Source organism: Meriones unguiculatus, chromosome 10, assembly GCF_030254825.1.
Source record: "Meriones unguiculatus strain TT.TT164.6M chromosome 10, Bangor_MerUng_6.1, whole genome shotgun sequence".
Lineage (NCBI taxonomy): Eukaryota > Metazoa > Chordata > Mammalia > Rodentia > Muridae > Meriones > Meriones unguiculatus.
The window spans coordinates 29,145,622-29,289,800 of NC_083358.1; positions in this window are offsets into that span (position 1 = coordinate 29,145,622).

The following is a 144,179-nucleotide window of genomic DNA, read 5'->3' on the forward strand; positions in this document are numbered from 1 at the left end:
CTCTGCCCCTCAGAGGCAGTCATGAATGTGATCCCGGTCTGCCTCCTGGCTCCTCAGGTCTCCCAGTCACAGAAGGAAAATGCCCATAGGAGCTGCACAGTGAGATGCTGATGAACAATTTGGTTGTTCTGTGGCTTTATTTGTTGGTCAAAGTGTAGAAGATAAATAGAAATATTAAATATTATAAAAAGATAATAGAAAGTTAGACTGTGTAGCTCAGGGTTCTCTGTGCAGAAGTTGACAATGTACTGTGCACCTTGTTAAAATTTACATCTAGTCTATCCCAGCAGACTTAAAGGTGACCAGAGAGTCCCCCAAGAGATGTGCACCATTTATCCTTCTAGGTCATCACTATTCAATACTTACATCTACCTTCTAATGCCAGTTCAGGATAATCTTGCCCAAACACTCAAGAATTTCAGGGAGAATGTTGAAACTTTTTCAAATGTGCATGCTCTTTACTTTTGTCTTTTAGCTTGCATGAGCCATTTGTACCTGGTTATAGAAGACTCTACATGATTGATTAGCAGACACACTTACTCAGAGTACTCATTACAATGCCAGTACTTGAGGCATTATTGTTGCCAACACTGACAATTCTCTCACACATATTAGGGTTGAAGACATCCTTTAGATGTTGGTCCTCTGGAGCTGACAATAGACAAATGAGACATTGTTACAGTTTAATTAAGACACTGAGTTTGAAAATATTGTGCTTTGAAGCTGAATCATTATTATTATGTATATAATGTACTCTGTACATGAGCCTATGTGTGTGTGCGTGTGCATGTGTGTGTGTGTGTGTGTGTGTGTAAACCAGAAGACCACCTCAGGGGTAATTTCTTTCATTCTACAATGGGTTCCAGATATGGCTCTGCTCCTCAGCCATACATGGCAAGCACTTTTACTTAATGAGTCATCTCATTCATCTACAGCATTATAGTTTCACAGCCTAATTATATATTGAAATATGAAAAAGTAAAGAAAAAAACTTTCACCGACTTTTCACAGAGCACCCTAAAGCATGATAACCCAACAACAATGTTCCCTTTTCTTGTCATAAAACAGTGCATTGTATAAAGCCGAAATCACTGGTTTTTGTTTGATTTTGGTTTCCTTGTTTTTCATTTTTGAGCTGTGACTCCTATCCCCAGAAGCAAGTCAATTCTTTGAGCATAAATTAAGATATGTCATATGTTTGTTCAATTAAAAAAATAAATTAAAAAATCTAGATATTGTATAACTTGAACTATAAAAACAGATTTTATCTAAGAAGTCATAAAGTTTAAAAGAAAGAAAGAAACAAGAGATACTCAGAGGATGGAAAGAAGTCAAGCCCCATCGTAGACAGGAGCCAAATTGTTGACAGTTACACAGAATACACAAGTACCAGCCAGAGATCTTAATTCTCACATAACTATAATTTCACAACGGAAACGAAATGCTCAATTCAGTGGTCATCGCATTTTCAAAAAGTAGCATCCCTGAGTGAATGTACTTTGTCCATATTCCATTTTTGCTAACCTATTCTCAACACAGACCAGGCCAGTCAGGGACGCAGGTAGGCTAACTTCAGATCGTCTTCGTTCCCTCTGTTCCTCCAAATTAATTCACCAGTCTCACCCCAACTTTACAGATGTACACCTTTCGCAGTTTCCCTCTCTCACCTATACCCACCTCCAAGTCTGCAAGTCTTGCTCCCCAGCCCGGTCTCCAACACAAATCTGCATGCCACTCCTGCCAGGGAAGCAGCTAAGTCAGCTGATGAGTTTCACCTTTCCTGCCAGTCCTACATGATCAGCTCTGTAGCAGACATTCTGTTGTAGTCCTTCTTACTGTATGCCTCCATTCACAGGGGCCTAATAGGTCCTGGCAGAAGACCTTGATTTTTCACCTCCCATGAAGCATATCCACTACCCCCACACCACTCCTGTTCTTAAGCCTGATGTCCCAATACACAGAAAAACATTTATCTTAGAACCCCCAGTGCCCACACCTATCAAAACCCTCAAAGATTTTCCTACTGGCAATTCCCAGATGCCACACTTTATTTAGAAGCAGAGAGGCAACACAAACCAAGAAACAAAGTACCCTAGCTTATCAGGTCTCATCAGGACTGCTTGCAATGTCCTCCTCTGTGGCCGGGCAAGGCTGTTCTTCTCAGGTTGGGGATGGGGAGATGTCAAAGAACCAGCCACTGAGTTCATGTCAGAAACTGATTGGAGAATCAGTCTCAGAAAAGACCCTTGGCCCCAGCTTTGTTGGTTCTGTTGCTCTTCTTGTGGAGCTCCTGGCCCTCCAGGTTTTTCTATCTCCTTCTTCTTTCATAAAATTCCATGCACTCGGGGGGCGGAGCCAAGATGGCGACTAGCACACACAGTTTCTGAGCAGTGGGATACCTGATCTTCTGAGTTGGAGAATGGAAGGACCCCCAACCCAGGAAAACCACAGCGAGGCTTTCTGAACACCAGAGAACATCGCAGGAGGTGAAAACTTTGGCCTCCGGTCACCCAGAGACTTGCTTGGGGAGGGAGAGAAAAGATCCTTTGTTCTTGCTGCACTCCCTTCCCCCAGACCTCCTTCCTCCTCGGCACAACGGCACAGCGGACTCATCTTTCTCAGCGCAGACCTAACTGCCTGGGATATACAACCGCTGAGACGGAGCCCCAACCACTTTAGCGGCAGACAAAAGCCAGCAGTACGTACCCCGGAGTCCCAGATTCGCGCAGCGGCTGCACCATCCTCCCAGGGCGCCAATCTGCTAGACACCATACTAGCTCCACAGGATCGCCATCACTGACGGTACGACCCGCCCAATCCCACAGTGACAGAGAATACGCTATATACTCACCAAAACCAGGCAGAAACATCATACAACCTGGACACACCAGGCACTGGGCCTCCCAAGCTTGGAGAGCACAACGAAGAGATCCCAGGACTTCCAAGAAAGCATTGGGACTAGCAAGCCAGTCTCCAGTTACAGCAGGACATGGCAGCGGAGCAGTACTGAACTGGCGGGGCACCACAGCCCTCCAGTTTAAGACTAACCAGAGCCAAACCAGAGAACAGAGAGCCTGATTACCCCATCCCTGCTGAAGTGACCACCCTGAAATCTCCAGCTGCAGCAAGACCTCAGAACCTGGCAGTGACAGCAGCACAGAACTGGCGGAACACATCAAAGAAGCAGGGCCAAACCAGAGAGCAGAGAGCCCCGGATACCACGATCTCGGCCAAGAGACCTGCCTGTAAGTGAGTGCACCCTTGAGAATCTGCAGTTCCCCAGATCCTGGGTCCTTCTAAATCAGAAGCCAGGCATCGAACCCCCCTCCCACCCACATACCCACTTTGGGAAACAGAGGGGCACTAGGGACATTGAAGTTCCTGCCCTGAGGGCCTGATTGAGGATCTAAGACAGTTAATACCAGAAATTGCGCTGCGATCATCATTAGCGCCTGCGACATATACAGTACAGAGCCCCTCCCACACACTCAAGGGTTCAACATTAGCCATCACTCTGTCCCTCGAGAAACTCATCCACGCACACTTACACACACAGACACACATGCGCGCGTGCGCACACACACGCTTGCATTTGCCCCGTTTGCACCTGCGTACTTTCCTCCCACAGGTACAGCTAGTCCTCAGCACACGCTGAGAGTGCTCAGCTTCCTGAAGAACTCTCCAGACACCAGAGAGAGACAGCACCAGTCTGATCTGCAGAATCCAAAAACAAACAGGGAAGGTTTCAGATAAGCCAATGGCCAGAGGTAGGCGAAAGAACACTTCCAACATAAATCAGGACATCATGACTTCACCAGCAAACCCCAAAATCGATGGATACACCAATTCAGCAGAAGCACAGGAAAATGATTTTAAAGCCATGCTTGCCCAATTATTTGAGGCTCATAAGGAGGAAATGAACAAGTCTTTCAAAGAGATGGCCAGTCAATTGGAGGCAAAGAAAGAAGAAATAGACAATATCCTTAAAGAAACACAGGCAAACATAGCCAAACAAATAGATACACAAGTAGAGGAAAAATTAGTGGCATATAAGAAGGAAATGAAAAAAGAACTAGAGGCTATCGTAGAGAGACAGGAATCCAAATTCAAACACATGAAAGAAATGGTGCAAGGCATGAAAACAGAATTAGAATCAATAAAGAAAACACAAAATGAGAAAACCCTTGAGCTGGAGAACTTGGAGAAAAGATCAGGAACCACAAAAGTAAGCATCACCAACAGAATACAAGAGATGGAAGAGAGAATCTCTGGAGCTGAAGACACACTTGCAGAAATGGATGTTTCTCTCAAAGAAAAAGTAAAATCAGAAAAATTCCAATCACAAAATATCCAAGAAATCAAGGATGCTATGAAAAGACAAAATCTAAGAATAATAGGAATTCACGAAAAAGAAGACTCCAGACTCCAAGGTCCAGAAAATATTTTCAAGAAAATCATAGAAGAAAATTTTCCCAACTTAAAGAAAGAGATGTCCATAAATATACAAGAGGCCTACAGAACTCCAAATAGACTAGACCAGAAAAGAAACACATCACGTCACATCATAGTCAAAACACTAAATCTACAGAACAAAGAAAAGATATTAAAAGCAGCAAGGGAAAAAGGCCAAGTAACATATGAAGGTAGACCTATCAGAATCACGCCGGACTTCTCATCAGAAACTATGAAAGCCAGAAGGGCCTGGGCAAGTATCATGGAGACTCTAAGAGATCACAAATGTCAACCCAGACTACTATACCCTGCAAAGCTTTCAATCAACATAGATGGAGAAAACAAAATATTCCATGACAAAACTAAATTTATACAATATCTACACAGCAAACCATCCCTACAGAAGATACTAGAAGGAAAACTCCAATCCAATGAAAACAAATTCACCCAAGAAAACAGGGCATACAGATAATGTCCCAACAAAAATGAAAAGAAAACAAGCAATGAATCAGGGTTAGATCATCGACTCCATTACAAAAGGAACTAACATGCATTGGTCACTATTATCTATCAATATCAATGGACTCAACTCACCAATAAAAAGACACAGGCTAACAGAATGGTTAAGGAAACAGGATCCAACATTCTGTTGCATCCAAGAAACACACCTATGCAACAAAGACAAACACTACCTCAGAGTAAATGGCTGGAAAACTGTTTTTCAAGCAAACGGTTCCAGAAAACAAGCTGGAGTAGCCATCCTAATATCTAATAAAATAGACTTTCAACCCAAGTTAATCAAAAAAGATAAGGAGGGCCACTATATTCTCATCAAAGGAAAAATCCACCAAGAGGACATCACAATCTTGAATATCTATGCCCCAAATACAAGAGCACCGACATTCGTAAATGAAACATTATTAAAGCTTAAATCATACATTGATCCTAAGACCTTAATAGTGGGAGACTTCAACACTCCACTCTCACCAAGGGACAGATCAACTAGACAGACACCAAATAGGGAAATAAAAGCACTCACAGAATCCCTAAATCAAATGGACCTAATAGACGTCTACAGATCATTTCACCCAAACTCAAAAGAGTACACCTTCTTTTCAGCACCCCATGGAACCTTTTCCAAAATAGACCATATAGTGGGCCACAAAGCAAGCCTCAACAGATACAAAAGGATTGAAATAATCCCTTGTATACTATCTGACCACCATGGACTAAAGCTCGACCTCCACAACAACAGAAACAACAAAAAGCCGACACGCACATGGAAACTAAACAACTTACTACTCAATGACAGCTGGGTTAAGGAAGAAATAAAGAAAGAAATTAAAGACTTCCTAGAATTCAATGAAAAGGAAGGCACAACATACCCAAATTTATGGGACACACTGAAAGCAGTGCTCAGAGGAAAATTTATAGCACTAAGTGCCTGCAAGAAGAAATTCGTAACATCACATACAAACAACTTAATGGCCCAACTGAAAACCCTAGAACAAAAAGAAGCAGATACACCCAAAAGGAGCAGACGGCTGGAAATAATCAAACTAAGGGCTGAAATCAATCAACTAGAAACAAATAAAACTATCCAAAGAATCAATGAAACAAAAAGCTGGTTCTTTGAGAAAATCAACAAGATAGACAAACCCTTAGCCAAACTAACTAAAAAGCAGAGAGAAACTATCCAGATCAGCAAAATCAGAAATGAAAATGGGGACATAACCACAGACATTGAGGAAATCCAAACAATTATTAGGTCATACTACAAAAGCCTATATGCCACAAAATTTGAGAATCTAAATGAAATGGATAATTTTCTTGAAAGATTCCATCTACCAAAACTAAGTCAAGATCAGGTAGAAAGACTGAATAGCCCTATATCTCCCAAGGAAATCGAAGCAGTCATTAACAGTCTCCCCTCCAAAAAAAGCCCTGGACCAGATGGCTTCAGCGCAGAATTCTACAAGACCTTCAAAGAAGTGCTAACTCCAATTCTCCTCAAGCTATTCCACAAAATAGAAACAGAAGGAACACTACCAAACTCATTCTATGAAGCCACAGTCACCTTAATACCTAAACCACACAAAGACCCAACAAAAAAAGAGAACTTTAGGCCTATCTCTCTTATGAACATTGACGCAAAAATACTCAATAAAATACTTGCAAACCGAATCCAAGAACACATCAAAGATATCATCCACCATGACCAAGTAGGCTTCATCCCAGGCATGCAAGGGTGGTTCAACATACGGAAATCCATCAATGTAATCCACTACATAAACAAACTGAAGGAGAAAAACCACATGATCATCTCCTTAGACGCCGAAAAAGCATTTGACAAAGTCCAACACCCATTCATGTTTAAAGTCTTGGAGAGATCAGGGATACAAGGCACATACCTAAACATAGTAAAGACAATATATAGCAAGCCTATAGCTAACATCAAACTCAATGGAGAGAAACTTAAATCAATCCCACTGAAATCAGGGACAAGACAAGGCTGTCCATTGTCCCCATATCTCTTCAACATAGTACTTGAAGTCCTAGCCAGAGCAATAAGACAACTAAAGGAGATCAAGGGGATACAAATCGGAAAGGAAGAGGTCAAAGTGTCACTATTTGCAGATGATATGATAGTATACATGAGCGACCCCAAAAATTCAACCAGAGAACTCCTTCAGCTGATAAACACCTTCAGCAAAGTGGCCGGATACAAAATCAACTCAAAAAAATCAGAAGCCCTCCTATATACCAAAGACGAAAAGGCTGAGAAAGAAATTAGGGAAACAACACCCTTCACAATAGCCACTAATAACATAAAGTACCTTGGTGTGACCCTAACCAAGCAAGTGAAAGACCTGTTTGAGAAAAACTTCAAGTCTCTGAAGAAAGAAATCGAAGAAGATATCAGAAGATGGAAAGATCTCCCGTGCTCATGGATTGGTAGGATTAACATTGTGAAAATGGCCATACTGCCAAAAGCAATCTACAGATTCAATGCAATTCCCATCAAAATACCAACTCAATTCTTTACAGACCTTGAAAAAAAGATTCTCAGCTTCATATGGAGAAACAAAAAACCCAGAATCTCCAAAACGATCCTGTACAACAACAGATCATCTGGAGGTATCTCCATTCCTGATCTCAAGCTGTACTACAGGGCAACAGTAATAAAATCTGCATGGTACTGGCATAGAAACAGAAAGGAGGATCAATGGAACCGCATAGAAGACCCAGAACTAAATCCACACACCTATGAATACTCGATATTCGACAAAGAAGCCAATTCCATTCAATGGAAAAAAGACAGCATCTTCAACAAATGGTGCTGGACCAACTGGATGTCTACATGCAGAAAAATGAAAATAGATCCATATTTATCACCCTGCACAAAACTAAAGTCAAAGTGGATCAAGGACCTCAACATAAAACCAGATACCCTAAATCAATTGGAAAAAAAAGTGGGGAACAGCCTAGAACTCATTGGCACAGGAGACAACTTCCTGAACAGAACACCAACAGCACAGGCTCTAAGAGCAACAATCAATAAATGGGACCTCATGAAACTGAAAAGTTTCTGTAAAGCAAAGGATACCGTCATCAAAACAAAACGACTGCCTACAGATTGGGAAAGAATCTTCACTAACCCTTTATCTGACAGAGGACTAATATCCAGTATATACAAAGAACTAAAGAAGCTGAAAAGCAGCAATCCAAGTAATCCAATTAAAAAATGGGGAACAGAGCTAAACAGAGAATTCTCGACAGAGAAATATCGAATGGCAGAAAAACACTTAAAGAAATGCTCATCCTCATTAGCCATCAGGGAAATGCAAATCAAAACGACCCTGAGATATCACCTTACACCCATCAGAATGGCCAAGATGAAAAACTCAAGCGATAACACATGCTGGAGAGGTTGTGGAGAAAGGGGAACCCTGCTCCACTGCTGGTGGGAATGTAAACTGGTACAACCACTCTGGAAAGCTATCTGGCGCTTTCTAAGACAAATAGGAATAGTGCTTCCTCCAGACCCAGCTATACCACTGCTAGGTATATACCCAAAGTTTGTTCAAGTACACAAAAAGGACACTTGCTCAACCATGTTTATAGCAGCTCTATTTGTAATAGCCAGAACCTGGAAACAACCCAGATGTCCATCAACGGTGGAATGGGTACAGAAATTGTGGTATTTTTATACAATGGAATACTACTCAGCAATCAAAAAGGAGGAAATCATGAAATTTGCAGGCAAATGGTGGGATCTAGAAAAGATCATTCTGAGTGAAATATCCCAGAAGGAGAAAGACAAACATGGGATATACTCACTTATATAGACCTATAAGATATGATAAACATAATGAAATCTATACACCTAAAAAAGATAATCAATTGAGCGGACATGGGGTAAGATGATCAATCCTCGTTTAGAAAGACAGATGGGATGTGCATTGAACGTATGACAGGAGTCTACTGAGCGCATCTGAAAGACTCTAACTAGCAGTGTTTTCAAAGCAAAGACTCATGACCAAACCTTTGGCAGAGTACAGGGAATCATAAGAAAGAAGGGGAGTTAGTCTGATGGGGAAAGGATAGGAGCTCCACAAGGACCAAATATATCTGGGCACAGGGTCTTTTCTGAGACTGACATTCAACCAAGGACCATGTATGGATATAACCTAGAACCTCCACTCAGATGTAGCCTGTGGTAGCTCAGTAACCAATTGGTTTCCCAAAGAGAGGGGAACAGGGACTATTTCTAACAGGAACTCGATGACTGGCTCTTTGGTCTCCCCACCCCCGAAGGGAGGAGCAGCCCTGTTAGGCCACAGAGGAGGGCTTTGCAGCCAGTCCTGAAGATACCTGATAAAACAGGATCAGATGAATGGGGAGGAGGTCCCCCCCCATCAGTGGACTTGGAAAGGGGCACGGTGGAGATGAGGGAAGGAGGGAGGGAGGGACTGGGAGGGAATGAGGGATCGGGACACGGCTGGGATACAGAGTTAATAAAATGTAACTGATAAAAAAAAATTAAAAAAAATACCTTTAAAAAAAAAACTGAACTTAAAAAAAAAAAAAAAAAATTCCATGCACTCTCCCCAAAGTTTAGCTAAGAGTCTCAGATGTCTGCTTCTATACCTCTATCGGTAGAGTCTTTCAGAGGCTCTCTGTGGTAGGCTCTTGTCCTGTTCCCTGTCTTTTCCTGCTTCTGATGTCTTTGATTAAAGATATTAGTCCCACACGTTGCTATTATACTTATTAGATTTTACGTATACTTTTCAACTTATAAATCCATAGTAGTATTGAAAAATTAAAGGACTATGCTTTGTATATTTATAGATTATTTGAGAGAGACACCACGGATAAAAGGAAATATGAGAAAGAGAGCTGAAAATAACAATATAAATAATAAAGTAAAAGAAGAAAATCATTATCTTGGGTTGGCAAATGTTAATTGATACTATGTTAACATAATATACTATGTATGCTTAGTTGCCTTTTATTTATAACTTTCACCTTACTGTGAGTCACAACATGAGCTATTAAGAAATGACTAAAACATGGCTGGAACAAGATATGATTAAGTCATGCTGCATGAATAAACATACTATAAAATTAATTTATTCTTTTGAGTTTAATGATTATTGGTGTTGAAGAAATGCGGTGGGATGATTTCTGATTTTCCACTGTTGAGATCTTGGAGGAGATTAACATAGTAGGAGCAATTTCTCCACAAAGAACACATGAAGTATCTAATAAGTCACACTTGGCATTCATCCCTTTGCAAATAGGGCTATTGCATAGATATTTTACTTCAAAATATAATTAACTTGTCTGTTGCATTTAAAATATGTTTAAGGTATGGGGGATAAAGCAGTGAATAAAATTGCATATAAAACTGTCACATTCATTAAAGTATTTACATGTTGTGGGAAGATTGGCTTTGTAGGAAGAAAATAAATTCATGTTAATGGAGAATGAAGGCATGTGAGAACCGGTCATGTGATCAGTCTGTGGTTTGCCGTCACCCTGGAGCTTGCTCAGTCAAATTGCAAATTACTTGCTGAAGATGAGCATTGTGTGTATATGGGGGGGGGGGGGTGACATATACACTTGTGATTGCCTTTCATTTTTCTCAGCTTTCTTCTTTGTCTTACTGGCCTGCATGAGAGTTATAACTCTATCCCCAATAATGTCTCTTTCTTGAGGATATGTGTTTCTCCACAGCTCCAGAGCCAGGTCCAAGTTTGTGCAGGAAAAGTTGATAGACTTAAATTGCAGCAGACTCTGAAACTTTTAACACAAAGTGATTTTTTTCCCAGCCAAGGGTGCCTAACCCCTTTAAATGTTCTTCACAGAAGCAATCAGATCCAGAATTCATATCTTTAGAAAAGCAGCCTTTCTCTTTCTTGGAGCAAGCCAGGCGCAAAAGCAGTATTCTTGCGATAGCCAGCCTGCTAAGCCACATAAAACTGGGCCATTATTACTGTGTCCTTGTAGGTATTTTAGCCTTTAAATGGTGATACTATCATTTTAATTAAAGCTGAAGTTTCTTCAGCCTTCAATTCAAAAAGAGACTGCAAGGCCCTATCCTACAATAGAAGCTAAATCCTCAGTTCTTGAGTAAAACAAAGTATATGCATGAATGTAAGAAGGGTGGGAAGTTCTAAAATTTAATGGTAGGAGATCACTTACAGATGGTCAGAGCAAAGAGATACCTCAGAAGTATAAAACTTATACTCATAAAACTCCTTTCACTGTGTATAAAATGGGTTATATGAAAAACTCTATACCGAAGGTTCCGAAAAGTCAGATTGGCCTGTTGAATACTATAAACTCATTTTATTTTTAATATCTGAGTGATACTGATAACTTTATTAAGATGATTATTTTCAAAAAGATGGTGGAAATACTGAGATTCTTAGTCTACAATGCCACACAATAGTGAGAAATGTTATAGTATCAGATACCTTATTTATATATTTAATGTAAATTTTATAGTATTAACTAATAGGAAATGAGCTGTGTAATTATTTGTTGAGGAAGGATGTCTTGGATACCTTAGTATAATCTGCAGTATCCTGTAAGCCATCCTCAGTAGCTTCCTCTGTCAGGTTCCAGCCCAGTGAAATACATCCAGTTATCAGCGTGTTCTTGTGGAGGGGATAATTTCGGCATCTAATTAGGACAATAGTGCTTCAGCTCTGTCTAGTACATGTGTTTTCTGTTACATAGAGTCTTGAACAAAGAGAGAGAAAAGAAGAAGAGAGGAAGAAAGGAAGACAGAACATTTTACCTTTCACCGGCAACATATGTGAAATTTGACATAAAGCTACTGTGTCTAAATTTTCCCCTTCCCTCATTAATTTTAAATACTGTGTGGTCCATCTTCTGTATACATACTCATTTAGATGTCCTAAATTTAGTTACATTCAGGAGGATGCGGAAACAAAAAATAAAAGTGTTTATTTTAGATGACAGCTCTTAGCTAAACCAACAGGTAAAAAGTAAAAGAAAAGGAAAAGCTCTATATCCTGCCCCTATTACTGAAGATTGAAAGTCAAGGTAATATCACATTATACTGCAAAACTATCAAACAAAAGCTCCGCTTCCTACTGACCATCTGCCTATCCTACACTTTTGTCTACTTTACACTGTCTTGCTTTCTTGTCATAAACAACATAGGTCCTTTGTAGGCAAGTTATTTCTTCTTATCCTCCAAGCATCCTTACAAAATACCCTGACACCTGAGAATCAAGGGACATTTTCCAAAGTTGCTATCTGTGCATGTTGCTGGCTTAGGGAAGTTGTGCTAAGATTGGTCCCCACAATTTTGGCTCACACTGGTAAGAACTCAAACTTACCCTTGTGTGTTTATAGCCCTTTGATTTCAGTATCTTGATTTATCAAGTTTATTGCACCTGTAGAGGGAAGCCAACAATGTGTTTTACTCCTCTTCAAAAAACCTTTGCAGGATAAAAATGCATTCATGGCATGTTAGTGCCAACCACTTTTTAGGGACCAGTGCCTTCAAACTTTGGGAATTATACATATTATCTGAATGTTAACTATTAAATTTGAAAAGAATTCGTGTTATTTGTAGGTGGGTTTTAGGGGAAATATAGTATGTTTAGTAAATATCTTGACATGAACGACTTTTTAAAATGATAGTTTATACTACATGCAAATCCGTAAGGTATTTAATGTAACTATTTTCTTTAGAGAATCACTAATTTTTGGAAGTAGAATTGCAATAAAACATGACTTTTATCTATGGGATATTCATTCTTAGTATCTTCCTGCAATATTTAAATATGGTCTGTTGCTTAGGAGCTATTATGGTCAAATCAGAGAAACAACTGATTCGATTAATTAATTGCCTAAGTAACTAAGGAAAAGGAGTGAATAGAATGGCATAGATAAGAACCAGAGTCCACACTGAAGTGAAGGCCAAACACCTATTCCGTGCCAGGGATGTCAATCTCTAAGTACATATCATTTCTACTTGCTCTCACTTCTCTCTATGATTATCTTTGGGACTGTAATGCTTACAGACATTCTCAAGAAGGCCAAGTACCGATCAAATAACATAAGCATATTGACACAACTGTCAATTTGTAACAGCTGATATATAAACACGTGGACCTATGAAGTACAAGGTGTTTCTAATGCCCTTGGATAATATGAGTTTCCCGTTATAAATTATCCACTGTAAAGTGTCTACTTTCTCTAGTTTTCTAAGGAATATAAACACTATCTCCACTGTGGTTGGTGATTAATATTTTCTATTGATTTTTCTCTTATTTAAGCAGTGGTTATGTCTAATCCTGCTGTATACCCAAATCACCACACAGAGAGTAGGATTTATTTAGAGCACAATGCTGGGCAATATTTATTCTATCCTAAACTTTCAAGCCCACATCGTTCCCTACCATTCAGATTTCACCCATTATACTTGCTTTTCATCATATCTTAGGTTCATCCCTCCCTGTGGTTCCAAGACCTCTCCTGTGGATTCTCTGCTACTTGTTTTACTGTTTCCTCTCTCTCCCTCCTGGACCAGGATATACCACCCTATCCTCTCCATTGTTCAGCATTGGGGCTGGTTGTTTAATTGACAATATAGAGAACAAATGGTGGCATGTTTACACAAACTTGAGAGAGGTGATGCTTAGAATAAGCATCACAATGCAATGTCCACGTTGAAAGCAGAGAGTGGAGTAGAGAAATCAGCATTTGAATGAACAAGGGTAAATTGTATACATCCCAAAAGAACATTATACCAACATTTCCTCTTTAAGTCCAATAAAAGGCTCCTTTTTTCAATACAATAATAATTATAAAATTATGTAAACTATTAGGCAAAATGTTCATGTGCAATGTCCAGTCTCTGTGTATTTAGCAACTTAGGAGAAAGTATCTGATTATCTATCCTATCTTGATAAGTTTAGAGTTCTGTACCTAAATTAACTTTTATCCTTACTGGTATTACCTATATAAAAATATTTCCTCAAATTCTAAACAACTTCAGCTCAGTTGTGGAACTGTAACTATTTGGTCTTCAACCCCACCAGAGCAGGTATAAAATTAGTTACTGGAATAAATAGGAAGTACATGTTAGCAGATTCAAAAAAAAAAATCATCCATAACTCTCATCTTCTTCAGCCTCTGGCTCAGAATATTTGACAGACATAAATGTGAAACAGCAACTATTTAGGTCTTGCTTACCCTGTCTTGGCAGAGTTTGACAGTTGACTTGTCCTGCATTTAAAAGCTTGCCCATTTTTGGCAGAATTCTGTCTGTTATGAAGTGAGGGTATTTTCTTTATCTCAGTGGCTCATTTGCCACATTTGAAGCCATCTCCATATGGAGGTTCTTTGATGTTCATCATCTTCTTTGAGGTAGGCAGTGTGATACCAGTAGATGACTTGTCTCATTGTCAAAGAATCTGTAAAATAATAAGACATTTTTTGATGCAATAGTCTTTCTTTTTTTCTTTTTTTAATTTTTTTATTTAACTTTTATTAATTACACTTTATTCCTTTTGTATCCCCCCATAAGCCCCTCCCTCCTCCCCTCCTGATCCCACCCTTCCCCCCTTTCTGCATGCATGCCCCTCCCCAAGTCCACTGATAGGGGAGGTTCTCCTCTCCTTCTTTCTGATCTTAGAAGTCATCAGAAGAAAAAGAAATCAGGAAACAACCTGGGAACACAGAGGGCCTCTGAAAGCCTCTGCCATGCAGACTGTCAAAGCAGATGCTGAGCCTGATAGCCAACTGTTGAGCAGAGTGAATGGAATTTTAGGTAAGAACTGGGAAATAGTAAGAGCTGGAGAGAACAGGAACTCCACAATGAGAGAAACAGAACAAGAAAATTTGAACACAGGGAACTTCCCAGAGACTCATACTCCAACCAAGGACTATTCATGGAGATAACCTAGAACCCTGACAATGCAGCCACTTCTGATGAGAAATAATAGAAATTTTTAAATGCAATATTCTGTAGGTCTCTGAAGTTTTTGAAGACTACCTATCTTTATGTAATTGATTTGTCTACAAAATTATATCTATCTGTTAAACTTAAGATGTACATTCCTGTGATAAATTAAACTAGTGGCTGACATCACTATGAACTGATTAACAACTATTACCTAATACCCTAAAGAGTTTGTAATAGCAGTTTAAAAGTATTAGAAGTAACCTTGATTTTGTATCAATATACTAAAATTTACTAATGTATTAAAAATAGACTCATTTTTGCATCAATACACAAAATCCTATACCAGAGTTAAAATTAACCTTATTTGAGAATAACAAATAAAACCTTAAATTGAATAGATTTGCTAATCTACTTTTTGTCTTATTATTCCTATAAGATATCCCTGTATTCCCTTTTTTTTTTCTTTTCAATCCCTCTTCTCCTTACCTAAGAAAGAAAGATAGAGAAAAGAAAAAGTAAAACAGAGGAATCCCTGAGTCTAATTTTCTTTTCTCTCTGAATAAGACCATTAATAATTTATTACCATCTCCCAATGACAATAAACATTCATAGCCCCAGAAAATAACCAAAAATTTACCCAACAGCCCTTAAAGGAAACTGGACCTTGTTCTCATGATTTTCTTCTAGTTGACATTTGGGACATGCAGGAATCCTGTTAGGGGGCTCAAAGGAAATTGGGAATAATCGTTAATCAGGCAAACATTAACATTTGTGGTCCAGTCTTTGAAAGTTGAGAAGTTTTAGAAGTGCTGTTTGAAACAGTCATTTTAATGCTGGACACAACATTTTAATGCTGGACCAATTTAGATGAGCAGTTTTCTTAAAAGGTCTCTTGGGACCAGGTGTTAAGGAGGAACAACAACTGAAGCAGTTGAGGCAGGAACAAGCTGAATGCTAGAACATGCAGATGCTGGGACAGATGTGTCAGTGTCTCAGCGTGCTGAAAGGAGGATTTCTGTCAGTTTTGATCCAGTGTCTCCAGTGTCCAGTCCTTTTATTCTGCAAAAATATAATTTTTCACAAGTACTATACAGTTTTTAAAATTATAAATGTTTGAGAAGTTCAGGATGAAACTAAACTGCAAACCAGTCTTAACTATGCCAATTAAAAGAATGGCAAAATAAACTTTGAGGTTATTATAGCCAAGGGTTTATTGGCCATGTATTGTTGAAGTTTTTGCTGGACACATATTTTTAGAGTTGTTCCCAAGTAAAAGGATCAGCAATATTATAAGTTACCATTATTATTGAACATATAATCATCATCATGTTGAAATCAAAGCAAGGTTGTATAGATCAAAATATCTTTTTTTGGGCTCTTGGGTGCCTGTGGTATTAGGCTACCTGTCTCCCTAAAGAAGGCCTCCCATTAGTGAGACAAGCTGGTTGCCTTGAACATTGGAAAAGGCTTGTTTTAAGTAAACTTTATATAAACTCCTTTTTTATTTAGAATTTAAGCATACTGTAGATATCTTGAACCTGTTTAGAGGTTTAAGCCTAGGTTGTAGTTATTTTTGTCCTATCCCATTTTTTTTATACAGAATGGGCAGTTATGCCTTTATAGCCAAACTTTTTATAAACTTCCTTTTACCTTTAGCATTTAAGCATAAACTAGGCATTTTGTACCTGGATTTTTACATTGGTTGTTGCTATTTTTTGGCTTGCCCCTTTTTCATATAGAATGGGCAGTTATGCCTTTATAACCAAACTTTATATAAACTCCCTTTTTTTAAAATTTTTCATCAATTACACTTTATTCATTCTGCATCCCCCCATAAGCCCCTCCCTCCTCCCCTCCCAATCCCACCATCCCTCCTCCCTCTGCTTGCATGCCACTCCCCAAGTCCACTGATAGGGGAGGTTCTCCTCTCCTTTCTGATCTTAGTCTATCAGTTCACATCAAAAGTGGCTGCATTGTCCTCTACTATGGCCTGGTAAGGCTGCTACCTACCCAGGGGGAGGTGATGAAAGAGCAGGCCAATCAGATTATGTCAGAGGCAGTCCCTCTTCACATTACTATGAAACCCAATTGGACTCTGAACTGCCCTGGGCTACTTCTGTGCAAGGGTTCTGGGTTATTTCCATGAATAGTCCTTGGTTGGAGTATGAATCTCTGGGAAGTTCCCTGTGTTCAAATTTTCTTGTTCTGTTGCTCTCCTTGTGGAGACCCTGTCCTCTCCAGCTCTTATTATTTCCCAGTTCTTACATAGAATTCCATTCACTCTGCTCAACAGTTGCCCATCAAGCTCAGCATCTGCTTTGATAGTCTGTAGGGCAGAGCCTTTCAGAGGCCCTCTGTGGTAGGTTCCTAGGTTGTTTCCTGTTCAATGGAACCAAATAGAGGACCCAGAAATAAACCTACACACTTATGGACACCTGATCTTTGACAAAGATGCCAAAACAATACAATGGAAAAAAGATAGCATCTTCAACAAATGGTGCTGGTCCAACTGGATGTCTACATGTAGAAAAATGAAAATAGATCCATACTTGTCACCCTGCACAAAACTGAAGTCCAAGTGGATCAAAGACCTCAACATAAAACCAGACACATTAAATCGGCTTGAAAAAAAAGTGGGAAATACCCTAGAACTCATTGGTACAGGAAAAAACTTCCTGAACAGAACACCAACAGCACAGGCTCTAAGAGCAACAATCTATAAACTCCCTTTTACATTTAGAATTTAAGCATACCCTAGGCATCTTGTATCTGGGTTTTTTACATTTGTTTTGGCTATCTTTGCCTTGCCCCCCTTTTGATATGGGATGGACAGTTTCGCCTTTTAAACATATGAATTATAATTTTTGAGTTTTTAGGACTTGGCTGCAGTGTACTTTACCACCTATACACCTCTAGTGTCTTTTTTGCAACAGGCATGACCAACATTTGTCCCCATGAAAATGTGTCACAATCGAAAGGATAAGCCAGAGCAGTGTGACATTTTATTTTAGTCATCATTTAAAAGTTTTTTTGACATGGGAGGCATGCAGTTTGTATGTTGTCTACCAGCCTAATTTTGAGTCCTTACATTGACCACCAGAACATATTTCTTAAGCAAAAATGCCCTTTTATACCAATTCTGTGGAAGTATCAGTTTTTGAGATTGGCTGGCCTTTTTAGAGTAGTGTGACATCAACTGTCCTTACATAAACCTAAAACTGATGTGAATCTAATCATTAGAATAGTAACGACATAACATCTATTATTAAGAAAAAAGAATTTACATGATAACCTTAAGGAAAATTTTGTCATTTTAAATCTTAGACTATTTCTGCAAGTGGTTAAACAGCAGTTGTTACCCTGGCTTCTATTATTGTTAAACCCTGCCTGCTTCTTTTTACTTTGTGTTGGGATTAAAGGCATGTGCCTTCACCAACTTGTTTAAATACTTTTTCTCAAATCAATATTGTTGTAACTCAAAGCCTTTAAATGAAAATCAAGCAAAGAAAAATGAAAATTTTAAGTTTTGGGTCAGTTGTGCCAATTTAGGTTGTAACAAGCAAAGCAGAGTTGGTTATATTTTGGAATTTAGTTGTTACAGGGAATTGGCAGAACCTTACCGGAAAGAGCTGACAAGCATCTTGCAGGCTGAGAGATTTGAATTTTAGCCGTTATTAATCTAATTATTTAGAAGAGTGCCTTTTCTGTTGTCTATAATGATATTCCAACTCTTGGCTTTTCCTCCATTTTCTTCTTGAAATTTCTTGGAGAAGGCATGGAGAAGAGCCATCACCATTAAACATATTGCAACCAGATTCATGACTATGACAACCAAAACAAAGCTAAAAGAGATTATAATAATTTCTGCCATGGCATTTTTTATTTTAGATGCAGTTTTAGGCCAAGCTCTGTCTAGAGATCTGTCTGTCATGGCTGCTGAGCTGAGTCAGCTGAGGCAGCCACAGTGTAAGTGAGCCTTGCTTGTGTAGCCCTTCCTTTAGACTGCAGCTGCAGACAGTTTTGTTATGTGAAGTCTTAGGTAGGCTGTCTTTTGCTCCTGGGTCTGTTTAAGAGTCTCTCTTAAAGAGAGAGTAATTGATCAGGGAGTTTTTAGGTTTTAAGTTTAGGTTGTATTTCTGGGATCTTATTCCCCACACCAAATTATGTTAAAGTATGATTTAAAGGGTGGGGATACTTAGATAAGTTGGGTGTCATTTGTTGTTGGTGATTAATATTTACTATTGAGTCATCTTTTATTTAAGCAGCCATTATTTCTAATCCAGTTGTATACCCAAATCACCACACAGAGAATAGAATTTATTTAATTAACATAAAGCACAATGCTGGGCAATAGTTATTCTGTCCTAAACTTGCAAGCCCGCATAGTTCCCTACCATTCAGATTTCACCCATTATACTTGCTTTTAGTCATATCTTAGGTCCTGTTCATCCCTCCACATGGTTCCAAGACCTCTTATGCGGATTCTCTACTCCTTCTACTGTTTCCTTTCTCTCCCTCCTGGACCAGGATGTCCCTCCCTATATTCTCCATTGCTCAGCATTGGGCCTGGTTGTTTAATTGACAATATAGAGAGCAAATGGTGGCATGTTTTCACAAACTTGAGATAGATGATGATTAGAATAAGCATCACAATGCAATGTCCAGATTGAAACCAGATATTAAGTAGGGTAGAGAAATCAGCATTTGAATGAACAAGGGTAAATTGAATACATCCCAAAAGAACATTATACCATCACTCCACATTTTATTTAGATAATTTTATTTGCAAACACCTGAGTTTACTTTGAGTCTTTAGGTGTGGACTTGCCTTAAAAGTGATTCATTTATGGGAATCTTTATAACTTTTAAATTTTTCTTCAAAAGTTAGGATTTATGAAGCATATTGAAACAAATTTAGATGATCAGGGTTACAATGATGTACATACTATCTTACTAAGAATTAACAAAATTAATTTTTTTTGAGTTTTCAAGCTAATCCCTAACCTTCTTGTATTTTTTTATAGCATCTCATTTTGCCATAGGTTGCCAAAAAGACACTAGACAATCCCGAAGATAGCTTCTTGTAATCAGCTGCTATCTTTGCTAGACACTGTGCCAGATAATTATGGCATTCTTAAATTTCAAATATTTAACTCCTTATTAAACAGCCGTTAATTAGTTTATTCAGCCCACGTAATTTATGTCCATCGGGTGTTTGTTCTGCATATTCTATGAAGTTCACATTCTAGGTTGTTGAAAAGCACAGCCGGGTTTTGATTTCCTATGACTTTAAAAGCTGTACTGTCTCATTACTCAGTATGATCAAAATGCTGTCAATTTGTTTTCAGTATCTTTCCTTTTGAATTTCTGTGGTTTTACATAGTTTTCAATACCCTTAGATGAGGGTAAACACATGAGAAATTAAAAAAAAAACCTGAATGTGGCAAGAAAATAACAAAACATCAATAATAAAATAATAAACAAAAATATCATTCATACATACTTAACAATAATTGTTCACTGTTTGTATCATCAATTGCCTTTTTGTGATGATAAAGCTAAAGTTTTAGAAGAATAACCAACTGGTTAGTTCTAAACATAGAAGCAGAAATCCATCAGTACGTCAGCAATCCCACACTTCTTCCCCAAGTTAGTTTAAGATATTTTAATATGTTTTTCGTATATTACATGTCTAGTATCCACTTATAATTACGTATATACCGTGTGTGTCTTTCTGCTTCTGGGATACCTCACTCAGATGATCTTTTCTAGTTCCCTCCATTTGCCTGCAAATTTCATGATTTCCTTGTTTTTAATTGCTGAGTACAATTCCATTGGGTAAATGGGCCACAATTTCTGTATCCATTCCTCCATTGAGGGGCATCTGCATTATTTCACCATTCTGGCTACAAATAAAGCTGCTACGAACATGGTTGACAAGATGACCTTGTTGTATACTTGATCATATTTTGGATTTATGCCAAGGAGTAGTCTAGCTGGATCTTGAGGAAGCACTATTCCTAATTGTCTGAGAAAGTGCCAGATTGATTTCCAAAATGGTTGTACAAGTTTACATTCCCACCAGCAATGGAGGAGGGTTCCCCTTGATCCACATCCTCTCCAGCATAGATTTTCACTTGAGTTTTTGCTTTTAGCCATTCTGATGGGTATAAGGTGAAATCTCAGGGTTGTTTTGATTTGCATTTCCCTGATGAGTAAGGACTTTGAGCATTTCTTTAAGTGTTTCTCTGCCATTCAATATTCCTGTATTGAGAATTCTTTGTTTAGCTCTGTACTCCATTTTTTAATTGGATTATTTGATTTGTTGCTTTTTAACTTCTTTAGTTCTTTATATATTCTGGATATTAACCCTCTGTCAGATATAGGGTTGGTGAAGATCCTTTCCCGGTCTGTATGTAGGCTGTCATTTTGTTCTGATTACAGTGTCCTTTGTTTTACAGAAGCTTTTCAGTTTCATGAGGTCCCACTTTTTGATTGTTGATCTTAGAGCCTCTTCTGTTGATATTCTGCTCAGGAAATTGTCTCCTGTGTGAATGTGTTCAAGGCTCTTTCCCAAGGCTCTTTTCTGTTTTTTTTCTAACAGATTTTGTGTGTCTGCTTTTATGTTGCCGTCTTTGATGCACTTGGACTTTAGTTTTGTGTCGGGTGATAAATATGGACCTATTTGCATTTTTTATATGTAGACATCCACTTAGACCAGCACTGTTTGTTGAAGATGTATTCTTTTTTCCATTGTATGGTTTTGGCTTCTTTGTAAAATATCAGGTATTTATAAGTATGTGGGTTTATTTCTCGGTCTTCTATTCGATTCCATTTTTTCCCGCTGTTCTGTTTCCATACCAGTACTATGCAGTTTTTGTTACTACTGCTTCCTAGTACTGCTTGAGATCTGGGATGGATGGTCTGTTGTTGTATAGGATTGTTTTGGCAATTCCAGGGTTTTTTTTTTTCCATATGATGTTAAGAATTGTTCTTTCAAGGTCTGTAAAGAATTGTGTTGGTGTTTTGATGGGAATTGCATTGAATCTGTAGAATGCTTTTGGCAGGGCGACCATTTTCACTATGTTAATCCTATCGATCCATGAGTATGGGAGATCTTTCCATCTTCTGATATCTTCAATTTCTTTCTTCAGAGACTTGAAGGTTTTTTTCAAACAGGTCTTTCACTTGCTTGGTTAGAGTCACACCAAGGTAGTTTATGTTATTTGTAGATAAATAAAAAATAAAATAGTAAAATAGTCTTGTTGGGAAAATAAAGGTCAGAAGCCACAGGACCATCTGGCTGTTGTCCTCTAAACACATGAAGTTTATTAAATAATAATTGACTAACAATATATTATTAATCAAAAGCATATACAGTCTCTAAGTCTAATGTTTTCTGTTCACATGAAAAATTAAGGGGTCCAAGTGACCTTAAACAAGTCAAAAATATTATCAAAAATATTAAGATACTCTTATATGAGCAAGACTTTCTTCAGTTGCATTTATAACTCATTTTTTTCAGAACTGTAAGCACATATTAGTTGCAGAGGGTGATGGATTTAGTATGCATCTTCATAAATGTCATACAGTGTATTTTGCTTAGTTTCAACTACCATACATTCTTTTTCCTTCTTCCTTCATATCCTTTTTCTTTCCTTGTGTGATTTTTTTAATGATTCATTTTTACACAAATATATAACATTGTGATTGTATTCATCAACATTACCCTTTCATAGCCCCAAACCACTTCCTCTTAAATTGTTCTTATTTCTGAGTAGAATGATTAGGAGTATTTGCATAGCAAGGGCACAGACAACTTACCCAGAGGCTACATAACTAAAAAATTACCTCTCCCTATTAGGCAACAATTAACAGGGAGGGATGAGGTCTCCTGAACTCCTTTCTTAGCCTTGATTATAGGTTGCACAGGTTCTAATCTTGTGAATATCTTCTGGAAATATTTACAGCTGTTCTGTGTCTTGCAAAATAATACAGTTTTTTTGAAATGTAATTTTCTGTTATGTTTGTAGACCTTTTAGAAATTCGGGACATGAATCAACACATTATTGGGAGATTCTCTACTGACTTGAGAAAATGAATCTGGATTTTCTGAAATGCTATGTGAAAAATTAACAGCAGGGCAAAACTGCGATTGCTTACTGAACAAAAAATTAAAATTAAAAAATAATTAAGACATGATGTAGGTCTGGCTTGCTTGGATTCGGATATTTTTATTATATTTCCACGGTTCTTAATCTTTGTTTTATTGTTGTTGTTTTTGTTGTTACATTCTTTGGTTCAGACTTTATTCCAAAGAATGCATGCACAGTTTGGCAGAGAATAAATAATAGCACATCATTCAAGTGGTCTTAAAATTTCTAAGGACTACTAGATAATCCTCTGTGATGACTCCAGTGGATATTATTGTAGTGATGATTTCAAGCTCAGAGCAATAGCTGTAGACATAGAAGTTTCCTGTTGTCAAGTCTCATCACTCATACCTACAACCAAAAATCCAGGCAACATTTCAGACTCAGAGGAACCTAAAGGATGGGGGAAGAAGTGTTTAATTCAATAAGCATGATTTTAACATCATTTCTCTACAGGTAATTTTATCAATATAATAAAAGTTAATTAACACTGCCATCAAAATAGGATCTATTTTTTATTTATTATTTATTACAAGTTATTCACTTTGTATTCCAGCTGTAGGCAATTTCTTATCCCTTCCCAGTCCCACCCAAATAAAAAAATATAAAAAAATGCATGAGAATGCAATGTTAAATGTTAAAATATATATAAAAAATAAATTCAGGGTGAAGAAACAAAAAGACCCAGGTTGGACTATAAAGTATGTCTTTTCTTAATGGAGTAAATAGTATTTATATTTGTCTCTTGTGGTCCTGATCATCTATGAAGAACTTAGAGCACATGTTTCCTTAAAAATCACTGACACTTCAACTGGCCTGTAGGCATCCAATGGCTAATTTAAAACAATATAAAATCTCAGCATCTCTGCCTGCATTTTTCATATGTGTATTTTGCTTTGAGTCAGTCTTGAAGCACCCTCTGTGTGTTCTAGGAACAGTAAGTATGATAAACAAACATCTTATGACAAAGAGTCAAATCAATCAAAGGTAACAATGATTTTCTGATAGGAAAAACACTCTTATCGAGCAATCCCAAGGTCAGAATATTCAGACTATAGTATGATTAATGCTGAATCCTGCATGAACTTTGACAGCTTCTTCTGCCTCTTTCTAGGGACCACAATGACAAGGCTAAGGACACTGGTTCTCTTTGTTTTTCTGTGTCTCTTTATTGATTAACGCTCCTAATTTGTTTTTCATAATTATTTTTATTAACTTTCTGGATAAGTGATCAGAACATTAGCAATTGTTACACTGATAATATAGAAAATATCTTTTTTTATTATTAGTTACATTTTATTAACTCTGTATCCCAGCTGTATCCTGCTCCCTCATTCCCTCCCAATCCCTCCCTCCTTCCTCATCTCCTCCCTGCCCCTTTCCAAGTTCACTGATTGGGGAGGACCTCCTCCCCTTTCATCTGACCCTGTTTTATCAAGTATCTCTTTAATATGCGTACAACAACAGCTGTAGTTCCATGTCTTTCTTCTACTCTCAAGATGTTCTATTGTAGAGTTTTTTTTCAGTTTTCCATCTATTTATTTATTTATTTATTATTAGTTACAATTTATTAACTCTGTGTTTCAGCTGTATCCTACTCCCTCATTCCCTCCCAATCCCACCCTCCCTCATCTTCTCCCTGCCCCTTTCCAAGTCCACGGATTGGGGAGGACCTCCTCCCCTTTCATCTGACCCTGTTTTATCAGGTATCTTCAGGCCTGGCTGCAAAGTCCTCTTCTGTGGCCTAGCAGGACTGCTCCTCCCTTGGGGGATGGGGAGGTCAAAGAGCCTGCCATTGAGTTCTTGTCAGAAATAGTCCCTGTTCCCCTTACTATGGGAAACCAATTGGTTACTGAGCTACCACGGGCTTCATCTGAGCAGAGAGTTCTAGGTTATATCCATACATGGTCCTTGGTGGAGTTGTAATATTATTATAATGTCCAACTTAAGAAATGGAATTAACACATTTAGGCCAAAATCTATATAAGCTTTTGGGGTTTATGTTTATGTTTTTGTTTTAACTATACTATTTCATAGTCCTTTGGAATGATGGCCAAAAAGGAGATCACGCCTTTATCTTGGAATTCCTAGGACAAAAGGAAAGAATAGTTTAGATTGAACAGTGCTATATTATTTAAGCACTTAGGATGATGAATGACAAAAACCTACAGGAACAAGATCAAACAGCCTGTTTTTCTAAGCTTCTAATTTTGTGTGTATGATCATTTTCCTCCATCTTTTTCCATCTCTGTATCCCTAAGCTTCTACACTGATCCAAACATTTCATAGGCATTCAATAGGAGGTAGCCACTTATCTTAAGAAAGACCATATTGACAACAAAATCAATAGTTATGATACAGAATGTTAAGTGATTTGAAGCAAGAAGGAGAACAGAGAAGGAGAATCTAATAATGTCTCTGAAAGTCTCCTAAAGAATGCTTAGAAGAAGATGCTGAGACTCAGTCCATCAGTACCCTTTTCATGTTCCTACACAACATTCTTAGTGAGTCAGAATTCCATTAGTGGTTTCACTCTAGTAAGTTTAGAAAAGTTTGGTGCAGCTGAATTTTTGAGAATGACAATGTATATGAAAGAAACACATCATAAGATTTGTAAAACGAGTTTTTGTACAGCTAACGTGTTTAAACTTGAACAAAGGAGAAATTCATACCAAGATACACTCAAAAATTTCTATACACACACACACACACACACACACACACTTACTATAAAGAATAAACTCAAACACATATTCAAATAATTGCAGCATTGCATTAGCAATATTTACAATCTCTTTTATGACCTTGCATGAGGAGAAGTTGAAAAGTGTGGAATAGCCTCACATTGGACGGGATGAAACAGGGGTCCCTGCAAACACCATGGTTGGCAGAATAACAGAATAACAGTGTAAGGGAGGAGGAAATCTGATTCAGCACACGTAGTATCTGGTATTGGTTCAGATTTCTAGAATTTGACACAAGTTAGTTAATTTAGGCATATTTAAGTACACAGCAATTTTTGAAAAAGTTTCTGGGTAAAAAGCATCTCAATTTCATGTGTAAAATAAAGTGTAAGGCTTGAGTCCATTGAAACGTTTTTTGCAAAGTACATGTAACCTCTTCCATAAATATTGGTTCTATAGTTTGAGGGCCTGAGGAGAATATGGTATGGTAGGTCATCATACAGGTTACCAAGCAATATAGGATGTGTGATAGCTTCCGTAGGGATGGACTTTGTTGACTGAGAAACAATGCTCAAGATAAAGGTATGAGGGTGGGGGTAGAGTCTGGGATAAAAATGATAGTCTGGGGGATCCAGGTATGGCTTACTCCTACAGATAGCATAGGTCACCAGGGTAAGAGGCAAACGTGTCCTCTATTGAGGAGACAACCTTGCATGTTTAACGTTCCCGGTTTCAATAGTGCTTTTCTGTGAGCACAATAAACTTGCGCCCTCTATATGCAATACTACATACTTACAAAATTAAAGAGTGAAAAGATGAACCAATACATAGAGCTGGATACTGTGACTCATACTTATAAGTCTTGGAAGGCTAGGCAGAAAGACTACCGCATGTTTGAGGCCATCCTGGGCTTCTCAATGTGACCTTGACCTAAAAAACATAAAGGAGACAAAACAAAATATATTTAGTGAACTGTAAATGGCAAAAATAAATTAGTATATAACGATTTTTAAACATAAAATTGCATGAAAAATATAATTAGAAATTTGTATAAAAATAAGTGGTAAAAAACAATTTCATTTCTGTGAAGCATTCAATAAATGAAATATAACTTTTTGTGAGAAATATAACTTTTTATTTATCTCAAAATAATTAGGAAATAAAGAAAAGAAAAAAAAACATAGTTCTGGAAGAATAATATTTTTCTAGTCTATCTTGAGAAATTATACTAAAGTTTTCACAACCATGATTGATAAGTAGGTTCTATAGGAAACCTAAAAGTATAAAAATAAATGTGTCTTGCTTGGTATGATATTTGTTACTCCAATAGCCAGCTTCTAGGTTGCCTAGTAACCTCTGATGTCATCACCTGTAGCTGCCAGGTGAGCACCAGTGTGTGCTGGATAAAAAGCACCCATCCTCCATCCCACTCTCTCTTACTCCTCCTTATCTTACCCTCTCTGTCTGTCCTGTCTTCTTCCTCTCTCTCTTCCCCTGTCTCACAATAAATCACTTTTATACCAGATGTATTGCATGGCGTTTTAATCAATATTATAATAGTGGTGCACAAGCATAACCTTCACACTCAAGAGTCTAAGACTGGAATACCACAAATTCAAGTTCAGCCAGAAAAAATTCAGCAAAATTTTGTCTATTATATAAAAATAAAATTAAATACATTTCAAATAAATAACATTGCTGGAGAAAGACAGATGGAACGGTGTTTGAATATAATATTTGTAGTAAAACAGCCAAATGTTAAACTTAGGTCGCATTTTTGTTGCATTTTAAGTTGCAAATGTGATAATGTTTCTGTATATTCTATAATAAAATTGTAATTATATTATAACTATTTGTTGCCTCCTTTTAATTAGTTACAAGATATAATAATTATATTTGTTTTAGAGTTGGTAATAAACAACTCAGTGGTTGTCACACAGAATTTTGAATATTTAGCATTTCCTTGGTGTGCAAGAAACCTTGTTTCCAGTGTGTTGTTCAACACTCTCCTTGAAGGTTTCTGAGGCTCATAACACAATTGTCTATAAGGAAGCGTGCAAAACACCTGATAGCATCTCAAAATCTCAGAAGGTGGACATTTAAGATCTGTGATGTCCTCTTTAAAAACAATAAAATGAGGAATGTTGTGACCTGCCCATGGTTTCGTTCTAATGCTCAGTAAAGCTGGACTCTTTATTTAGACCTTTTCCTACCAAAAACATTTTAAAAAGATTTCCGTGTGTACATTAAACTCTACCACTGTTTGGGTGTTTGGCTCAGAAACACATGAAACCCTCCTTTCCAACCCCTTAAGCACAATAATTTCAAAGACAGGGTTCTGAACATGTTTCATCTCATATTTATAAACATCTGTGATTAGTTATTTTAACGTTATATGGGATGCCTTCTTATTGTTTTATATCCTTGGGAAACAAAAGTTTCTTAATAATTGTATCAGTGTATGCATGCATGCACTGACATATACATAACACTCAAAACTGTGGAATCGGATGTGCTTATTTTTATATGCTTGCAAGGCATGTTCCATGGATGTAGCTCATGTGTTGCCCCCCAACATGTTCATGTGAGCCTCATTTTCTCAAAGATCCAAAGGTAACATTCAGATGAGGTAACTTAAAGAGAACATAAGAATAAGGATATCATTGTGTGCTCCCATTTACTACTTCCATGAGGACCAAAGTCCTAAGTTCATCTTATCCTTTAGTATTCCATTTCTTTGTGTCTCAGTAATAGTACATCACATGGCTGTGTTTGGACATCCATGCACGCTGCTTTTGCAAGTATAAGAGTTACCAGTCCTGTAATACTCAATATATGTTTGCTTCGTTACTTGCATTACCATGTTTGGCTGGGTTTGTATACCCATGTAGATGAGATTTCACAGATACCCTGTATCCAGATATTCTAGTAAGAACATGAACAAAGTAACATGAGGACATAAGCGTCTGCTCTTCTACTTTTAGTATTTCTGCATGAGCTATTGAGTGGCCTGGTTCACTGTTAAACAGTATTCCATGTACTTTGATTTCTAGTAAATGTATGACCACAGTTGTTCTTGTACATTCCTCTACAATTATCCACACTGTTAGTATTTAGGCAGCCTGCTCCTGTCAGGTGTGGTTATGTTGCTCCTTAAAAGGACCAGCCAGCCACTTTGTTGCTCTCTTTCCCTCTTACTCTCTTGCCCCCTCCCCTTTCTCTGTCAGGGCTCCCCTCCCTTCCCCTTATCATCTCTCTCTCTCTCTCCTCTCTATCTCTTCATATCCATCTAATAAACCTCTTTCATATAAAATCTTCTGTGGGCATCACCATTATATTGGTCCTAACACATACTACTACCTTTGTTTCCATTTGTGCTTTGTATTGCTACATTGCGGCTCATCGTTCTACTCTTGTCACAGTGTTCTAGTTCAAACATGTGCAAAGCTCACAAGCAAATCGTTCTCTTTCGTTTTAAATCCAAATAAGTTTAAGCTTCAGCAATAGTGCGTCATTATTTCCTCAGACGCCCCTGGGTAGTACTTTTTTAACAGAAGAAGATGTGATGCCCTACAAGCACACGTATGTATGGCTGTACTTGTACATCCTTGTCTGATACTTTACAAGGCCATATGTTGGCACAGCCATGGTTAGTGAGAAAACAGCAAAAGCCGTGAAGCCAGCACAGCTATTTGATACAGTGCAGCAAAGCTGAGATGAATGCAGATTTTTTTTCACCATTGTACTGTCTTTCACCTTTGGTTTTTGATCTCCACATGTTGTGCTTGTGGGGGACTATTTGTATTATGACTCATTAATGTTTTTCTTCCCAGAAAATTGTTTCTGCTCTCAAATAAGTTACTTAATCTGGTCCTACTCAGGAGTCTTGTATACAATGGAGATTGTGAAAAACACAAAATAAATAAAGTGAAATGTGGATATAAACATGTTTTTGTTTTGGTCCCAGGTGTGGAATGTGGGACTGATTCAGATGGTCCACAGCAGCAGACTATTTGCCTCATGCAGGCTCTGACAGTAACTCTTTGTCAGCTGCAGAGAGTTTAAATCTGAGGACTCTGGAGAGAGAAAAAATGTCAGACCCCAGAAAGTGTGGACAGCAAAAGAGAAATGCTGCTGCTGCTTCTCCCTTGCTGCTCCTAGTTGCTGTTGTGAAACAAGAAGATGGAGATCTCCTGAAATGAGGATAAGACTGGCTTCAAGGAGCCCTATGACCCTGACCAGCAGGAAGCAGCTAAGAACTGTTCTCCTTTTTCCACTAACCCCTTTTTTCTTTCCTACCTGGTGTTGGGGTGCTGGAAGGGATTGGGGTGGAGCAGGGAGAAAAACATATAAGAAAGTTAAATAACAGAGCTTTTTCTTTTTTAAAAAAAAAAAAGGTATATCATCAAAAAAGTGTTGTTTTTATCATGCAAGGTGCTACATTTTCATGACAAGAAACTGAATGACAAACTCATACTCTAAACAAATGCAAATGTTGCACATTCTTTTTAAGGTTATTGTAATTCAATAGTGATGTAAGCATGAATAAGTCTGTTTGACTTCCTGGTCTCTGCAGCAATTAGCCCAGTGCTAAACAGGCATAATATGCATATTTAAATAAATATTGAATCAATTACTAAAGAACAAATGAATACATACATATATGAACAAATAAATGTATGAATAAATTAGTGAATTAATGAGCTTATCATTTATCCACTCAACTTGTGAATGTAAGGACATTGCTGATTTTCTCATGATTTATGACCTTAACTGCCAATAAAGACACGTAGAATTTAGAAAGCAAGCATAATCAATCATAAAAAGGTTTTATATTTCTCCATCTTAGTGTTTAACCAACAAATTTTTCTTTGAGGTTTTTGAAGTGTTTGCTTTATTGTATTCAAGGACTTTGATTTTATTGAAGAAAAATCTTCAAAGTATCAATTTTAATCAGACATGGTAACACATGCCTGTAATCCCAGCACTCAGGAGGCACAGGCAGGCAGATTTCTGTGGGTTTGAGGCCAGCCTAATCTACAAAGTGAGTCCAGGAGAGCCAAGACTACACAGAAAAACCCTGTCTCAGAAAAACAACAAAAGTATTAATTTTTCACAGGTATCAATTAATATCACTCCAGTATACTTAGATAAGAGTAACCTTTTCTTTTTTCATTAAAAACATTTATTTATTTTAAAATTTATTTATTTTTAATTTTTATTAAATACATTTTATTCATTTTGTATCCCAGCTGTAGCATCCTCCCCCATCCCCTTCCAATCCCAACCTCCCTCCCTGATCTGCCATGCCCCACCTCAAGTCCACTGATAGGGGAGGTCCTCCTCCCCTTCCCTTTGATCCTAGCCTATCAGGTCTCATCTGGACTGGCTGCATTGTCTTTCTCTGTGGCCTGGTAAGGCTGCTCCCCACTCAGGGGGAGATGATCAAAGAGCAGGCCAATGAGTTCATGTCAGAGATAGTCTCTGCTCCCAACATTAGGGAACCCAGTTGGAGACTGAGCTGTCATGGAACTAGAAAAGATCATCCTGAGTGCGCTATCCTAGAAACAGAAAGGCACACATGGTATATATTCACTTGCAACTGGATATTAGACATACAATATAGGATAAACATGCTAAAATCTGTACACCTAAAGAAGCTAAGCAAGAAGGAAGACCCTGGGTAAAATAATAAATTCTCATTCAGAAAAGCAAATGGAATAGCTATCTGAAGAGGGAGAAGAGAGGTAAAGGACAGAAGCGTACCACAGAGGGCCTCAGAAAGACTCTACCCAGTAGGGTATGGGAGCAGATGTTCAGACCCATAGCCAAACTTTTGGCAGAGTGCAGGGAATCTTATGAAAGAATGGAGAGATAGAAAGACCTGGAGGGGACAAGAATTCCACAAGGAGAGTAACAGAACCAAAAAAACTAGGCACAGGGGTCTTTTCTGAGACTGATACTCCAACCAAGGACCATGCGTGGAGATAACCTAGAACCCCTGCACAGATGTAGCCATTGCAACCTTAGTAAATTTCAGTTAATTAAATTTATCAATAATTTGGTTTTTGTAAACTGATTTTTTTTATCTTCTCTGTTAAGAAACTAGTTTCTTAATCTTAAAAAAAAATAAATTAAGCTGAATAGTGCTGGTGTACATCTTTAGACCCAGAACTTCCGAAGCAGAGGAAGGAAGATCTCTAAATTCAAGGTCAGCCTGATCTACAGAGCAAATTCCAGGACAGCTAGTGCTAGGTTTTTCCAGACAGTAAACCCTGTCTGGAAAAACCTAAACCAAACTCAAAACAAAACAAAACAAAACAAACAATAAACAAATACAAGCAACTGAACCCAAAAATCTGTGCACAGGGGTCTTTTCTAAGACTGATACTCCAACCAAGGACCATGCATGGAGATAACCTAGAGTAACATTTTTCTAGATGTTTATATCTCTATCAAGTGAAGTTTGATGTTTATTGGTAGAGGATTTTTAATCATTATTGACATCTTTATTGGTAACATGTACATATTATTCATTATCGGCCTATAGGTCAATTTGAAACATGAAGTTATGCCAGACTATTTCCTTGGGATGAAATTTATGATTGATAGATGATAGATAGATAGATAGATAGATAGTAAATGCTGGCTAGGTAAGAATGAAGAACTCTGATCAGAACTTCAACACATACATAAAAATACAAATACAAAACAGTGTGTGTCTATAATGCTGGTAGATGAGGACACATAGATTTCTAGAACCCACTGACCAGAAAGCACAGGAAAGTTGGTAATCCCCTGTCTCATTGAGAGATCATACCATCAAAATTATGATGGGACACAAATGAGAAAAACATGTGACCTTTTTACCTTCATGTGAAGTCCCATGAACACACATACAACATATACATACTTAAAAAAAAGATAATTTCCTCAAACAATGTATCATTTCATTGGAACAAATAACTACTAATTCTGTGGTTCAGGTGTGGTGACATATGGTCTTCATTCCAACAGATTGGAGACAGATAAAGGATGACCATGAGTTTGAAGTCATCTGGGCTAACTAGTGAAACCCTGTGTGAATGTTAAAAACAAGAGACTCCAAAGGAAAGTACTGTGAAGCTCCAGGTTACAGAAAATAAAGTAAAGGTGACTCTATTCATTATCTCTGAGTGTGGATTTTTTGAAGGTATTATTTTAATGTCTCTGTCCACATTTTTCTTAAATAGAATATGAGGGTAGAGACAGTTGGTTGAAAGTTGCTGCTGTAAAGAGAACGTAAGTTCAAGTGCATAGTTAACAAATTTGGGAACATATCCTTGCTGTAATCATTTACATCATCATCATTACCAGCATTCCTTATTGACTCTTAAATTCAGAAAAGCCAGTTATTAACTGATAAATTCATAAAATCTAGTGGCCTCATAAGACTTACCCCTTTGTGACTTTCTTAATTGTTTTTCCATTTATAATGTTCATAGTAAGATCTGGAGAGGACAGGAGGTCCACAAGCAGAGCAACAAAACCAAAAAATTTGAACACAGGGGTCTTGCCTGAGACCCATACTCCAACCAAGTACCATGCATGGAGATAACCAGGAACCCCTGCACAGATGTAGCCCGTGGCAGTTCAGTGTCCAAGTGGGTACCGTAGTAATGGGAACAGGGACTGTTTCTGACATGAACTGATTGGCCTGCTTATTGATCACCTCCCGCTGAGGGGGGAGCAGCCTTACCAGGCCACAGAGGAAGACAATGCAGCCACCCCTGATGAGACCTAACAGACTAGGATCAGAAGGAAGAAAAACAAACCTTTCCCTACCAGTGGACTTGGGGAAGTGCATGCGTGGAGAAGGAGGAGGAAGGGAAAGATTGGGAAGGGGGGAGGAAGGGAACTAGAGGGGGGATACAAAGTAAATAAAGTGTAATTAAAAAAAAATGTTCATAGTGCCTTTGTTGGTTTACAAGCCATTCCGTGAACTTGGTTCAGGGACACAGCAACTTGCCACAAGGTGTCTGTGGGCCCAGACAAAAGGACAGTCCCTCCACCACAGCTTTCTCAGCTCCTCTCTCTTTCTTGGTGTGTGTGTGTGTGAGTGTGTGTGTGTGGGGGCACATGTGTGTTCTAACTTCCCTCTGTCTCCGTGTTTTCACTCTCTGTCCTTCTCTGCCTCGTGGCTCTGTTTCTATCTTTCTGCTGTCTACATGTCCAATCATCTGCTTCCACCTATCACCCTGGAGGCTCTAACAACGTTCTCTTTCCCCTTCCCACAAATAAACTTCTTTATCCAGGTATGTTGTGTGGTGTAATCATGTATTATAACAACCTTCTTATAAATTCCCAGTACAACGTGTGTGTGTGTGTGTGTGTGTGTGTGTGTCTGTGTGTGTGTGTCTGTGAAAGAAAGCCTATATCTTGCTGCCTGAAACAGGCTTAGTGCAAAGGTCAGGCTTGGCAATGGAAGGGTATATAGCATAATTTTCAATTAATTCACCAAATCTTACTTTAAAATTAATGCTGTCTGTTGCATAATGTTTCCTTTGTGACGTATATTTGAAACATTATAGATATAATTTTTGAATTCAGTGACATTTAATTTTAACCTTTTAATAGTTATGTAACTGAAAAGACAATTTCCCTTTATGTACTCATCCCACTTTGCTGGTTGAGAGCTTCTATTTTATACAACACATGCTAACTATGATTATTTCTGAGGGCAGAATCGACAGAACAAGAATGGTACGCTTAAACACATGCAGTGGTTGTGTTTCTTTATTATATATCTAGTACATGGAAACCGAAAATTACTCTGTAGCATTTAATTTAATGCATATCTTTCTGAGATATAATGCTGTACTGTTTCCTCATCTATGAGCTTTATACTAATGTCATCAATTCTGACAATGTATGTTTGTGTGCTCTGTTTTTATAGACAATGAAATATTTGGTTGGTTTTGTTTTATTTTTTTATTCTATTTTACTTTTTTTGAAATGTGGACTCACTATACAGCCCTGGCTGGAGTGGAATTCTCTTAGTATATCAGAAAATAGCTTCCAATTGTTAAGTTAAAGGTGTATGTCACCATGCACTGACCAAATACTTTCTTAAATTTTTTCCAGTCACAAGCTTTTTACCCCAAAGTGATTTTATATACCCCTAGAATAAAAATATTTAACACCATGTATCCATTGAAAATATAACATAAACACATTCACTTTAAAACAGTTCTTTGCCACACACATAATTTTACCAGTTATTAAAGACAAATGCAAAGTTGCATATCATTGGGATGAGTGTGGTTGTTTATTTTTTAATAATTAAACTGTGGCTCAGTATTTGATACTGCAGGACACTCAGCATAGCCAGCAATTTTCAGAAATATGTTGGTGCTTCAGTGTCTTAGTCATCAAGGTTGAGAATGCTGCTTTAGATACTCATATAGTGTTGCATGGTAGAGAGTTTTTAGGGCCATTTAAACAGCTGCTGGAAATTCTGTCCTCATCACAAGCCAAAATTCACTGAGCAATATTCTATGAAATTCTGGTCAGTAAACTGACAGCAACTTTTAAAATTAAACATTTTAACAAAATACAATCTAAAAAGACACTAGACTGATATTAACATGATGAAATATGATGATTATAAAATATTACATTTTTTGCTCTATATTTAAGCAGTTATACTCTATAAGAGTGGATAGCTTTGTATAGCCAGTAAAGACGTGAAGTTTATAGCACCCAGTATTCTTGAATCGAAGCTGAAACGTTTCAGTGTTCATTGGTGTTGCGTGATGTGCCAGAATGTGCTCAGCAAAGTGTCTGTAAAGTGTGTTCCAAACCAAGGCAGTACTAAAGTCTCCTAATGTGGCCCAGGGCAGTGCTATCAGAAAGACCCCTGATTTATTCTGCATTGATTTAGGATTAATCCAGGCCTCTCAGAAAACATTTACAGTTGCCACTTTCACCTCCTTCTCCATATGCAAGCCCATATAATGTCATGATCCACAACTTAAGAAGTTTTGATATTGTCGACTGCTCTTTAGTGTACTATAATGTTTAAATGGTGAAAATCTCAAAAGTAATGCAGATGTCCATCAGTAGATAGTAATGGGAATGCCACAGAATCTATTCATATACATTAATTGTCAAGAGATGGCAAAAGACATCTGAAGTACAAATTCAAATTTGCCAAGTGGGCAAGAGGAAGACCTTATGATCACAAAGTTTATTGGAAGCCTCCAGCTGACATCTGGTAAGGCTGAAGGGAGACAAAGTAGCAATTGCATTTCCATTCACCTTCTTTGTCACTAATTAGTAACATTTTCACCTATCATTGTAGTTGGTATAATTTTCTTCTATAGAGGTTTTCTCTTTTGAAAATCTCAGCAAACAAAAAGGAGGAAATCATGAAATTTGCAGGCAAATGGTGGGATCTAGAAAAGATCATTCTGAGTGAAATATCCCAGAAGGAGAAAGACAAACATGGGATATACTCACTTATATAGACCTATAAGATATGATAAACATAATGAAATCTATACACCTAAAAAAGATAATCAATAGAGCGGACATGGGGTAAGATGATCAATCCTGGTTTAGAAAGACAGATAGGATGTGCATTGAATGTATGACAGGAGTCTACTGAGCGCATCTGAAAGACTCTAACTAGCAGTGTTTTCAAAGCAAAGACTCATGACCAAACCTTTGGCAGAGTACAGGGAATCATAAGAAAGAAGGGGAGTTAGTCTGATGGGGAAAGGATAGGAGCTCCACAAGGACCAAATATATCTGGGCATAGGGTCTTTTCTGAGACTGACATTCAACCAAGGACCATGTATGGATATAACCTAGAACCTCCGCTCAGATGTAGCCTGTGGTAGCTCAGTAACCAATTGGTTTCCCAAAGTGAGGGGAACAGGGACTATTTCTAACAGGAACTCAATGACTGGCTCTTTGGTCTCCCCACCCCCGAAGGGAGGAGCAGTCCTGTTAGGCCACAGAGGAGGGCTTTGCAGCCAGTCCTGAAGATACCTGATGAAACAGGATCAGATGAATGGGGAGGAGGTCCCCCCTATCAGTGGACTTGGAAAGGGGCACGGTGGAGATGAGGGAGGGAGGGAGGGACTGGGAGGGAATGAGGGATTAGGACACGGCTAGGATACAGAGTTAATAAAATGTAACGGATAAAAAAAATAATAATAAAATAAAAAAAAAAGAAAATCTAATTGCTTTCCTGATTTAAAATGTTTATCAGTGATTAATTCTTCAAAATGGGGAGCGGGGGAAGGATGCCACACAATTTTTTTGATTTGGTTGTCCCCTATCAGCGTTTGAAGTTATTTCTTAGGAAAATTCTGGCATGCTTCCACTAATCTGCTGCCTATTGTCTGCTTCTATTTGTTTTCTTGTTTTTGTTTTTTTTTTTGTTTGTTTGTTTTGTTTTTCCCCTCAAATGATACAGAAAGCAAGAAGATACCACTAAAAGACCTTTTCCAAATAAAATAGGATATAGTAGAACTATATGACGTTTTCTTTTAGACAAATGCAAGCTGTCTGCCCCAAACGCTGCCTTTTCTGTGCACTTACGTCTCAAGCTCTCCCAGAGTGTGAGAGAGGCAGTATACTGTACAAGAGTGGGAAGTGCTGGGTGCTCGCTACATTTACAGTCAGACAGGTAACAAACTAACCAGTTTATCAACAGCTAAGACATAACTGCTCTTGTTATGCATTTCACATACAAGCATAAAAACACACTGCCTGGAGAATGTATTGATACCCAAATCTATCACACAGAGCTCACACCTTTGACTCAGAACTTGATGTTTAGCCTTCGGACACAGAGGAATACTCAAGGCTGCTTCCCAGTTGCAATTTATTGGTAAGGTGTTTCAACTACATTTTTCCATCCGATTACATAACACCCCCTGCTTACTAGAATTGCCTACATATGCTTCCAAAGGTGGGAAATGTATCTAATAACATGGATACTGTTATCTGCTCCAGTTAATGATATTTCTTTCCTAACTTATTTTTAACCACTCAAAAGTTAAAAGAAAATATAGGACTGTGCTGTAGGCTTTGAGGTAGAAAAGTAAACAATCTCTGATTAAGCATAAGGCTAGAAGACATTCATCAAATCAAGTCACAAATAAAATGAAAGACAGAAGCCTGATGTCTATTCCCTGGCTCTGGAGTAGGCAGAGAGAAATCAAAGTTTGATACCTGCTGGGGGCTACAGTTGGTGCAGGAGGCAGATGCTCTTTTATCTCAGACTGTCTTTGACAGATCTTAATATCTCTTTGTCTCTTGCTTCTAAGCATGAGATAGAACAATTTCAAGACCTAAAGTGGGGCAAACAGCCTGGCCAGAGTCAAGGACAAAAGCTAAAATCAAGCCCAGAAGAGATGTCTTCTTTCTCTTACTTTGTGAAACCAAAGCTCTGATGGAACAAATGATCATCAAGCCAGTTTAGAGGAACAGAATCACCTCGCAGATTAATGCTGTGGAGATTCATCAGCCTTACCTACTCAGTCCGTCTTAAAAGTGTTAAGAACAGTCTGGTCTGAGCTACTTGTATAAATAACATTTGGTCATGAGTCTTTAGGTGTATAGATTTCATTATGTTTATCATATCTTATAGGTCTATATAAGTGAGTATATCCCATGTTTGTCTTTCTCCTTCTGGGATATTTCACTCAGAATGATCTTTTCTAGATCCCACCATTTGCCTGCAAATTTCATGATTTCCTCCTTTTTGATTGCTGAGTAGTATTCCATTGTATAAAAATACCACAATTTCTGTACCCATTCCACCGTTGATGGACATCTGGGTTGTTTCCAGGTTCTGGCTATTACAAATAGAGCTGCTATAAACATGGTTGAGCAAGTGTCCTTTTTGTGTACTTGAACAAACTTTGGGTATATACCTAGCAGTGGTATAGCTGGGTCTGGAGGAAGCACTATTCCTATTTGTCTTAGAAAGCGCCAGATAGCTTTCCAGAGTGGTTGTACCAGTTTACATTCCCACCAGCAGTGGAGCAGGGTTCCCCTTTCTCCACAACCTCTCCAGCATGTGTTATCGCTTGAGTTTTTCATCTTGGCCATTCTGATGGGTGTAAGGTGATATCTCAGGGTCGTTTTGATTTGCATTTCCCTGATGGCTAATGAGGATGAGCATTTCTTTAAGTGTTTTTCTGCCATTCGATATTCCTCTGTCGAGAATTCTCTGTTTAGCTCTGTTCCCCATTTTTTAATTGGATTACTTGGTTTGCTGCTTTTCAGCTTCTTTAGTTCTTTGTATATACTGGATATTAGTCCTCTGTCAGATAAAGGGTTAGTGAAGATTCTTTCCCAATCTGTAGGCAGTCATTTTGTTTTGATGACAGTATCCTTTGCTTTACAGAAACTTTTCAGTTTCATGAGGTCCCATTTATTGATTGTTGCTCTTAGAGCCTGTGCTGTTGGTGTTCTGTTCAGGAAGTTGTCTCCTGTGCCAATGAGTTCTAGGCAGTGTTTTCAAAGCAAAGACTCATGACCAAACCTTTGGCAGAGTACAGGGAATCATAAGAAAGAAGGGGAGTTAGTCTGATGGGGAAAGGATAGGAGCTCCACAAGGACCAAATATATCTGGGCACAGGGTCTTTTCTGAGACTGACATTCAACCAAGGACCATGTATGGACATAACCTAGAACCTCCACTCAGATGTAGCCTGTGGTAGCTCAGTAACCAATTGGTTTCCCAAAGTGAGGGGAACAGGGACTATTTCTAACAGGAACTCGATGACTGGCTCTTTGGTCTCCCCACCCCCGAAGGGAGGAGCAGTCCTGTTAGGCCACAGAGGAGGGCTTTGCAGCCAGTCCTGAAGATACCTGATAAAACAGGATCAGATGAATGGGGAGGAGGTCCCCCCCCATCAGTGGACTTGGAAAGGGGCACGGTGGAGATGAGGGAGGGAGGGAGGGAGGGACTGGGAGGGAATGAGGGATCGGGACACGGCTGGGATACAGAGTTAATAAAATGTAACTGATAAAAAAATAAAATAAAAAGAAAAAAAAAATAAAATAAAAAAAAAAAAAGAAAAAAAAAAATAACATTTGCCCTGGTTCTTGCTTCCATTGGCCATTTTATCAGTCTTGTTGCCTACTTTCCTACATGCTTGCCAGAACACCTATAAGGCAAAACCCAGCAGAGTTCAAAGCATAGAACAAAACTATTGATGCAATTTTATGTTTCTAGAGTTGCTATTTGTTTTTACTACCAGGCACTATGCAGAGGGGCTTAAGAATACACAATGTCAAGCCATCGGAAACAATCCTACAATTTATTGCTTATGAATGTCCAATCCAAGCTCAGTTCCATTTTTCGATAAAGTGAACATGATAAGTCTGCCACATGGTTACTTTCTTTTTTCTTTTTTTTTTTCAATGCAGTTTATTCAGGAACCTTGAACAATCATCTGACCCTGGGGAAAGCCAGCCCACAGCTTAAATAGCCTCTGGGTAGCCAACCCAGGCATGCCACGTGGGCAATGCAGATAGGTCCACATACATGGAAGCAAGCCAGATCCTCAGCCTTAGCCAAATGTGGAGTTGTTCGTGACAGAGAGCACTCACCATCGGGAAGGTGGAAGGCGGAAACCAGCTCCATCTTTAAGGCATAGCATTCCGCAGCTCTCTACAGTTCCCCCTTTTTGTTTTAGACGCATCAGGCAAGAGTAGAGGTCTGATTACTTTCTTAATGTGTTTAAAAAATAACTTTATGAAGAGATGAACCTTGTCAAGTTTTTAGTTTTCTAGGCAGTATTAAAACTGGACTGGTTGTTTTAACATTTATTTTAAGAGAAAGGTGTCATTTTTTCCAACATTCACAAATGAACAAATAAAAGCTGAAGGAGTTTCAAGTGACTTAGCCTGAATCACAGAGAAAATAGGTGATTAAAATGCTATGTACCCAAATTAGTTTTTAAATCATGCTCTTGATAGTGGGCTCAATTTTTTTTATTATCTTGATTCACAAGATATTTTCTTGACTCAGTAATCCCTAAATATGTTCATCTATTAGATGAACATATCCATGCTAGGAACTTTGTATTAACACTAGATGGGAAAAAAGGAAAAACTAATAGGCCTATTTTCAAAAATATACTTTTCATTGTTTCTCTTTCTAGAGCTTTCAAATATTGAATAGCCTTCATATTATCACTAATTGTATTACTATATGTGTGGAAACAAAGTATTAATAGATAGGTAGATCAAATGTAATGGCTTCATGTACTATTAATGTACTAATGGATATGCCTAGCTATTATTGTCATTCAAATTGAAAGGATATTTTGTCTTTAATGGCTCTTAGTGTTCATCTCCTTGAGATGTTTTAGAATCCACGCCTTTACTCTAATATATTCCTTTCCCACCGCATTGATATCTCACCATTTAAGCAAACACATCCAGTGAATAATATGTTTGGAGGTGGTGATTGCTATCCTATTGAAGATAATAAGTCACAATTTTGAAGCATCTGTGTTTGCTGACTTTCAGATGTCAAAGTCAATTAGTATTTAACTACAGTGTGTGTCATAATTCAGAAACAATTTAGCTGTGCTGGGGAAGCAGAGAACTGGAATTGCTGAAGGTAATCATACTGTTTTAGGTGAAACAAATGTTGTAGAGATGTTAAAAGGTGAAAAAGTTAAATAGAGGCAGAAAGTGACAGAGACAGGAGTTTCTAATTGGTTCAGTTTATTCTCCTTTCTTAACATAAAGCAAGTGATAATAAAGGTATGACAAGTTTTGAATCAGAAGCCTGAGACAATAGAAGTTTCATAAGACATATTATACATATAAAGGTGATCTAAATGACATCACCAAATAATGGGGGAGACAGAGCTTGAACTGGCTATCTCTTGTATTCAAAAATAGTTTCCTGTACTGGGAATGGGTTACATCTAATTGAGATATTGGTGGACCCATGGGAACTCCTAAAGAACTCAGACTGTTGCCAAGACTGTGTGTTGCTCTCTACAGACAGATAGCAAGGCCCAATTGATGAACAGAACACACACACACAATTAATTAAACATAGAAAAGTCAAGTTGGTGCTTCCATAGAGCCTTCATCACAACACACTATTGTTTTTAGTACAGGAAATATTCTGTGTACTACCAAAGAAGAAATGTGAACACCAACACAACTACAAATGCTTTGATCTACAAAGGTGCTTTGCTACAAGATATGCTATTGCAAAGATATGGCAAAACCTGGGGAAGCAGTCATAAATATCTGGTTGGACTCATAGCGCACTCCACAAAAATGTGGATTTACCTTGCCTACAAAATGTGCAGGAATAAAGATAGAGTAGCAATTGAGGAAATAGCCAACCAATGTCAGGCTCAACCTGAGACCCACATGTGAAAGAGCCAACTCCTGACATTATTAACAACATCTGCTTTCAGATGAGAGTATAGCATAGCTGTCCTCTGAGAGGCTCCACAGGAATGGATTTAAATAGATGTTGAGACTCAGAGCCAAACATTGAATGGAGTGTAGGGAGCCTTGTCGAAGAGTGGGGGGAAAGATAGAAGGACCTGAAGAAGATAGGAACTCCCCAAGAAGACCAACAGAGCCAACTAACTTGGGCCCCTGGGAGCTTGTGAAGACTGAGGCATCAACCAAGAACCATGCATGGACTGGTCCTAGGGCCTCTACATATATGTACCTGATGGGCAACTTTGTCTTCGTGTGGGTTCCCTAGTAATGGGAGCATGGGATGTCTGTAACAAGGACTCTCTTGCTCACTCCACAAGAAGGAACTTGTACCCATTACTACTTGGGTGACCAGGAACCTGGAGATAGCCCTGGTACTTAGGGCAAAACCAAATACTACAGTTCTATTAAAAGAAAGTAGAAATATAATGACTCCTAATGACATTCTGGTGTACTCACAGACCAGTGCTTTGATCAGTCATCGTCAGAAAAGCTTCTTATTTCATCGGATAAGGAAAAATATAGAGAGGCATAGCCAGACATGAAGAGAGTGAGACACCTTCGAACATAAGCCCGAAACAGGATGCCTGCCTCAAATTTCTTCATTTACGTTTCTGAGGACAGTGTGGAAGAGGAGCCAAAAAATAAGATTTAAGATCCAGAGAAGATGGGGGCCACCACGAAACAAGGCCCTCTAAATTAAGGGATTGATGTTCCTATGAACTCATAGGAACTGAGGCAGCATGCACATGCCTTGCTTGGTTTTGCATAAGATGGAGTCCTAGAGTTGAAAGGAAAAGTGAACACATACCTCATCTATAACCCAGAAGCCACCTCCACTATGTATACACTTACAAATGAAAATTTGGTTCTCTCCAACAGAGCTTCACTGAGAAAGCCAAATGCTCTTAACTCTACCCTGCATGCCGAACAGCAGATGGCCAACAGAAAATGAACTCAATGGCATCCATGGAGGCTTTTAATCTCATAATTTTATATCAGGGCTTTCTTCTTTTCTTTTTTTTTTTTATCTCTCTCTGTCTTTCTTATTTCTAAAAAAAATTGTATTTTACTTTACGTGTGACTTATTTGTATATATGGCTTCCAGTTTAGTGTTTTCGCAGGATTCCTAGGTGTGCAACTGAGTGATTCTCTCTCTGAGTCTGGATCTATTTCTTCTTCCAATTCTTGGGCTCTTTTCCTTATGTTTGCTTGTTTTGTCCTATTCTGATGTGTTAGTTTTGTTTTATTTTGTTATAGGTTTATTATTATTCCTTATGAGTTGTTTTCTAAAGAGAAATACAAAAAGTGAGTCAAACACTTTCCTCTGTGATATATTATATAGCCACAGGCCCAAAGCACCATGGTCAAATGACTATGGACTGAAATTACTGAAATGCTAACCCAAATAAATCTATTCAATTTGCAACTATTTGTCTGATTTGGTTGAAGCACTTGCCACAGAAGGCTACTCACCTCAGCTTAACCAGAAAACATCAGAAAGTGTAGGTACATGTAGTCCATTATCTCCTTTAAATTCATACCCAACGATATAACTTACTTCCATTGTTAAAGTTTCTGTTATCTCCCAATAGAACTACAGAATGCCAATCATGTCCTTTATGGCCTATAAAGGACTTTTTAAGTCTTTATCATACAACTTAAAGTCACTAAAATAAATTTTAAAGAATATCTTAGAATACATTCTACAACAAATCAAAAAAGATTTAGTGGCTTAAATAGTGTAAGTTTATTTCCATCAGTTATGGTAACTATATTTGTCAAAATCAAATATCGTCTGTCTTATAATATTCCTCCTGGTTTGGAAATGTCCAAATTGTCATAGTGGCATCACATGGAAGAAAATAAGTTCTACTCTTCTTTATTCTTATAAAGCCATTAGTTCCATGGAGGGAACACTATCATTATGACCTGACCTACTAGAACTGCTTATATCCTAAAAAAATAAATGGGAGTTTTTATTCATGTGACTATGCATCAGAGTGACAGTATATACCTTTAGTGATGGTAAAAGTCTTCATTATATAAGAAGAGTTTGGTATGATTTGTTTTCAATAGATATGATGAATACCACTACAGAAAATAAAGTGTTTTAACATACCAAGGATGTGACATACAGACATTTAATCTGTTCTCCAAACTTTGTCCAAAAGGGTAGATGTCAGGCTTGAGTTGAAGATGTCACTGCCTAGACCCAAAATATAGTCATTTAAAAAGGACTTTTTTGGAGGATTGTTTTTCCCTTTATCTAAAAATTCACATAATGCTAAGTAGAGTTTTGGATCAATGACATTGGCAAAGAAAATTTAAGACAGCCAAATGTTGACTATGTTGTGCAGTTATTAGTACTCACTCTCAGATGTTTAATGAAAAGGAGCAAGTTGTACAAAGAGAAATACAAAATATACAGTGTTAGAAGAATGGAGCACAGGGAAATATAATAAAGCTAAATCCTTCGTTTAAAGATATATGTATGTGTGCATGCATATATATATATGTATATATATATATATGTATATATATATATATATATATATATTTAAAAAAGCCCAAAAAGCCTGATGTTAAATGTAATTAAAGGGCTGAAGGGGCTGGTAACTTCAGGGCAAGACCCCACCCAGCTAAGCTTCCAACTTTCAACTTTCAAAAAGGAATTAAAAGAAAGTTTAAGTAGTGAAGGAAATCATCAGCAACAGAAAGTTGATGCATATACCACTGAAAGGGGAAACCAAGTTCCGTCTCCGTCAAGCAGAAGAAATTGGCAATTTCAGCCTTGTTTGGGCTTTAGAATCAACTATGTCAATACAGCATGTGTCGGGGAAACCCTGCTGCTAAGGTTTAAATTTGACATTATTGGAAAGCCCTGAGCTCATGCAAAATGGTGTACTTCCTTTGTCACTGATGCTTATTCTTCTTTCCCTAGGGAATCCTGAATCCCTACATCCTCTAACTGAGGAAAGTCACATAGGAAAATTACAGATCCAACTCCCTTTCTCCCTATAGAATCTGTTCAGCAACATCTGGGGTTCCTGAAATGCATCCTCATGTGAATAGCAGTATCTTGGCCCTTCATCCAATGACTGAATGTGTTTTTATATTGTGGTATGGCTACAAGCCTCTGGAGGTTAGGGAGTAGAATGTGGTGGTTTGAATGAGAATGACCCACATAGGATCAAAGTATTGATTTTTTAGTCATCAGGGACTGAAACAGGAATTGTTTGAAAAGTATTAGAAATATAAGGAATGGCATTGTTTGGGTAGGTGTGGCCTTGTTCGAGGAATGTGTCAGTGAGCATGGGCTTTAAGGTTTCTGAAACTCATGCCAAGACAAGTCTCTCTGTCTGCCTTTCTCTTTATCTCTCTCTCTTTCTCTTTGTTTCTGTCTGCCTGGGAATCAGGATGTAAAGCTCTCAGATATTGCTTTAGCCCCTGTATGCATGATGCCATGCTCCCTGCCATGCTGATAGTGGACTAAAGCTTTCTTTACTAATAATGTTCTGGTCTCAGTATCACTTTATAGCCAAAGCACAATGACTTAACACACATTGCTAAAAACAAACAAACAAAAACCACACAAACAAAAATCATAATTTGCAAACATTGCAGTCATCAACTGAATGACAAATCAAGAAAACTGTGAAATTTTGTCCCAGACTCTAGAGGAAGAAATTTCTGACTGTGACATCAATTTGCTGAATTAGATCTTGAGATATAAGGCATTTAGGAAGTGACAAGGAATAGGGGCTTAATGGTACAGATTTTCATAAAAATTATATTTCAAATTCTATTATTACAAAAATAACCAAAGAAAAGTTAAATTAATGTGTACAGAAGCCACTATGATTCTTATACTGCAGAGGATACTGAGGGGAAGTAGAGAGTCCAGAGCTGAGTTGCTGACATCACTTAGCTTTCATGGCATAAACTGACTGGAGAGACACCCTAGGAGTTGAAACCAACCCTGAACGCTATGTTCTGAGCAGAGAGGAGACATGAAATATGTGACCTTTCCCTTATTTACAACAGATCAAACTCTTGCTAGTGCTTTCTGCCAGAGAATTCACTGGAAATCAACTTCTAAAACATCAAAGATATTGTAGATCTTATGATACACTAGGGTACTCTAAAACATAAAAAGTGCATCGCTCGTATCAGAAAGTAAATACAATGCTATGACTTAAATAGATCATTGAAGATGCTAAATTCTACAAAAAAAATGTCATCTAATGGCTTTTGATAAAATATAAAATAAATGTAAGTCCCTTTCCTTGGATAAAATTCTCTGTGCATTCCATTGTACATGGTTTTTCTAATAAGCCTTTTAGTACTCTCTCTACACCTACTTGTTTAAAATTTTAACTTCTTGTCATTTTATTTCTGCTTACCAATTCCCAGACTAGAAAAGCTTTTGTAGTTATTTGGATATAAAGTATCTTATTATTTTACTTTCTCAACATTTGTCTTTGGCTCTCTTCCTTTCATTGCTTTTTCTAAGATTTTATGTACATAACAGATCCATGGTTTTTATTTTTTTTAATTAGAGAATATTTTCATGTTAAACTATTATGTTCATTCAACAAACAAAAGCATTTATGACATAATAAAATTTGCTGCTGTGTAGGTGACTTTGGAGTTCAGTGGACTAAGTTTGAATCCCATCCCTTAACCCTCAAAAGATGATAACTTGAAATAAAGTCTATTTATCCTCCAAGCCATTGATTTTTTCCATTAGAAATATTTTTTCTTATTTTCTGATGTATATTTTTTTATTTTTTAATTTATTGCAATTAGGAACAGCATTTCCTCATGATTCAGCTATACCACTCCTAGGCATATATCCAAAAGGTGCTCAAGTACACAACAAGGACATTTGTTTAACCATATTTATAGCAGCTTTATTCATAACAGCCATAATCTGGAAACAACCCAGATGTCCCTCACTTGAGGAATGGATACAGAAATCGTGGTACTTTTACTAAAGGAATACTAGTCAGCAAGGAAATCATGAAATTGCAGGCAAATGGTGGGATCTAGAAAGATCATTCTAAGTGAGGTATCCCAGAAGGAGAAAGACACCCAAGGTATATACTCACTTATAAGTGAGTATAAGATAGGATAAACATACTGAAATCTGTACACCTAAAGATGGTAAATAAGAAAGAGGACCCTGGTTAAGATGATCAACCCTCATTTAGAAAGACAAATGAGATGGACATTGCACGTAGGAGAAAACAAGTAACAGGACAGGAGCCTACTGCAGAGGTCCTCTGAAAGTCTCTACCTAGCAATGTATCAAAGCAGATACTGAGACTGATAACTAAACCTTCAGCAGAGTACAAGGAATCATATGAAAAAAAGGGGGAGGGGAGTTATTATGACCTGGAGAGAACAGGAGCTCCACAAGGACCAAATTAATCTAGGCACAGAGGTCTTTTATGAGTCTGTTTCTCCAACCAAGGACCATACATGGATAGAACCTAAAACCCCTGCTTGGAGATAGCTCAGTATCCAAGTGGGAACTCCAGTAATGGGAACAGGGACTATTTCTGACAGGAACTCAATGGCTGGCTCTTTGACCATCCCCCCCACCCGAGGGTGGACCAGCCCTACTAGGCCACAGAGGAGGACTTTGCAGCCGGGCCTGTAGATACCTGATAAAACAGGATCAGATGAAAGGGGAGAAGGTCCTCCCCTATCAGTGAACTTGGAAAACGGTAGGGAGAAGATGAGGAAGGGTGGGTGGGATTGGGAGGGAATGTAGGAGTGGGATACAGCTGGGGTACAAAGTTAATAAGCTGTACTTATATTTAAAAAATAAAAATTTACTTAAAAAAACAATTTATTCACTTTCTATCCCAGCTATCGCCCCCTCCCTTATCCTCTTTCAATTCCACCCTCCCTCTTCTCCATCTTTACTTACATCTTTGTGGTTATTAAAAGACAAACTGAGAAAAAACTTACAAAATGATTCATACATAAACTGACACAGAAATAATAACCACCATAAAAGAGCAATATAAGAAATATTGTATCTTCCTTTCTCATTGGATTAATAAGTAACTAACATGATATTTGCATCTTATCAATCTTTATAAAATTTGTAACATGCTACTTTTTAGTTATAATCATAAACTTTCACATAATATTCCTAAAGTTTGTTTATCATTCAAAATAGAAATAGTACACAGATTTCACAAAATTCCTGTATTTCCTTTCTGAAAAGCCTGTGGGAATCATTACTATATAGAATTCTTTTTTTATACATACTTTTTTCTTTTTTTATTATTATTAATATTATTAGTTACATTTTATTAATTCTGTATCCCAGCTGTATCCCACTCCCTTATTCCCTCCCAACCCCACCCTCCCTCCCTCATCTCCTTCCTGCCCCTTTCCAACTCCACGGATTGGGGAGGACCTCCTCCCCTTTCATCTGACCCTGTTTTATCAGCTATCTTCAGGACTGGCTCCAAAGTCCTCCTCTGTGGCCTAGCAGGACTGCTCCTCCCTTGAGGGGTGGGGACGTAAAAGAGCCTGCCATTGAGTTCCTGTCAGAAATAGTCCTTGGTCAGAAATAGTCCTTGTTCCCCTTACTATGGAAAACCCATTGGTCACTGAGCTACCACAAGCTTCATCCAAGCAAAGGTTCTAGGTAGAATTCTTTTACAAGTTTGATATTTAATTGACATAGTGAAGATCAAATTACACTTGACTTGTCTCTCTGTGACTGGCTTATTTTTTCATATCATAATGTATCCAAAGTTGCTTTATTATGAGCTATATAGATGAAGACCAGGTGATGTTCCATTAGGTAGATATATAACACTACATTTTCTCGTTCTTTACTTATTCATCTGTAGAAATAAATGGCTATTTATATATAATGGTTTTTATTTTGAATAATTCCAAATTGAAATTAGTGATATAAATATCTTTTGATGAACTTGATATCAATTACTTGAATAAACCTTCAGAAATACAATAAATGTTTTATATTTTATTTTTTAGAATTGATCAAACATTTATTGAATACGATCTTTGAAAATTTCATGCATGTATAAAAATGCATTCCATTTTTGCTGAAATTAATTCATTCGGTGCAACACAGGCTAGATCAGAACTCACTATGTACCCAAGTTGGGACTCGAAATTACATTCCTCTTTCGAAAGTCTCAAGAGGTTAGGGATAATAGATGCATTTCACCACTATTAAATCCATGTTTCATTTCTGAGGAGCCCCCATAGTTGCAGTCATGTGACTATGATACCTCACCTTCGCACCATCTGTATGCAGCACTCTAAATGTTACACATCAGATCTGGTTTGGACACTTGGACATTTTTTTCCATTAATTTTTTCTATGAAAATATATAAAATTGTCATCCTAACTGGCATTAGGTTTAATCTTTTCGGTTTATGAAGTGTGTTTTCTTAAAAATTCATGATGTTAAGACTTTTTTTTCTTGTACTTGGGCATTTTTAAAATATTACTCTTTTGAAATTCTGATGATAACATCCCCCCTTCACTTACTCCCTCCAAACCATCCGCTATGTCCCTAACTGTAGCATATTGTGTATTTGAAAAATAACTAGCAGAGAGAAATTTGAATTATATAAGCACAAAGCAATAGTAAATGTTTGAGATAATGGATATAACTTCTCTGATTTAATTATTATGTGATGTATAAACATGTAAAAGTATAATACTGTAACCCATCAATGAGTACAATTGTTCTGTGTTGAAAGTAAATTAAACAACAACAAAAAAATAGAGCACATGTATTAGTCAGGATTCTCTAGAGTAACAATCTCTCTCTACAGAAAGGAGTTTATTGGAATGATTTACAGGCTGCAATCCAACTAATTAATCCAACGGTGGCTAGCTGTGAAGTATAAGAATCCAATAGTTGCTCTGTCAACATGGCTGGATGTCTCAGCTGGTTTTTCTGTTTACACTGGAATCCTGATGAAGTAGGCTCTAATGCCAGGGATGGAATGGACTTGCTAACAAGGCAAGGGTCAGGAGGCAAAGAAAAAGATTCCTTCTTCTATATCTTTATGTAGGCTTTTAGCAGGGATGGACAGTTTAAATGATTGTCTCTCCACACCAAGATCTGGATCAAAGGCTTGAATTTTCCTTTCTTAAGGTCAGGACTAGAACTCAATTCATCCACTTCAAACCAAGCAAAAATCTCTCGCAGGTGTACCCTCTATTTTTGGATTGTATTTCATTCCTAATTTACTCAAATTGACAATCAAGTGTAGTCATCACACAATAGGGGCTTTTGAGTTCAGTGGAGTTTTTTGTTTGTTTATTTGTTCATTTGATTTTTGTATCTTTCTGTTACCTTTTTTTTATGATATACTAAAATTACATTTCTCCCCTCATTTTACTACCACCAAACCCTCTCCTATGTCCTCTCCAATCTCCTTCAAACTCATGGCCTCCTTTTTAACTCTTGTTATTGCATGTATTATATATATATATATATATATATATACATATATATATATATATATTTAGGAATATATATATATATATATTCCTAAATACAAACTGCTCAGTCCATATAACTTGTATGCTTGTATGTATATTTTCAGGACTGACTATTGGGTACCAGACAACCAATTGGTGTTTCTATTTTCTAAGGAAGGCCACTTTTCCTTCTCCTAGCTTTCCTCAGTTGCTTGTATCTTTGTTTTTAGGGCTTAGGTCTCCTGGGCTTTCCTTTGTCCACTTTGGCATGTCAATTGCCTTCATTCTTATTCATCTTACATTTGGAGAGTAATGTAGATAAAATTTCATGGATGTATCCTCTGACATTTGTAGGAGTCAGAATTTCACAGCAAATTCCACTCCTTTGTTCCTTAGGTTCTTAAACATGGGTTTTTTTCTGTTTGTTTTGTTTTTGTTTTTATCCACATCCTGCAATGTTTTCTGAGCCACAGGTGCAGGAGTGTATTATAAATGTATTTATTAGGATTGAGCCCCACAACTCTTCTTTTAATTGGCTGTAGGTTCTTGGACCTGTGCATAACTCTCCCAAATAAAAGTTTCCTTGATGAGGGGTGAAGATTTCACTTAACGGAAATGGGAAGCAGACTTTTAATTTTTTTATATTCTTATCATTTATTACAATTTATTCAATTTGTATCCTGTCTGTGTCCCCATCTCTTGTCTCCTCCCAATCCCATCCTCCCTCCATCTTCTTCCCCTGTGGCTCTCCCCTAATCCACTGATAGGTGAGGTCTTCCTCTACTTCTATTTGACCCTAGTCTATCAGGTCTCATCAGGACTGGTTACACTGTGGAAGCAGACATTTTAGGGAGCAGAAGGGAGTTAAATACAGAAGGAGGAGGGTTCACTAATTCTAACAATAAATTTAAAGTTCCATCAATTCAGTTCCTTGTTTCCTCTCTTCTCATTTTTACTCTTTTTGTATGGCTGGTAAACTTTAACTGTTAACTTGACATAATCTATAGTCCTTTGATAGCAGAACTTCATTTGAGGAACTACTGAGATCAGATTGTCCTGTGGGCAGTTGATGACTTTTACTTGAAGGGGGAGGAGCCAGTCTTTTGTGGATGTCATGAGTTTTCTAGGCAGGAGATCCTAATTTGTACAAGAGAGCTGTGTGAATATAAGCTAGTTTGTGAGCTGGAAATCAACATCTTCCATGGTTTCTGCTGGACATCGTTGCCATTGGTCAGATCCAATGGATGGAAAAGCAACTTGGCTTGGCTTCAATTTCCTGCCTTGATATTTCTCAACAGTGGACTGTGACTTAGAATTTTAAATTAAACAAACCTTATTATTTTCTAGGTTGCTTTCGGTCAGCATTTTTTTTATCAAAACAACAGAAATGAAACTAGAACACTGTCCAGTTATGTAATTTATTAGTCTCATCAGCTTTTATTGTATTCTTACCATCAAGTTTGAATCTGGCTCAAAATATTTTAAGGCATTCTTTATTATGTATGTATCAGCTCAATTCTACTGTTTTCTTAATTTTCTTAAAACCGTCTGTTAAAAGCTTCTTTTTCATCCAGGCAATTTATAGAACATTCATTTCATGAGATATCAAGAAAATTTCTTAAAACATATGAATATAACAGGAAAATCTCCAGTGATGATCTGTAATGGTTGAAAAATATTCTAAGGCTGTATTATTTTGTAATTCTCATCCCTTCTTCCTTATTACTCTCTCTTTTTTTCTTTGTCTTCTTTATATCTATTCTTTTTGTGCTTAGGTTTAATTTTTTGCAATGTAGTTATCTATCATATTAGCTTATTCACATATAAAAATAATCCCTTAGCAGTTATATCATTAAAACTTTTACTGCCTTTTAAAATACTAACAGAAAAATATTTAACTACATTAATTTAACATATGCATATAATTTAACATTACATTAAAATAATACTTTCTCTGATTTTCTTGAGTTAGATGACTCCCTAGTTTGTTCCAACACTAAAATAATCCCAAAACACTAAAATGATTAATGCAAAAAGTATTTCTCTTTTGTTACTGAACAAAGAAAATGATCAATACCAATCACCAGCATGGTGTTTGCCCAAGTTTTTCAGGGTCAGACTCTCATGCTTCAACATGCCCAGGACCTACTAAACCCTAAAGTCATAAAGAATGAATGAAAAAAAATGAAATATATAGTACTTATAGGTAAATGCTTTTGAATTTCATGAATATTAAATGGACTTACTTTGCCTGCCAGAGAACACATGTTTATTAAAATGTATTCTTCCCCTTGTAAAGGAAAAAATGCTTGAGGCATCTGGTGATGACAGACATCTGACAGAAGATTCATTTCTGATTCACAGATATCAAATCAAATAGATCAAGAATCTTCTTATTGGGTCTCATATTCCAGGACCAACTATTGTATGTCTCTAGTAAGTCATGTTTCTTTGTTCACACAAAGGTTTTTTTCTAGACTATTTTCTCTGCCAAATGTTAAAGTATTATTATTTCTCAGAATATGAATTCCGCATGAAGTCCACCCTTTGGCAAGACCTAAGATTCAGGCAAGAACAACACACAAAGATGTCCTCAGACATGCCTATTCACTAATAGTCATCTGGCCTAGGTATCTTACTGTTCATGTAGAGAATATACCTAATGTGATCAATGCAGCAGAACTAAAATGTCGTTGTGCAGTTTCAATCTGAGTTCATGAGAATTGGCAATTTCTCGTTTTTCCCCCCTTATAACTCAAATGCTATGTCAAGAGACTCAGGCTAGTCTACTAAATGTGATGCTGTCTAGAGAGAAATGCTGTGTATACACAGAGCTAAGGGGCCTCAGCTGGAAGCCAGCACCAAGATCTTAGACATGTGAAGGACTATACTTTAAATGTCACAGCCCCAAACAGACTCACATCTGAATGAAGCCACAAGAGTCATTCCCAGCAAAGTGTGAATCTGTTCAGCTGAATCCACCAAGTCTGTAGAATGGTGAAAAATGTGTTTTGGATCATTAATCACTGCAGATTGTTATACAGTATAACAGCAGTAATAGGGAGTATCGTATATACATCATCAGGAGGCAACTGTGTCAGATATATAGTGGATCTTAGATTGTGATACAAGCTATTCATACATGGAAATAGAGATTTCCTGTTTCTTTAATAGCACTCCTCCTCTTTGGAAGAATAATCTTCAGGCTTTGTATAATATGAGAACATTCACTAAAATTCACTGTGCAGTTCAGTGAATATAATTCACAGTGTCATCTTCTCTTTATTCAAGATACACATCTTATTAAACACGTTTTATTTGACATCTGCATTATGAAAATTAAAGGATAAAATCGAATGACCTTTATTATTGTTCATGGAGCCTCTCTCACCAGCTTATCACAGTTTTGTTAAAGGTCACCACAACCTGTACTGTGGGAGCAGTTAATAATGCAGCAATATTTGCTTTGTAGGACAAGAAATTATCCACAAATCAAAACACATAAACATTATGAGAATAGAGTTTACAATTATTTGAAACAACCTGGGTAGGATGGTAGTACCCTTGCATATCCTGACAGCTTTTCAGTAACCACAGAGAATTGCTGGTGAGATGCAAACGCTACCTCCTTTGATCCACAAACTCTTCCATCGTGTGGTTTGTTATGCTGCAGGTATACAGGGAATAACTAGTCTGAAGCTCAGGCTGCCTGGATTTGAGCGTAACTTCTAACATTGATTGTCAGACTTCAAACACACTCTTGGACCTCTTTCAGATTAAGTTCCTTATCTATAAATGGGAAGAAAGCTCCCTCCCTAAGCCTGGCAATTGTGTTGCTGAGAAAATCAATTTTAATACTGTTCAAAATGTCCATGACCTGCAAAAGCCTTTATTTTACAATGCTCTCAACTTTAATGAATATTCTTTGTTTAACTGAAGTTATTTTGGTATTTCCTATTTTTTAATAAAAACAATGTGAATGAATGTATGCATGCATATATTTGAGGGTTACTCTGTCCATGTATGTGTACATGTTTCTCTGTATATATGTGCATGTATGCAACAGCATCTCATGTGCCTGGTAATAGATCAGAACAGAGTTACAACAGAGTTTGCTGTTACTTAAATATTTGGGGGGTTTATTTAGTTTTTTTTAATGTTAGTATTTTGATTGAATATATGTATGTATGTCTGCTTTGTGCCTGCAGGCATGAGAAGGCTGTGTCAAACCCTCTGGGAGTGGAGTTACAGATGCTGTGAAGTGTGCTTATAGGTTAGCCTGTGTCCTGTGTAAAAGCAGTAAGCGCTCTTCACCTCTGATCAATTTTTCCTGACCCCACTGCAAATTTCTTGCAAGAACTTGGGTTGCCATTTTGTTTCCCTACTTGAGTGAAAATTTCTTAGATTTTAATTCAAACAGATATCATAGGTATAATAAGACTTAACTGTGGTAAGGTATCCTACAGAAGGTTCTCTGTTTATCTGTCCTACACATGATTCTTTCTCTCCCAAGTCTTTCAAAGTTCTATTCTCCATAAGCATGGATAAATTATATCAAAGACAAGGTACAGCTTTGTAGATTCCTGTTGAGTCCTCTAGTGGGAAGAAGTTGCAGAACATGGGTGAGTAATGAAATTCTCCACTGGCAGTGGTTAAATTTGGATCTAAGGTTCTTGAAAGACAACTTTGATTCACTACTTTGCCTCTTACTCATCTTCAGTACCTGCAGTTTGCTCTTCAGTCTTAGGAACACCAAGCCGTTATAAATGATGCAATCAAGATCTTACTATCACTTACTTATTTTTTTTTAAAAAAATAAGCTGTTCATTTATTTTCAGATAAACTTACTTTTTTCTCTCTGGTTTTCTTGATAAAACTTTTAAGATTTTCAACCTTACATAGGTGTCTGGAATACCTTAATCTATAAAACAATCACCATACAATATTATGATAGTTATATTGATTAAAAAAGTTTCTAACCCTGCTATTTTTTTCTTCTGTACATTTAGGATTTATAAGGTAAAAATAAAATAGCTGAAATGATTTTGAAAGGGAAATAATTGTTTATACTTGTAGAACACAACTATGTAAAGAATAAATTAAAGGAGAGCATTAATCTTCAAGAAAAAATGCAAAGATATTAATCTCAAGACATCTCAAATGATTGGTATGATTGGAAAGCAGGTCTGAATGTAATAAAATGCAGGGTTGTAATACTGATGAAAACCCAGATTCTTATTCCAATCACATCAACCAGTGATCTTATCAGAGAAAGGAAGAGTCAAACTATACACATATACATTCATCGTGAAACATTGTGAGAATTAACCACTAATACTACTTCTTGGCTCTGTACTTGTATTAAAATTCTTTACATTTCATTAGATTTCAAAAATCTGTAAATAACATGAATGTTTTATTAAAAATGATGACTGTTTTTATAATGTTCCTAATACACTAAGCATAATAGAGATTTAAGAAATTACAAAATGTAGAATAGGCAAAAACAATAGAACGTAATTTAGTAAGCTGTTCTGTCTTTAGACTAATATATTAATTAATAAATAGATTGGAAGACAGATATTAAGGTTGTAGGTACATCTTCTTTCTAAACACAGTTAAGTTCACTTTAATTCACATGGCTTTTCATTAAAATCCTATTAAGAAATAAAACAAAGACTCCCAATTTTGCTATAAAGTTTTCCAGGGCACTACACTGCTATTGTCATGGGTTATCCAGTCAATGTTTTCCTTAGAAGATGTAATTTTCATTCTCTCCACCCCTACCCTGTAATCGTCTACCAAATGGCCACTGAACAACATCCAAGGCACTTTATTGTGATCCACCTATATCTTGGTTCTTTTCCTTTTGTTTGCATCTGCAATGGAGCAGACATCTTGTTTACCAGAGGCTGTAGGAAAGTGAATTCACTTATTGATTGACATTATCAAGGAGGCAGACAGACACTGTAGCAGGTAAAATTGCTTTTTTTTGTGTTGTTGTCTGCCAAACTTTAACAGAGAAAGTGATGTGCTTTTGCCAGGGAGGGCTACTATACAATCAGGTAATGGGTCTTAAAAACGCTGCAAACATTAATGGTGTTTGATCAATAATATTACTACCACAGGTAAAATGCTACTACATTTATTATTAAGATACTGCTAAAAATGGAGTGACTCAAAGGACTTCGAGAAAGTATGAATAATTGCCATATCATTAACGCAATGAAATGCTAATGGAGGTTTTGTCATATAACATGCTGTGAGTATGTTTTTCTGAAAGATTTTCTAGTTCCTCTGAGCTAATGCCAGACACAGACCCTCAATTATCCCATCACATCCCATCGCCTCTTCCTCCTGTCTATATGAGTAATCCAGGAAGCCAAAGAGGCTATGATATTTTTATTTTTATATTTAAATTTTCCAAACTCTATTTTGAAGTGTAAACCAAGAATCATAAGTCATTTTTTAAAATTCTTTGTTTCCTCGATATTTAATACAGTGATTAAACAACAGTGGTCTGGGTCTTCTCTTTCCCAAGCAGCTAGGATCAAGTGTTACCTCTCAATAACAATGAAGTTTGATGAAATGAAAACTTCTATTCATTAAATGAATTCTAAAAGTGAGCATGTTTTTACATGAGATTAGTAAAATATCAGCTTAATTATTTAATTGTATTAAATGGATGTTCTCTGAATATAACTATTGAAATTAACTCGGTCTTTATAAATATCATTAGGGAATGTGTGTATATTTTTTTTGTCAAAGAAACATTATTTTTTATTTTTTATTAATTACACTTTATTCATTTTGTATCCCCCCATAAACCCCTCCCTCCTCCCCTCCCGATCCCACCCTCCCTCCCCTTTCTGCATGCATGCCCCTCCCCAAGTCCACTGATAGGGGAGGTTCTCCTCTCCTTTCTGATCTTAGTCTATCAGTTCTCATCAGAAGTGGCTGCATTGTCCTCTACTATGGCCTGGTAAGTCTGCTCCCCCCTCAGGGGGAGGTGACTAAAGAGCAGGCCAATCAGATTATGTCAGAGGCAGTCCCTCTTCACATTACTATGTAACCCAATTGGACTCTGAACTGCCCTGGGCTACATCTGTGCAGGGGTTCCAGGTTATCTCCATGAATAGAACGTGTGTATATTAATAGATGAAAAGAACTAGAGGCCCAGGTAGGTATGGGAGAAATGATGATAAATTCAGATTCCGGAGTTCTTTTTACCAACTCTATATGCATTTCCCTAGTTATATGTATTGAATTAAACAGCTTGGTGTATTTTTTAATATTATTTTATTGTATTTTTTACTTATTACAATTTATTCAATTTGTATCCCAGATGTAGTCCCCTTCCCTATCTCCTCCCAGATCCACCCTTTCTCCCTCTTCTCCTGTTATGGTTCTCCTCTAGCCCACTGATATGGGAGGTCCTTCTCCCCTTCTAACTGACCTAGCTTATCAGGTCTCATCAGGGCTGGCAGCTTGTTTAAATGTTATCTATTTTAATCTACCCTGATAAAGAAAAAAGTTAAATAAAAGAACAAAGGAAGGTCAAAAGAAAAGTAAAAAAAAAGGGGGGGGGAAATGAAAGGATGGGAAGATATGGAAATGTGAAGAAACATAAACAGAGATAGGACAAAAGAAAGTCAGGAAGGCAAGAAAGAAAGAAGAAAGTAAAGAAGGAAGAAGAAAGGAAGGGAATAAGGAAGGAAGAAAGGAAATATGCCTGCAAGGAAGAAAGGAAGGAAAGAAGGGGAATTCAAACACACTGATTAAATAAGAGAAAGTCCACTTATCTGTCAGTAGGAAATGAGACAGATATAATAGGTTGTACAGTCTTGTGGGCATCTGGGGAGACTTTTTTCACCCTAAGTTACATTCAGTTCTATTTCTAGCTCAAGCAACTTGAGCACAGTATTCCTGGTATCAATTTTAGCTTGTGCAAAATACAGCTGTCTAATTGCTAACTGAGAGGGGAAAAATATTCTTTTCCTTCAAACTTCTGATCTTCATTGGTTTCTAATCCGGTCACATCTTATTTTAAAAGACCATTCCTTTTGTCTTCCCTAATAATTTGGTGAAATTGTTATCAGAGTAAGTTCTTATTATTTCACTCTTCTAAATTTTTGAGCTTTTAACTCAAAAGACAACATTATAGGTTGATAAAAGTGAAAAACTATTTTTTCAACCTGAAAGAACTTATTTTATTAAATATCTATATTATTTCTCTTGGTGTGTGTGTGTGTGTGTGTGTGTGTGTGTGTGTCTAAGAGAGAGAGTTGGTATGTTCTGAAAGTCAGAGGATGAGAAGATGGATTATTCTTTGGGGGAAGTTTAATACCACCTTTCTTGATCTGGAACATCCTCGATTTGATGTACATAATACACACACTCCTAGTTTGTAGAAATCAAGCCAAAGTTTAATATGGAATGTTTAACCAAACGTAAACACAGGAAAAAAAAAGATCGAGGGCTTGAGAGAGAGGAAGCAAACTCCTACAGTTGATAAACACCTTCAGCAGCAAAGTGGCTGGATACAAAATTAACTCAAAAAAAAATCAGTAGCCCTCCTGTATACAAAAGACAAAAGGGCTGAGAAAGAAATTAGGGAAACAACACCCAGAACAATAGCCACAAATGACATAAAGTACCTTGGTATAACCCTAACCAAGCAAGTCAAAGACTTGCATAAAAAAAAAATTCAATTCTCTGAAGAAAGAATTAGAAGAAGATATCAGAAGATGGAAAGATCTCCCATGCTCATGGCTTGGCAGGATTAACATAGTAAAATTGGCCATCTTACCAAAAGCAATGAACGGATTCAATGCAATTCCCATCAAATTACCAACACAATTCTTTACAGACCTGGAAAGAAAAATTCTCAACTTCACATGGAATAACAAGAAGCCCAGTATTGCTAAAACAATCCTCTACAATAAAAGATCTTCTGGAGGTATCTCCATCTCTGATATTAAGCTGTACTATAGAGCAACAGTAATAAAAACTGCATGGTACTGGCATAGAAACAGAATGGTAGATCAATGGAACCGAACTGAAGAGCCAGAAATAAACTCACACACTTATGGACACCTGATCTTTGACAAAGATGCCAAAACCATACAATGGAAAAAAGATAGCATCTTCACAAATGATGCTGGTTTAACTGGATGTCTACATGTAGAAAAATGAAAATAGATCCATACTTCTCACCCTGCACAAAACTAAAGTCCAAGTGGATCAAAGACCTCCACATAAAACTAGACACATTTAATTGGTTAGAAGAAAAAGTGGGGAATACCCTAGAACTCATTGGTACAGGAGACAACTTCCTGAACAGAACACTAACAGCACAAGGTCTAAGAGCAACAATCAATAAATGGGACCTCATGAAATGGAAAAGCTTCTGTAAAGCAAAAGACAGCATCATCAAAACAAAACAAATGCCTACAGATTGGGAAAGAATCTTCATCAACCCTTTATCTGACAGAGGGCTAATATCCAGAATATATAAAGAGGAAATTTTTTAAAGATTTATTTATTATTTATACAGTCTTCGGACTACATGTGTGCCTACACACCAGAAGAAGGTGCCATATCACATTATAGATGGTTGTGAGCCACCATGTGGTTGCTGGGAATTGAACTCAGGACCTTTGGAAGAACAGCCAGTGTTTTTCATCTCTGAACCATCTCTTCAGCCCCAAGATGTTAAAAAGAAATTAAGTTAAATGCTAGAGTAAATGATGAAATATTGTATAAATTTATATCCTTATCAATTCTTTAAAATTGCTTTCTAGAGTATGGGATCAGTTCAACAGTTCTTTTTATTAATTGCAATTTATTCACTTTGTATCCCAGCTGTAGCCCCCTCCCTTGTTTTCTCAATCCCACCCTGTCTCGGTCTTCTCCTATGTCTCTCTGTCGGTCCACAGGTGGGGATGTCCTCCTCCCCTTCCACCTGACCCTATAGAGAGCTGCGGAATGCTATGCCTTAAAGATGGAGCTGGTTTCCGCCTTCCACCTTCCCGATGATGAGTGCTCTCTGTCACGAACAATTCCACTTTTGGCTAAGGCTGAGGATCTGGCTTGCTTCCATGTATGTGGACCTATCTGCATTGCCCACGAGGCACGCCTGGGTTGGCTACCCAGAGGCTATTTAAGCTGTGGGCTGGCTTTCCCCAGGGTCCGAGGATTGTTCAAGGTTCCTGAATAAACTGCATTGAAAAAAAAAAAAGAAAATTAAAAGTGAATAATATTCAGCAATTGTGAAGGATTAAACTTGTTAATAATTATTAATATCTGTGTTTTGTGGTTACTGTTACATATTAATTCATGTTCTAGTTTTGTACAAGAACTCATTAAATGCCATGTGGTAATAAATTCTTCTTATTGTAAAAAAAAAAAAAAAAGAATACAAACATGTTACCTGTTTTATTTAATTTTAAAAAATCAAGTCTATGCTAAAAGTTTGGATAGACATAAAATTTGTTAAATTCTTGTTCAGTAATTGTCTGATGCATACCAAAGCACAAGTCTTTATGATATTTCTCAAGTTCAGTATAAAACACATCTTTTTATTCACAAAAATAAAGAAGTCTTCAAATTATGATTATTATTCAATCAATTCAGTGTATATATTCCATTTATAATTAATGACCAAGAAATTAACTACATTTAAAAATTAAATTGGCAATTTTACATTGTAAAACAATATATTCATTGATATGATTCAAATATTTTTATGAGTTGATATATATGACAAATTCTGGAGACTAATTCAGGATGCTATCTGGAAAGACTGTTTTCTTATCTCTCTTCCACAAGGGGCCATTTTGGAGCCAATAAGGCATTTAAGTGTTTGCAATCATTAAGTGTGTTCAGGGACTATTGCCATTTCACACAATTGCTCTCCTTACATTGTGTTCTAAATGTTGCTAGTCTCATTGCTTTAACTATTTTTGTAATTGATTTCTAAATTTTACTATTAAGTAATTTAATTAATGATCTCATTGTAACTTTTCATGGTTGGTGAAATATTTTTAAAACCACCTTTCAGTTTTGGTAAAGGAACCCTGAATTTTAAATTTATTAAATTATTATAAAGTTTGTTCCAGGAATGCAAGAATGACCATCTGGGAATTTCCTGCTATTGTAATAGATACCATTGAAAGAATATCTGAGCATTGATCAAGTAGAACAGTTCTCAAGTGATTACAGCATCAGTGAAGATAATTCTAAATTCTTCCTCATAGGGGTAAAAAGGAAATCAAAGATAATTACAGTTAAAGATCCTGAACATTAATTAGTTTCTATTTCGTGGTGGGTGATCTAGCGATTGCTTGTTTTAAAGCAGGAACCTGATCATGTCATTAACTTCCATAAAGTCTTAGAGGGAATTGCCACCCCAACAAAGGTGACCTTGGTAATGTTCAGTTTCGTGGCAAGGTTATGTACTCTAGACCTTGTTTATGCATCTACACTCATGCTTCATCGTTTCATTCTTTCTGAGGACAGATACTATCAGTCTCTACTGTTAACTACATCATAGATATTTGTGTTATAAACATCTCTGCCTAGACTCTCTGTTCTACTATTATAGAGTCAATTCAGTTACTCACTCAAAATAAAATCTATTAATGTTTACATAATATTACAGTATCTTAATTTAAATCAATGTGTTGTGAATCCTTTACTTGCAACAAATACTTTTATAGCTTTGTACTTTTGTGACTAATTGTTCAAGTGTGCATTCCTCAAATCCTGTGAACATAAATGGGAATACTCTCATGTCTATCTATACTCATCAACGTGCTCCAGAGATAAGACAGAACATGTTAAATGATGATTATTAAAAAGAACAGTGTTGTTGAATTAGGGAGTAAATAAATGAATATGTGATCTAGTATAATGAACGTAAGCTAGATGAAAGTGGACATTAATGCAACATTTGTACAACAGAAGAATGCTTAGATACTATCATGCCTTTATAATTTAATTAGTCAGAGGCTTGTAGTGGACATAATTATATTTGAAAATCTTTTAGGATTAGATGAATGAATTTATCATAGTTTTAATTTAAATTAACTAATTTTAGTTAATTACTAAGTTCCATGTTTATATTATTTGTTTGTTTACTCAACAAATAGACTGAGCATATAGTTTATCTCAAGATCTGTGCTGCTGATTTTAAAGCAGATTTTTTCTTTAATTAATTAATTAATTCAATTTAATTTTTATTTATTACAATTTATTCACTTTGTATTCCAGCGGTATCCCCACCCTTGTCTTTTCCTAATCCTACCCTTCCTCCCTCCCTCATCTCCTCCCATGCCACTTCTCCAGCCCACTGACTATCTGACCCTAGCCTATCAGGTCTCATCAGGACTGTCTTTCATAGTCTTACTCTATGACCTGGTTAGGCTGCTCCTTCCCGCCACTGAGTTCATGTCAGAGACATTCCCTACTCCCCTTGTTAGGGAGCCCATTTGGAGACTGAGCGGCATGAGCTACATTTGTGTAGGGGTTCTAGTTTATGTAGGTTATATCCATGCATGATCTTTGGTTAGAATATCAATCTCAGAAAAGACCCATGGGCCCAGATTTTTTGTTTCTCTTGTTCTCCTTGTGGAGCTCCAGACCCTGCCAGGTCTTTCTTTCATAAGATTCCCTGCACTCTGCCCAAAGTTTGGCTATGAGTTTCAGCATCTGTGTTAATACCCTGCTGGGTAGAGTCTTTTAGTGGCCCTTTGATCTTTTTCCTTATTTTCAAGTTCTTCCGATGTCTATCGCATTTGCCTTTCTGAATGAAGATTGAGCATCTTACTGGAGTCCTTCTTCTTGCTTAGCTTCTTTAAGGTGTACAAATTTTAATGTGATTATCCTATATTATATGTCTAATATCCACTTATAATTGAGTATATACCATGTGTGTCTTTCTGTTTCTGGGATCCCTCACTCAGGATCATCTTCTCTAGTTTCCACCATTTACCTGCAAATTTCATGATTTCCTTGTTATTAATTGCTGAGGAGTATTCCATTCAATTTTTATCCATTCCTTAGTTGAGGGACATCTGCATTGTTTCCAGATTCTGGCTATTATGAATAAAGTTGCTATAAACATGATTGAACAAATGTCCTTGTTGTGTACTTGAGCATCTTTTGGATATATGCCTAGGAGAAGTATAGCTGCATCTTGAAGTAGCACTGTTCCTAATTGTCTGAGAAAGTCTGCAAATAGGTCCATACTTATCACTCTGCAGAAAACTAAAGTTCAAGTGGATCAAAGACTTCAACATAAAACCAGACACACTAATTCTGTTAGTAAAAAAAGTGGGGAAAAGCCTTGAAATCATTAGCACAAGAGACCACTTCCTGAGCAGAACACCAACACCACAGGCTCTAAGATCATCAGTCAATAAATGGTACCTCATGAAACTGAAAAGTTTCTGTAAAGTCGTCAGAACAAAACAACATCCTACGGATTGGAAAAGGATCTTCACCAACTCTATGTCTTGACAAAGGGCTAATATCCAGAATGTATAAAGAGCTCAAGAAATTAAACAGCAAATAATAATAATAATAATAATAATAATAATAATAATAATAAAGAAGTAATCCAATTTTAAAATGAGGCACAGAGATAATTCTCAATAGAGGAATATCGAATGTCAGAGAAACACTTAAACAAATGCTCAACCTCATTAACCATTAGGGAAATGCAAATCAAAACGACCCTGAGATTTCAACTTACACCCATCAGAATGGCCAAGATCAAAAACTCAAGTGACAACACATGCTGGAGAGGATGTGGAGAAAGGGGAACCCTCCTCCATTGCTGGTGGGAATGTAAACTTATACAACCACTTTGGAAATTAAGTAATTTATTTTTATTAATTACAGTTTATTCACTTTGTATTTCAGCTATAGCTCCATGCCTCATCCCCTCCCAGTCCTACCCTCCCTCCGTCATTTCCTTCCATGCCTCTCCTCCAGTCCACTGATAGGGGAGGTCCTCCTCCTCTTCTCTCCTCCCCTAGTTTATCAGGTCTCATCAGGACTGGCTGTGTTGTCTTCCTCTGTGGCCTGATAAGGCTGCTCCTCAATCACATGGAGGTGATAAAAGAACCAATCACTGAGTTCTTGTCAGAGACAGTCCCTGTGGGTTCCCTAGCAAAGCCAAATTCTTTATTACAACAGTTTTTTTTTCTTTTTCTTTTGTTTTATTGAAAATTGAAAGCTCTGCTGAGTATAGTAGTCTGGGTTGGCATCTGTGGTCTCCTAGAGACATCTGCATGACATCTGTCCTGGCTCTTCTGGCTTTCCTAGTTTCTGTTGAGAAATATGGTGTTATTCTGATAGGTCTACCTTTATATGTTACTTGGCCTTTTTTTCCTTGCTCAATGGAATTGACTAGAAGACCCAGAAATAATCCCACACACGTACCAATACTTGACTTTTGACAAAGAAGCCAAAACCATACAATGGAAAAAAAGACAGCATCTTCAACAAATGGTGCTGTTCTAACTGGATGTCTACAGAAAAATGCAAGTAGATCCATATTTATCACCCTACACAAAACTAAAGTCCAAGTGGATCAAAGACATCAACATAAATCCTGACACACTAAATCTGTTAGAAAATTGATTCTTCTCTCATACAATACATCCTGAAGACAGATTCCCTTCCACCTTTCCCCCCCCCACTCCACAAAGAAACTAGAAATACCAAAAAGGCACAGGAACTGTCATAAAAGAAGAAAACACAAAATTTGAAGCTAAAAAATAAGGTAAACAAACTAGAAAGACTTGAGGAACATCTATAAGTACATTAGGTCACACAAAATTAGTTAATTTTGAGAACTGCAATTTGAAATGACTAACTAAAAATAAAAAGCATAATGGGACAAAGAACCTTTCAAATGAAATATGGTACAAACTTCCCAAGGATTAAAAAGAAAATGGACAAGAGAGTCATGAGGCTAAACACATCACAATAGGATGGAGCCCAATAAGCCTACAGTGGCAAACACTACAACCAAGCTTTCATATGATGAAGCTTGATAGAAACACTATTACCAAGACGTTAAAGATAAATCAAGAGAAAAGAAACTCAAATTTTGCAATGGCTCTTTCACAAAATGATCAGAAAAAAGGAATCCATTTCAGAAATCTTGCAGGTTAAAACAGGAAAAGTACCAGAGTGAGTATCAAAGGAAAAGAATAACTGTCAAACAAAGATGCATGTGGATAAAACAGCCATTTAAAGATAAAAGAAATAGAGAGGAACATTTTCTGAAACAAATCTTCAGAAGTGTGTCTTTATTACAACGCCTTACCCCAAAGTATGAAAGGAATGGGTTCAAGATGGAATGAGAGGGTACATGATAGCAACATAATAGCATCTCAAGTAAAAGTTGCTGTTAAACATAAATGAATGAACAAACAAAGATGACTACAATATTGTAATGATAGTTAATAAGTCATTTTTCATTGTATTTTAAAAACAAAATACAACTTAAGAATATAAAATAGAATTTAATGAAATATAAAATAACTATAACTAGAAATTTGTGTTAACGGAGCCACAAGGTATGAAGGGAAAATGTAAAAATAAAACCTATAATAGTCACTAAAACATATATGCACTCAGCATCAAGGCATCAAATGTACAAAACAAACATTACCAGAGCAGAAAAATAAGAGACTTTCAAAGCACTCTTAAGTAGCTAAAATAAAATTATATTATAAATTATAACATTCATATTATAAAATAAAAATTATTTTTCCCATCATACATACAAAACATTTAATACCAAGACCTCAAAGTGCTATTGCACATGGTTATTGTCACAGTTTATAAGACCTAAGGAAGCTAAGTAACAAGGAAGGCCCAAAAAAAGGATGTTTGTATCTTACTCAGAAATGGAAATAGAACAGACAGAAAAAGTAGGTAAAGAGATGGAACAATATAGAAGAGGGAGTTCTGAGGAAAATGAGGTGGGGGTCAGATGTGGGGATAGCAGGGATTGGAGGGTAGAGGGCTTGTAGAGAAAACAGAACCCTTGGACGGGGCATCTCTGACACAGGGTGGAGACCTATGACTCTGTAGGCTCCTGGGAGGATATGGGGGTGCTTCTAACTGAAACGTCTAGTAGCAGGAGTCATGGATACTGAAGAGGTTACCTTCTAACCAGACAAGGCTCCTAGTAGAGGGCGGGGAGCACCAAACTATCCACAAAAACACAGAGCCAAAATTTACCTTGCCTACTGGGTAGAAATAAAGATAGAGTAGCAATTGAGGAAATAGCGAACCAATGCCAGGCCCAACCTGAGAACCACATGTGAAATAAACCAACTCCTGACACTACTAACAACACTCTACTATGCTTGCAGATAGGAGCATAGCATAGCTGTCCTCTGAGAGGCTCCACTCAGCAATGGATTTAAATAGATATTGAGACTCAGAGCCAAACATTGAGTGGAGTGTAGGAAGCCTTGTGGAAGAGTGGGGGGAACGATTGAAGGACCTGAAGAAGACAGGAACTCCACAAGAAGACCAACAGAGCCAACTACTTGGGGCCCCTGGCAGCTTGTGAAGACTGAAGCATCAACTGAGAACTATGCATCGACTGGACCTAGGGCTCCTACACATATGTACTTTATGCGCAACTTGTTCTTCATGTGGGTTCCCTAGTAAAGGGAGCATGCGATGTCTGTAACAAGGACTCTGTTGCATGCTTTTCAATCACTTTTCCCTGGTAGGGCTGCCTCCCCAGGCCACCTAGGAAGAGGATATGCTCTGTCCTGATGTGACTTGATGTTCTGGAGTGGGCTAGTGGTGAGGAGCTCCCTTTTTCTGAGGAATACAGGAGGGGAGAAAAGGGAGGGAGGATGACTGGAAGGAGAGGGGAAGGGGTCTACAATTGGGATGTTAAATGAACAAATAAATATATTTTGAAAATGACAGAAGCAATCTCAACTGCCATCAACAGTTCAGTGGTTCTAGAACGTCGGCAAGAAACACAGAAATTATTGTGTGAATTTAAAAGAAAAATGCTTCATTTTCAAAATGTGGATTAATGGGGAGAACATCATAGTAATTAGAACTGGGACCACATAAAAACAGGACTCCACTTATACGATAATTATGAAATAGTAATACTTTCCAAGTCCCTCACCTGCTCTGAAACATTAAACTCTATTTCCAATATTGACATTTTTCTCAGCACTCTGGTAATTCCAAGTTCACACCAGAACAGCTTAATAAGATATCATAATCACTGTTCTATTGCTTAAAAGAGTCACCATGACCAAAGCAACTCTTATAAAAGAAAACATATAATTGTGGTTTTAGCTATGCTTTCAGAGCTTTAGTCCATTTTCTTCATGGCAGAGGGAGCATAGCAGCATTCAGAGAGACATGGCACTGGAGAAGAAGCTATATTCTTATCTGAAGAACGAATGAGAGAATTATAGGCTTGGCATGAGCTATTGAATCCTCAAAGCCCATGGTTAGTGATACAATTCCATCAACAAGGTCACACCTCTCACTCCTAATCCTTTCAAATAATGCAAGTCGCTGGTGACTAAGCATTCAAACATATGAGCCTATGTAAGTCATTCTTATTCCAAACACCAAATAAGATATGCTGACTTCATTCTGCAAGTTTTCTAGCCCAAAGTTGCAAATTTTTCTATTTTCTTTCCACAATTTGTCCCAAGGATCTAGTAGCCACTTTGGCAGTTGATTACAAAAATCACTTCACTTCTTTGTACTTGTTTTATATATCTGTTAGTTTTCTCATTGCTGTGATCAATACCTGATCAAAGAAACATAGTAGATTAAGGGCTTATTATGGCTTACAGATCATGGCAAAGAAGGAGTGGCAGCTGGAGCTTAAGGTGACTCATTGCCTTAAGTCTGAAATCAGGAAGCAGAGAAGGCAGAGAGGAGAAAGGTGGAGTAATGCTGATCCTCTAGTCAGTGTCACATTTCTATTCAAGTAAAATCTCACCCCTGTGGGATGATTATCCATATTTAGATTGGACCATTTACTTCAGTTAACTCTTTCAAGAAAAACTCTCATAGGTACAGGAGTATACTTCCATAGTGATCCATAATCCATTCAGGTTGTCAATGCAAACTAATCATGATGTACAGTAAAGCTACATTTCATGCATATGCTATCCTATGGTTATATATCTTTATACATTTGGTACCTTTTAAATACAGAAATTTTTATTATAGTAGAATGATACAGGTTGGATATTTGGAAATTCAATAATGAAATGCAAAGATTCTGAACTGTTGTGTACCAACATTCTTCCCAATATAACAATTGTCATCAGAAAATGAACTAGGCACAATGACACTGGAATCTTTTCACCAGTCACTGTACGAGTGGGCTAATGAAGAATATTCTTTCTCCAGTGCTATCCCATAACGTAGTGCTTATTAGAAGTACTCTGTGAATGAAGGAATTTATACTCTGGAAGGGAATTTTTGTTCATTCACGAGCATTATAAATATTAAAATTATATTTAAATTCTTTGCCTATGTCTGTAAAACTTATGTTAATAATAACATTTTTACTTGGGACACTTGTATGTCCTCTGAGTCGCGTTATTCTTTATGTCTTTACATTTGCTAGTAGAAATGTACTTAGTATTAGTGTCTGGTCAGACTGCCTAACCTCACTGTGTTACTTTTGCAACCAGCATTTAGATGTCTTATGTAATTCATTGATACTTCAAAATCACCTCTGATGGATAAAAAGAGCCCTGGAGTGCTATTTCTATCACACACTCTCTAATTTTGAAAGAGTTAAATGTCTCTGTCCCCCATGCATCTCCATTTATTTTGTCAAAAATTAAAACATCTACCTTAATAATATCTGGGAGTTTCATGCTTTATACAAAACTGTCACATGATTGTGTTTCATTGTATTATTATACTTATGTTCTTATAAATTTAGACTTCAAAAATTTGGAAAAACTGCCAAATTTTAAAATCACATGAAATTTTATGTCCATCTCTCTCTGATACAGGTTTTAAACAGCAAGTGCTCTGCAAAAGTAAACACTGATTCATTTGGGCTTCAGTCTTTATCATCATGAGAACAGAGATACCTTAATATTCTCACTGTGAACATAACATATATTAAATATTATATATCCTTCACATCCTTAAATCTCAGTCACAAGGGGAAATAAAATAGACAGTAGATAGAGGGAGGGAACTGCTTGGGAGAGGAGGTAGGGAGAGTAAGAAGGGAAATCAAGTGTGGGGAGGACTGAGGGAAAGAGAACTGGGAAAGTGACCTGAAATTGGTGGGGTGGGGCATCTCTGGGATGAGCCAGAAACCTGGGGCAAGGGAGACTCCCAGGAATCTAAGAGGTTGACCATAACTAAGACTCTTAGCAACAGTGGATATGGAACCTGAATGGCCACCTCCTGTAACCCGGCAAGACTTCCATTGGAGGGATAGGGAGAACAACAATCCACAAAACATTTACCCGAAACTTGTCCTGACTATAAGAGACACAGGGATAAAGAAGGAGCAGAGAGTGAGGGAAAGGCCAACCAGTAACTGGCCCAACTTGAGACCCATCTCATGAGAGAGAGCCAGCTCTTGAAAGTGTGAATGATATCTGCTATACTGCATATAGGAGCCTGGAGCCTAGCATAACTGTCCTCTGTGAGGCATCAATCAACAGCTGATGGAAGAACATGCAGAAATGCACAGCAAAACATTATGTGAGACTCAGGGAATCTTGTAAAAGAAGAGGACAAAGGATCAAAGAGGCCAGAGATGTCAAGGACACCACAAGAAAACCTACAGAATCAATGAACCTGGGCCCATAGCTGCTCACAGAACCTAAACCACCAAACAAACAGCATGCATGGGATGGACATAGGCCCCTACACATATGTAACATGTGCAATTTGGTTTCCATGTGGGTCACCTAATAACTGAAAAAGGCGCTATATCTGGCTCTGTTGTCTGCCTTTGGATCCCTTTTCCCTAACTGGACTGTCTTGTCTAGCCTTAATAGAAGAAGATGAATTCGCAGAGGAGGCCAGCTGAAGAAGGAAGACTCCTTAGAAAGTAGGCTGGGGTCTTCAACTGAATAAAGAGGGAAGACAAACAAACCGAAGCAAAGCAAAGCAAAACAACAACAGCAACAGCAACAATACAAACCAATCTCATTCATCTCACTGTTTCCTGAGTGGGCACACAGTGTGATCACACCTCGTGTTTCTGCCACCATGTCTTTCCTGCCTTAAACTGTAAGCCAAAAATAAAACATTCTTCTAGTAAGCTACGCGAGTTAGGTATTGATCACTGCAGCAAAATAATAGCAGGCAGAGTGTGTAGTGCAGCCATACAGTGTAATATGGTCCAGACCTTCTAATAGAACCTTAGATAGGGACACCGTCTAAGTGTCAAGCAAATAGTAAGTCTTGGTTCAGAATCTATGTGGAAAGACACTACACAAAACCATGTAGAATGTTAAAAAAATAAAAATACCGATTTTATACATATGTAGCTACATGAAGAGTAAGTATGGTAATGTATCAAGAAGTGTCAAGGACCAATTAAATTAGAGGCTTATATTTATTTAACTTTTATTACCAGTTAAAATAATGTTAATAATGAGATATTGAAGGCATTAATTAGAAGAGCAGGAAGAATGATTGTCTCTATGTAATTTACATAATCTGTCTTAAATGTTGCAGCTTCCTGATTTTCTAGTTTTGGCATCTGAAATAACACAGAAAATAAGCCATTTTTAAATCGATGTCATGAAATGCAGTTTATGAAGAAAGCAATACAAATAGGTGCTTTAACATAAATAACCACGAAAAAGTTTTCACAAACTTTAAATAAAACTTTAGTGGAAATATGACAAATTAATTTAAAAATAAAAGGCATAATATTCATTCAGGGGGATAAGAAAAAATATTATAAGTTGAGGTCACCTTAGGCTACACAATAATGAGATGATTTTTTAAAAAGAAGACTAGCATGGAATTTAATATAAGTATTATATATTGATATACATGTATACATTTGACATACATTTGCCAAATACATGTAAATATACAAACTCTCTCTTTCTCACACACACAGTTAAAAACCAATGTGTCTTCAAATTTGAAGCACTAAAAATGGACGAGATGAAAGCATTTCTTAGGTGCTAAACTATTCATGAATAAAACCTATAACTTTCAATTTTTCCATCTAAAATCTTGACAGATGTGGTCAAAAGTCAATATGCAGTGCTTTTCTGAACATGAAGCATCAAATTAAACATGAGCCCCCATCTGCAGGGATGGAATATTAACACGTTCCTGAAACCTGCAAACATGACCCATCGCTAGAGCTGATCTTACTGTGTAATGCATAGATTAAGCAGAGTTATCATTTTGAGAATTTTCTGTGATGCATCATCTAGTCTTATTTTTTATTTCTTGTCTACACTCTCAGCTTATGTAATATTTTCTATGGATAAGTTGCAATTCTTATCTTTCTAAAAAGTCAGGTCGGTAACCCTTTTTGATGTTAACTAACTTTTTCAGCTGCAAAATTACTAATTGCATAAAACTTATGTGTAAATGTCTGGAAATGAATAATTCTCATTAGTGCATTGGTTCTCTACAGTACTTTCTTTAAGGACCAAAACAGCCTATGTATTTGGTAATATGAGAACTGGGCTTGGCTGATAGCAAAGCTCTTGGTTATGGTTGAGGACTGAGTTTTGATACCAACTACAGAGCCAAAATTGTAAGTCAGAAATTTTTATTAACCCTCATAGGAGGAATAATATCAGCTATATATATTACTTAAGATTCATAGGCTTTGTTATGCATTATACAATATCTGAAAAACATTTCCCTATGCAAAACTCCATTAAAATTAATGGTGCAAGGAAGCAGACTCATAAAATTATCCACTCCTATTCTCGTAAAGAGCAATGGCAATTGTGATCATGTTTACCAGGCAGCAGAATTCTAGGGTATATCTTAAGATATTGTCCCTGTGGGGAACTGTTCAGAGCAAGTCTTTGTAGCACACTTAATACTGAAATTCTCCTTGTGTATATTGTTTCCTACCCTTGTCAATAAATATCCTCCCTTTGACATGACAACATAGGGTCTCAAAGTAATCTATAAACTAATTAACTAAAATCAAAAGAGTGTTTCAATGTGTTAATGAACACTTGACCCTTACTCAAGAAATTGGCAGAGCTGTAAACCTGAAATGGGTAACAAGAAAAGAGAGACACTTTAGCACAACCCAAGTAGATGTTATTTTAGCTCACCTATGTGTAAGAAAATTTGAATAGGACTGTTTCTATCATTAATGCTAATGTCTGGAGTAGCCAACAGCTAAAAATTGTGGAAAGTGTCCTTGGGGTGTGGTGGAACATGTTTTGGGTTATGTGCCCGGGAGTGATATACCTAGGTTTTTTTTTAATTTTTCCTTTTTAAATATTAGTTTATTAACTTTGTGTCCCAGCTGTAGCCTGCTCCCTCATTCCCTCCCAACCTTACCCTTATTCCCTCATCTCCTCCCTGCTTCTTTCCAAGTCTAATGATAGGGGATTTCCTTCTCCCCTTCCATCTGACCCTAGCTTATCAGGTATCTTCAGGATTTGAGGTAGAATCATTCCAAATTTTCTGGCTATTACAAATAAAGCTGCTACAAACGTGGTTGAGCTAATGTCCTTATTGTGTACTTGAGCCTCTTTTGGGTATATGCCTAGAAGTGGTATAGCTGGATCTTGAGGAAGTGCTATTCCAAGTTGTCTGAGGAAGTGCCAGATTGATTTCTAAGGGTTGTTTTGATTTGCATTTCCCTTATGACTAAGGATGTTGAACATTTCTTTAAGTGTTTCTCTGCCATTCTATATTACTCTATTGAGATTTCTCTGTTTAGCTCTGTTCCCCATTTTTTTTAAATTGGATTACTTGATTTGTTGCTGTTTAACTTCTTGAGTTCTTTATATATACTGGATATTAGTCCTCTGTCTGATATAGGGTTGGTGAAGATCCTTTCCCAATCTGTAGGCAGTCGTTTTGTTCTGACGACAGTGTCCTTTGCTTTACAGAAGCTTTTCAGTTTCATGAGGTCCCATTTCTTGACTGTTGCTCTTAGAGCCTGTGCTGATTGTGTTCTGTTCAGGAAGTTGTCTCCTGTGCCAATGAGTTCAAGGCTCTTCCCCACTTTTTCTTATAAGTGGTTTAGTGTGTCTGGTTTTATGTTGAGGACTTTAATCCACTTGGACTTTAGTTTTGTGCAGGGTGATAAATATGGATCTATTTTCATTTTTCTACATGTAGACATCCAGTTAGACCAGCACCATTTGTTGAAGATGCTGTCTTTTTTCCACTGAACGGTTTTGGCATTTTTGTCAAAAATCAGTTGTCCATAAGTGTGGGGATTTAGTTCAACACTGTTCTTGAAGTCCTTGCTAGAGCACGCTTTCCGTCCTTAATAAAGAAGCTTTCTCCAATTTTAACTGAATGAAAATGAAAGTGGAATAGCTCCAACGGGTTCTTGCTTGGGAAGCACACTACCCTGAAGGGTAGGCTGCCTGCCCAGCAGTGCATAGTCAACAGAAAATGAGCTCAGTGGAGTCATAGGAGGGTCCTCCTCTCATGATGACTATTCAGAGCTTTCTTCTCTTTTTAAAAATATTTCTGTTTATTTTTATTTTATTTACATAATTTTTAAAAAAGTCTTTTTATTTTGTAGGTCCTTCAGTGGCTTGATACTTTGGCTTCCAGGTTATTGTTTACATGAGATTTTTTTGTTTTAGCTTAGCTCATGTTATCTTATATTATTATCTATTAGAAGTCTTTTATTGTTAATTGAAATACGGAAATTGGGTTAATCTGGAACAGAGGAAGTGTGGTGGGAACTGGGGGGGATTAAAAGGAATGGGAATTGTTTATATGTTACTTTCATTAATTTATTTTCATATATAACATCTCAACCACAGCCAGTTTTCCGTCCCCTCTTCCCTTCCCCTTCTCCTACCTCAATCCCATCTACCTTTCCCATTTTCTCCTCCTCTATTTCCCCACAGGCAAGGGCAGGGCTCCCAAGGATATTAGCTAAACATGGCATATCAAGTTGCAACATGACTAGGCACCTCCTGAACACCCAGCAGATCGATGAGAATGGAGAACTTGCAATATGTGGGGGAAAAGTCTATTATGAATAATGGAATTATTTAAAGAAAAGGTTATCTTCTAAAAATTGGCAATGCTGCTTTGGAACTCTATAATTCCATGAACATGTGGACAACACAAACTGGGTTTGATAGGTTATAAAAATGAAAATATAGAGTCTCATGGTTATGACAGTGGGTGTACATCTGGGACCATCAGAGTAGGGGGTGAAAAATGATCAAAATATTTAATGAAGTTCTCAAGGAGCTAATTGAAAAAGAGAAACATCACTGTGGGCCAGCGCAGACGTGCTTGCACACACACACACACACACACACACACACACACACACACCACACACACATACACACACACATGCAAAAGAGAAACAGACCAAAGAAAAGTACATGTAAAGTAGATGAAATAAAATAAAATATAAATTTTGCTAACGTTTGTGGCAGTTTACATATTATATTTTGAAATATGTCTACTTGGGAAAGGATACTGGAGACCATTTTTTTTTTTTTAATTTTTGATTTCTCACCTCTTTCTGTGAATCAGTAATTACTTCAGAGGAAGAAGTCAAAGCATTGTAAGAAAAATGAGGTTTTAAAGGAAAAAATATAAAATAAATGTTCCTGTTGGGAACTTCTATTTAACGTATTTACATGATGATTACAATGTCAAGACTGACCGTAAATTAAGTTACTATATGTCTGTATATGCCGGCTATAATTTTGAAATTCTCCAATGCTGTTGACATCTTGTAATACTCATTTATTCAGGTCACAGTCTGTTAATATCTATTCAGATAACAGTAATGCTACTGAATAAAATTCTATAGATAAAACTGTGCAATTTATAACCCAATCTTCAATGATCCGAATGAGTATTCTCCAAAGATTTAGTTCCATGGCAAGGTCAACTTCTATAGGAAATATATAAGGGTGTTCACACCTAATTCAGCTCCACTATTCGAAAGGAACACAGGAAAACCATCCAATGGAAAATATCCCATACTTGCCCCCATTAAAAATGGATCACTACATTGGAAGATGCGAGTCCCTTCTCAGAAGTCTGAGGATAAAGAGAGCTTAATTAATGGCACAAAAGGTGTGGAAATATTGCTGTGTGATGGGAAACACATGGAGTTTTCAACTGTGCAACTGAAGCTTTGGCAGGGGTTTGCCGTGTGAGCTGCCAGCAATCCCTTCTTCGGTTCCTGCAGATCCTGCCAGCTGGAAAGCACAAGCTGCGCTGTCTTTCCCCCCCAGCAGTGGAAGTGGCTCCTCCGTGAGACACCCATACGAATTCACACGGGTGAACCTTGCTTGCCTTCCAAGAAATCAATAATCCAGTGCACTGAGAGTGCTTAAAAGCAACACGCAGGACAGCAGCAACAGGAATTTGTTATTAATTTGTCTCAGCATCTTTAACTTGTGTTTTGCTCACCAGGAAAACAGTCCTCCTTACCAGCTTTGTGGAAAACTTTGGTCCTCATAAGCGTTTTCTTACTTGATGGCAATTTTTAATCAATAATTTCCCTCAAAGATGTTAATTTTCCTTCAGGTTTTGATTCAGTGTCTTTTTCTTACTGTCTTCTCAGGATGTTTTCTTGACTATACCTGGTACTGCAAAACGTCCTAAGAAGCTTCCAATATGTGAATTCTGTCAACCCCTTGCCTATGTTATTACTTCATAATAATTTAGATTTACAGAAAATAAAACAGAAGAAATTCTAAGGAAAAAAAATTTCCAAAGTCCAGTTCTTCGATGATCAATACCTGATAGTAAAACAATCATTTGTCAAGTTAGTAATTAACACAGATACATTTTTCCTAAATAAAGGTCATCCTTTCTACTTGGACTCTTGATTTTTTCCATATCCTTCTCCTGTGACAAGTCTTATTTAGAATGTTGCAAAAAAATTAAGTGTTTTTTGTTTGTTTGTTTGTTTGTTTTAAGATTTTCCTTGCTTTTGGGGTCATCATCTTTGTTTGGAGGAGATCAGTTAGAAAAACAATCCCTTGACTGGAAAAATATGATGTCTCTCTCACAAGTTGATGTTAGTTAGAAGATTATGGGAACAAAATCCATACTGTAAAGAGCATCCATTGCATGTCATACCCAGAACACACATCATCATATCCAGAACACACATCATCATACCCAGAACACACATCATCATATCCAGAACACACATCATCATATCCAGAACACACATCATCAACAAGAGGACATAATGCTGGCGATAACTTTGTTCAGCTGACTAAGGAAGTATTTATTGGATTCTTCACAAAACATTTACAATTCTTTTCCTTTTTTTATGGTTATGGTATGACTGGGGGTTGGTGAACATGAGTACACCTCAACCAATTCCAGGGAGGGCATGACAACAGCCAAAAGAAACAAACAAACAAACAAACAAACCCCAAACAAACAACAAAAAAGACCCAAAAAGTCAATCCAAGTCTTCCTTGATAAACCAGTAAGTTCCTTACAGTTAATTCTGTTAACCAAAACCTCTCGTACGGCTATGAATGGTATCTCTGTCTCAGAACACACTGTCTAAACAAACAAGCAGTTTAATGCCCACAAAATATCAAAAAGAGACCTTGTGAGGCCTCTGCCTCCCTAAGCTTCCTGAATTTACAACTGCTGTTAGCTTCTTGCATCATATATGCTCCCCCTCTGTCCAGGAAGAAGAATTGCATTGAGAAGAATATCTTTATTAAACAGTATGTAGCTATCTGGGAGCAATTCACCCTGTATAATCCATATGCAAAAAAAAAAAAAAAAAAGAATGCTCATGTTGTTTCTCTTTAATGGTGTACTATATATATTAGTTAAAATTATTTTTCTTGGATTAATCTGTGTATGTTCATTTATTTCATCTCTTACTTTATTTGGGTATATTTATTCTATACATGGATTTTTTATATTTTTTCATATTTAATCATATATATTTGATGCTGTCTTTGATTGGGTTGATCAATACATGATTGGCTTCTAATCCAATATAAGTCAATTTGTAAACTGTATCACCTCAGGCTATGGGAAGGTCTTTTAATGATTTTTATATTATCTTTAAGACAATGACAACATATCTGGTGTTTTTAAGTAGTTTTTTCTTCCTGCCATTAAAAGATGCTCTAAGTACTCTTGTAAATCCCCTGTTCATTATCTGGGTTCTGTATTTTAAGAAAAGTTTTTTTTTTTTTTATGCAAAAAGCAATAGTAGCAAACAACACTCTGGAACTAAGTGGACTTGTCCATGCATAATACACATGAATACACATAATACTCATGATGAAAACTGATACGTTTATGTACACATATATACAAACATGCCTTAATTTAATTCTGTGAATCTGTATTACTTAAAATGGAGATCATTGTGATATATCCAACTGTAATTCATTGCAGGGATAAGCTCCACAGTTGCTGTATTTTCCACCTCGCACTCAACAGTGAGAAATCTGGAACCAATAATTTCATGCCCATTTACCTACTGTTCAATTTTTTTTCTTTTTTTAAATTCTTTATTAATTACACTTTATTCACTTTGTATCGCCCCTGTGGTTCCCTCTCTCCTCATGTCCCAATCCCTCCCTTCCTCTCCCCTCTGCATGCATGCCCCTCCCCAAGTCCACTGATAGGGGAGGTATTCTTTTCCTTCCTTCTGATCCTAGTCAATTCGGTTTCATCAGGAGTGGCTGTGTTGTGTTCTTCTGTGGCCTGGTAATGCTGCTTCTCCCTCAGGGGGAGGTAATTAAAGCACAGGCCAATCAGTTCATGTTAGAGACAATCCCTGTTCCTATTACAATGGAATCTACTTGGATACTGAACTGCCATGGGCTATATCTGTGCAGGGGTCTTAGGTTATGTCCATGCATGGTCCTTGATTAAAGAATCAGTCTCAGGAAAGACCCCTGTGCTCAAATTTTTTTTTGTTTCTGTTGCTTTCCTTGTGGAATTCCTGTCCTCTCCAGTTCTTACTGTTTCTCCCTTCTTTCCTAAGATTCCCTGCACTCTGCCCAAAGGTAGGCCATAAGTCTCAAGCATCTGCATTGATAGTCTGCAGGACAGAGCCTTTCAGAAGTCTTTTGTGTCAGGCTCCTGACTTGTTCCTTCTTTTCTCCTTCTTCTGATGTCCATCCTCTTTGCTGTTCTGGATAGGGATTGAGCAATTTAGCAAGAGTCCTCTCTCTTGATTACTTTCTTTAGGTGTATAGATTTTAGTAGGTTTATCCTATATAATATGTCTATATGAGTGAGTATATACCGTGAGTGTCATTTTGCTTCTGGGATAGCTCACTCAGGATGATCTTTTCCAGATCCCACCATTTACCTGCAAATTTCATGATTTCCTTGTTTTTTATTGCTGAGTAATATTCCATTGTGTAGCTGTACCACAATTTCTGTATCCATTCTTCCACTGAGGGGCATATGGGCTGTTTCCAGCTTCTGGCTATTACAAATAAGGCTGCTACAAACTAGGAATAGTGCTTCCTCAAGATCCAGCTATACCATTCCTAGGCATATACCCAAAAGAGGCTCAAGTACACAATAAGGACATTTGCCTACTGTTCAATTTTAATGTGTGAGTATTTTAACTTCATTATTATTAACCCATAGACTTTATCAACTAATTAACAGTTCAAGTGAAGGCAGAACAAAGTTTCTCTGCTCTTTAGATGTACAGACCTTACGCAACTTTTTAAACAGTCCCTTCTGTGAGACAGAGGAGGTTAAAATGTGTACAATTATATACATATGTATACATATATTTGATATTCAACATTTTAAATTGCAGTCCTTTGGCCTTTCATATCATTGATAAAGCGCTGCAAAATGTTAATATCATCACAATATAATACATATTAATTTCACCATACAAACATTATCCTTTATTTTACCAGCCCGAAACCTCCCTCATCCTTGGCAACAAGTGACATGTTTTGTGTTTCTGCTACTTGTTATTATGTAGAAATGGATCCATATAGCATGAAGTTAAATTGGCTTTTGTCAAAAGAAATATGTAACTCAATTCATTTATATCATTGTGTGGCTAATTACTTTTTATCATTGAATGTTATCTTGCTTTATGCATACACCAAAAGTTATTAATTCACTCACCCATTGAACGATACCTTATTGCTTACAGTTTCTGACAGTTAGAGAAAGAGTACTAAAATACTCACCTTCAAGCTTTGTGCATATATATTTTCTCCAAAAACGGTGAATACAAACCTATGTACCTGACTACTAGGTTGACTAGGACATATATTTTTTAAAGAAACTTCTGAACTATGTCAAAGATGTGCCATGGTATAGCCCCTTATCAGTGTGTAAGTATGTCTATGTCCCATATTATCTGCCACACAAAACCTCATGAATGTTTATTGCAATCTATCGTTATCATTCTCCAATGATTTCCACAGTATAATGTTTATATCTTTACATGTAATTCTATCTTCAACTTGCTTTCTTTAGATGCCTATTCACATGTTTGCAAATTTTAAAATTGGGTATTTTTTTTTTTGTGGCTGAGTTTTAAGATTCTCTATCTTTTTTTTTCTTTCATGAGACAGGTTTTTTTTAAATATTTTTTTATTTTTAAATAATTTTATACATTCACTTGTATCCCAACTCTAGCCCTCTCCCTCTTTCCCTCCCAATCCTCTCCTACCTCCCGCATCTCCTCCCTGCCCCCTTCCGAGTCCACTGAGAGGGGGTGTCCTCCTCTCCTTCTGTCTGGCCCTAGCTTATTAGGTATCTTCAGGATGGTTGCAATGTCCTTATCTGTGATCTAGCAAGGCTGCTCCTCCCTCAAGGGAGAGGGGAAGCTCATGAGTTCATGTCAGAAACAATTCCTGTCCCCCTTACTAGGGAACCCGCTTGGATACTGAGCTACCATGGGCTATGTCTGAGCAGGGGTTGTAGGTTATATCCATGCATGGTCCTTGGTTGGATGAACAGTCTCATAGAAGACCCCTGTGCTTAGATATATTTGGACCTTGTGGGGCTCCCTGTCCCCTCTAGGATATACTAATCCTCCTTCCTTCATATGATTCCCTACACTCTGCCAAAGGTTTGGTTATGGGTCTCAGCATCTGCTTTGATACACTGCTAGGTAGAGTCTTTCAGGTGCCTTCTGTGATAGGCTACTGTCCTGTTACTTGTTTTCTCCTATTTCCAATGTCCATCCCCTTTGTCTTTCTACAATAGGATTGATCATCTTACCTGTGGACCTCTTTCTTGTTTATATTCTTTAGGTCTACATATTTTAGTATGTTTTTCTTATCTTATAGGTCTATATATGTGAGGATATACCATGTGTGTCTTTCTGCTTTTGGGATACCTCACTCAGGATGATTTTTTTTAGATCCCACCTTTTGCCTGCAAAATTCAGGATTTCCATGTGTTTTTAATTGCTGAGTAGTATTCCATTGTGTAAAAGTACCCACAATTTCTGCATCCATTCCTCTGTTGATGGACATCTGGGTTGTTTCCAGGTTCTGGCTATTATGAATAAAGCTGCTATAAACATGGTTGAGCAAATGTCCTTGTTGTGTACTTGAGCATCTTTTGGATATATGCCTAGGAGTAGTATAGCTGGATCTTGAGGTAGCACTATTCTTGATTGTCTGAGAAAGCACCAGATTAATTTCCATAGTGGTTGTACCAGTTCACATTCCCACCAGCAATGGAGGAGGGTTCCCTTTCTCCACATCTTCTCCAGCATGTGTTATCTCTTGAGTTTTTTATCTTAGCCATTCTGATTGTTGTAAGGTGAAATCTCAGGGTCATTTTGATTTGCATCTCTCTGATGGCTAGGGATTTGAACATCTCCTTATGTGTTTCTCTGCCATTCTATATTCTTCTACAATGAATTCTCTGTTTAGCTCCATACCCCATTTTTTAATTGGGTTACTTGAATTATTGCCGTTAACTTCTTTATTTCTTTATATATTCCAGATATCAGCCCTCTGTCAAATGTTGGGTTGGTGAAGATCCTTTCCCAATCTCTAGGCTGTCGTTTTGTCTAATGACAGGTCTGAGACAGGTTCTTATTGTGCAGCCTTGGCTGGCCTGGAACTCTTTATATATATTAGGCTGGTCTTGAACTTGCAGAGTTCAATTTTGGCTCTTTATTTCAAATGTATGTATTACATTTGAATACATCTTGACATCTTCACAAATTTTATCAAATCTACACTTAATTCTAATGATTCTTTGTGTCAGTTAAGCTATTATCTTTTCTTGGCTTTGGCTGGTGTTTAAACACACCTTTTGAAATGCAACAGGTTTCATTCAGTGTCTGGAACTGGGTAACTGGGAATTAAATGGTGGGGTTGGGAGGGAATGAGGGAGTGGGATATAGCTGGGATACAGAGTTAATAAAATGTAACTAGTAATAAAAATAAAAAATATACAAATAAAAAAATAGTAGCATGGTAACACTACTGGGAAATTCAAACTTTCCCAAGTGCTGAAGTAGCAAAGCAACAGAAACAGTGAGTAATGCTCCGAATGAGGCTCCAGTGACATTATCATGTTTGCAACATGGCTTTTGTTACTAGGAAAATTTGTGAGGCAAATCCAGACTTTACCAGAAAATACCAGTTTGGAATCTTCTACTTCAGCCTCAGAAACATAAACTGTCCTTGACTTTTAAAAGACTTCTTTTGATGTCTCTAACAAGTCAAGGAAAAAAAAATGTTTTGTGAACTTTTAATGATAGCTTTAAAGGACTTTAAATAATAACCACAAAAAAAGATTATTATGTTAATCTAACTAGGAGGTAGAATGCAAATGCCGTTTTGTGGAAGGCCTAAAGCTTCATATTCCTCAAGGTGTTTGCTCGGTCATGACCTCTGTTTATCTGGACTTTCTTTTTTAAAAGTAATTAATTGGAGGAGGGGCAAGATGGTGGCGCCGGGAGGACTCTCATTCTGAGTAGCAGCAGGATCAGCACAGTGACCAGTAATCAGAACTCGCGGCCATAAAACACAGTCATTGTGTTTCCTAGGTGAGAGGATACCCCACGGTGGGGGATTCAATCAGCTTTTAACTCACCCAGCTAAACCGCGGAAGAGATCCCGGTTCCACCAGACACTTGGCTGCCGGCCACCAGCCCCAGCCCCAGCCTAGAGCCACGAGCCAGTGTCTCTGGTCACGGTCCCAGACTGAACCATGCGCACCACACTATCAGAGACTGGAATTTTCAGTCCAGAGATAACCCCAAGGTACAGGAAATGACTGGGACCGGCCTTAGGTCAACCAGACATCCCCTGGAAAAGACTCGGGGTCCACGGGCACCCCAGGAGCCAGCCCAGAGCCAGAGCCAGGGACCCAGGTTCCAGCACTGAGCCCTGCCTGCGCACCTGACTCGCAGCCTGAGATAGAACTGTGGGCACCAGGGCACCAGTGAATGAGTTTCACTGTCCAGTGCAAACACACAGGGAGGGAAACAGCTGGTCTGATCTCAGAGGACTCAGCCGACACTCCCAACCTGAAAAGGTCCCCGGAAAATTACTCAGCTTAGGGAGGCACCCAGGTTCCCAAAGGCCGCAAAGGCAGACACAGGCAGTTTCTGTGCACCAGACAGCTGGCAGAGACAGAGCTGCCATCACACAGCTGTGCTCCAGGCACAGGCAGCTTCTGCGGCCAGCCAGCTGGTGGTCACTGAGCAGTGTGCACCAGGGCAAAAAAAAGACACTGGGAGTCCGTGTCTCCAGAGAATCCACAGGGAAGAAAGGAAACTGCACTGACCTAAATCACCCAATCCTTCCCTAGAAAAAGTCTAGCAGACTAGTGGGGCCGAGGCGCCAGCACTCAGCTGTGCTCCAGACACAGGCACAAACAGTTGATGCGCGCCTGATGTCCAACTGGGTCACAGCAGCTGATCATTAAATTTACAAGAAACCCAGAAACAGGGCAGCTGCCCTCAGGACTTCCCTGGGTGAGAGGAGAACCCTCTCGACTAACAAAGACCACAGTTACCACTCAGGTCTATATCCCTGAGGTGAGCAACTCCTGAAAAAACACCAGCCATCCAGGGACTATACCCAAAAAGCTGAGAAGACATCCTTCAGGAAAAAACAGCTTTCTGCAAAGGGGATTCTCTCCACCACAGAATCCCAGGAACCACCAGAAAACAACCCCAAACACCTAAGATAGCACAATAGGTAGAGGCCAGCGTCAAAGCTCAAGCAACAAAAGACAGAGCAATATGGCATCTCCAGAACCCAGTTACCCAGGGGCAAGTAGCCCTGGACACCCCACCATAACTGAAATCCAAGAAGATGACCTAACAAGTATGCTCATGAAGATGATAACAGAGGAAACAAATAAGATTCGTAAAGACATAGTGGAAGATAAACTCAAACAGAATATTGCCATCCGTAAAGAAATAGAGGAAGCTGCAGCCAAACAGTTTATGGCCTTTAGAAAGGAAATGCTTAAAACACTGAATGAAATGAAAGAAACAGAGTTGAAGAAACTAAAAGAAAAACAGGAAAGTACAATCAGACATGTGAAGGAAGTAAACAAAACAACTCAAGACCTGAAGATAGAATTGGAAAAATTAAAAAAAACACAAATGGAAGAAATAATGGAAAGGAAGAATCTAGGGAAGAAAACAGGAACTACAGAGGTAAGTATAACCAACAGACTACAAGAGATGGAAGAAAGAATCTCAGGTGTAGAAGATACAATGGAAGAAATCGATGTATCTGTCAAAGAAAATGTTAAATCCGAAAAATTCCTGACACAGACCGTCCAAGAAATGCAAGACAATATGAAAAGACAAAACTTAAGAATAATAGGTATAGAGGAAAAAGAAGACTCTCTTCTCCAAGGCCCAGAAAATATTTTCAACAAAATCATTGAAGAAAATTTTCCCAAGCTAAAGGAGAGGCCAATTAGAATACATGAGGCCTACAGAACACCCAACAAATTTGACCAGAAAAGAAAATCCTCCCGCCACATAATAATCAAAACAGTAAGTATTCAGAACAAAGAAAAAATACTAAAAGCTGCAAGGGAAAAAGGCCAAGTAACATATAATGGCAAACCCATTAGAATCACACCTGACGTTTCAACAGAGACTATGAAAGCCAGAAGGGCCTGGACGGATATCATGCAGACCCTAAGAGAACACAGATGTCAGCCCAGGCTACTATACCCCGCAAAACTCTCAGTCCTCATAGATGGAGAAAACAAGATATTCAATGACAAAAACAAATTTCAACAATACCTACAAACAAATCCAGCATTACAGAAGACACTGGAAGGGAAAATACAACCCAAGAAAGCTAGCTACATTCAAGAAAACACAGGAAATAAATAACCTCACTTCAGTAAAACAAAAAGCAACCAAGCACACAACCTGATGACCACAGCCAACATCAAAATCAAGAGATCTAACAGCCACTGGTCATTAATCTCTCTCAACATCAATGGACTCAACTCTCCAATAAAAAGACACAGATTAACAGAATGGATACATAAACAAAACCCAGCAATCTGTTGCATACAAGAAACACACCTAAGACACAAAGATAGACATTACCTGAGAGTAAAGGGTTGGAAGACGACTTTCCAAGCAAACGGACCCAAGAAGCAAGCAGGAGTAGCCATTCTAATATCTGATAAAATAGACTTTCAACCAAAATTAATAAAAAGAGATGGGGAAGGACACTTCATACTCATCAAGGGAAAATTCCACCAGGAAGACATCACAATCCTGAACATCTATGCCTCAAATACAAGGGCACCCACATTTGTGAAAGAAACATTGATAAAATTTAAAGCACATATAGATCCCCACACATTATAGTGGGAGACTTCAACACCCCACTCTCAACAAAGGACAGGTCAACAAACAGAAATTAAACAAAGAAACAATGTCTCTGACAGAGGTCATGAATCAAATGGACCTAACAGACATTTACAGAACTTTACACCCAAAAACAAAAGAATTTACCTTCTTCTCAGCACCTCATGGAACCTTCTCCAAAATCGACCATATAGTGGGTCACAAAGAAAGCCTCAACAGATACAAGAAGATTGAAATAATCCCATGTATCTTGTCTGATCACCATGGAATAAAGCTGGACCTCAACAATAACAGAAATAACAAAAAGCCTACACACACATGAAAACTGAACAACTTGTTACTAAATGACGGCTGGGTCAGGGAAGAAATAAAGAAAGAAATTAAAGTCTTTCTAGAAATCAATGAAAATGAAGACACAACATACCCGAATTTGTGGGACACAATGAAAGCAGTGCTAAGAGGAAAATTCATAGCACTAAGTGCCTTCAAGAAGAAATTCGAGACAGCTCATTCAAGCACCCTAATGGCTCACTTAAAAACCCTAGAAAAAGAAGAAGCAGACACACCAAGAAGGAGTAGACGGCTGGAAATAATCAAACTCAGGGCTGAAATCAATCAATTGGAAACAAATAAAACAATTCAAAGAATCAATGAAACCAAGAGCTGGTTCTTTGAGAAAATCAACAAGATCGACAAACCCTTAGCCAAGCTAACTAAAAGGCAGAGAGACACCACCCAAATCAACAAAATCAGAAATGAAAAGGGGGATATAACTACAGACACTGAGGAAATCCAAACAATCATTAGGACTTACTTCAAAAGTCTATATGCCACAAAATTTGAAAATCTAAATGAAATGGACAATTTTCTTGATTGATTTGACTTACCAAAGCTGAATCAGGACCAGGTAAATCAACTAAATAGTCCTATATCCCTCAAAGAAATAGAAGCGGTCATCAAAAGTCTCCCATCCAAACAAAGCCCAGGACCAGATGGCTTCAGTGCAGAATTCTACCAGACCTTCAAAGAAGAGCTAACACCAATTCTCTTCAAACTATTCCACAAAATAGAAACAGAAGGAACATTACCAAATTCATTCTATGAAGCCACAGTCACCTTGGTACCTAAACCTCACAAAGACTCAACAAAGAAAGAGAATTTCTGGCCAATCTCACTTATGAACAGTGATGCAAAAATACTTAATAAAATACTTGCAAACCGAATCCAAGAACACATCAAAGATATTATCCACTCTGTCCAAGTAGGCTTCATCCCAGGTATGCAGGGGTGGTTCAACATACGGAAATCCATCTTGGTGATCCACCATATTAACAAACTGAAAGAAAAAAATCACATGATAATCTCCCTAGATGCTGAAAAAGCATTTGACAAAATCCAACATCCATTCATGTTCAAAGTATTAGAGAGATCAGGAACACAAGGCACATATCTAAACATAGAAAAGGCGATATACAGCAAACCTATAGCCAACATCAAACTGAACGGAGAGAAACTTAAAGCAATCCCACTGAAATCAGGGACAAGACAAGGCTGCCCACTCTCTCCATATCTCTTCAACATAGTGCTGGAAGTCCTTGGTAGAGCAATAAGACAGTTGAAGGAGATCAAGGGGATACAAATTGGAAAGGAAGAAGTCAAATTATCACTATTTGCAGATGATATGATAGTATACGTGAGTGACCCCAAAAACTCTACCAGGGAACTCCTACAGCTGATAAACACCTTCAGCAAAGTGGCCAGATACAAAATTAACTCAAAAAAATCAGTAGCCCTCCTGTATACAAAAGACAAAAGGGCTGAAAAAGAAATTAGGGAAACAACACCCTTCACAATAGTCACAAATGACATAAGGTACCTCGGAGTAACCCTAACCAAGGAAGTCAAAGACTTGTATGAAAAAACTTTCAAATCTCTGAAGAAAGAATTAGAAGAAGATATGAGAAGATGGAAAGATCTCCCATGCTCATGCCTTGGCAAGATTAACATAGTAAAAATGGCCATCTTACCAAAAGCAATCTACAGATTCAATGCAGTTCCTATCAAATTACCAACACAATTCTTTACAGACCTTGAAAGAAAAATTCTCAACTTCATATGGAATAACAAGAAACCCAGAATTGCTAAAACAATCCTCTACAATAAAAGATCTTCCGGAGGTATCTCCATCCCTGATCTTAAGTTATACTATAGAGCAACAGTTTTAAAAACTGCATGGTACTGGCATAGAAACAGAATGGTGGATCAATGGAACCGAACAGAGGACTCAGAAATAAACCCACACACTTATGGACACCTGATCTTTGACAAAGATGCCAAAACCATACAATGGAAAAAAGATAGCATCTTCAACAAATGGTACTGGTCTAACTGGATGTCTACATGTAGAAAAATGAAAATAGATCCATACTTGTCACCCTGCACAAAACTGAAGTCCAAGTGGATCAAAGACCTCAACATAAAACCAGACACATTAAATCAGCTTGAAAAAAAAGTGGGAAATACCCTAGAACTCATTGGTACAGGGGAAAACTTCCTGAACAGAACACCAACAGCACAGGCTCTAAGAGCAACAATCAATAAATGGGACCTCATGAAACTGAAAAGCTTCTGTAAAGCAAAGGAAACCGTCATCAAAACAAAGCGACCACCTACAGAGTGGGAAAGAATCTTCACCAACCCTTTATCTGACAGAGGACTCATATCCAGTATATATAAAGAACTAAAGAAGCTGAAAAGCAACAAACCAAGTAATCCACTTAAAAAATGGGGAACAGAGCTAAACAGAGAATTCTCTTTAGAGGAATATCGAATGGGAGAGAAGCACTTAAAGAAATACTCAACTTCACTAGCCATTAGGGAAATGCAAATCAAAACAACCCTGAGATTTCACCTTACACCCATGAGAATGGCCAAGATCAAAGACTCAAGTTTCAACACATGCTGGAGAGGTTGTGGAGAAAGGGGAACCCTTCTGCACTGCTGGTGGGAATGTAAACTTGTACAACCACTCTGGAAATCAATCTGGCGCTTTCTCAGACAACTAGGAATAGCACTTCCTCAAGATCCAGCCATACCACTCCTGGGCATATACCCAAAAGAGGCTCAAGTACACAAAAAGGACATTTGCTCAACCATGTTTGTAGCAGCTTTATTTGTAATAGCCAGAAGCTGGAAACAACCCAGATGCCCCTCAACTGAAGAATGGATGCAGAAATTGTGGTACATCTACACAATGGAATATTACTCAGCAATGAAAAATAAGGAAATCATCAAATTTGCAGGTAAATGGTGGGATCTGGAAAGGATCATCCTGAGTGAGTTGTCCCAAAAGCAAAAAGACACACATGGTATATACTCACTCATATAGACATACAACATAGGACAAACCCACTAAAACCTGTGCATCTAAAGAAACTAAGCAAGAGAGAGGACCCTAACAAAAATGTCCAATCCCCATCAGGAAAGGAAAAGAGGATGGACATCAGAAGAAGAAGAAAACAGGAAACAACCTAGGAACCTACCACAGAGGGCCTCTGAATGTCTCTGCCCTTCAGACTATCAAAGCAGATGCTGAGCCTGATGGGCAACTATTGGGCAGAGTGAATGGAATTTTAGGTAAGAACTGGGAAATAGTAAGAGCTGGAGAGGACAGAGTCTCCACAAGGAGAGCAACAGAACAAGAAAATTTGAACACAGGGAACTTCCCAGAGACTCATACTACAACCAAGGACTATTCATGGAGATAACCCAGAACCCCTGCACAGATGTAGCCCAGGGCAGTTCAGAGTCCAATTGGGTTACATAGTAATGTGAAGAGGGACTGCCTCTGACATAATCTGATTGGCCTGCTCTTTGATCACCTCCCCCTGCGGGGGAGCAGCCTTACCAGGCCATAGTAGAGGACAATGCAGCCACTTTTGATGTGAACTGACAGACTAAGATTAGAAAGGAGAGGAGAACCTCCCCTATCAGTGGACTTGGGGAATGGCATGCAAGCAGAGGGAGGAGGGAGGGTGGGATTGGGAGGGAGGAGGGAGGGGCTTATGGGGGGATGTAGAATGAATAAAGTGTAATTGATGAAAAATTAAAAAAATGAGCATCTTAAAAAAAATTGAAATAAACTAAACCCTCACCCTTATAAACCATTCTGTGATATCAGACAAAATTAATAGTTTTGAACATTATTGCATAGAAGACAAAAAGAATTACCTGTCACTTTGATTAAAACCTCAGTGCTTATATCCATGTGTACTTATATATACTTATTAATGTTTCAGAATGGAGTCGTTTGGAAATAAATTTGCATATGCCAATTTTTTTAAAGAGTAATTAATTAATTAATTAATAATTATAGCTTATTCACTTTGTATCTCAGTTGTAGCCCCGTCACTTGTCCCCTCCAAATCCCACCCTCCCTCTCTCATCTCCTCTCATGCCCCTCCCCGACTCTACTTTCTTGGTCTATAAAGAATATGTATTTCTTATAGTTATTTCATTTTAATATATTGTTTGTTTAATGACTTCCTATCTGTGATTATAAGGTGTTAAACTTGAGCCACATTCTAAAAATATCCACTTAAATCTCTGTCTTTTATGTATAAATACATTAGGAATATGGTCTTATCAAATTTATACAATTAATTTATACAATTTATATAATTTATGCAATTAAAGACTATCACTTCTTGAATTAATATCTCTGGCAACAGAATTTACAATCTGTTTTGTTGACATATTTTAACTTGCTGATTATTTTTGCATGTTTCATTTTGGCTGAGCAAAGAAGGACGCAGAAAACAGAGATGAGAAAAGTTGATTTCATCTGTCTTAGATAATGCTGCAACAAAGTGCTCTCATCTACAGCCAAGAGTAGATATTTGACTTGATGAGAGATTTTTGCATAAGGATTCAGCCCAAGCTTCTACTCTTCCACATTGCCATCAGAGCAAAATCATGGGATCCTCTGTAAATCTTCACTGTGGGGAGCTGATGTTTCCCTGCAATGGCTGATTTTAAAAGGATGAAACTCCCAATTTTAATAGTAGTTTTTTTTTTTTTCTCAATAGAATCCTCATTCACACTGCAACAAGTTTTTAAGCATTTCAGAGTAAGTATGCATAACAATTTATGAATCTGAAATTTTTCTTCCGAAGAATATTGAATTTCAACTGTCTCTGGATCTACTCGTTTTTCCAGATTTGAGATTTGTGGTTTGCCCTGAAAAATTTCAAAGTGTGGTAAGTGCAAGATAATGAGTTGGCTTTCAATTTGTCGATCCTTTTCTGGCTGTGAGTTGAGGAGGGACAACTTCCAAATCCTTTAGAGGATGAAGCTAGAACTCTCTTTTATATGCATCTTAACTAATGTCAAACAAGTACTACCACATCGTTTTCTTTTTCATATATTCTAGCTACTCTAGTAATTTTATCTCACTTGACATAACGATTTTAACCTTCTTTTATATCTCCACTGCTTCCCCACTATGTGCTCTAGTGTCAGCTGATATTTTAAATCACACACACACACACACACACACACACACACACACACACACATATAAAATCCTGCAGATATGGGCTATGCCTAATATTATTACCTATGTACTCCAGTTCTAATTTTTCTTAAAATTTCCTTATTTTCAATTTGATCCTTTGTATTATACAGAACACACACACACACACACATACACACACACCACACATCCTATGTTATGGACTTCTATAACAGTTACATAGGTCTTATGGAAACACACTCTATTTTTAGCAGTTTCTCATACATTGAGCATCCTGGAACAATTGTGAGGGACATACAAAATATAGCATTGCATTATAATTTTCCACATTTAACTGAATCTAAAATTATATGCAGTACAAATTTAGTCCCGCCTCTGAGAAAAAGGTATCGGACGGGTCTGATGCTCTTTGGGTGGATGACACCTAAATGAACATCTGTACAAAGTCCCAATTTATTTCTAATATCAGAGATCAGACCTCTACTCTTGCCTGATGCGTCTAAAACAAAAAGGGGGAACTGTAGAGAGCTGCGGAATGCTATGCCTTAATGATAGAGCTGGTTTCCGCCTTCCACCTTCCCGATGGTGAGTGCTCTCTGTCATGAACAATTCCACATTTGGCTAAGGCTGAGGATCTGGCTTGCTTCCATGTATGTGGACCTATCTGCATTGCCCCCGTGGCATGCCTGGGTTGGCTACCCAGAGGCTATTTAAGCTGTGGGCTGGCTTTCTCCGGGGTCCGAGGATTGTTCAATGTTCCTGAATAAACTGCATTGAAAAAAAAAATACTGCATTTAAAAATAAAGAGCCAACAATAAAAGAAAACTGAATGAATTAAAAAAAAAAAAAAAGAAAGTGTAGGAGAGCACTGAAAGGCCAATGTGTCCTTTAATCTTTCATGGGATGTACTACTTTGAGTCAAGATTAAATAATTATTTTTCACTTCTTTTGCCTATTTTGATAGTATGATTTCAAAGGTCATTTGACACAAAATATCCTCATTATTAGGGGCTATGTTCATTAGTGTAATCATTTATTTGGAAATAATTTAAAAATATTCTTTTTATGTTAGTATCCATACTGTTTAAAAGTGGTTAATCTTTAAATTCCAGTAATGCTCTCCTTTTACTTTTCGGTATGTTTTCTTCTGAAATTACCTATTAATAAATATTAACTATATATAAAAAAAATCCATCTAAATTCACTAGCGAAATTGCCTGTACTCATGTCATACATACGATTAACACTTTTGAAATTATTTTATTCCTTTTCATATTTTAATTCTTTGAAAATTCCTTGCAATAAATTCCAATCATACCCATGTCCTTCTCTCAAATACTTCTCTTTCTCGTAAGCTCATGGATTCCCATTTTTGTTATTCAATATGTCTATGTGTGGGATTGTTTCTAGGGTGTGCTAGATTGTTTGTAGGGTGGATGTTGCTAGTGTCATACCTTCTACCAGCAATCAAATGGCAATATCTCCTTGGCTAGGTGTGGGACTCTATGTACTCCTCATGCTGGGACCTTGTCTGTAATGAGCATGTACAGGGCTTGTGCATACTATCATAATCATATAAAGTCTTCTTCAATTATTTTAATGGTGTCTATTTGTCTTAAAACAGAATCGAGACTTCAGGACTCTAAGATTAAAAAAAAAAGTATGCTTGTGGTGGTGGTATTACAGATTATAAGGAATGTGTGTTTTATATATATTACAGAGAATTATTTCAAAATCATGTCTGAAGAGAATAGTTGTCATTGTAAGAATAAAGTGATTTTAAGGAGTTTTTGGAAGATAGGTGTCTTTGATTTTCATTGTTGAAACAAGCCACTTGTAACACGGTACAATGAATTGGTGTCTGAAACCCTTGTTATAGGCCTGTTATGGGCCAGGCCTTGTTTGGAGCAGCATGGTTTGGAGGAACTTACACACTTCACTCACAGTAGTGAGGAGAAGAGAGAATGTCGAGGTTAACATATACCTGTCAATAGGTTGTTCCAGTGAGATACTTCTCCTGAAAGGTTCTATCTCATGGTATACCATTTTACTATGAACTCATCAATGTCTGGACTCATTCCTGAGGTTGGCGTCCTCTAAATTCACAAGTCGTGTAAGTGCTGTCGTCTGGGAAATAAAACTTAAACACATAGGCGTTTGAGCTGGGAGGTGGTGAAGAATATGTTTCATATTAAAACTTAGCAAGAATTAAGCTTATAAAAACCCTATCAGTTACAGGGGATACCAAGTGAATAAACTGTAATTAATAAAAATAAAAATAATTACAAAAAAACCTATCATGACTAAGAGAATTGTTTGTAATTTTCTCATTAATATGTCTCAATAACACTGAACTCTAGAAGTAAATCTCAGGGATCCAAGTAGACTTCCTTACACCTTTTTAAACATGGAATTGGATTTGAAAACAAACACTGCCTTGGTGATGTTCTCACATAAGTTTAAGGATAGTCACAACCATCCTTTAGAACTAGCTTAAATTCTGTTTATTCCGGAACATAAAAAACCTGAAAATGTCCATGGGTTCATCAAATTATACTCTTGTGAGTAATGACAACTGGTTATTATTGGTGAACTGGCCTCGCAGTTCTGGCGTTAGCATATGTCTTCAAACTTGCTATCATGGCATGATAGAATGGAATGCTTCAATATTAACTAAATGGAACTAATGTCATCTGTGGGCACCATCCCCATAGCAATGCTATCCTACACATATAATTTAGCCCTAAAGCCACGTTAAAGGTAATTAGCCTGTCTAAGGAACAAATAAATCTTTCTAAAGGAAATATATGCATCTCAAAAAACCACATGTTTCAAATGCATCTGCAAAGTATGATCTTAGTATTGAAAATTCAGCCAAAATGCCATTAAACTAACCTTACACAAATTAAGTAGCGTCACAGAGCAAATCAGAAGTATTTGAAGTGGGAAGGCATGGATACTATGGTTGGCACAAGTGGGAACAAGAATAAACATAGTTGAATGTTCTTGTCCCCATGACTAGGCATAAAAGATGACTTGTAGTTTGATGCAGGGAGTATCGAAGCCTGCCAAGGCGAATGCAGATATATGAGGCATTGTGAAATTGCACTCATATATTCTTCCACGCTTGTGATTATTTGCTGATTTACTGTTGTCAAACTCCGGTGCTCATTCATTTAATCACAAGTCCCTTCACAACATAATTTAAGGTGATCACTCATGAGAATCTGGGTTGTGCCAGGAGCCCAAGAAACCACAGTAAATTAGTGCTCTTGTGGATTCCTTAAGGAGCAATGAATTTTACTTCTCAAATGGGTCCAATGAGGCTGGAAGCCATGTGTGCTTGCAGAATTCCAAACAGCGAGATACATTTGGCAGAGTGGATAGAATTTCTCCTCAAGAGAATCCTGGAACTAAAATCAATGGGTCATGGAACTCAATAGACGACAAAGCAATTGTGAGGCTGTAGCCAGAGCACTGGCAGAGGCTTGTCCCTCTGCCTGCATGAAGGTTCCAGGCATTAGATCTATCTGCAACCCACTGTATGCTTTTGCAAAAAGATTTAGAATAGACAGTCACCTACGTAAATGAGCTCCAAGAACTTTTGATTCTGAATACATAAGCTTATCAAAATATTCCATGCAGAAATTTACATTCAAGGCTTTTTATTCTAATACTTAGGGTAGGGGAATGGTCATGCTTGTAAAAACCTTGAAAAGCAACATACAACATTTTAGATATATTTGAAACATAAAGTTATTGCTTTTTAGTTGTTATTTTAAATTTTGTTATTGTTTTATTACTGATCATCTCCAGGTAAACAATACTTATTAATGAATACAAAATATCATATATCAATTTTACTTGCTTTATTGCCAACTCTTGAAGGTCTTGGGAATGTGGCTCGGTGGTGGAATGCCTGTTTAGCACGTTTTTAAAAAGGAATTACTGCAAATGCCCGGGTTCATCCATATAATATGATGAAAGGTGCTGGGTTCACACGTTTGAAGCTGCCCTGCACATGCGTTAGCGTGTGCCTTGTAGATGTTTGTGAGTACACTTAAGGGTGTGTGAAGGAAGGGCTCACGACTCCTACAGCTTCCTAGGACTGACTATTTCTCTAAGATTTTGAGGAGCTGAGATTTTGAGGAGAGGATTTACTCTTTCTTCCCCATTGAGCCAGTGCATTATATTATATAATGCATGCAGCATAATTTAATAAGTACTCAATACTTGTTGATTGTTATTATTGGATCAATTTTATATCCTTCATTCAATATCTTGCATACTCTATCCAATTTCATTGTGCACAGCAAAAAAAATTATCGTCCTAAACTCTATTTTTGCCTTTTCTTTTCCTCCATCTCCCTGGCATCACTTCTCCTTTGTGTCTTAGTTCAGATTGTATTTCTTTAAATCCTCATAAATACCCGATTCCTTCCTAATCGGGGATTTTTACACCACACTGATTCTGCTTTTAACTTAAAACTGCCTAAGAACTTACAGTTTATATTCCCACAGGTTTTCTTCGTTCATACTTTCAATAAGATTTTGAAGCTCAGCTGCCCATTCTTTCCTAAACCCCAAGGTTTTTATACATGTCATGAACACATTCATATTACCACAGCAGTGAAAATAAAAGAACTAATTGTGCTAATAAGTTTTATTATATGCATTTAAATGTTTTAATTTTTATTTTTTATATTAATTACAGTTTATTCACTTTGCGTCCTAGCTGTAGCCTCCTCCCACATTCCCTTCCAATCACACCCTCACTCCCTTATCCCTTCTCATTCCCCTCTCCAAGTCCACTGATAGGGGAGGTCCTCCTCTTCTTCCATCTGACCTAGCCTATCAGGTCTCATACATACATATCACAATGTATGTGTAGAAGTCAAAAGACAACTTGTGGGAGTCAGTTATCTTCTTCAATTCCTTCTTCTTTGGTCCAAGGATCAAACTCAGGTCATCAGACTTGGAATCAAGTACTTTATCCATAGAACCATTGCTTTGTCTCCATGTGTGTGTATGTATGTGTGCGAGTGCGTGTGTGTGTTTCCATAAAATAGGTAAAATGTAAGGCAAATTTCAAAACTGTAGTGTTTTAATTATGTATTTACTGTCAGCAATGCACATACAAATTGACTGCCATATAAACAATTGTTTAATGAATGAATAGAAATAAACACAAATTAACTGTTTAAAAAGGATAGTCTAGGGTATATCCAAACCTTAATTTGAAAAAAAAAAAAAGTGAAACTCGTAGACTTTCAAGAATGTGTGAGAGCTGCAAAGCCAACATTCCAGGCAAACTGTATTTTTAAGAAGAACATTCTTCACTCTGACAATATTTAAGAGATAGTTTTGTGTTGCAAGTGGCACTCAGCTTTCATTTCAATGTCTGAAAAACACCTTGGTTCCCTGATTGGTATTTTTTTTCCAACACTTTTAATATTTGTCACTTTAATGGGCATTTGCCTATATTTTGTCAGCTGTGTTTTTTCCTCTGAAGAATGATCTCTGGTATATTCTCTGCATTTTATTTCCATTAACACCTTCCAAGTGAAATATCTCCTTATTTGTAAGGACTCTGGCTCCTCATTTACTCTTTCAATTTTTCTTCCATAAAAGCTCAGAAAAAATCTATATTTCCCATTCGAGAATAGATTTGATCTATTTAGGTAAAAGAAAAAATTCTCTTCTATATTTCCCACAGAAAGCAAAAGATTTTCCTTTTTTTCCCTGCATAGGAAGTTCTCCTTTGACCTCAAATCCTTTTGCCAAAAGTGCTGAGAAGACCTACTTTAGCCTTTTTTTGAAATGACCAAATATATTTAACTTTTCTGAAGCCTTGTTTTTGTTTAAATAACTTTGTACACATTATGTTTATTTACTGATTGTGTGTGTGTGTGTCCACTTTCACACAGCATGCATCTAGTAAGGGGCATTTCTCTCCTTTCACTATTTGGTTCCTAGGATATGAAGGGAAATTGAGGGAAATACCCGAAATAAGGGAATACCAGGAATTGAGGGAAAATCCTTTACCTGTTGAAGTCTCTTGCTGGCCCTCTCTTTGTTAAATTTAGCTTGATAATATTTGGCATAAAAGCTGCGCATTGTTATTTGCCCTCATGTGCACGAAGTATCCCATTTTGACACTTCTTTAACTGTTTCCATTTTAGACCCCTTTTTATCTGTGAAAAGTTCACAAATTTCTGAGAATATTTATACATGAAATAAATATATAAATAAAATATGTACAGATATTAAGTGATAAAGGATTTTATTTTCAGACAATCCTTGTGCATAACATACGATTTATCATGTGTTAAAACCAGAAGCAAATTTGCAAACCTTCAATATGTGCAATATTGGTTGAATGTTGTATATTGCAGAATGCAAGCCAACAGAGTTGATCAACATGTAATTATCAGTACATAGAAGTTGTTTTTCAGAAATCAGCACAAAAATGGCAGAAGGATGTTTAGGGCCATTTCGGGAACTTGGAAATTTTGTCCTGACCACAAGCCAAACATCTCTTAATAATTTTTATTATAAAACTCAAGTCAGCACCCAAACAGCAATTTTCACGCTCAAATATTCTAACAAAATGTAATACAGAGACATACTAAATTTTAATGTGTATGCTGAGGAATGACTCTAGAAAAGCTAAGTAACTGTGTTTTTCTAAGAACAGAAATTGTTGTATGTACAGTAAAAGAAACCTGAAATTTATAAGATACCGTACTTCCATATCTGAGCTAGGGTTTCTGGGAAGATTCTGGTTGTGCGTCATAGCATATTTTGTGTGAAGTATGCATTTGTATGTTCTGAGCCACACTGCAGCAAGGTTACACAAAGTGACAGTAGTTACTGCTAACACTAATGCCTCACATTCATTATACATTAATTTCAAATTAATTTCTTTGGGTCATTATGTCCTTAGAAAACTTTTATAATTGTCAATATTTGTGTGTGGGATGTGTGTAATCCTCTACAATCACTTAAGTGACCTAATATGGTTTCAAAATGCACGTGGTCCACATGACAAAGGGGCACACTATCCTTCCCATGGGAGATTGCTGTCAGCATCTAAGTGTAGCATAGATACACATGAAGACAGGAACTCTGTTGAGCAATTACCTGGAAGACGGTTGCCACAGACTAGAGTATGCATTCAATTTTAGAGACAATTTTAATAGTGTATCCCTTTTGCCAGTCTAGGGAGGAAATCTCTCCTCATTGGTTTCAGTTAATTAGTATGAATTCATCATGAATTCTACTACTGGATGCTGACTAGCTCCCTAAGCTTTCTAGACAATTATTAAGGGATATATTTAAGAGGAAGGTCAACTGATATTTATGTTAGAAGATGTGAACAATATTGACAACTATCAATGTAAGCATTCTAAGACTTCATATACAAATTCTTAAAGAAGTGCATGTTCTCCAAATAAAGAGTTTAGTGTGTATGAAGTTTCATGTCTTTTACAGAGAATATTGTCTTGTGCTACTTACCTTATGAAGATCACCACAGAAACATAGAGCAAAATCCCACACATGGTCCTTGTTGATTGAGTTGGACAACAAACAGGTTTAAATTAAAGAAGCTCAATGGAGGGGAAAACAAAACAAAACAAAACAACCATTTCTAAATTTGATAACAAACTATTATGCTTTTATAATATTTTTCATAAGAATTTTTAATGAATGGTTTTCATTGCCATCTCCATAAAATGATAATTATGCTTCAATTCAGCCCATGAAACTTGGCAAAAGTAGTTTATCTTGAATATACACAAATTTTGTACATGTATTCTTCGTGATATTGCTCCCTAGATATTTAAATTCTCATTATGGAAAACATAAGTCATTCATTTATATTCCAACCTTGAACAGTAAACTGGCTAAATATTAGTTTTAAAGACAACTTGATATAGCTATAGAATTAACTAAGGCCATATTTAGATCATTAATTAAAAATAAACTGTCAAGTAAACAATATTAAATACCTCTGGGGCTCTGTGACTGCTTTTACTAGAATTTGTTTAACACTGATAATGGCGAATTACATAAGCTTTTTACAATTAATTAAAATATAAATAATTTTTTCTTTTTTTATTAATTTTTTTATTAATTACACTTTATTAACTTTGTATAAAATTAAGCCTCCCCATAAGCCTCTCCCTCCTCCCCTCCCGATCTCACCCTCCCTCCCATTTCTGCATGCATGCCCCTCCCCAAGTCCACTGATAGAGGAGGTTCTCCTCTCCTTTCTGATCTTAGTCTATCAGTTCTCGTCAAAAGTGGCTGCATCCTCTTCTGTGGCCTGGTAAGGCTGCTCCCCCCTCAGGGGGAGGTGATCAAAGGGGAGGTGATCAAAGAGCAGGCCAATCAGATTATGTCAGAGGCAGTCCCTCTTCCCATTACTAGGTAACCCACCTGGACACCGACCTGCCATGGGCTACATCTGTGCAGGGGTTCCAGGTCATCTCCATGAATAGTCCTTGGTTGGAGTATGAGTCTCTGGGAAGTTCCCTGTGTTCAAATTTTCTTGTTCTGTTGCTCTCCTTGTGGAGACCCCGTCCTCTCCAGCTCCCACTATTTCCCACTTCCTACACAAAATTCCATTCACTCTGCCCGAGAGTTGGCCATCAGACTCAGCAAGCCTATAGCCAACATCAAACTAAACGGAGAGAAACTTAAAGCAATCCCACTAAAATCAGGGACAAGGCAAGGCTGCCCACTCTCTCCATATCTCTTCAACATAGTGCTGGAAGTCCTTGCTAGAGCAATAAGACAGTTGAAGGAGATCAAGGGGATACAGATTGGAAAAGAAGTCAAATTATCACTATTTGCAGATGATATGATAGTATACGTGGGTGACCCCAAAACCTCCACCAGGGAACTCCTACATCTGATAAACACCTTCAGCACAGTGGCCGGATACAAAATTAACTCAAAAAAATCAGTCGGCCTCCTGTATACAAAAGACAAAAGGGCTGAGAAAGAAATTAGGGAAACAACACCCTTCACAATAGCCACAAATGACATAAGGTACCTCGGAGTAACCCTAACCAAGGAAGTCAAAGACTTGTATGAAAAAAAATTTCAAGTCTCTGAAGAAAGAATTAGAAGAAGATATGAGAAGATGGAAAGATCTCCCATGCTCATGGCTTGGCAGGATTAACATAGTAAAAATATAAATAATTTTAAAACAACTAGAAAAATAGTAAAATGTATGAAATGTTTGTTCAGTTTATGTTTAAAAATTTAAATAACTTGACATGGTTATCTAATGCCAACATTTTTTCTGTTCCTCATCTTTTTCATTTATAAATCATGATTGTTATGATCTGACAGGACTACTGAAGGAAAAGATGTGTGTCTTGCACATATATTTATTTTTGTTCATTATTCAAACACTTAAAATTATTTGAAATTTTATCATCTATACTAAGTGGTATGACCATGGAATAATCATATTAATAACAATAGTATTATTATTTTTAAACTGATTGCCACATGTAGCCTTTAAGTAACTTTGTAGAAGAAAGAGTGAAAAGATTGTAAAAGCCAAAAGATTAGGGTGTTTGCTGTGAGATTCTGTATCTTAGTAATATTAGAAGTTATACCCATAAACTCTGACCCACATACCTGCCCAAACATGAGTTGAACACGGATGACAACACTAATCATATTAAAGTGGACCAGGGAGAGCCTACGAGGCCTTTAACCCTACACAGGGAGCTACAAGTAATTAAACAATATTGGGTGTCGGACAGTCTTCCCCAGGCAAGAACGTATCAGTCAGTCATCCAATTCCAAGTAAACAACCTTTAAGTAAAGGGAGAAATATAATTTTATTATAGTTTCAAAAAGAAAAAAAAGTAAATGAAAGATTAAAGACTGAACTCAAAATGACTCCATATATGTTTCACCATTTTTAGTATGATTTTGTTTTGTAACAAAGCAATTATATTTATTAATGGGTTATAATATTACATTTCAATACATTTATGTATTATAAAATAATCAAATCAGAGTAATTACCTCGATTATCTTAAACATTTACCATTGTTTCACATCTAAATTCCTCTCTGTTTACTACTTTCAAAATATAATATGCTGCTCTTAGCTATAGACACTGCTGGGTTAACTGTGTGTTAGAACTTGAAACAGTCTGTCCATACCATTAATAATCCAATCTGTTTTTTTTTTCTCTTTCTTCTTTCTACCTTCCTAGTCAACGGTAAACATAATTACTTTTATTACATGTAATCAACTCTTTTATACTATACATGTCAGTGAAACCATATATTGTTAAATTGTTTTTCTGTATTCATTTTTCTTTCTGAAGTTGTGTATATGCATATGATCATTTACTTTGTTAAGCAATCGCAACACTGGGCGCATAACTTAAAAGCAATCAGTGCTTAGAAGAGCAGCTTGAATTCTCACAATTTACAATAGAGAATCAACCCAGGAGTCTAACAATTAATGGATAGGATTTTTTTGTTTTTTGTTTGCTAAAAAATATTTCTTTTGTTTTTTGGAATTATAATACAATTGCATCATTATCTGCTTCCCTTTTCTCCCTTCAAACATTTCTTTATTCCCCTACTTGCTCTCTTTCAAATTCATGCCAACTTATTTTCATTAATTTTTGTTACTTAGGTATATATGTATTGCTCAGTGAATGAACCCAATCTGCTCAGTCTATATAAAGTTACCTGTATGCATTTACCCAGGGCTGGCCATCTTGGTGGGGCTGTGTGTCCAGAAATTACACCCATAATGTCTGACTCACAGGGCTGCCTTAAATGAGCTCTACAACAATAATAGACATGGTAAAATACATAGGAAAGTCCACAAGTCATCAAATAACTACTCAAAGAACTACAGGCAACTAAGGAATGCTGAGAGAGAGGAAATAGTCTCTTCCAGAGATGACAACAATAACTGGAATGGACAAAGTTTAAAAATGTTTCCCTTCAAATTCAGGAGATACTCCCATTTTTCCTCCCCACTTTCATTAAATTATAAGAAAACGATGACTTCTTGTTGAGTGGCAGGTGTTATTTCTGATGTGGATTTAGTGTAACGGTACCACACAGTGCTTCTGCATATGAAAATACAAATCCTGAGGAGAAGAGGGATGGGAAAAGATAACTGAGGCAGAGACTTCTGAACGTATGCTAACTGTGCAATCAAGCTGGGGAAATTGAAAAGAAAAATTAATAGAGACAGAAACTGGCTGAAAAGTGTTCTAGTAAATAAGATTTAACTTGAAATACATTTTCCTGGTCAGAAGATAATGTAGTTCAATATGAAGATAATGTATGTTCAACAAAATTATAGTGAACATTTCCTAGACAATAAAATCAAAAATTGCTATTATTGATTAAAAAAAAAAGAAAGAAAGAAAAGTAAATACCTTTACAGCCGCCTCAGCTTTCCCATTGGGAAATGGAGGAAAAGCTGCATGACCTTTTCTCTTTGTCCTTGATTTTTCTTGAGATGGACATCCTTAACTGGGAAGACAGGTGCATATTTGAGGTCCCAAAACACATCTGTGGTACTGACTCTGCAGTTTCCTGGATAAGCTTCCCTTTTTTTGTAGTTGGTGATAATATGCAAATAGGTTGGGACCCTTTTCTACTCCTGCTGATTACTATTAAAGTCACACTAACTTGTTGCCAATGTATCCTTTGTGTTTCTCTGTTTCTGGATTGCTTTAGGCATCTCAACTGATCTCACTTGATGGAAAATAACTGTGTACAGAGAATATTAATATCAACTTCTTAAAAAAAGGTGTAAGTATAATGTAAAAAAATGGGTTGAACATTCACCTTATAAAAGCTATTTTAATCATGTTCTTTACTGAAGTTGTGTCTATTTGCAAATCTTCTTTTAAACATTACTTCTGTGTATACTGAGAACAATGGGAAACTTGAGCACTCATCTGTGTATGTTTACAGTATCCAGTCAATTTGCATTAATAAAGATTTAAAAGTAGCAAATTAATTTGTGAGGTGACTTGAGTGGAATTCTTTAAATGTACCCTGGAGAGCTATTGTGAAACCACGGAGTACAGGATCTGCATTTAGTGTGAGCTGTGTCTCTGAAAGCTCAGCAGTAATTCCTGCTCTATATAGGGAGTGCAATGCCATTCAAAGAGGGGAAAAGACAAGGTCCCCGAGTCATAATGAATCATCTCATTGGTGAATCAAAGAGTAGTCCTAGCATGGTCTTCCTGCCAAGGACCCCTTCCCTCATAAAGCTAATAAGCATTTAATGCACATTTACAATACACTTGACTGTGTTTTAGATTCTATAGACAGAATAAACTCTAAACATGTTTTTTTTCCTTATTCGCATTGAATTTATATTAACTTTGAAACAGGTATTTTATACATTGAATGATCTAATGTAACCACTACAAAATGTAAATAGGCAGGTACTGCAAAAATGGAGGGAGGGAGGGAGTATAGCTTTCATTGGATTTAGATTAAAGCTTTACTGACAAAGATCTGAATATTGTGAAGAAGACAGAGAGACATACAAAAATTGGGCAGAGGACTAGAAAGCAGAGGTACATGTGTGAGATAGCTAGAATGGGAGATTCTGTACATGAATTAATCCGGTGATAGGAAGACATTTCACCTATTGTTTAGAGTCAGATTTTATAATAAAAATCGAACAAAGGGTATCCCCCCCAAAAAAAACCCTTACATTTGTTGATTTCATCTAATCTAGAATGGGTTCAATGGCTTTTGGCAAAACATGAAGGGAAAAAGGGGAGTTAGCATTAGTATTGAAGTGGTTCAGACCTCAGAACTGTGTGGTAGCAAATGATTGTTGCTCAGTGAAAGGTTTTAAAGGTTAATGGGCCTAACGCATAAGAAACATGTCCTTTCTACTTTCTAGTGACTCAAGTATATGCATCACACTTTAAGAGAGGCTCATCACATTAAAATTAAAGAGAGAAAGAAAGAAGAGAGAGGATAAGGAAGGAAGAAAAGAAGGAAGAAAGGACAGAGAAAGAAAGAAAGAAAGAAAGAAAGAAAGAAGAAGAAGAAGAAGAAGAAGAAGAAGAAGAAGAAGAAGAAGGAAGGAAGGAAGGAAGGAAGGAAGGAAGGAAGGAAGGAAGGAAGGAAGGAAGGAAGGAAAGAAAAGGAAAGGAAAGGAAGGAAGGAAGGAAGGAAGGAAGGAAGGAAAGAAGGAAGCATAAAGACAAAGAAAAGAAGAAAAAACATTACCTGGGCACTACCATTTGAGCAGTTTGGCAAGATGTTTATTGGCCATAGACAGAGGAAAGGAGGTGCTTGGAGAATAGAAATCGATGCTGCTTACATATATTGATTTTATGATAACTATTTTATTCCCCATTCCTCCTGGATGACTAAGTTTAGAGTTCATCAAGGAAGGCAGTCATAAAAGATACAGGACTTTAACAGGAGTCTTAGTCACTAGAGAAATACACTTTCTTGATAATCAATGATATTTGCCTGTAATTAGCTGCATGAGTAATATTCAGGGATGAAGATTAGTAAACACTGAGCTGTTAGCACATTGTGAATTTCACATGTTCCTGTGAATACTGCAGAAATTCAATTTGCTCTCTTCTACTAATCAAAGTATTTTCTAAACTCTACATGAGGCAGAGACCACTGCCAGGCCATGTTCTGGTTCAGAATGTGCCTGTTCCCCAGTAAGTTCCATGAGATACTTCATGCAAACACAGGCCAATTCTACCATTGCAAGAAGTATCCTGAAATCCATATTTAAATGATTCTCCGGTTTTTGTAAATATCAGCAATTAGTTAAAGGTAGCATCTGGGATCCTATTTAAGAAATCATGAGAAATGAATGCTGCTTATTGCCAAATAACGTCACCAAAAACTGGCAAGACAGCTTTTCTGAACTCTGCTGAGAAAAGATAGCCTGAAGGACACGTGCTTACTTCACAGAGATTCTCAGCACAGTGGAACCATGCTACTGGTTGATGCTAAGAATGCCTGGGTTGTTACAGCCTCTGCAATGTTTTTAGTCTCTTTGGACAACAACGTAAAAGATTTGGAATACTTGCCTTCACACACGATTCCTAGGCCAGTGATAATGAAAGTTTAATAGCAAAGCCCTAGCTCTTAGAAAATTTGAAATTTTGTTTTAATTCAGATGATGAGTTTGGGGTTTTGTTTTGTTTTGTTCTATTTTCATTTTTGTTTATTTCTTTTTTTTTATCAGTTACGTTTTATTAACTCTGTATCCCAGCCTTGTCCCGATCCCTCATTCCCTCCCAGTCCCTCCCTCCCTCCCTCATCTCCACCGTGCCCCTTTCCAAGTCCACTGATAGGGGGGACCTCCTCCCCATTCATCTGATCCTGTTTTATCAGGTATCTTCAGGACTGGCTGCAAAGCCCTCCTCTGTGGCCTAACAGGACTGCTCCTCCCTTCGGGGGTGGGGAGACCAAAGAGCCAGTCATTGAGTTCCTGTTAGAAATAGTCCCTGTTCCCCTCACTTTGGGAAAAAAATTGGTTACTGAGCTACCACAGGCTACATCTGAGTGGAGGTTCTAGGTTATATCCACACATGGTCCTTGGTTGAATGTCAGTCTCAGAAAAGACCCTGTACCCAGATATATTTGGTCCTTGTGGAGCTCCTATCCTTTCCCCATCAGACTAACTCCCCTTCTTTCTTATGATTCCCTGTACCCTGCCAAAGGTTTAGTCATGAGTCTTTGCTTTGAAAACACTGCTAGTTAGAGTCTTTCAGATGCGCTCAGTAGACACCTGTCATACGTTCAATGCACATCCCATCTGTCTTTCTAAATGAGGATTGATCATCTTACCCCATGTCTGCTCAATTGATTATCTTTTTTAGGTGTATAAATTTCATTATGTTTATCATATCTTATAGGTCTATATAAGTGAGTATATCCCATGTTTGTCTTTCTCCTTCTGGGATATTTCACTCAGAATGATCTTTTCTAGATCCCACCATTTGCCTGCAAATTTCATGATTTCCTCCTTTTTGATTGCTGAGTAGTATTCCATTGTATAAAAATACCACAATTTCTGTACCCATTCCACCGTTGATGGACATCTGGGTTGTTTCCAGGTTCTGGCTATTACAAATAGAGCTGCTATAAACATGGTTGAGCAAGTGTCCTTTTTGTGTACTTGAACAAACTTTGGGTACATACCTAGCAGTGGTATAGCTGGGTCTGGAGGAAGCACTATTCCTATTTGTCTTAGAAAGTGCCAGATAGCTTTCCAGAGTGGTTGTACCAGTTTACATTCCCACCAGCAGTGGAGGAGGGTTCCCCTTTCTCCACAACCTCTCCAGCATGTGTTATCGCTTGAGTTTTTCATCTTGGCCATTCTGATGGGTGTAAGGTGATATCTCAGGGTCGTTTTGATTTGCATTTCCCTGATGGCTAATGAGGATGAACATTTCTTTAAGTGTTTTTCTGCCATTCGATATTCCTCTGTCGAGAATTCTCTGTTTAGCTCTGTTCTCCATTTTTTAATTGGATTACTTGGATTGCTGCTTTTCAGCTTCTTTAGTTTTTTGTATATACTGGATATTAGTCCTCTGTCAGATAAAGGGTTAGTGAAGATTCTTTCCCAATCTGTAGGCAGTCGTTTTATTTTGATGACGGTATCCTTTGCTTTACAGAAACTTTTCAGTTTCATGAGGTCCCATTTATTGATTGTTGCTCTTAGAGCCTGTGCTGTTGGTGTTCTGTTCAGGAAGTTGTCTCCTATGCCAATGAGTTCTAGGCTGTTCCCCACTTTTTTTTCCAATTGATTTAGGGTATCTGGTTTTATGTTGAGGTCCTTGATCCACTTTGACTTTAGTTTTGTGCAGGGTGATAAATATGGATCTATTTTCATTTTTCTGCATGTAGACATCCAGTCGGTCCAGCACCATTTGTTGAAGATGCTGTCTTTTTTCCATTGAATGGAATTGGCTTCTTTGTTGAATATTGAGTATTCATAGGTGTGTGGATTTATTTCTGGGTCTACTATGTGGTTCCATTGATCCTCCTTTCTGTTTCTATGCCAATACCATGCAGTTTTTATTACTGTTGCCCTGTAGTACAGCTTGAGATCAGGAATGGAGATACCTCCAGATGATCTGTTGTCGTACAGGATTGTTTTGGAGATTCTGTTTTTTTTTTTTTTTTTTTTTTTTTTTTTTTTTTTTCCATATGAAGCTGAGAATCTTTTTTTCAAGGTCTGTAAAGAATTGAGTTGGTATTTTGATGGGAATTGCATTGAATCTGTAGATTGCTTTTGGCAGTATGGCCATTTTCACAATGTTAATCCTACCAATCCATGAGCACGGGAGATCTTTCCATCTTCTGATATCTTCTTCGATTTCTTTCTTCAGAGACTTGAAGTTTTTCTCAAACAGGTCTTTCACTTGCTTGGTTAGAGTCACACCAAGGTACTTTATGTTATTAGTGGCTATTGTGAAGGTTGTTGTTTCCCTAATTTCTTTCTCAGCCTTTTTGTCTTTGGTATATAGGAGGGCTTCTGATTTTTTTTTTTTAAGATCAAATGTATTTTTAATTTGCCATGCTTATTATTTTAAGACAAAATTTTCAAATTCTCTAATTCTTTTTTTTTTTCAATGTAGTTTATTCAGGAACCTTGAACAATCCTCGGACCCTGGGGAAAGCCAGCCCACAGCTTAAATAGCCTCTGGGTAGCCAACCCAGGCATGCCACGTGGGCAATGCAGATAGGTCCACATACATGGAAGCAAGCCAGATCCTCAGCCTTAGCCAAATGTGGAATTGTTCGTGACAGAGAGCACTCACCATCGGGAAGGTGGAAGGCGGAAAATTTTGGTGCTGGGGACTGAATTTGTGGCCCCCATATGTAAAGGTGTGCCCCACACGTATTAAAGAAGCATGCCACCACTGCTGTGTTCCCTTTGCTACTGTGCCTCTCTTGTTGCAACACCCACATATGAGTGTAAGATAAGAATAAATGAACATTCATTCCTTAAAAGGGAATAGCAAGACTGCATCAGGAATCACACCCCAATAGGACAACTGACAGTCGGTGACAATCTAATTGCATTTCTGTCATCCCACAGAAGGTTTTTGTTGTCACTTATAATGATGCCACAAATTAACAATCTTTTCACCATTTAAAGCAGGTCTTTGATACTGAACACATTGCCAGAACAACTAAGTCTTCTTAGAAAGCAACCTTGTCTTTTATTTCCTCCAAGTACTACATATTATGCCAAAAGGGGGAACCTCAAGGTGCCCTCTGCACTACAGGAAAACCAACAGAGGAGCGGCACTGGTGGCATCACTGAAAAGAGTTTTTTATGTTTAGCATGGCTAAACCTCAGAAAAACTCAAAATAGAACTTCAGTAATGTTAAGCAACCAAACTGCTGGATAATTCTTCTCCAAATAAATGACGGAAGATTACGGTTTCTCTGGACATGTTTTCTTAGATAACTGCTAATACCTTCACTAGGAAAAGTCCAGCAGTTGGCAAGGTATCCAAAAGAGCATAGAAGTCTGGGAGAACATCCTTAACAGCTTTTTTTCCCTGAATTGTCCACTTCTATCCTTCTTCCCATTTCCTAGATACCTAAATTGTATCTGTAAGAGATCTGCTGTCTCAGATATAGACAAGGTTCAAATGGTCCATCTAATTTCTTTTTTTTTTTTTTTTTTTCAATGCAGTTTATTCAGGAACATTGAACAATCCTCGGACCCCGGGGAAAGCCAGCCCACAGCTTAAATAGCCTCTGGGTAGCCAACCCAGGCATGCCACGGGGGCAATGCAGATAGGTCCACATACATGGAAGCAAGCCAGATCCTCGGCCTTAGCCAAATGTGGAGTTGTTCGAGATAGAGAGCACTCGCCATCGGGAAGGTGGAAGGCGGAAACCAGCTCCATCTTTAAGGCATAGCATTCCGCAGCTCTCTACAGTTCCCCCTTTTTGTTTTAGACGCATCAGGCAAGAGTAGAGGTCTGATCTCTGATATTAGAAATAAATTGGGACTTTGTACAGATGTTCATTTAGGTGTCATCCACCCAAAGAGCATCAGACCCGTCCCATACCTTTTTCTCAGAGGCGGGACCTGGGGCATCAACCCGCATGCAATCAGACATGCTCTTCTCTGGGTCCGAAGCGGCTGACCCTGAGTGCAGTGCTTAGCCTCGCATCCTGAGCGTATCATTTTAGCTTTTTATGGTATCCAACCATGCTTGGGGAGACTGTCCTGCTTCAATGGCGGTAAAGGCCTGAATGATCATGGCTGCATCACACTGTTGTGAGACTCTAATCTTGCATATATACCACAGGCAAACCAAGGAGACCAACACCAGAAGGCCTGCTAACACTCCCATGCCCGCCCATTCCTTCCGATGATTCATGGCTGCAGCAATCCATGTTGATAATCCTGTGGCTAGTCCTGCGTCCACTCCGGTAGAATTTACTGTGACAATGGCCACTCTCAGCTGCTCCATCGTAGTATCGAATTCTCCAGTCCAATTACCTAAAATATAGCTCGACAATTGTTTAGACAGATTTGCAGCGCAGGAAAAATTCTCATGTTGTATGCTAGTGACACAAAGTCCAGCATACTTTCATTGACAGCCAGGTTGAGCGATTTGCCATAGGGTATCAATTTGCTCCTGCAAGAGGTCAATCCTCTGATTGAACACCATCAAGCTTCCTTTTAGTTGAACATTAATTCCTTTATGTACAACTAAGGCATGAGCTACATTGGCTAAATGATTATTCAGGGTCTGAGCAGTCTGTCCAGTATGACTCATGGCTAATGCCCTGGTGGTAGCTCCAACAGCCGTCAATGAGATGGTAGTAACAATGGTGGCTGTAGTTCCAAGATCCCTTTTCTGTCTGAAGAGAGTCATAGCGTGAGGGGCATCAATGGGCATAGGCACCCAGTGAGGCATGCGAGTAAGCAGGGCATACCTAACTTTACTAGCATTCCAGCATTGGGCAAAAAAGCAAGTATGATTACCACAATTACTTGGCTCTATCTGGCTAATAATGAATAAAAATGGGGGATATAGACAAACAGGTGTGGGCTTATAGGAAATATTATGAGAAGCCTTAACCCCTCGTTGGAACATCCTGTGTCAGTTCTAGAACTAGCAGTGGTGGTGTCTGAGGTCTGAGTAGGTTCAGGAGACCATTGCCCCCAGGGGCGAGATGTGCTCCATGCCAATTGACTAACTCCATGTTTTCCTCCAATTTTGAAAGTCATTTAAGGTTCTTAAATTATTTTTTCCCTTTTTTCTTAAATTTTTCATCAATTACACTTTATTCATTCTGCATCCCCCCATAAGCCCCTCCCCCCTCCCAGGTCCATCTAATTTCATCTTGTAAGTCATCCTCAAGAAATATTTGAAGCCTGAGGCTGAAATCACAGCTATCACATAGACAACTCTGGAAGATTATCAATATGAGGTAGATAAATTGGGCTGAGGTATCTGAAAATCTCACACCATGAATGTCTCTGTTAATGGATGATTACATGTATGATCATTAAGTTAAAGATTACTTTATATCTTTGAATCATTGAAGATGGGATGGCTTTTAGCTTGAATTCATAACTATGACTGTTAGACTCTGAGGAAAAATGAATACGTTTTCTTTTTGTAATGTCAGGCAACACTTTTTAAAAATTTATTTATCTATTTTAAATTAATTTATTCTCTATTAATTGCAAATAATCCACTTTGTATCCTAGCTATAGTCCCTTCATTCCTCTTCTCCCAATCCCACCCTCACTACCTCTTCTTTTATGGCCCTCCCTTAGTCCACTGATAGGGGAGGTCCTCCTCCCCTTCCATCTGACCCCAGCCTATCAGGTCTCATCAGGACTGGCTGCACTGTCTTCCTCTGTAGACTGGTAAGGCCTCTCCCCCCTCAGAGGAAGGTGATCAAATAGCCAGCCACTGAGTTCATGTCAAAGACAGTCCCTGTTCCCCTTACTAGGGCACCACTTGAGTACTGAGCTGCCATAGGCTACATCTATGCAGGGTTCTAGGTTATCTCCATGCATGGTCCTTGGTTGGAGTATAAATCTCAGAAAACACCATTGGGGGCCCATATTTCTTGGTTCTGTTGTCCTCTTTGTGGAGCTCCAGTCTCCTCCAGGTCTTTCATTTCCCCCCTCTTTCATAAGATTCCCAGCACTCTGCCCAAAATATGGTTATGAATCTAAGCATCTGCTTTGATACCCTTCTAGGTGGAGTCTTTCAGCGACCCTCTGTGGTAGGATCCTGTCCTGTTCCCTGTTTTCTCCCTCTTCCAATGTCCATTACATTTGCTTTTCTGAATGAGGATTGATCATCTTACCCAGGGTCCTCCTTCTTGATTAGCTTCTTTAGGTACACAGATTTAAGTTTGTTTATCCTTTATTATATGTCTAATATCCACTGAAAAGTGAATATATACCATGTGTGTCTTTCTGCTTCTGGGATACCTCCCTCAGGATGATCTTTTCTAGTTCCCACCATTTGCCTGCAAATTTCATTATTTCCAAAGTGGTTGTACAAGATTACATTCCCACCAGCAATGGAAGAGGGTTAATTTTTCTCCACATCCTCTCCAGCATGTGTTGTTACTTGAGTTTTTTATCTTAGCTATTCTGATGGGTTTAAACCATCACAGGGTGGTTTTGATTTGCATTTCCTTGACAACTAAGGACACTGAGCATGCCTTTAATTGTTTTTCTGCCATTCGATGTTCCTCTATTGAGAATTTTCTGTTGAGCTCTGTACCCCATTTTTAATTGGATTACTTGATTTGTTACTGTTTGACTTCTTTAGTTCTTTATATATTCTGGATATTAGCCCTCTGTCATATATAGGGTTGGTGAAGATCCTTTTCCAATCTGTAGGCATTCGTTTTGTTCTGATGACAGTGTCCTTTGCTTTATAGAAGCTTTTCCATTTCATGAGGTCCCATTTTTTGATTGTTGATCTAGAGCCTGTGCTGTTGGTGGTCTGCTCAGCTAATGGACTCCTGTCACAATGAGTTCAAGGCTTTTCCCCATTTTTTCTTCCAATGGATGTAGTGTATATTTATTTATTTATTTATTACAGTTTTTTCACTTTGTATCCCCACTGCAAGCCCCTGCCTAGTCTCCCCCATGCCCTTGCCCTACTCCCATGATAGGAGTGGACCTCCTCCCCTTCTATCTGACTCTAGACTATCAGGTCTCATCAAAGCGGCCCGCATCATCTTCCTCTGTGGACCAGCAAGGCTGCAACTCCCAGAGGGAGGTGATCAAAGAGCCCTCCACTGGTGTGTGTGTGTGTGTGTTTCTGTGTATATTTTTTTGTTCAGTGATATGAGTTAGACACCATTTGCATAGTTTAGCTAAAGGACAGGTGATTCTGCAATAAATAAATATTTTAAGAGGGTTAATAACATGTTTAGGTATGTGCTTTGTATCTCCAATCTCTCCAAGACTTTAAATATGAATGGGTGTTAGATTTTATCAATTTTTTTTAGCATCTAAGAAGATGATCATGTGTTTTTTTTTTTTTGTTTTTTTTTTTTCTTTCAGGTTATTCATATGGTGGATTACATTGATGGATTTCTGTATATTGAACTACCCCTGCATACCTGGGATAAAGCCTACTTGGTGAGACTGATACTCCAACTAAGGACCATTCATGGAGATAACCTAGAACCCCTGTTCAAATGTAGCCCATAGCCCATGGAAGCTCAGTATCCAAGTGGTACCCTAGTAAGAGGAACAGAGACTGTCTCTGACATGAACTGATTGGCCTGCTCTTTGATCACCTGCCCCTCAGAGGGGGGGAACAGCCTTACCAAACCACAGAGGAAGACAATGCAGCCAGTCCTGATGAGACCTGACAGACTAGGATCAGAAAGAAGGAGAGTACGTCCTCGCCTATCAATGGACTGGGATGAGGGCATGGAAGGAGAACAAGGAAGGAGGGTGGGATTGTGAAGGAAGGGGAAGAGCGAGGGAGTACAGATGGAATACAAAGTGAATAAACTGTATTTAATAAAAATAAAGGAGACAGCTTCCTGAACAGAACACCAACAGCATAGGCCCTAAGAGCAACAATCAGTAAATGGGACCTCATGAAACTGAAAAGCTTCTGTAAAGCAAAGGACACTGTCATCAAAACAAAACAAATGCCTACAGATTGGGCAAGAATCTTTACCAACCCTATATCAGACAGAGGGCTAATATCCACTATATATAAAGAACTAAAGAAGCTGAAATGCAACAAATCAAGTAATCTAATTAAAAAATGGGAAACAAGCTAAACAGAATTCTCAATAGAGGAATATCAAATGGCAGAGAAACACTTAATGAAATGCTCAACCTCATTAGCCATTAGGAAAATGCAAATCAAAACAACCCTGAGATTTCACCTTACACCCATCAGAATGGCCAAGAACAAAAACTCAAGGGACAACAATGCTGGAGAGGTTGTGGAGAAAGGGGAACTGCTGGTAGGAATGTAAACTTGTACAACCACTCTGGAAATCAATCTGGTGCTTTCTCAGACAACTAGGAATAGCACTTCCTCAAGATCCACCCATACAACTCCTAGGCATATATCCAAAAGAGGCTCAAGTACACAATAAGGACATTTGCTCTACCATATTTGTAGCTGCTTTATTTGTAATAGCAAGAACCTGGAAACAACCCAGACACCCTTCAACTGAAGAATGAATACAGAAATTGTGGTACATCTACACAATGGAATATTACTCAGCAATAAAAAACAAGGAAATCATGAAAATTGCAGGTAAATGGTGGGACCTGGAAAGGATCATCCTGAGTGAGTTGTCCCAGAAGCAAAAAGACACACACCACATGGTATATACTCACTCATATAAACATACAACATAGGATAAACCCACTAAAATCGGTACATCTAAAGAAACTAAGCAAGAGAGAGGACCCTAACTAAAATGCTCAATCCCCATCCTGAAAGGCAAAGAGGATGGGCATCAGAAGAAGAAGAAAACAGGAAACAACCTAGGAACCTGCCACAGAGGGCATCTGAAAGCCTCTGCCCTGCAGACTATCAACAGATGCTGAGTCTGATGGCCAACTGGTGGGCAGAGTGAATGGAATTTTATGTAAGAAGTGGGAAATAGCAAGAGCTGGAGAAGACAGGGTCTCCACAAGGAGAGCAACAGAACAAGAAAATTTGAACACAGGGAACTTCCCAAAGACTCATACTCCAACCAAGGACTTTTCATGGAGATAACCTAGAACCCCTGCACAGATGTAGCCCATGGCAGTTTAGTGTCCAAGTGGCTTACATAGTGATGGGAAGAGGGACTGCCTCTGACATAAACTGATTGGCCTGCTCTTTGATCACCTCCCCCTGAGAGGGGAGCAGCCCTACCAGGCCACAGAAGAAGACAATGCTGTACACCTAAAGAAACTAACCAAGAGGGAGGACTCTTGCTAAAATGCTCAATCCCTATCCCAAAAGGCAAAGAGGATGGATATCAGAAGAAGAAGAAAACAGGAAACAAGTTAGGAACCTGCCACAGAGGGCCTCTGAAAGGCTCTGCCCTGCAGACTCTCAAAGCAGATGCTGAGACTTATGTCCAACCTTTGGGCAGAGTGCATGAAATCTTATGAAAGAAGAGGGAAATAGTAAGATCTGGAGAGGACAGGAGCTCCACAAGGAGAGAAACAGAACCAGAAAATCTGAGCACAGGGGTCTTTCCTAAGACTCATACTCCAGCCAAGTACCATGCATGGAGATAACCTCTAACCCATGCACAGATGTAGCCCATACAGTTCAGTATCCAAGTGGGTTCCATAGTAATGGGAACAGGGACTTACTCTGACATGAACTGATTAGCCTGCTCTTTGATCACCTCCCCCTGAGGGGGGAGCAGCCTTACCAGGCCACAGAAGATGACAATGCAGCCACTCCTGATGAGATCTGATAGACTAGAATCAGAAGGAAGGAGATGGTGACCTCTCCTGTCAGTGGATGTGGTGAGGGGCATGCTTAAAGAAGAGGGAGGGAAGGTAGAATTGGGAGGGGAATGAGGGAGGGGTTTATGAGGGGATACAAAGTTAATAAAATGTAATTAATAAAAAATTTAAAAATAAAATTTATAGTAAAACAAACAAACAACAAATTTCTGTGGTGAACTTGTATAGGATAAGTGAAATATCATAACTCAATAGAATACTCCAAAAATGTGTCTCTTTTATCTCTAGTTTTATTTTGCTTTGCAAAACATTAAATTTTTTATGAAAAAAAGGAGGGTAATAGCAAATCTATTGGTGTATTTACCTTTAACAAGATGAGAATGGAACTGACAACCAAATTTTAGGCAAGACAAAGATTAACAGGTAAGCCTATTTGAGTACAGTGATCAGTTTTGGTACATTATTTACTAGAGAAGCATTAGCGATATAAGGTCACTAAGATATTTCTCAAATCTTATGAAATGTGTAAGTCCCAGAGCAAGGTAACTGACAATTTTAGGGAGGTCAGATACTCAAAATAAATTAGGAGACTAGATAATCATATCTTTTTTGTTTTACAAATTAATCTTACCACAGGATCATAGATCTCTGAGTAGCTGCAAATCAATTTATATTTGGAATAGAATCTCAGATAAAAAATATGACTTGTTCAAATTCAAATATTAGGTGGCAGATCTTCACTTACACTGAATTTTTAAGAGAACTTGTTCATAGCTTTAAATTCTTATTAAAAATTTACATTTCAAATTAAGAACAGATTTTCAGGAGCTACAATTTTAGATTCAACCAATTATTATTTTTTTAGTCTGTTATTTATGTAAAAAGCAATTTAAAAAATTATGTTCCCACCTCTAAAACAAATCAGAAAATAAAATAAAAAAAATGACGGACCCATTCGCCTTATGTGTTTAGGATGGCATGGAATTCATTCTGTGTGGACTCAGAAATTACATCTGCCGTATATTTTGCTTTCAACAATCTCTCAACTTGATTTTTTGTCATTAAATAGAAAGAAGTTACTTAAAATCAGAAGATTTGCAATATGATTACTGCAAAGTATAATCCCACTCTGTCTCTGTCTCTTGATTGTATATTTGCCCTCAGTTGAACTGATATTCCCCCTCCACTAATCTCAGTCTGTTCAGCATTCCCCAAGTATAGCAGCAGATGCTTTCCAGTTCTCTACTTTTATCATATTTAAAGTAATAGTATAATAAAAATCCTTTTCTGACTTGACACTTGTGGTTCAGCTAACTCCATGGTAGGTTCAAATTCAATACATAGAGACATTTCAAAGAATGTGGAGAGCAGTTTTCTGAGTTTCTAACATATAATGATGCTGTCTTTAATATATTACTTTGTTAGCTTATTTATTGGGTGTTAAGCCTTATTACTACTTGATTAGCGTGCTACTGAGCATCACTGTACTAGTAAATAATCTAAGTCACAGTTAGGCATATATAACTTTCTAAGGCTATGGGTCACATATTCACTGTTTTCTAAATTGTTGCTAGCAGCTTCTAATGTCATTCCACAAATACATTAAGCATTCAATGTTTATTGAATAAACATTGTATTACTCATTGGCCTCAACGTGATTCTTGAGCTTGAAGGAATCCAAGACACTTGCCAAAACTCATGTGTGTGTGTGTGTGTGTGTGTGTGTGCGTATAATATAAACGAATAACTGGAAATTTCCACAAACCATGAGTAAAACAAGAGGTTCAGTTTCAGAAATATAAATTGATGTCATACATTTGGAAAAAAAACTGAGGCACAGGGAAAATGATTCCTTTTATGACATCTTCCTTAAAGGTTTCAGCAAAGACAAATTGATTTGAGTCCCTGGTCAAACACAAGCACTCCTGCAGGGAAGGAGGAGCTGAGATCTTGGACAAGATTTTGATCAGCAGGAGGGTCCCTTTGGAAGGGATGGAGGGAGGAGTGTCTGTCTGCCAGACGGTTTATGGATGGATGAACAGCCAAATGTCTTGATGAGATAAGAGGGAATACTTAGAAGGCCACTTTCCCCAGGGGTGAAAAAAAAATTTCTCATCCATATGACAGGACTTGGCTGCTTTCCAAAGGCTTAATTTTTCAGTTTATATGTATCTTGATTTCTAGATGAAAAGATACAAATATTAAGACTTTATTTATGTGAAATATGTAGGTTAATTTGTAAATATTTAGAAATAGCTAGAAGTAGAGATGAAGGCATAGATAAGATTAGTATGTGTTCAGAATATGATGAATTACATTAAAAATAATATAGACTCACTTTTAAAGTTCATGAAATCAGTATTCCAAAGGTAATATTTCAGAGGATTTCTATGCAATTATTTGGAACTATTTTAGCAGATTTTTCTTTCTTTCTTCCTTTTTTTTTATGATAGTCTCTCTTTGTAATGCTGGTTATCCTGGAACTCACTATGTAGACCAAGATGGCACTGAACTGACAGAGGTCTCCTGGCATCTGCCTCCTATGTTCTGAGATTAAAATTGTGTTACAATGCCCGGACAGAGTGTTTGTTTGTTTGTTTGTTTGTTTGTTTTTCTGCCCCCTCCCTCCAAGTGATGACTCCCATCACTTAAATTTTGAAAAAAGAAAACAGTATCTGGGATGAAGAGGTGATGCTGTGGTTAAGATACTTGCTGCTCTTGCAGGACATCTGGGTTCAGTGGCCAACTTGACAGGATATATTGGAGTCATCTGGAGGTCTAGCTTTGAGGATCCTATACCCTTTTCTGGATTCCTTAAGCACAAGGCACACACATGGGGCAGATAAGAAAAACAATACCACTATTTTTAGAATTGTTTTAAGCACTTTCACAAAAATAAGACTATACTTCCCTCCCCTTTCTTATGAAAATCAACTGTATGTATTCTTATAAAAGTGAATTGCATGTTAAATGTGTTACAGGTCAATAATACATCTATAGATATACATATGAATACACACATACAAATCACATATTTGAGATTTCATTCATTTTCTTTGAGGTCACTACATTAAAGAAATATTTTTAAATATGCATATTATTTTAAAAGTATTTTCTAGAATATATTGAAATGTACTATGCTATAATTTTTCCTTTGTTAATTTTATTTAAAACAAATCAAGATTTTTTCTGTAGATTGCCACATTATATGTAATAAATATTTTAAAGGCATTACACAAAAATGCTTCCTATTTTCTGCAGGTTACACATCATAAGTATGTATTTTATTTTTATCAAGCATTATGCTGTTATCGAAATTTGACAATATTTAATTACTTTATAAATATGAAGGCAGTACTTTTCCATGAAGCAACCTAATACTTTGACTTGTGTTGCCTTCCATGAATTAAATTTTGAAGTTAGATTAAATAAATATTAATCCTCAAACGTCTGTTTCCTGAGAGAATGTCTTAAAAATGATACATTACAACAAAATAGTCCTAAAATAGGAGTCATATAATGTTTATATGGTATAAAATTTTCAATCATTAAAAAAAGGGAAAAATTTGATGAAAAACGGTCACTGGCCGTGCAGTTTGGAGAAGATATGTTAATACTTAAAATCCCAAATATGTGAGGAGAAAACACCACAGCATACCACCCTTGTCAAATTAATAAAAGCAAGCAATTAATTAAAACAAGCTTTTTATACTTGTGCATGGGTTACTCCCTCCTAAGGTGGAGTTCAAGAGGGAAGTATTGGGTGTGAGGAAGACCAGGTTTTTATGATTCAGAGGTAGGGAGTCACAAAATGGGATGGTTGGCACAAAATTAGATAGGATTATAGGAGAAGAACATAAGTGTAACAAGTTAGTCATAATAACCTCTGTAAAAGACATGGTTGCAATGTGGGGACAAGGTAATCATAACACAAGGTGGTCGTAATGAGGTGGTCATAATAAACTTTTGAAGTGAAGATAGGGCTGTAACATGGTTTTGCAACAAACACAGGGCTGCTGCTTTCTATAAAAGGCACTACAGAACAGTTAAGATTACAGGTGGGGCATAGCCCAATAATTGAGAAGCAGATTTAATCATAAACGGGAATGAACCTACTTTGTTTTTACTATAAGATGGCTTTCAAGCCTAAGATGGATGCAGACTGGCTCGCCAGAAACATTAAAAAGCTTTAAAATATGACAACTGAATTTTGAAGAAAAAGCATGGGAACTCCAGTTATCCACTGTTATGTGACAAGACTTTTCCTAAGGAGATACCACACAAATGTCTACTTCTTCTAGACAAGAAGTTTTCTTCATAAAAATTTTTCACTTCCTTGGTTAGAGTTACGCCAATATTCTTTATGGTTTTGTGGCTATTGTAAAGGGTGTTGTTTTCCTAATTTCTTTCTCAACCTGCTTGTCTTTTATATAGAGGAGGGCTACTGATTAATCCCTAGCAAAATACAAACGCAATTCTTTACAGACCTTGAAAGAACATTTCTCAACTTCATATGATAAACAAAACAAAACAAACCAGGATAGCTAAAACAATCCGATACAACAAAAGATCTTTTTCTATCCCTGATTTCTAGCTGTACTATAGAGCAACAGTAATGGTTATGGCATAGAACAGACTGGTGGATCAATAGAATCAAACCAAAGACTTAGAAATAAACCCATATATCCACAGACAAATTTTTTTTTTTTTACAAAAAGTCCAAAACCATATAATGGAAAAATGATATTATATTCAGCAGGTGGTGCTGGTCTAACTCGATGTCTACATGTACAAAAATGTAAATAGACCCATATTTTTCACCCTGCACTTGGATCAAATATCTCAATATAAAACCAGACACACTACATTTACTAGAAGAAAAATTGGGGAAGACCCTTTACCTCGTTGGCACAGGAGACAAACTTCCTGAACAGAACACCATCAGCTCAGGCACTAATATCAACAATTAATAAATAAGACCTCAAGAAACTGAAAAGATTTTGTAAGGCAATGGACACTGTCAACAGAACAAAATGACATCTACAGACTGGGAAAAGATAATCACCAACCCCACATCTGACATAGGGCTAATATCCAGAATATATAAAGAATTCAAGAATTTAAACACCAACAAACAAACAAGCAAAAAGCAATTAAAATGGGGTACAGAGCTAAACAGAGAATTATCAACATAGGAATATCAAATGACTGAGAAGCACTTAAAGTAATGCTCATTGTTCTCAGTCATCAGAGAAATGCAAATCAAAATGACTCTGAGATTCCATCTTATATCTATCAGAATGGCTAAGTTCAAAAACTTATGGGGGGATACAAAGTGAATAAAGTGTAAAAAATAATAATAATAAAAAGGAAAAAAAAAACTCAAGTGACAGAAAATGCTGGTGAAGTTGTGGAGAAAGGGGAACCCCTCTCCATTGTTGGTGGGAGTACAAACTTGTACAACCACTTTGGAAATAAATCTGGTGCTTCCTCAGAAAATTGGGAACAGCTCTCCCACAAAACCAAGCTATAACAACTCCTGGGCATGTACCCAAATAATGTTCCATACAATCCTTACTTGCACAACTGTGTTCATAAGGGCTTTATTCATAATACCCAGAGACTGGAATCAACACAGACGTCCCTCAAGTAAAGAATGGATGAAGAAATTATGATACACCTACACAATGCACTAGTATTCAGCTATTAAAAGCAAGAACATAGTGAAATTTGCAGGCTAATGGATGGATCTAGAAAAAAAAATCATCCTGAATGTGGTAACCCAGATCCAGAAAGACACCCATGATGTAGAGTCATTTATAAGCAGATATTAGCCACACAATACAGGATAACCCAAAGAAACTAAGTAGGGAGAAAGCTTAATTCTCATTCAGAAGTGCAAATAGAACAGACACTAATATGGTTGAAGAGTGGGAAAAGGATGGGAGCCTATCATAAATGACCTTTGAAAAACTCCACCTAGCCGAGGATTGAAACAGATGCTGAGACTCAGACACAAACTTTGGGCAGAGCACAAAGAGACTTATGAAAGAATAAGTGGATAGAAGGACCCAGAGAACAGAAGCTCTATAAGAAGATAACAGAGGAAACAAATTTGTGCCCAGGGGATACTCCGGAGACTGATGGAGCAAGGACCATGAATGGAGAGGAACCAAGACCCCTGCTCAGATTATTGCCCATAGGCAGCTCAGTCACCTAGTAAGGGGACCAGGGTCTGTCTCTGAAATGACCTGTGTTGCCTGCTCTTTGATCACCTTCCCAGAAAGAGTCGAGGATTCAGGCAGTCCTGATGAGACTTAATAGGCTTGGTCAGTTGGTAAAGAAGGAGGGCACTGCCTTTCTGAGGACTAGGGGAGGGGAATAAGGGAGCAGAGGGAGGGATGGTGGGCCTGGAAGGAGACAAAGGAGCAAGTTACAATCAGGATGTAAAATGAATACATTAATTATTTTTTTAAAAAATAGAGATTACATCCAGTGGTGTCTTAGAATTGATTAATATTTTAAGTCAGCAGGATTAAGATCATGGATTTAGGAGAAAGTAGATTCAGGTTTTCATTATAGTAATCAAAATGGTAATTGATGGGTTTCCATAAATGAAACTGGGAAGGCAAAACAGGTAACTCCATATTCTGGTCTGAGTGATTCAGAAAAAAATATGGTGCTGCTTTTCATTAAAATAAACATCAACACTGTTGCAAGAGTGTAAGAGCATTGTCACACTGAAGACCCCAATGCAGAGAGCACTAGTATCAGGCCTGGCTCTTCTCTAAAACCACTCTTCCTTCAAAGGAAAAAAAAAAAAAAAAAAAAAGCAGATTTACCCTATGTGTCTGAACCACAAAATATTATTAAAATTATAAAAAATATATTGTGTATTATATTTCTACATTTACATGTTCATTCAAAAAATCTTTTGTGTGGTTAAGAATGATAAGTTTATGGGGTTCCTGTCCTCTCCAGATCTTACTATTTCCCACTTCTTACGTAAGATTCCATGCACACTGCTCAACAGTTGGTCATAAGTCTCAGCATCTGCTTTGATAGTCTGCAGGGCAGGGCCTTTCAGAGGCCCTCAGTGGCAGGTTTCTAGCTTGTTTCCTATGTTCTTCTTCTGAAGATCTGGAGAGGACAGGAACTCCACAAGGAGAGCAACAGAACCAGAAATTTGACCACAGGGGTCTTCCCAGAGACTCATACTCCAACCAAGTACCAGGCATGGAGATAACCTAGAACCCCTGCACAGATGTAATTCCTGGCAGTTTAGTGTCCAAGTGGGTTATATAGTAATGGGAAGAGGGACTGCCTCTGACATAATCTGATTGGCCTGCTCTTTGATCATCTCCCCTTTGAGGTAAGGCTGGCAAGGCTGCTCCCCCCCAGGGGGAGGTGATCAAAGAGCAGGCCAATCAGATTATGCCAGAGGCAGTCCCTCTTCCAATTACTATGTAACCCACTTGGACAATAAACTGCCATGGGCTACATCTGTGTGGGGGTTCTAGGTTCTAGGTTATCTCCATGCCTGTTACTTGTTTGGAGTATGAACATCATTTTGACTTACTAGTCTATTCTAATAGAAGATACCTTAGTTTCTTTATTATAAATCACTGTGTCTGCCTCCCCCCCCCCCCCAGGCCATAGTAGAGGACAATGCAGCCACTTTTGATGTGAACTGATGGACTAAGATCAGAAAGGAGAGGAGAACCTCCCCTATCAGTGGACTTGGGGAGTGGCATGCATGCAGAGGGAGGACGGTGGGTGGGATTGGGAGGGGAGGGAGGGGCTTATGGGGGGATGCAGAATGAATAAAGTGTAATTGATGAGAAATTAAAAAAAAAAGCCCTAGATGCCTACAGCCCTCACCAACCAATTGTCTAACTTCTTGAGAAATCCTAATCCAAGACACACCTACGCTGCTTCTAGATTTCAAAAGCTCATAAACTGTTTGAGTCAAAGACAGGTTTGGGTTCAAACTGTAGTACTAGAGTAATGTGTGATGTAACAGTGTCCTGTGAACAGCTCATGTTCTCAGTTTCTTCTCATAGATATTTGGGTGTTTGTTGTTGTTTTGAGACAGGGTTCCGCTGTGTAGCCTTGGCTGTTCCGGAACTTACTCTGTAAACCATGCTGGCCTAAAACTCAGAAATCTACCTGCTTCCCAATAAATGTTTGTTACATGGGTTGAGGTTCTCATTTTATAGAAGTTACATGGACTTATGGAGGGGACACTATTATTAAAGTTTGAACTGTTTAGATGAGCTCCTTCCTAACTCTCTTTATTACACCTGAGTGCCTTCTGGGAATATAGACCTTTCGGGGATCAGTTGTGTTAATTCTCATGTTTATGCAAGGTCTACTTCCTGGATTTTATTTCTGACTGCTTGCTAATCCTTTGCACAGGGAATGCAGTTAGGAGTAAATGGTAATCTACGGGTACAGCTGCTTCAAGTAACCTGATGTGAAGGCTGCAGCTGGCAACAGCGAACTTCCCCAGCATGCTCTGATTAGCATTTTGATCTAGACAAGTGCTTTCTTCTCTGAATGCCACTGCAGGAGTGATTGTTGTCACAGCCACACCTCAGATTTCTACAGAACACACATTCTGTGGTTTGCCTCTGCTTATTGAAAACACAATCTGTTGCTCACACCTTCTAAATATGAGACATTTCCCCTGGGTTGTAAGTGTGGGCACCCTTCCTGGGAGAAACAATTCCATTCAGAGTGTACTGGGTTTAGGGTGAGAAAATATCAGAGACTGGAATTAAATATAGGGTTGGAACTGAAACATTTTTGAATTTCCTTTATATTTATTGTTATGATAGTCAATTTGCCTAATATCTACTAGACAAGGCTTATAAGTTAATAACTCAGCATGGGAAAGATTGAGCAAAATGTGTGAAAGAGTTGTGATCCCATGAATGGCCTTTAGAACCATGCAATTCCCAGCTTATTCTTCATTCCTATTAGCTTGGTGAGATATCATGTCTCCATTCAGCTTTTCAAAATAACACACACCACTCAGTCTGAAAAATGTTATGGGGACTTAGATCAATGTACAGTCTAGATCTGGGACATAAAAGACATTTGCTTGTTTCCTGGTCCAAAACATAAAACTATTTTTATCTTGTTATTTTTACACTAGAGTTTTCTTCTTCTTCTTCTTCTTCTTCTTCTTCTTCTTCTTCTTCTTCTTCTTCTTCTTCTTCTTCTTCTTCTTCTTCTTCTTTTCCTTTTTTTTTCTTTTTTGCAAGAGTAGAGGTTTTGTTAGCCTTAATGACCTTCGCTCAGCCACTCATCTCCAGGATACAAATTAAAGTGATGAGAAATGCTGAGAAGCAGATTTAAAAATGAGTTCAATGTTGCCACAATTGGAACAGGATCTGGATACAATTCAAATGTTGCATGCTTATATTATTACTATTAATTGATGAGATTAAATTCAAAACTTGAGAGTCATATTCTGTTTTTATTTGATAAAGGTGACATTAGAAATAAAATCTTCCTCCTAAATATTTTTGAAAAAAATAGACAAATGAAAACTTCATGCTTACCTCACAGAATTTTTGAAAAAAAAAAGTAAAAACCCTGATCAACTGCAGCTATCTGTGTCAAGAGCTTGATAAAAATTTTTGAACTTATGAAATTTATACCTAGTATCCTATAGCAGTAAGTAATTCTTGCCCTACACCTCAAGATTCTTTTCCACTAAAAAAAAAATTCCTAATTTAAAGAAATGCCTCTACAATACATACCTTGTGTTAGCACACACATAAAAAATGATTAGAGATACTTCACTAGCTGTTAATGGTAAAATAAGAGTTGATTACAGATCTCTAAGGAACACTAATTTTTGTTGATTTATTTATTATTTATACAGTATTCTGCCTATATGTGAGCCAGAAAACCAGAAGAGAGCATCAGATCTCATTATAAATGATTATGAGCCACCATGTCTTTGCTGGGAATTTAACTCAGGAGCTTTGGAAAAGCAACCAGCGTTCTTAACCTCTGAGACATCTCTCCAAGCCCAGACTCTGCTTTTGAACAAAGTTCCTTGAGCAATATAGGTACTTTCATGGAGTTTTTGTTTCTGTTGTGACTCATAATGTGCATTAGATTAATAAATAAGTTCATCGTCCCCACGTGGTATTGTGTCCTTGAAAATTCAGCACTCCAGAGACCAAGGCAGAAAGATTGAAAGTATAAGGTGCATATGTAGTAAACTATAGGCTAGATTGAATCCCACAGCATGATCCCATCTTAAAAAATAAAATTGAAACATTTTCAAAGTAAGATTTCTCTTTAGTGTTATAGACAACAGCAGTTAAGTAATAACAGACCCATCAACACATAAAACTAGCCCCTCTCAACCCGAAAGTGATGAAATAGCAGGGCTTTGTTATTTCTGCTGTTTTTTTTTTTAAACTGGTAAAAATATGAAGTTTTAGGGGAAAAATGCCCGGCACAGATCCTAAGCCTTGTATTCCTAAGAGTGATAGCAAAACAGAACAAATTGCTTACACATCTAGATGAGAGTCAATGGATGGATTCAACTCAGTGTTGTATGATGATCCAATTAGTCCATATTTACATAAATAGAATCAATAGAAGATGCAGATGTCAGCAAAATATTAAGAAGTCTTTGATATTTCTACTTGAGTTCTCATTGCAAAACTCTGGCTCTCATTCCAATTCCTACTCAAAATGGCCATGATGAAATCTTTTAAAATTCCATCAATCTGAACTACTTTGCATAAAGTTTAGATTTAATCTTAAAGATTTTTTATGGCAATAGAAAAAAAATCCTGGATCAATAAACATTCTGAATATTGAAAAGCAGCATAAGCCAGATTGGTAATGAGAGTTTAAGTTATTTTTTTCCAGTGGACCTTGCAAAAATTTAAATAATTGAATTTTATTGTTCTTTGACAAGTAGCTCTCAAACTTGTGTGTCAGCTGAAATTTATTTCCTGAGTAGGGAAAAACACCAAAAAAAAAAAAAAAAGTGTTATGTATTGCTAGAACGAACTGAACATTTTTTCAAGCATATTTGTAAAACTACGGAACTAATTCAATAATTTATTGAAATTATCATAAAAGTTCAGCGAATCATGCACTGCATTCACATCCTGATATATGGTAGATTTCCTGTTTTTACGAGTCAGCAGCTTTATAACTATAACCATTTGAATTTCAAATGATAAATTTATATCTAGCATAGCCTTCAAATCCATAAAAAAATGATGAGAGGGCACCCTTTAGAGAAATTTAAAAAGAATTGTGCATTTCATAATTTGATATATGTAACATAATCCATTATAGACTAGGGCTTACATGGTGCCAGCGACATAAAAAGTAGGAAATGCGAGCTCTTGTTGATGCTCTTCACAGCGCAATACAAGAGAGATACACTAGAGTTCTGAACCAGCCCTGCTCCTTGGTGCACAGCTTGCTTCATTCTCTCCTGGCATCTGCTGTGTATGGAGTACACTGTAGGGCTCTGTGAGCTTACTTACTATGTTGGAGTTTGGCAAAATAAGAAAGAGGAGATGCCAAGCAGAGGGAGAAATAGTCATCTCTGCAGAGCTGTAGAACGTCTGTGCCCATGTCAGCATATTAGTTAACAAACAAAACAAAAGTGAGAGTTGGATAGTCACATCATAACAATAGTCAGAATGTAAATGAGAGGCACACTGGTACCTTACAGGGTTTGTTCCTTGTCCCCATTTATGCAGCCCTCATCTATCATGAGTATTCCCTCCTTAGTTAAACCTCTCTAGAAAGGCTTTCCGTGACACTCCTAATGTAATTCTAAGTATAGTCACATTGATATTGCAGAATAACCTTCACATTGGCTAAAGAATAGGGATGAATTTTTAGCCCTTTAAAAATTCCTTCTCTTTTTCATTTTCTTTCCAAATCCATTTCCTTTCTCCTATAACTTTCCATTCAATGTGGTTATTACGTTATCTGACTTTTCATGTAGTTACGTTAGTCAGACCCTATAATAAAGGTATATGAAACAGATAACTGTTAATATGATTTTATATCTGCTAACTATTAAAACTCTCGGGAATGTACTCTAATTTTAAATCCCATAGTAACTCAAGAACTTTTTTCAAAAGCAAGAAAAGTGGCAGGGATCAGTAATCAGATAATCGGACCACAGATGTGGGGACTTGAATCCCAGTTATCTTGAAAATGTATGTGTGGTTTCAAGTTAATTATCTTCGTTTCGGTTTCCTTGTGTGCAACTGATACATCTCCAAAGAGCAATATGGTGATGCACTCACACAGCACGTTAATCAAATGTCAATCTTTGCATAGCCAACTGCAGCCCTCTGTTTCCTGTCTGTCTTTTTCACTACTACAAATGCTGCTGTGATTGTTTTTGTCTCTTTATTTGTTTTGTTTTGTTTTAAATCTAGTTGGGTGAAACAAAAATGTGTTTTCAGAGATGGACATTTTCATTTTATATAATCAGGTTTCAAAACATCTTGAATTAAACAAGGTGAGTATTTAAAGAAAAATCTCTATATATTCTATTCCAAATCATAACAAAGCAAAAGGCATAAAGGATAGAGAGGTTGTTAAATCAATCAAAGTTTGTAAATTCATGTACATGTGAGAAATATAGGTACATCTATATTTACAAAAGGCCTTCATAAATTCATTGCTGTCTATAATTAGTCAACCATGAGAAAAATTTAACATCACCTATCTCTGTTATATTACCAAAGAGTATACTCAAACTCATTAAAAACAGTTACCCAACACTTAGTAAAACAGATGCTTAGGGTATGTTTTTCTTTGTTTTTTTATTTTAATTTTTTATTTTTTTAATATTAATTACAGTTTATTCCCTTTGTATCCTAGGTTTAGCCCCCTCCCCTGTTACCTCCCAATCCTATGCTCCCTCCCTCAACTCCTCCCATTCCCCTCTCCAAGTCCACTTATACAGGAGGTCCTCCTCCCCTTCTCAGTATGTCTTTTTTTTTTTCTTTTAAGTAATGTTTTCTCACTTGAACTCACGAGGTTAGTCAAACAGTGATGGTATGGTATTTGTGCCTTTGCTTTGTGTCTGTCTTCTCTACTTCAGATCATTGTCTAACTACAGTCAGTATTTTCTAACCTCTCTCAACATCTCCCTACAAGGCTGAGGACACCGATATGTCCTAGGTTTGCAGTCATTTTAGATGCCAAGAAGAAGAAAACCTTACAGCACAGACCACCACTCTAGCTAGGGGTAATTTTCCATGAAGATGAAGACTGCAACCTGAAATAGAAGCAATCTTCTCCCAAGAACAATTTGTTTTCTCAAGAAATGAGAACCTGTTCATATTGCTTCATTGGGGCAGTGCTAAATTGGTCGCCAATGAGAATATAACACTGTATATATTCTGTTCTTTTTCTGTTTGAACTCCAAATTCATGTCAGTGTTCCCTGACATGAATTTAGATTTAGAGTTTTTGATCCCTCTCACTTATTCCTCTTGCTAATGTGAACACATGGAATAACTGATTTTCACCATTCATCTCTTTAGCTACTATACTAGGGATGGTTGGCCTAGCCTAGATTGATGCAGTTGTGAGAGCCCACAATTTTGTTCTGTTAGTTCAGAATTTTGTTAACAATTAAAGAGTATTCAACAGTTAATTGACAAGCTGAAATGTTTTTATTTTATTAAAACAGCAAATGTAAAGAAAAAAGTGTACTTTCTATAAAAAGATATAATGTAAGTACAAACTCTTCAGAAATAGTTACTATCAGGACTAATTGAATTGGAAAGAAGGTGACCTTAGCAACCCTGGATACATTGTGCCTACAGAAGTCCTTAGAGCTGGTGAGCTGGAAGTTTGTTTCTTTCTGAACACCACACTTTACTTTTTTATGGATTTGCTTTAGTTTCCACACCTCAGACTTTCCTTAAGAGAGGAAAGTAAGGGGGGAGGCAAGAGACAAGCAAATACAAGCCTTCGAGTGCTGCATGTTCTGAAGGGAGCATTTTCACTGCACCAAAAGCACGAAATAGATTAAGACAAATCAGAGCAGAACAACCAAACACAGATAAGATGCTGTGATCACATTCAAATTTTTCATTATTTATTGTCCCCAGAACTGCAAAAATTCTATATCTTCCCTATCTTCTTACTTCCTCTTCCACCAATATGTGTCTATTTTTCTTATAAGCAGCTTAGTGGGTAAAGAATTGATGCTGAAACCATCAGCAACTTTGAAGAATGCAATTGAACACCAAGCTTTCCTTGTGAGGACAGTGGCTCTCTAATTTGAAAGTGAGTTTAGCTAATAAAACACATGGTGTCTTTGTGTGTGTGTGTGTGTGTGAGAGAGAGAGAGAGAGAGAGAGAGAGAGAGAGAGAGAGAGAGAGACAGAGGCAGACAGAGAGACACAGACAGACAGAGACAAACAGAGACAGAGAGATAGAAAGAGAGAGAGAGAAAAGAAGATAGAGGAAGAAGTTAGGGAGGGAAAAGAAAAGAAAGGAAAGAGAAAAGAAAGTAAATGAGAAAACAAACAAACAAAAGCCTCTGGTATGATTGCTTCTGCCCTCAGGCAAACACACTAAATGTATCTGGGAATTGACTGCCAAGGCCTTCCCATCTGCTGAAGCAGTCACAAGCTCACAGGCTACCCTGCATAGCCCACTGCCTTCTGTGCATCTTCAGGGAACTCGCTGGAGACTTTCACTCTGGAGCTGTCAGCTGGCGAGGCACTCCATGGCCACCTTTGACCTCTTTCCCTAACCCACACAGACTCATTCCAGGCTGTCACACTGGATCATCCTCTCTGGTTCATTGCACAGCATTCGAGCCAACAATCGGCGTGTCCTCTCTCCCATCTGTACATTCTAGTTTAGGCTGGGTCAGGAGAGATGTCACTGTTTCTATGCCTCATTCCTGACAGCTCTCTGATTTTCTGCATTTAACTTTATAAACACCCACTTGCAAAGCCCTGAAGTCAAGTGACAAACAGGCTGGTAATCTCAGCATTTTGTGAGAATATTTGTTTAAAGGGGAACTGAAGCGCCCTTCTAAGCACAATCCTACCTGTTTTGTTTCGCATCTTTTCCATCTTCCTGAGTGTTACAAATTGCTAGCATCACATTCTATTCTTCAAGGCTCATTCCCACTGCCACCTGCTTTGAAAAGCTTTCCTCATTGTCCACAGCCAGTAAGGATTAATCACTCTTGAGTCATTTCTAAACATTTGGCAATGCATATTTCTCCTACGTATTTCTTCCAGACAAACAAGGATTTGCTACTCGCTTCACAGTATTCTCTCCTTAGTCCTCTCATTAAATGTTGAGTATAGAGTGATGGGCAGGTAGTCTGACAGGGAACTTACTTGACAGTCCTTATTTAAAAAAGAAGCATCTAGGGAGTCAAAGCAGTTATAAGAACAGAATTATTCATTATCCATGGTGGGTAGAAGGAGTCATATAAAACAAGGGCAGTGATTTTTATAACACACAAATCTGATTAAAATGTTTTCCCAATATTGAGCTAGGTATTTGCCATATTTGCCATGATCTCTATCATACCCTTTCTAGTAGTGACAATGACTAGATAGCATCTATATTATGGAGGCTAAGCCCAAATATAATTAAGATTGTGGAAGTTGTACATATATAACCACAATAATACTTAAATACTATATGCTTCATCCATATTAAGGGAAGCACAGGGAATATCAAACTATGAGTCCAGATGAGGACATTGTAAATGATTTTGTTGCAATGTGGACATCCCAAAGACATATTGGCTAACTCCATACCACTTTTATCAGTGCTTCTAAAGTAAATGAAATTAAGTGATGATAGACTGCCTCCTCTGACTTCTCTGATTCTTCAATATTTTCACTCTACCTTGGATGAAAGACCTCCTTTCCAATGCGCAAAGATATGTGTTCACATCTGCGTATTTATGTGTGTATACATGTATACACATGTGCAGGTGTGTGTGCACAGTGAGTGGGCATGATTCTGTTAGAGACCTAGCATGAAGAGGTATATCTGACTCTGTAGTTATTTTCTTACTTTGGAATATTTTATTCCAATGTAAGATGTATTCTTCATTGATTTATGATTTTAAATGGGGAAACAGCTGTTAAGATTCTCTTTCTGGCAGGAAATAGGGCTATTATTTTCACAGATGTGAAAATGGCAAGACAAAAGGACTCTGACTTTGATATGTTATAGTTTAAATTTGAAACTATACAGACTTGTCCTTTCAATATCTGTAGCCCAGCTGGTAGAATTTTTGTGGGAGACTAAAAATTTCAGGAAGTGGGGGCTAGCTGGTAGAGGCTAGCCCCTTCTAGTAGGGGGCTAGAGGTTAGCTCTCGACATTTATTCTAACTCTAGTTTTGTACTCACTGTCAGCTTCCCTGTTTACTATGAGATTAGTCTCTGCACTTACACCTGCCACCACAAGCTAACCTGTTCAGGCAGGCATGGTCATCTAAAACCTAGAGCTAAAATACATCTTCCCTCCCTGAGGCTGCTTCTGTAAGGTGTCATGATCCCAAGACAAAAGTAATCAATGCATCCTAACCCAAGTGTTTAACTGAATAGTGTGGCCAAAGATGTAGCTTAAATGCCTACTTTTCTTTTTTCTACTCTTGAAACAGACCTTTATATTCATAGCCATTTTTAAAATGATGGTTTGGGCAGTGAGAAAAAAATTAAATTATATCTTTTTTCTATAAGTAATAATCAGAGTTCAAAGCAAGAATTTAGTCCTGTAAGAATTCATACTAACATATACTAAAACATAATAGTCCAAGGAAAAATTATTTGCAAGATTCGTATCACCTAAAGACTGGATAGCTTACAAAGTTGTTAAGGAAGATAGAAAATGGGTTAAGCTTGCAAGGCTCCAGCATCAATTGAATCCTACATATATTAGCAATAGCAATATATTACACCCAACCTACTTACACTCTTGGTACCACATCATTCTCTTGAGAGCAGGGTTAGTGATAATCACTTCAAAGCGTTAATTTGGTGTTTAGATAATGTTGTATGGTATTACTACTGTGAACTGAGATAAAGTTTCAACATTTTTATTTGTTTTGAATCTATTTTTATTTTGCTTCTTCTCAGGTAAATCAGTGCAAAATACGTATTTTATAGATTAAATGGAAAACTGAAATGCAGCAGAATATGCAGCTATGAACATAAAGACAGCACCTCAACTTAAAGGGAAAAAAAGCTGTTATCTTATGTTAGATGGTATAAAGACGTTTAACTGGAAAGTACTTTTTTTTTAGTAGAAAAATAACAGCATAAGGGACTCAACATTCTAGAGCTGATGAACAGTTGGTACACAGAACTGACTTGAGAACTTGGTATAGTAAAGACAAAGTAAACCCCTATGATTAAAACATGGAATTGTATAGGAAAGAGAATTCTCAGAGAGAAGCCACGGTTTTAGAATCAAGAATAATTTGAGTAACAACCTGAAAGGATTTAGGAAAATCCCACACAGGCCAAATGCAGGTTTTCAGTCGATCTGATAGGGATTTTTCCCCCTAATCTTTCTGAGTTACTGTGTCTCTAATCTCTGCAGTCCCTCTAGAAATGAATGTTTGGTTTTCCTTCACTGTTAAGGTAGAAAAGACTTTAATTTTCCTTTTCCAACTCTATTCTGTTCAGAGAGATCAGCAGAGTAACTGTGTCTTTTACATTTCTACTCTTAAGTATTTCAGAACTGAAGGTATAGCCATGAAAGGTGTTCTGGAACACACCAGATATGCTGTGAAATGAAACTGAACTAAAACTCTGTTAGTGCCTTGGCCTCTGAATCCTCATAGTCTGAGTGCTGGTCTATAGAGGCATTTTGTGTATATAGCCAAACTGAATGACAGTTGAGAGTAATATATTAGCCATCCCTGAAAGTGCTGATCGGTCTCTCTTTCCCGAAGCATAAATACTTTGAAATCGGGAGATGCTTTGTTAAAGCCAGAGTGATACTTGTGGTGTATGCTTTGTATGTTAGGATCCTGCACCATCCCATTTCTCTTTGCAGAGGTCCTGAGTAACTGAAGTAGATAAAATCTTGGGGTTATTTGGAAAGTCAAATATTTATAGTGATTATTCAATTCACATCTCTGCTCACCAACCACAGGGCTAATTGCTTCATGGCAACTACATTCACCTTTCATCTGAAGGTAAGAGTCATGTCTCAGTCACTGCTACTCAAGGACATCTCCTCCACCTGGATTCCAGAAATGCATTGCCAGCATTTGACATCAACATTAGTTACTTTTCTCATTACTCTGAAAATACTTATAGAATTCTGATAGCATACCATAAAAAGCAAAGGAGGGTGGGTTTATGTTAGTTTAAGGTTTCATGATAAGAAACACATGTGCGCTGAATGGGCTCAGGCCATGGTCGTAGGAAAATGAAAAATGGTTTATCATATGATTGCTTCTACTGATGTGGCAAACACTATGACCAAAAGCAATTTATGAGAAAAAGCCTTGATTTTGTTTATCTGTCACAATCATAGTCTGTCACTGAGAGAATCTACAACAGGAAATCAAGGCAGGAACTGAAGCAGAGATTTTGGAGGGATGCTTCTTACTGACATATTTTCTCTGGATTTATTTATTTGCCTTGTATATTCTTTTATTAGATATATTTTGATTAAAATGTAATTATAGCATTTTCCTTCTCTTCCTTCTCTTTATCTCATATCCTTATCAAATTGAGAGTCTACTTTCTTAAATTGTTATTGGTACATATATTATTACAAAAATGTAAATATAACTTACTGAGCTCATGCAGTATTTTTTTTCAGGGCTGACCACTTTAAATTAGATAACCAGTTATGGTACCCATCTCTGGCAGAGATTAGTTTGGCTACTCTTGCCATCGTTAGTGTGGTGGTTTAAATAATAATAATGGCCCCCAAATACTTGAATGCTTTGTCATCAGGTAGTGGCAATACTAAGAGAGAATCAGGGAAGTAGCCTTGTTTAGTTAAGTAAGTTAAGACCACTTACTTGTGGTCTTGTTGAAGGAAGTGTGTCATGGGGAGGGGGGCTTCATGGATTCAAAAGCCCAAACAGTCTCTCTCTTCCTGCGGCCTGCAGATTCAGGTGTAGGACATCCAACTACTTCATTACATATTTGCCTGTGTGCTGCCATGCTCCTCACCATACTCACTGCCATGATGATATGGACTAATCTTTTAAAACTGTAAGCAAACCCCAAATAAATGCTGTCCTTTGTAAGAGTTGCCTTGGTCCTGATGCTTCACAGCAATAGAACACTGACTGGAACAAATAGTAACCTCTAATCCTCTGTCTAAGGGTGAGATCCTTGAGAATTTTCCTCTCCTGCATTAGCTGTGTATTGATATTGTCACTCTTCAAGTCTTGCTTAGACAGTTATTTCTAGGGGATTAAGCCAACTTCTTGGTCCTTTGGCTTCTATAATTTTTTCACCTTCTTGTCTACATTACTGAGACATTACTCCCTTGATCTTCTGATCTCTTCATTATGACCAACTCTGGTTTTCCATAATGCTCTTATGGCTGCTGTAAAGAGAATTTCCTCTGACAAGAAGCCAGAGCTAGTCTGTAAGTAAAGCTTTATAATGTAGTAAGCCCTTATGCTGGTCTAATAAAGTGGTCTTAGGTTATATTCTAAGATTCATGATGTCACTAGCACCAGGAATATGGTAATATTTCAAACACTATGTATGATTTCCCTGTCTAACAGCATTAAACAGCTGTTGGTAGCCATCACAATATGAGTGTAGTATTCTATATTAGGGGATGTCTTGTTTTGCTGGTCAAGGTGGCGGTTCATACACAACACAAATGGATGGGATTATTAATTGTTAACTTTCCTTGGAAGCTTGCATTGCATTTTCTTGTAGGATAAAAGTTACACACAGGAAGGAGACTTCTAGGTTAGATCCTGCCTAAACCATCTGAGCTTTATGTCCTAAGTGTGCAATTTTTTCAGCAATAGTGACTTAACTTCCACTTTTGAGAAGGAACCATGGCAACAGCGCATGGACTACCCTGACCAGCAACGCAAACTGAGCTTTCTCATCCTTGGTAATGTTATTTTTGGCTGGTAGTCTATGTCTCTTGTGGTGAACATTGTCAAACCAAGTGATATAACTTCATTGAATGGGAAGACTCGAAAAATGTGGCCTTGATGGAGGAGATGTGTCATGAAGGGTAACATGTAAGGTTTCAAAAGCCCATGTCATTCTCCTCTCTGTTCTTTCCCCACATTTCTCTGTCTTTTTCTGTCTCTGCAAGACACAGACGGTCCTCTCCACCTGAAATATCTATGAAACACACCTAAAGCAGACAGAAACCTAAGAGGGTGAACCTAAGAGGGCTGTAGCAGCTTGTCACACATGGAGGGCGAGTGGTGACATTATATGCTCTTCAAGAGCTTGTCTACCTCCACTCCAAAATCCATGCTTCCTGTAGCCCACAGGGACTTTGTCTTGGACTGGTTCCACTTAGTATTTGAAACCTTCTTCCACAGACATTCAATGTCATGGCCATGTCCAACACCAATTCCCTTAAAATTTATCTTTCACTCTCACAGCTTTAAACATCTGGGGTTATAACGTTCCTCTCCATGACTTTCCTTACAATATATTGCTTTGCCTCATTGTGCCTTTTATGGAACTTTGGCTCTAGCCTATATAATCCCTGCCTTATATATGCCTCCAAAGTTACATTACCTGGATGACTCCAGCTCTGCTGCCAGTACATGGCCATTGGGGGAGGGGTGTTCAGTTCAGAGCAATAAAGCTTGCCTTGGCTCTTCAGTAGTGTTCTAGCTATTTTTATGTAAACTTCACGTGGCTATGGTCACCTGAGAGGCAGGAATCTCAATTGATAAAATGCCTCCATAATATCAGGCTGAAGGTAAACCTGGAAGGCATTATCTTAATTAGTGATTGATGTGAAAGGACCGAGACCATTGTAAATGTGAACAGTCCTGGGCTGTGGTCCTGGGTTCTGTAAAAAAGCAGGTTAAGTAAGGCATAAGGAACAAGCTAATAAGCATTATTCTTCTGTGGTCTTTGCATCAACACCTGCCTCCATTTTCATGCCATGTATGAATTCCTGACCTGAATCCCTTCCGCAATGGGTTACGATGTAGAAGTATAATCCAAATAAACCATTTCCTCCCCAACTTGCCTAAGTCATGGTGTTTCATATTACCAATAGTAACCCTAACACATATAGGTAGGCTTATACTTCAGGTGTCAAATATAGTCATACAAACTTCCACTAAGTCAGTTACCATTGGTTTCCTGTCTCATAGGTTCAAAAAATGACATTCACTGACCACAGAGGGTGAGTTTCAATAGGAATGGTTTTACTCTAAACAGCTTAAGAGAATGAAGGAAGGGAAAGCTCCAACATAGCAAGAGAGTTCCCTAGGGGTGGGGTGCCAAAGGAGCCTCACTCACTTGAGGATGAGGATGGGGCAAGTTTCCATTCTAGGTGTACAGATGCCTCACAACTTCAGCCATATCGTATACTCATGTATTGTTTTTAGAAAAGATAGACTCTTTTAATGGGAAAGGGAGAAGGAACATTCAGACACTGCCTTCTGTCTTCCTAGACAGAGGGTGGGGCACAACAAAAGATACTTTGCCTTAAACACTTCTGGCATCTCTGGCCTCTGGCATGGATATACTTTCTACAGGGTCAAGAACATTACTAAACTTTAGCCAAGGGGAAAATTAGTCACATTCTGGGTCACTTTACTGTAAATTATTTTTATATCATCTGTCCTCTTCACTGCTAGCTTATGATCAGTGTACCTGAACTCCATTTTGCCATAGCTGCATTTGTGGTAGAGTATTGATTTTTTTTTTTTTTTTGATGACCTATGAAAATCATGGCTGCGAGACATGGGATCTGAGGACATGAAAGAAGGAGGCAGGCTACAATCTGATTCTGTAGAGAATCTTACTGCACTGTCAGTGTTCATTTGTACATGAATATAAAAAAGAAAGTAATGATTTAAGGAAGGTTGTTAGAGATCAAAAAAAGCATGATTAGAAATACACATAAATAAATTCCAGTAAGTACATACTAAATATTAGCAAAATGATTCTAAATATTACCAGGCCTCTCCCAAAGTTTTCTGAGGACACACCAATTTAAACACCATTGCCTGGCACACACTATAGCTTTTATCTAGGAAAACACAAAAGCATTGAAGACGTCTATCTCCAAATTTAGAATGCATTGGCCAGATTGGGTTCTATAGCTCTGTTCTGACATCCAACGGGAATAAATATGTCTTATTAATTGAATGCAAATGTTTGTCACAGGAGGCATGAAATCATCCAAGAACAACGCAGGGAACGAAGTGCACCTCAAAGAAAAAAGTGCACCATGGTGGTCTGATAGGATAAAAGGGAGTATTTCAGTCTTCTTGTATGTGCTGAGGCTTGGTTTGTGACCAACTATATAATCACTTTTTGGAGAGGGTTCTGTGAGGAGCTAAGAAGAAGGTACTGTGTTTGGGTAAAAAGTTCTGTAAGTGAAATGGATTTGAATCATGGCATTTGTTAGCATCATTATTTCTCTGATTAGTTTCTGTCTCATTTACCCATAGTGTGTTGAAGTCTCCCACTATTAGTAAGTGGAGAGCAGTGAGTAGTATAACCTTTATTAATGCTTCTTTTGCAAATTGTGGATTCCATTGTATTTTGAGCATAGATATTCAGAATTGAAATGTCTTCTTGGCAGAATCTTCCTTTGATGAGTATGAGCTGTCCTTCCTCATCTTTTTTTATTAACTTTGGTTAAAAGTCTACTTTACTTGATATTAGAATGGCTACTCCAGTCTGCTTCTTGGGTCCATTTGCTTGGAAATTTTTTTTTCCAGATCTTTTCTTGGGTAATGTCTGTCTTTGTGGCTGAGGTGTGTTTCTTGTATCCAGCAGAACAATAGGTCCTTTTAAGTATCCATTCTGTTATATATTTTTTTTTGACAGTGAACTTTAAAGCTTTATTTTCTAGGACAAACAGCAACACTTCTGCCTGCTTACAACCCTCCCCCTAATTTTTAAACTGTGGTTGCTGCGATCCCTGGTGATCCCCTTCATGATGTCCATTAAAGAAAGTATAACCAGGAAAGCAGCTTCCTTCCTTAAAGAAGGGCAGTATTATTTATATTTCACCTTCACGTGGAAGGCAAGATTCAAACTGGAATTAATCACTAAGCCAATTTATCTTTCCTTCTTAAATGTCTCTGCTACTTATTTTCACTATTCTGGTGACTTTCTGGTCTTAATTTCCTGGTTAAACAATGTCTTCATCCTGTTTTGGAATGTTTGCATCTTTCTTGGCACCTTGAGTTACTCTTGGCTTGGGTTCAATGTCCAAGGTGGCTCCAGATTTTTTGGATAGCAAATACTAACATCTGAATGTCCAGAGATTCCTCTTTCTTTCTGAGTCTTTATCACGATTTTTTTGCACCTGGCTCATGTATTTTCTCCTCTGAAGCATAAGGCTGGGGAATCTCACTCTGTCCTCTAGACCTCAAGCATGTTCTTTTTCCACTGACTTTGCCCCTAGATGTAGACTTCTTGGCTCAATCATCTGGGTTCTGCAGCTCTGTCTCCTGGGAGGATTTGATGATCTTCTCATTTTTCAAGAGCCAGGATGCTGTGCTCTGTGACACAAAAGCAGGAAGCAACAGATGAGAAGCCTGTACCTAAGACAGAGAGCTACTCCTAGCAAGAGGCATGCATCACCTGAGCCTGTGAAGAGACACCAGAGAATCATGTCAAACGAAGTTGAACCTGTGGAAGAGCAGATTAGCAACATCAGGAAAACAGAAGAAAAAGAAGACAAAGGAGAAAACTCAGTCACTCCATACAAGAAAACACCCCAGAGTTCTAGATACCAAAAAAAAAACCAATGAAAAACAGCTATGACTGAAGGTTGGTGGATCTGCAGAGAAGGTTGGGATAAAGAAAAGTGAGAAGAACATCAAGTCCTGTTATGTTTTTTTTTTTTTGTTGTTGTTGTTTTTTTTTTTTTAATTGGCGACTTGAGTCCATTGAAGTTGGGAGATATTAATGACCAGTGACTGTTAGTTCCTTTCATTTTGATATTCTTTCTTTTGGTTTTGCTGTAGTGAAATTAATTATATCCTATATATTTTTAGGGGGGTGTAAATTAACTTCCTTGGATGGAAGCTTTTCTTCTAGTATCTTTTGTAGGACTGAGTTTGTGCATAGATATTGTTTAAATTTGGTTCTCTCATAGAACATCTTGTGTTTCCCATCTATGTTGAATGAAAGTGTTGTTGGGTACAGTAGTCTATTATTGGCATTTGTGGACTCTTAAGGTTTGCAAGATGTCTGTCTTTTACGGTCTGTGCTGAGAAATCAGGTGTGATTCTGATGGGTTTGCTGTCATGTTACTTGGCCTTTTTCCCTTGCAGCTTTTAAGATTTTTTCTTTGTTCTGTACATTTTAAGTTTTTATTATTATGTGGAGGGAGGACCTTTTTCTTCTGGCCTAATCTATTTGGTGTTCTGTAAGTCTCTTGTATAACTTCTATGCACCTCTTTCTGAAGATTGAGAGAATTTTCTTTTATGATTTTGCTGAAAATATTTTCTGGTCCTTGGAACCAGGAATATTCTCTTTTCTTCTATTCTTATTATTCATAGGTTTCTTCTGTTCCTGGTATTCTTGATTTCTTGAATATTTAATGTCTGGAAATTTTGGATTTAACATTTTTATTTGATTGATGCATTGATTTCTCCCATTGTTCTTCTACACCTGAGATTCTTTGCTCCATATCTTGTATTCTATTGCTGTTGCTTACTTCTGTTGTTATGTCCTTTTTTCAGTTTGTGTTCTCTTTAATGTTTCTATTTTCATCTTCAGATCTTGAATTATTTTGTTGATTTCTTTTACCTATTTGTTTCTATTTTCTTACCTTTGATTATATGATTTAATTTTTTCACCTGTTTGTTTGCACTTTCCTGTCTTTCAGTGATTTAATTATTTCTTTACTGATTTTATTTGTTTTTCTCTGTTATTATCTTCATAATCGTACATTTAAGGTCATTTTCTTGTGTTTCAGTTGTGTTACGGCATCCATGACTGCTTGCCTTTGGATGACTGGGTTCTTGGGATGCCATATTGAGTTGGCTTTTGTTAATTGTGCTTTCATGCTGATCTTTAGCCATTTGTTTGTTTCTGGCATCAGATGTTAGATCCTGTTCCCTAATGGAGTTCTTTGGAATTTGGGATGAGCCCTGGGCAGGAAGCTGGATGTTCTTGCAAGGGCCTTTCTCAGAGTGGCAGATGGTTCTCTAGAAATTTCCCATTGGTCTTTTTAGATGTTTGATCATGGGGATCACATGGATTCCTCAGGGGCTCAGGGATCCTCCTTTTACAGAGGAAAGTTCTGGAGTCAGCTGCCCCACCACTGGCTTTCTTGCTCTGAGTTTAAATGAGCCCATACAATGGGCTCAGACACTGTGCTTGCTGGGCACAGCCTTTTTAGAGAACCTGGGAGCTCAGAGTTCCTGTTTGTCTCCTTAGGGAGACAGGTTGAGCTTTGGAGCAGTATCTGGGGTTGCTTCTGTGGGTCCTGCATGTCAGCAAGACCACCAATGGGCCTGGGGATGGGCCCAGAGTTTGGTGCCACACGTACCAGATACTAGAAGGTATCTTCTCTAAGGCATTTTGAGAGTAGGTGCCCGAGTTTGGAACTTGGACCAGCAGGTACTGGACAGTATCCACTCACAGGATAGTGAGAGTAGGTACCCAAGATTAGGACCAAGAGCAGCTGGCACTCAGGTGTCCATGGGGTGGTGAGAGTGGGCACCTGGGTTTGGAACCGCACCCCTGGTACTGGAAGGTATCCACTCCAGGGACAGTAGGAGTGAGAGCTAGCCTCCAGGACCAGGAGGATATCCTCAGATGGTGGGCTTGGACGGGAGGCCTAGGGCTGTGGCTATGCCAGACAGAGGCCCGGGAATTTTTCACAGTATTAGCACAGTGGCCTGAAGGTGTGCCCTCATTTTTCCCCTGGGTTCTTCTCTCACCTGAGAAACACAGCTGTCCGGGTTTTGGGGTCCACAATATGGTCTGTCGGGCACTGCTCTCACTGCTGAGATATCCTGCTTGGCCAGTGCCTCCATCTTGGGTCCTCTGTGATTTCAGTTTAAATTGTAAAACAACTATTCACAAGATTAAATTTTATATGGGATTTTCTGGAAGTATTAAACCATTTCCCATAGAAGACACAGAAATATGGAAACTTTCTGGAAATTTGAATCTTAGAGATAATCATTATTTTTTCTTCTAAATTTTCTTATACACTTAGAAAGGAGCAAACCAACCTCATTATATTATTTGTGTCTATTAAAATATTTCAAACACACCAAACTCACAAGACAGAATATGACAGAATTAATATTTGACAGTATTTCCTCTCTATGCTCAGGACTAACAATATTACATATGCTACAACCAATAGGACAGTCAACGGTTTGTAAATCTAGTCATATTAATGAAACAGATTTAGACATGCTCCTTCTCTATCCTAAACATTACCACAAGCATTATGGAGGGGAATGTGGGAGAAGTGAAGAAGAAATTGCAAAGTATTGAACTCTGTATGGGTAGTTACGGCTCAAAGAAGCCTGTGGCTAAGGCTGGCTTCTGGAGTGCAGGTGAAAGGAAAACAGCACCCTTCTATGCAACCGTGTAGTTCTTGCATCTAAAGAGAAGTAGACATCAGCTGATCTGCAGTTTCTGGGAGCTCAAGGTGCAACACACCAGGAGATTAAGGATAAGCCATAACTCCCTCATAATGTTTACATCCAGTCAGCCATCGTGTATGAGACTCAATAGATTACAAAAATAATAAAGTATAGTCTCATTTTGACCTTTAAATTTAGTGTACTATTTTAAAAGAAAAGGATGAGGTCCATAGGAAAAAAAATGACAAAATTGCCAGATTCTAGAATGGGAACAACTAAATGGATGGTGCAGCTAGAAGTGAGGGCACAGCTAAGAAACCATGAAATTCTTAAGCAGCCATAAGACAGAGACTTACCCAAGGACAGAGGACCACACTGAAAAACTCACCAATAGCAAGTTCCAAGATAACTCCCCAAATAAATCAACTATGAAGACGTAATGCAAAAATTTCAATATGTTTCTGTGGGTTCCTACTCTTAACAAATAACCAAAATAATAAGTAAATGAGTAAATATAATGAAAGAGACATGTGCTTCTTAATGAAGAATACCGAATAACTATAAAGGAACTGTCTTTTCTATTATGAGCAGTTTATATGTTTTGTGGTTAGTATTTTGATAGCAAAGATAAGCGTATGGGAATGAAAGAGACTGACCATGTAGTATAGAGGCTGTCAAATAACAACTATGTTTTAAGGGTGTTCTGGAGCAGTCGGACAAATAGAGAAGAGACAAATTGCAAAGGGTATTTATTACACTAATTTCACAATAGTGGCTAGGTATACACCGGAGAGGCTGAGATCTCAGTGGCTCCTTGTTGCATGAGGCAGGTTACTTGAGCAATGCTTGCCTGGTACTGAAGGCCTGGGAGATTCCTGGAGAGTTGCTTCACCATGGTGTAGGCTGGAAGTTTGAAGAAGCTGGGCTCTACAGTGGCAGCGTTGTCAGAAGCAAAGCAGAATTGGTCATCATCAAGAAATGGAGGCAGGCGGAGAAAAAGCAACACTTCTCTTCTGCTCGAGCTTTTTATATCAGAGCCTTGAACAATGCTGCTGCCCTCTCTCAGAAAGAGTTTTCCCACCTCAGTTCATTGTTTCAAGAAATGCCCTCATTGACCTTCCCAGAGTTATATCTCTTACTTGATTCCAGATTTTATCATTTTGAAAATCAAGGTTAACTTCTGGCGCCTGAACCAAACCATAAAAGCTAAAATCACCAAATCGCTAATCACACATTCTTCACTTGCCCCATATTCTGATATCTTGCTTTAGGAAAAAAAAAATGCATAGTAGACACATGGAAATAATAATAACACATCAGTCATCCAATTTGATGGGCATTTTAAAAAACAACAAATATGTCACAAAACTGCTAAGTCCACAAAAAAGAAAAGCTGAAAGACATTTATAGATCAGAGGAGACTAAAGTCGTGACAGCTGAATCCAACAGACCTTGGATGACATTCTAGAACAGAAAATGAGCATTGATAGAAAAGCAATGTAGAGACTACTAGCTGTATTAGAGCAAAACTCAGTGTGAATTTTGGAGTACATAACACAGTTTTATAGAATTGTAACATAAGGGAAATTCAGATGAAAATGACATGATAGTGTTTATGAGTTAAACAACTGTTGGGAAATGAAAACTTCTTTTTAAATGTTTAGAAAACTGTTATTCCCATCATTTGTTTGTTTGTTTGTTTGTTTGTTTATCTACTCTAAAATTCCACAGAGCACAATTCTGAACAATCCATGTTACCTAGCCTAATAAGAGATGGATACCATAATCAAACAATGAAAGGTAATCCAACTTCAACTTAATCTTCTTGAGCTGGAGTTTAACTGTTAAAGGTCCTGATGGTGTCACACCAAATAATAGTATGTCTTACCACTCTTTATCTCTATATGCTGTTAGAAAGATGACATTTATTCTGTCATTGGCATAGGCTTCTTTTCAAGGGTAAAACTATGAGTTAATTAAATTTTTATAGTTTCAACCAATATTTGCATTGTTCATTATTTAAATATGAACTAAGGAAGAAAAGTGGCTGTCAGCTAGAATTCTGAATTATGGATTTTGAAGAGTTTCAAATACATACAAATGTAAGAAATGCCAAAGTCCTGTTTTGAGGAAAAAAAAATAC